This window comes from Pseudorasbora parva, chromosome 8 (genome assembly GCF_024679245.1).
Source record: "Pseudorasbora parva isolate DD20220531a chromosome 8, ASM2467924v1, whole genome shotgun sequence".
NCBI lineage: Eukaryota > Metazoa > Chordata > Actinopteri > Cypriniformes > Gobionidae > Pseudorasbora > Pseudorasbora parva.
In genome coordinates, this window is record NC_090179.1 from 35,894,830 (window position 1) to 36,039,008 (window position 144,179).

At 37.5% G+C, this 144,179-nt stretch overlaps 8 protein-coding genes and 4 non-coding genes across 13 annotated transcripts in view; 6 read left to right on the top strand and 6 right to left on the bottom strand.

Annotated features, from left to right (window-relative positions):
- The window catches only part of trnat-cgu (transfer RNA threonine (anticodon CGU)), a 74-nt gene extending 5 nt beyond the window's left edge, over positions 1-69 (bottom strand). Inside the window, exon 1 of the tRNA in view lies at positions 1-69. This exon is cut by the window's left edge and continues 5 nt beyond it. This is a non-coding gene — a tRNA (tRNA-Thr).
- A 121-nt stretch (positions 70-190) lies between these two features.
- Positions 191-264, bottom strand: trnat-agu (transfer RNA threonine (anticodon AGU)). The gene has a single exon. It is a non-coding gene; the product is annotated as a tRNA-Thr (tRNA).
- A 2,442-nt stretch (positions 265-2,706) lies between these two features.
- On the bottom strand, positions 2,707-2,780 carry trnat-ugu (transfer RNA threonine (anticodon UGU)). Its single transcript has one exon. It is a non-coding gene; the product is annotated as a tRNA-Thr (tRNA).
- A 171-nt stretch (positions 2,781-2,951) lies between these two features.
- On the bottom strand, positions 2,952-3,025 carry trnat-agu (transfer RNA threonine (anticodon AGU)). Its single transcript has one exon. It is a non-coding gene; the product is annotated as a tRNA-Thr (tRNA).
- Positions 3,026-5,072: 2,047 nt separating this feature from the next.
- Positions 5,073-18,369, bottom strand: p4ha3 (prolyl 4-hydroxylase, alpha polypeptide III). Its single transcript, XM_067451819.1, has 13 exons — positions 18,075-18,369; positions 17,591-17,745; positions 17,280-17,503; positions 16,513-16,656; positions 14,231-14,282; positions 13,895-14,058; positions 11,785-11,961; positions 10,746-10,810; positions 10,371-10,530; positions 10,078-10,140; positions 9,830-9,898; positions 9,256-9,352; positions 5,073-5,546 (listed from the first exon to the last, which is right to left on the bottom strand). The coding sequence occupies exons 1-13, from the start codon at positions 18,254-18,256 to the stop codon at positions 5,476-5,478; spliced, it is 1,623 nt and encodes a 540-aa protein (XP_067307920.1). The 5' UTR covers positions 18,257-18,369; the 3' UTR covers positions 5,073-5,475.
- A 7,652-nt stretch (positions 18,370-26,021) lies between these two features.
- Positions 26,022-26,783, bottom strand: or95a1 (odorant receptor, family 95, subfamily A, member 1). The gene has a single exon (XM_067450814.1). The coding sequence runs from the start codon at positions 26,781-26,783 to the stop codon at positions 26,022-26,024; it is 762 nt and encodes a 253-aa protein (XP_067306915.1).
- LOC137085265 (odorant receptor 131-2-like) lies at positions 26,726-35,188 on the top strand. Its single transcript, XM_067451820.1, has 2 exons — positions 26,726-26,918; positions 34,225-35,188. Exons 1-2 carry the CDS (start codon positions 26,857-26,859, stop codon positions 35,186-35,188), a joined length of 1,026 nt encoding a protein of 341 aa, XP_067307921.1. The 5' UTR covers positions 26,726-26,856.
- Positions 35,189-45,162: 9,974 nt separating this feature from the next.
- Positions 45,163-46,119, top strand: LOC137085266 (odorant receptor 131-2). Its single transcript, XM_067451821.1, has one exon. The coding sequence runs from the start codon at positions 45,163-45,165 to the stop codon at positions 46,117-46,119; it is 957 nt and encodes a 318-aa protein (XP_067307922.1).
- Positions 46,120-53,015: 6,896 nt separating this feature from the next.
- LOC137085267 (odorant receptor 131-2-like) lies at positions 53,016-53,972 on the top strand. Its single transcript, XM_067451822.1, has one exon. It carries the CDS (start codon positions 53,016-53,018, stop codon positions 53,970-53,972), a length of 957 nt encoding a protein of 318 aa, XP_067307923.1.
- A 7,473-nt stretch (positions 53,973-61,445) lies between these two features.
- On the top strand, positions 61,446-64,695 carry diabloa (diablo, IAP-binding mitochondrial protein a). Of its 2 annotated transcripts, none has more exons than XM_067451048.1 (6): positions 61,446-61,683; positions 61,793-61,919; positions 62,584-62,709; positions 62,811-62,921; positions 63,127-63,223; positions 64,053-64,695. In XM_067451048.1, exons 1-6 carry the CDS (start codon positions 61,556-61,558, stop codon positions 64,256-64,258), a joined length of 795 nt encoding a protein of 264 aa, XP_067307149.1. In that variant the 5' UTR covers positions 61,446-61,555; the 3' UTR covers positions 64,259-64,695. The 2 variants fall into 2 exon arrangements, with proteins under 2 accessions (XP_067307149.1, XP_067307150.1); XM_067451049.1 differs by having other exon boundaries at positions 62,587-62,709.
- Positions 64,696-67,091: 2,396 nt separating this feature from the next.
- On the top strand, positions 67,092-113,203 carry nectin3a (nectin cell adhesion molecule 3a). The gene is made up of 6 exons (XM_067451050.1): positions 67,092-67,571; positions 97,470-97,817; positions 102,715-103,014; positions 104,210-104,327; positions 105,035-105,186; positions 109,423-113,203. Exons 1-6 carry the CDS (start codon positions 67,481-67,483, stop codon positions 110,058-110,060), a joined length of 1,647 nt encoding a protein of 548 aa, XP_067307151.1. The 5' UTR covers positions 67,092-67,480; the 3' UTR covers positions 110,061-113,203.
- Positions 113,204-134,240: 21,037 nt separating this feature from the next.
- The window catches only part of si:ch211-149e23.4 (uncharacterized), a 12,580-nt gene continuing 2,641 nt past the window's right edge, over positions 134,241-144,179 (top strand). The window contains exons 1-10 of the mRNA XM_067451051.1: positions 134,241-134,409; positions 136,985-137,305; positions 138,650-138,958; positions 140,417-140,701; positions 140,783-140,930; positions 141,131-141,300; positions 141,388-141,675; positions 141,776-142,087; positions 142,949-143,236; positions 143,320-143,464. Of these exons, the coding sequence (XP_067307152.1) occupies positions 134,343-134,409; positions 136,985-137,305; positions 138,650-138,958; positions 140,417-140,701; positions 140,783-140,930; positions 141,131-141,300; positions 141,388-141,675; positions 141,776-142,087; positions 142,949-143,236; positions 143,320-143,464 (2,333 nt within the window). The 5' untranslated portion in view covers positions 134,241-134,342. The remainder of the gene's footprint in view (positions 134,410-136,984; positions 137,306-138,649; positions 138,959-140,416; positions 140,702-140,782; positions 140,931-141,130; positions 141,301-141,387; positions 141,676-141,775; positions 142,088-142,948; positions 143,237-143,319; positions 143,465-144,179) is intronic.

Sequence of the window (144,179 nt, forward strand, 5' to 3'; positions counted from 1 at the left end):
CCGCTGGGATTCGAACCCAGCATCTCCTGTTTACGAGACAGGCGCTTTGACCAGCTAAGCCACGGCACCTGGCTGCCACTGTGCATTAGCTTTGGACACTGTCCTCCGACAACAGCTGAGGGATGGTATGAAAATGGAAAAATCTGCAAAGTAAACCTTGGTTTCACCGTTTGTGGTCAATTCTGGGAAAAGGCACCGCAGGGATTCGAACCCAGGATCTCCTGTTTACTAGACAGGCGCTTTAACCAACTAAGCCACGGCGCCAAGCCATGTGTGCAGAACCTGGAAGGGCGACCCAGGAAACCTTTAGCAAAGAATATTTATAATACCTCTGCTGCGTTGTTACCTTTTGTTGGCTATTTCAGTGTTGATGAGGTGCGGGTGGAGATGAGAAGAGTGCGCCCTTATAAATCTGCGGGCCCGGATGGAATTTTACCTCGGGTCATAAAGGATTGTGCGTCAGAGTTGGCTGTGCCTTTACACGCCATTTTTAACACAAGTCTACAAACTGGGCAGGTTCCTGTTAGGTGGAAGGCATCATGCATTGTCCCGGTGCCCAAAGTAGGGAGACCGGCGGGGGTCAAGGACTATAGACCAGTGGCTCTGACATCTGTGATTATGAAGACCTTTGAGAGGCTTCTGCTACGGCTATTGAAACCCCAAGTGCAGCAAGCACTTGATCCACTACAGTTCGCATATCAAGAAAATGTGGGAGTGGAGGACGCGGTCTTGTATTTGCTCCATCGGACTCTGTCCTTCTTAGAAGGATCTGGGGGATATGTCAGAATAATGTTCTTTGACTTCTCAAGTGCATTTAACACTATTCAGCCCTTGATCCTTAGAGAGAAACTCGAGAGATTAGGTATGGATTCTACATTCATTGAGTGGATATCGAATTACTTAGAAAACCGGCCACAGTATGTCAGACTGGGAAATGCTGTCTCTGGAACTGTTATGACAAACATCAGAGTTCCACAGGGAACAGTACTTTCCCCTTTCCTCTTCACCCTATATACAACTGACTTCGCATATAAGTCTAGTTCTTGCCACATCCAAAAATATTCAGATGATACAACAGTGGTGGCATGTGTGAAGGGAGGGGACGAGGTGGAGTACAGGAGGGTACTTGAGGATTTCACACACTGGAGTAGGTGCAATGGCCTCAACCTTAATATAACTAAAACAAAGGAGATGATTGTGGACTTTAGAAGGCAGAAGACTCATCATCCGTCTGTGTTGATCGGTGGAGAAAGCATCGAGGTGGTCCCCACCTATAAATATCTGGGTGTCCGTCTCGATAACAAACTTGACTGGTCCGTACATGCTAATGTAGCACATAAGAAAGGTCAGAGCAGACTCTTCTTTCTCAGAAGACTCAAATCATTTGATGTCTGCAATGATATGTTGTACCTTTTTTATCATTCTGTTTTTGCCAGTGCTATATTTTTCAGTGTTGTGTGCTGGGGGAACTGCCTGACTGTCAGAGACACTAAACGACTAGATAAACTGGTCAAAAAATGTGGGTCGGTCCTGGGGAGAGGCGTGGACTCTGTGGGAGTTTTGGCAGAGAGAAGAATGATGAGCATGACACAGGCCATCCTCAACAACAGCAGTCATCCTTTACATGACTTTTTGGTAGCTCAGAAGAGCACACATAGCAATCGGCTTCTCTTAGCAATCGAACGACTGAACGATTCCGGAGATCTTTTGTACCGGCTGCTATAAGACTTTACAATGAATGCCGCTGACTTGCACTTTATTACTATTGATAGTAACTCTTAACTAAACTTATGTATTTATTTATTATTTGTCGTTATTTATTGCTTGGGCGGAGTGTGTTTTTGTTTTTATTTTTTATCTGTTCTTAATTCTTGTACTTACTGTGTATATTTCTTATGGAATGCTACTCGACACCTGAATTTCCCCTGTTGGGGATGAATAAAGTATTTATCTGTCTGTCTATCTATCTATCTATCTATCTATTTAGGCTACGGAAAGAAAAACAAAGTATGGCAGTTCTCTGTTGTGGTGGCCGGTCCTTGTGTGCAAGTGCCAAGAAGTTTCCGTAAGCAAATGTGGTAATAAACCACAGAGAACAATTTGAATGGCCTCATACCCGTTAGCATCGACGTCTCTACCCCAGCACGTGGAGAAAATGGAAAACTAGCCAAATGTATTACCCTTTTGACCCAACCCTCCATAGATAGAGGGATATCATGGAAGCTAGCAGGTCAGACCCTTCCATGTTATGGTCGTTTTCTTGCACTGCATTTTATATAGAAATGTCAATTCAATTTGATGCATATATGAACATATGTGAAGTTCTGCATCTACATCATACAAGCCAGTGACTCAAATACCTCTATGACGGTTCTCGGGTATGATTCCAAGCCTTTTGACTTGATTGACATTATTTATTTGAATACGTTGAAAACAAGAGTCCTCAAAAACTTTCTGTTGCCTGCGGGAAACACTGTGCAGTATATAGAAAACAAAACACCAACATTCACGATCTCTGGTGGGACTCGAACCCACAACCTTTGAATGGCCTCATTCTGGGCATTTGAACGTCCAGCAGTGTGAAGCTTTTTAAACTCTGTGGGCAGAAAAGACAGGTCCTCGAGCCTCTGCACAATTGAAACATGATTCAAAATGCTGAGGCCCTCTGTCCAAGAAAGATCCCAGTGAGCAAATGTATCAGAGGACAGGCACCGCTGGGATTCGAACCCAGGATCTCCTGTTTACAAGACAGGCACTTTGACCAGCTAAGCCACGGCGCCTGGCTGCCACTGTGCATTACCTTTGGACACTGTCCTCCGACAACAGCTGAGGGATGGTATGAAAATGGAAAAATCTGCAAAGAAAACCTTGGTTTCACCGTTTGTGGTCAATTCTGGGAAAATCACATGCTCGCTAAGGTGCACAGACTTGAGCCACACGAATACGGCCAAAGGCACCCCTGGGATTCGAACCCAGTATCTCCTGTTTACTAGACAGGTGCTTTAACCTACTAAGCCACGGCACCAAGTCCACCCTCATGCAGTATAATTGCTTGACACCGTGTGATTGACAGAAACAGAGGCATATCAGACAGTCGAAACAAATGTGGTCTTAAAAATGCTCAGATGGCCAATCAAATCAAAGTAGGCGGGGTTTACATTCTCTTTCTGTACATGCACTTCACACACAAACACACACACACACAAGCATCAACCTAACATTTATTATTTCAGTTTTACATAATGATTTAATTTCTATAGGCTATATTAAAAAATAAATTAAAAAAACGAGTAGGCAAGAGAAGCCCATATATGAACCACTCATGTTCTCAGAAAGGAATGTTCAAATTTTCAGTAACAGTTCATGTTCAGAAGAAACAATCATGTTGAAGAACTGTTAATAATAAAGATTGAGAATATTGAATCAGTTGTGTTCTTGTTTTTTTTGTTTGGAATAGTTGCTGCGGCCTAGCTTGACGCAGAGTCTACCTCCAGCACCATGTACATTAAGTTTGAGACCCCTGCTCTATGCACTGGCTTTAGAAAGTCGTCCCAGGAAACGTTTGGCAAAGACCATCTAAGCTACAGAAAGAGAAATGGAGTCTGGCACTTCTCTGTAGTGTCGGACTGATCCTGGTGTGCAAGTTTCCACAAGCAAATGTGGTAGTAAACCACAGAACTATTTAAGCAGCAAATGTAGAGATACAAGTAAAAAGTCATGAAATGTTTCAAAATATTTATGAACATTTCAATAACACATCAGTATGAACACTTTAAGCTTGCTGTTCAGTATAGGTAACAAAATACCAAAAAGTTTACTGAGCATTTGCACATCCAACAGTGTAATGCTCTACACTCTGTGGTCATTATCCGACTGCAAACAATCCAAATGTCAGAATCCGGTCCCCTAGCCCCCTGATGAGAGATGTTGATGCAATGGCTTAAATCATTTTTTATCATGATAGGAGAGTATGTACAACTTTCTGTGCGATGCATATAGAAACATTTCTGACATCCTGCATCCAAATGATGCAAGTCAGTTACTCCAATACCTAACTAGATAGTTCTTTGGCATGTTGATTTGATTGACACTGTGAGGTCAAACGTTAGGGGGGCTGGAAAGAGTTGTACTTGAGTTTGCCAGGTTTAAAATGCAGGGGCACTTCTTAGGTCCGATTGATTAACATGTCAGCATGGAATAGTATCTAATGAGAGCATATGAGGGGTAGTTGTAACTGAAACTGGCCTCTTAAATTAAAGCTGCTTTGGAAATCCTTAGTTTCTGATTTGTTGTTTGTTCTCACAAAAGCATAATTCACAAGTTTCCCCACACTCTCGTTTTCTTTATGTTAAATACACAAGATTCAGTGACAGCTGGTTAGGACGGTGTGCTACACTATCAACTTCTTTTGGTGAGCAAAAATATAATACTGTTCTGATTAGCACTGTTTTAATGTTTTAGAACTGGTTATCAAACACAGATACTTCCAAATACGGAAATTAATTGCAATATTTTATTATAATTGAATTAAGGTGAGCAATTACCGGAGTCTCACATTAATAATTATAATAATAACTAGACAGTTTCAGAAAGCAAGGCAAGTACCTCAGCAATGGTGCAATTGTTCCCTGGTAGAACAGTCCTCTGGATAAAACATGTGCTTCTAATTAAGCAACCCTTACATTAGTCCAGCAGCAGAGGACAGCAGTGGTCTGTATTACACTAAATGATTGTAAAGTGCTTTAATAAGATCATAAATACTGTCCGGAATCTGAAGATAAGGCAATACATTCCTAAAGGATATTTTGAAAACTAATTGACAGCAATGAATACATTTACATTACATTTAAAGCAGTTAGCTATTACTATTTTTATATTTTATTTTATGGCAATATAATACATGATATGTTGTTTTTGAAATTCAACCCAAAATGACAATACATGAAATACCTTTTACAAATAAAAGTTCACAAAGAAAATGTTAATCTCATTTCATTATTTATTTGTGTTTAAAACATTCATGGAGCTTTTATGGAAGTTGCTTTGTAACCATAAACAACATACCGTTGCACCAGATTTACACACATACATATACTTTTTCAATGTCTACTGTAATTATTTATTTAAAAAAAATATTTATATATTGCTTGCTGTCAGAACAAAACAGGTGTTACCGCAAAATATTCATCAAAACAAATGATTTCACATTTTCATTAAACATTCTGGTGTGTATCTAGGGAAGCCAGAACAAGAGGTCAGCTTGCCCTTTGGGCTGCATGCCAAACCATTCCCTAACCCACACACTGTTGAAATTTCCTGTGCCCTTCAGACATCCATGAATATTATCCATGTTTTTATCCTTTATTCCCAATGCTCAAATCAGTTATGAAGTGCAGGTGGTTTTAGCTTTCAAATGCTTTACCCTTGGCCTTGACTCTTGTTGACTCTTGGACTTTAAATGGTCTCATGCTTCCTTCACTCCTCAGGATTAAGGCTACAACGATGTCGGAACTCTTGTCCATACTCATGAACCCACTTATTGGCAACTGGAAAATAAAATATAGTGAATGTATTTATATTGGTTTGTTTCTCACAGAAAGCATATTGCTTTAAAGGCCTTGAAATACATTTAAGGATATCTTGTTTTTTTTGTTTGGTTTTTTATGTTACAGATGAGTAAATAAGTAAATCATATCCCATTAAAGCAGACACGTGCATGGGGTTGGTGGAGCACCTGCCTCTTAGCCCCTTGATGGCCAAAGTGCCCTTTTTGTCAAGAAAAAAAAAAAAAAAAATTATATATATATATATATATATATATATATATATATATATATATATATATATATATATATATATATATATATATATATATATATATATATATAATTAAAGGCCCTTTTGTGAAGGCCTGACCAATCTAACTATTAGTAAAATTAAATAAATTAAACAATAAAATGATTCACATGATGATGACCTTTCACCCGACGACCTCATCTCTCTTTGCCCCTTGATGGCCAAAGTGCCCTTTTTGTCAAGAAAAAAATAAAAAATAAAATATGTGTATATATATATATATATATATATATATATATATATATATATATATATATATATATATATATATATATATAATTAAAGGCCCTTTTGTGAAGGCCTGCCCAATCTAACTATTAGTAAAATTAAATAAATTAAACAATAAAATGATTCACATGATGATGACCTTTCACCCGACGACCTCATCTCTCACGCCGCTCGCGGCCTCGTGCCCGCCAGTGGAGAGTGGACTGAAAAGCGGATTCTTCAATACAGCGGTAACGTTAAGTGTTGTTCTCAGCAAAGTGTTTGTTTAGTTAGTTATTATTTGTTATCATTTTACAAGAACGACGTGGAGAGAGCATGGAGCTGTTGTTTATATTGCTGTTTCCAGTAACGTTAACGTTAGTTTGCTGTTTGAGGGAGAAAAGTTTCACGGGCGTAGAGTTACACAGTCTTGTCTTTATTTTACTAAAAACTATTTATACTTTAACCTACTATTTTTATTCCAGTATTTATTTAAAAAACACTGGTAAAGGCTTATACTGATTTTTTATAATCTGAATTAGCCTATATCTGTTTTTTAGTATCATTAAAAATATAACGTTAGGCCTATATAAATTCAGAACAGGTTTCAATCATGTTCATGTCAATAATGTTCATCACAGAGAAAAGTGCAGCTTTAATGATAATTCATCTGTATTTAATTTATTTGTGCAGTTCAGAAAGGTGTTACTATTACGCTTTATGTTTAAAAGGCCACCGGTAAATATAAAATTTATTATAATGGGTTTATATAAAGATTGTTTTAAGTTCACTTAAATTAATTGGTTTTTAAATATTGAAATTGGTAGCTTTCATTTATACTGTAATGCAATGTCATAAAGTTTCATAGAGACATTAGTATCAGTGAAACTGGCCTTCTTTCATAAAAAGATGCCAATACAACACATATTTACAATATGTTGTCTTTAAATTGTTTCTACATTAATTTGGAGAGTAACTGAAATTATTACAATATCAAAATATTTAAAATGCCCATGTTTTTAAATCGTGATTTATCTTGATTAATTACAGAAAAAAATGTAATCATTTAGTTAATTTGTCTAAATCGATTCCCAGCACTAATTTTAATATGAAAAAAAAAAAAAATCAGTAACAGTGTTTACAACAGCAAAATCACTATAGCCTGTAAATTCAATAATATATCTCTGGAAATATTACTTTAAAATGTATACGGGCTGCACGTTTTGGGGAAAATATATAATTGCGATTATTCTGGATAAAATTGCGATTGCGATTTAAAATGCGATTATTGTTATATATAATTGCGATTATTCTGGATAAAATTGCGATTGCGATTTAAAATGCGATTATTGTTATATATATATTTTTTACAAATGTAAAGTGTGTGTATATAACATTTTGTGTTTTTATATTAATGTGACTAATAATAATTATTATGATTATTATTACTGCTAAAATATTTTTAAAAATAAGACGTATTACCATTACAATAACATTTTCATAATTACAAATAAAAAGAGTATGTCAGAATAAATATAAAAATATAATACTAATACTAATTATTATTATTTTTGTAAAATTGTACAGAAAACTTATTTTACAAAAAAAAAAAAAAAAAAAAAAAAACTGCTGGGTTACCTATTAATATGCAGACAGCCTATAACTAAAAACATTATAAAGGTCTAAGCCTAAGGAGTTATTGTAAAAAAAATAAAATAAAAGTAGTGGCCAAACTTCATATTAAACCTTAAGGATAAAGAATGGGATGACATTAAAGCTCATGTGCATGTAAAGGCAGGCGTCCCAAAACTGTTGGCAATATTGTGTGTGTGTGTGTGTGTGTGTGTGTGTGTGTGTGTGTGTGTGTGTGTGTGTGTGTGTGTGTGTGTGTGTGTGTGTGTGTGTGTGTGTGTGTGTTTGTTTGTTTGTTGTTGTTGTTGTTTATCTGTGATTTCAATTTCTTAAAGTCTGTCTTTAATATGAAATATGAACCTCTTGTGCATCCACTGTGGGGGAAAACTCCTGTACATTGAAGAAAAACATGGATTGTCCAATAAATTTATAATTTTTTAAGTTTATTAAGTTTTAAAATGTATTAATTTTTTCTTATTATTGATTATCCAAAGTTTTTAATTCATACTGAAAGCTAGAGGGCGCCCTTGAGCGGAAAACGCCACATTTGCCTCAGAGAAGTAATGACGTTCTGTAAACAGAAGATAGAGACGCTTTGATTAAAGATGACGACAATAAACACAACTGCAGCAAATGGTGTATTTGAGTTCTTCAAGCCGTCAAAGGTATTTTCATAGTAATAAAGTGTATTATAATGCAGTGCTGATTGACATAGAATACTATAAAATAACGCATCGTCTGCCTCACTCTGATGAGAAGCCACATCAGCTCACAAACACTCGACTTTCATATGAAGTGAGGTAAAACATGTTGTTAAACGTTGTCTTTTGCTTAACAGGTTTATGAGTGCTTCACTAGTTTGTGAAGATGTTTGACTCGTGTTGCTTTTTCAAACGCATGTTATAAACGACTCAAACTCGCAGTCTTTCAGACGGAGCAGCGTTGATCACAGAGCCGCTCTTCGCTAACACACTGGGCATTTATTTTTTAATTTAAATCGCAGCCTTTGAGCTTTCATAATCGCACACAAGCCAAATCGCGATTGCGGTTCGATTTCGATTAATCGTGCAGCCCTAAAAGGTATTATTAAAAATATCGATGTAAATATAAAATTAACCTGACCTAACATCAAAGTGCAGAGTACATGAGATATCGCCCTATAGATTTCAGGAAAAGGTATGAAAATGCCAGGTTATGAATATGAAGGAGTTTTTATGCATGTTTATGACAACTTTCATTAAGTGTCATTCGCTCAATTATGTCATTTTTAATGCAAAGATGACATTATGTGAGATGTGTTTGTTATGAAAACTTTAAATTTTAAAGTTTGTCACCATCACTCCATAATGTCATCTTTGCATTAAAAATGACACAATTGAGCGAATGACACTTAATGACAGTTGTTATAAACATACATAAAAACTTTTTTTTAAACTTTTGACCTTTTAAAGGTTTCTTTTCAAAACTGCATCACAGCATTTGCTGCCATATCAATACAGAAACATCTGTGATATGTCCTTATGATGGCAAACAAGACACCATGTGATACAACAATCATACCCCATTTATCACCAACAATGACAGGGCAGCCAGCATGAAGAGTGTCACCATTTCCTTGACCATTTCTATGAAGATTCCACCAGAAGAGAGCACCATTCTAGAAAGCAAACACAAAAAAATGAAAACGTATTGATACTTACAGAGAATAAAGAAAATGCCCAATTTATTTATCAGTATATTATGTTTAAGTAGTCTTACAGCTTCTTTGATAGTGTACACAATAGCCAAAATCCTGGATTATGAACCTTGATTAACATATTTCTTTTGCGAGAGGTCGCGCAGTGATGACCTCCCCTTATTGGCTGGTGAAAGCCTGAGTGCCTTGAGGTGAAAGTGCAAAGTTCTAGATAGCTATCGCTCAGGTTTCACCAATAGTTAATTTATTGAAATAACACTGACTCCCAAACCCAAAGCTTTTGTTGTAACAGGATATCCAACGAAATGTCTGACCTCAATAGAAAACAATCTGTTATTGATCAGCATTGTAGGGCACAGCATTCTGAAAGCTCTACAGTGTGAAGTCTTGTTATGTTCTGTCTTAAGTGAATCTGTGAGAATGTATGGAATTCTATACCTCTACTACAGGCACACTGAAGTTAGCATAAATAAAGGCTGTGAATCCTCCTGCTTCCACAGAGCTCAGCTAAAAAGGAAAAAAGCATTAAGTTGCCAAGTGGTTTACACAAGTTATATTAAAATAATTTTGGTTACTGCTAAATGCTTCCAAAATGCATATACTGACGTTCTCACTCAAAACTGCATTGGCGAGATATTGAATTTTAATTTAGAATCAAGTTGGAGCTGAACTATTTATTGACTTACATATATCATAAATGTGGCCATTCGATTTCCAGTTTTCAGCCTATATAATGGACTCGAGTCAGACTGTAAAAAAAAAAAAATACGATTTCATAAAAATGTAAACATACACATTAGTAGTCGCATTATACAAAATGGGCATGCATCATGTGTATATACAAGATTATGAATTAATTATGAATAGGATGAATAGGAAATGTATGCATTGGAAGTATTTCTTTATTATTTGTATATTTCTGTAAATGTTTTTCCTTAAATATGTCTTTTTAGAATGAAAGACAATTCTTGTTACTCACTGTGGCATGATCAAAATGTGGTTCATAATGTCCTCCAATGCCATAATTTACAACTTGGAGATATTCAGCATAAGGAGGCTGCACATTCAACCCAGTGACCATAGTGATGCGTCGATCCACTTTGCCCACAACCTCGTGGACTGACTCTTTAAGCCATGCACTGAAAGATCATTAACAAAAATTCTAATGTGAGAGCCACTACACACAGAAAGAAAGAAAAAATATATTATTGGAAACTTACTTATTATTATAACTTATTATTATTAGTATCATTTACCATTGAGATAAGTTTGATTTGAATATTGTAGGAGTACACTAGAATAAAGATGAGCTAACTTTGATTTCATTGGGCCTTTAGAAAAAAGTGACTTGTACCTCTTGCTGATGCGATATTCTGCTGTGGCCTGATTTAATCCTGATGCCACCACTGATCTTCTAAGCTGAAGGGAAACATTTAAAAGTGCATTTAAAAAAAATATTTATACATTTTAGTCACTGTGTATCTTTCTTTAAATTTGTACTTTTTCTCCAGAGAAAACTAGAAAGAAAAAAAAAATATATATATATATAGTTTTTGTTCTGTGGGAATTCCAGAAAGAAGAAACAAAATCTGAACTACTGGCAGACTTTATAAAAAATAAAAAAAAGTGACGGAAACAAGTGATTTAATGCTCAGTCTTCCCCTACAAAAACACTCTGGGTGGAATAACTGACGAGCTGTAAGCACAGTTGATTCCAACCGCATGACTTGTTCACGTAATGTGCTCTTCATCTTCTTTCCAGCTCAGTTTGAAGCTGACTTAAGTTGTATGGTTAAATATGTCTGGAAAAGGAGGGAAAACTATGTCATAACATTTTGTGTCTCTCTTGAGAAAATGGTTTTATACAAACACTTTCTCCATGTTAACTCAGATGAAAAGTTTCTTAAAAATGTCTTATTCAGCAGAGGGTAAATTTTATTTATATATATATATATATATATATATATATATATATATATATATATATATATATATATATATATATATATATATATATATATATATATATATATATATATATTATTTATTTATTATTATTATTATTATTATTATTATTATTATTACAAACAAAAAAAGCAGAACAGCCTCAGCTGAGAACTGGCAACAAGTGAGAGCGGAAGTCTTTGCCAACCTTTTTTCCCTCAAACCACAAATTATACAAGTAACATTACATCCAGTTCTCAATAAAAAAAATAAAAATTGAGTTTTGAGTTCTGATCCATATTCACTCACTCTTGATTGTGCATAATATATAAGGCAGCATGGTTCATGGTTTATCAATTAATTTAATTAATTAAGTCCTAAGAATTACTTATTTTATACCAAATTCTGTATGTTTCCACATTAAAGCTTAATGCAAACAGTACACTCACCCCTGGCATAGCATATTCTCTGATGCATTTAGCTTCAGGTCGGGTGACAAAACCATGGAAGAGTACAACATAAGGGTGCAGGCTGATTAGCTCTCGTTTAATTGGTTGCAGAAGTAAACCAGGGTCGCCATTGGTGAAATAGTCACAGAACAATCTAGGGTTCTCGAAATGTTTCGGCTGAAAAAAAGAAAGTGTTATTATTTCTAAGGCTTTAAAACTTAAATATTCCAAAGAGGTTTCAAATAATCATTAATAAGTTGTAAATAGCAACAAGAATGAGTTTAACTGATAAGCATAAACAAATATATTATATTACACTTAAGTTAACATAACTAATTAACTATAACCCTCAATCAAATGCTGTCATTGTGAATGCAATAAAAAACATTACTGTGTTAAAAGCACATTTATCTTGGTCAGTGGTTCCCAAACTAGGGTATGCGTACCCCTGGAGGTACGTGAGGTGGCAAATGCTGAGTTTTGCCATTCATTTAATTCTGCCTCACCTTAAAATAACATTAAAACCCTAATGTTCAACAAGCAACAAATATTACGTGATGCATAACAGCATAACAATTTGTAAGTATAAATACATTTTAATTGTTTATAAAGGCAAAATGTTTAATTTCTATGCCATTAACATCACCAACCCGAATCATCAAAATAAAGAGTATCTACCTTATTCATGACACTTTGTGTGAATTATGGGTGAAACTTCCTTTCAGCTGTAAACAATGAGAGAAAGGCTCGCTCTATGAACGTTATTTTTTTTATTTTATTTTTAAACTGGGTACAATGAGATTACGTCGTTCTACTTCAACCAATGAACATTAAACACATTAAAAACATTTAAAAGTTTAAAAGCATCAACAAGCTACTTATTAAACAGGTAAAAACCAACCATGAATAACCCTTAAAACACGTTTTTTTTTCTCCCACAGTAATAACGGATGGCTTATATATGACTGTAGTAATATATATCTGTAACATACGTTGCCTTACAAAAACATTTTCATTAACTTCAGCATTGCTTGATACTATTTCAAAGTAATTTCCAACAATTTTACAGATAATAAATTGTATGTGCCTGTGAAAACAAACCTGAAAATAGACGTAAGGATATGAGCAGAAAAAGAAAGATTCTTAATTATTAAAGGGGCACATCATAAATTAAATTGGGAGAACCAACCACAAATGTGCATTATATGTTCTCCTTCTATTACAGCAAAGTGCAAAGGGAAAAATTAAATAATCATGAGGCGAAAAAAGCAGCGACCAAAAAGAGCTCTTGCCACAGGTGTTCTTGTTATAACATGTCACGTTAAAATACAAAGCATTATGTTATTCTCATGATTTCTGAAAATAAAACATCAATGAAAACTGACAACCAATCAGATAATATAAGCTTTGTTTGTAGGGCAACCTCATGATTTGAAATTATTAGTTTCAGTCTTTTTGAAGGGAAGTTCCCCAAACCGAAGTGCCACGCATAATTCAAAATCAGGAATAAGGTGGATATTCAATCAAAATTCAGACACTGCCCTGCCTTCCATTGGTATGACATACAAGTACCAAATTGACACCATTGGTTGAGCCAATGTGTTATTGTCCAGTTGGGTATCCTAAACAAAGAGAATGAAATTCCATTTGGTGTCACTAGTTGCACAGAAATTTAAAGCAGGTCATTATTTCATGTGACCTTCATCATGATCCAAAACTGAAGTAATTCACTTCGGTACGTTGCTGTATAATTTTTTTCAGGCAGCCCCATGAGGAATTCTACCAAGGTCCACAACGGATTTGCCATAGCTCGTCCTTTGACTGTGGCTGCTTTTTTTGTTTTCTTTTTTTTATGATATAAAGCATTTAATAGTCATATGAATGTCAGTATTATAATTAAGGAAGTTTACTCCATTTAGAAACTGTAATCATCCTTGAAATGAATTCTGAGTTTCAATGTGTGAATACTTTCCCTTTTCTAATATTTTATATTTGAGTTTCTTATAACACCTCCAACAACCGTTTTGAATCGAAAAGATAGAGCCCCTGGTGAATAGTTAACACTACATTGTGTCGATCACAAGTTGTGTGGCATAGTATTAAATGATACCTGAGATCCTTTTGTTTGGCAGAGCTTCTCATAGACATTCCTGGTTTTCTGATAGGTGGTGTCAGGTCTTTTCAAAGCCAGGCTTTGGTTAGTAACAGGCGGACTTTCATCAAGGAGCTTCTCATACTTCTCCACATTGAAATGTACCCTTCTGTTCATAGGATCTTGAAGAAAAGATTAAAATTGCATTGTGATGAAATATGAATTTTTTTCTACATAGATTCAATTTAAATCAGTCCTTATTTATGAATTAAAAACAGATGGATTTGTTTTGCCAAGTTTTTTTTTTCTCTCACTGTCTCACTTATCGCCTGGTAGTAGACTGCAGAGGTTTACCATGAAGCAATAGTTCCCGAGAGAGACTGAGGGCGTAGGATATGTTTCCAGTCTAAAAAAAGAGTATTTCATATAGTTATGTTCTTATTTATATATATATATATATATATATATATATATATATATATATATATATATATATATATATATATATATATATAAATATATATATTGATATATATATATATATATATATTGATTATCCATATATATATAAATATATATATGGATAAGAGAAACTAGATAGAAATAGTAAATCCCCCACATGCTCAGTTAATTCTTAAGTCTTAATAGATCACTTGTTGATGCTTTCACCCCGGAATTAGGCATGTAGTGACCTTCCATGTCTGGAGAATTCAAGTATATATATATATATATATATATATATATATATATATATATATATATATATATATATATATATATATATATATATATATATATACTTGAATAAAACAGAAACAGACACTTGATAATGTGTGAAGTTGAGAAACTGTGTATCTGTGTATGTGCGCAGTAATCTGTGTTACAGATCTGAATTGAAGGTGTACAACAGGCATCCTAGGAAAAGTGACACTATGTTGTTCTGGGCAAGCTGGCGCCTGCTCCAGACATGGAAGGTCACTACATGCCTAATTCCGGGGTGAAAGCATCAACAAGTGATCTATTAAGACTTAAGAATTAACTGAGCATGTGGGGGATTTACTATTTCTATCTAGTTTCTCTTATCCAATCAAAAAACAATGTAACCTAAAGCCAGGCCTTGGAAAAGGGTATACCTGTTCATAATATATATATGTATGCAGAGAGCGCAGCCTGCAAAATCCTTGTGAGACTTGAAGTTGGCTTCAGCTGATGAAACTGCAAACTATTTTTCAGTAATATTTTTCTTCAATTAATTGCACTCCTGACTCTACACAACTGGTATTGGTTTCTAAACTATGGTCCCTATTCCTAACAATATATACACACTATATTGCCAAACGTATTGGGAAACCCCTCCAAATAATTCACTTCCATGGACAAATGTGTATAAGATCAAGCACCTGGGCATGCAGACTGCTTCTACAAACATTTGTGTAAGAATAGGTCACTCTCAGCTCAGTGAATTCAAGCGTGGTGCCATGATAGGTTGCAACCTGTGCAATAAGTCTATTTGTGAAATGTCCTCACTACTAAATATTCTATGATCAACTGTTAGTGGTGTTATAACAAAGCTGAAACAACAGCAACTCAGCCACAAAGTGGTAGGCCACGTAAAATCACAGAGCAGGGTCAGCGCATGCTGAGGCACACAGTGTGCAGAAGTCGCCAACTTTCTGTAGAGTCAATAGCTAAAGACTTCCAAACTTCCAAACTCGTCCAACATAATCAGTGTCTGACCTCACAAACGCAATTCTAGAAGAATGGTAAAAAAATATATAATAAACACACTGCTAAACTTTGTGGAAAGCCTTCTCAGAAGAGTTAAAGCTGTTATAGCTAAAAGTAGTGGCCAAACTCCATATTAAACCTTAAGGATAAAGAATGGGATGACATTAAAGCTCATGTGCATGTAAAGGCAGGCGTCCCAAAACTGTTGGCAATATTGTGTGTGTGTGTGTGTGTGTGTGTGTGTGTGTGTGTGTGTGTGTGTGTGTGTGTGTGTGTGTGTGTGTGTGTGTGTGTGTGTGTGTGTGTGTGTGTGTGTGTGTGTGTGTGTGTGTGTGTGTGTGTGTGTGTGTGTGTGTGTTTGTGTGTGTGTGTGTGTGTGTGTGTGTGTGTGTGTAGAACATTATCAAATATTAGTAAACCTATAACATACAGTAATATTACAACTATGTCTAATTTTATTCCGTTTAGTAGATATGTTTAAACCACATTTCAAAAATACTATTCGCTTAAAGCAATGGATAATACGGAACCACCAATGATAAGACAAAGAAAGGCAAGTTTTTTTTGTTTTTTGTATTTTATTTCAAGTAACAATTGTATTTTATTTCAAGTGTGATTTTAGTGTTGATAACTATAATAACCCTGTCACATTTTCCCAGTTCAACATTTATTTTTATTTATTTTATTTTAACATTTTAATCCACCCACACAAGCAAGTTTTTTGTTTGTTTATTTAGTGCCTGAAATATTTTACTTTTATCTTTGGTATGGCACACTATGAAATGTGGTCACATGCATTTCTGAATACCTCCAAATGTGATCTGACAAAATTTGTTGGACCCTGTATACACATAGATCGGATCATCTAAATACCAGGTGTAAACAAAGACTTGTAAGAGGAACCATACCTTGAAGTGAGAGAAAGCTAAATGGTCTAGTGCATCTTCAAGTGTGCCTTCATTTTCTATACTCCATTCTGTTCCTCGAAAGAGACGAACTGCCTCCTCAAACCACTGCACAGAATGGTAGTAATCTTCCAAATCATAGGCCACCTACGAACATAAAGCTCTCACAGATGTAACAACATAAATACAACATGATGAAAAAAAGCTGATGACATTCCACATGTCTGACACTTGGGCTCAGAACACTTCTTACAAAACAGTAAAAAAGGTTTTCAGTCAAAAACCATTTAGTCACTGGTTATTTGATTCTTTCCTTTAAGAATGTTAAAAGAAGTTGCCAATCTTTGGCAACATAGCATTTCACCCTGTAGTTGTATGAATGTTGGTGAAGAGACAGATGGTGCTTATTACAAGACAAAAAAAAACAGTGCTACTCTTTATGCACAAAGAAAGAAAAGTATAAACCCTTTGGTAGTTGTTATTCACCACAAAAGAGGCAACAGTTAGTAAAGAAATTTAGCAATATGGAATCTACATCAGGAATTGTGCTCAAGCGGGAACACATTCTGAACACATTTTTCCAGAGGCTTTCCCAGAGATCCACAATACATTCCAAACTTTGAGAGTGTGGGCAGTAACGCTAAGAGTTAAGCTTGAGACAAATAAGAAATTATTAGCTTTAAAGCCACACTATGTTTTGCAGACATATTTAAAAGCAGACTGAAAATAAGTATATATATATAATAGATGATAAAAACTTTTTTTCTTACCTTTCCAACAAGGAAGCAGTCGTCTCCAGAGAGTGTATCAGACACTGGAGGTTTGTAAATGTCAACATTATTTCCATTTGTGATTTGCTGGAAGTGACCTTGCACAAGCCCCTCCACACGTAGTTCATACACATCCTGAAGTCTCATCAGCCCTTGCGCTGCCCCCTGGAGATCCTCCAGTTTGGGTAAGTTGCCTTCTATTCTCCTGTAGCCCTCTCTAAGCGCTTAAAGAAAGTAAATGGGGGTTCTGCAGGGTTAGATTTAAGTAGGACACAAGCAAACCAAAAGTAATTTTAAAAAATGCATATTACCTTTGATGTTTTCTTCGGCTTCATTGCTGTGGACAACATTCAACCATTCAGACTTAAGTCTCTTGACCAGTTTGAATGCAACAATTGGATTACCTATGGTAGCTGATGGCTCATTGTATACCCCACTGTGTAATGATGTGACTCTTGATAAAAACCTACAAAAGGTTAAACGCAATAACAACACATTTTGTTCAAATCCATTCAATTGATTTAAAAACATTTTAGAGTTGGTGTAGTTGCCATAATGAATATGATACAGGAATGCTGTAGTTTTGTTAGCTTTTTTTATTCAATTATCTGAAAAGAATATTACATATGCCACAGAAATATCACAATTTCCCACGGTAACCACAGTTTTAGACTAATGCCACTTTAAAAGTGTCGTAATGTATCTAAACGTGACTATCTTGTTTTGGCTATTTAATCGCTTAATAAACTGATCACTATTTAATACATAAATGATGGAATTGTTTTGTTTTCTTACCTTTTTATATCGTCGATTCTTTGTATTTCCAGTTCTATGTATGTTCTTAAATGTTCGATTAGTTGTCTCTCTGCGAAAACAGCTTGATTCACGCTCATCATCGAAGTAAATATTTCACCGAATGATTTGTCAGATATATTAAGTACGTATACAAATATAAAGAGGCTAAAGTAAGAGGACATCTTATAAGGGAGATTATAAGACGTTTAAGCAGTCTTACATAGTAATGCGTTTACTGTTATCCCGCATCCTTTGATTCCTCCTCATAGCTCAACGAGTTCTCATGCAAAAAAACGCGCACAGCTCATGATGAGCCATCAGCCTGTGTGCGCGCGTGTGTGCGCGCGAGGGGGGGGGGGGGGGGTAATACCACGTTGCATATAATACATAATAAGATATATATATATATATATATATATATATATATATATATATATATATATATATATATATATATATATATATATATATATATAGTGGTGATAAAAAAGGAATGCATTATGCTAGAATAAAACTATTTAAGAAGCAGAGTTTGGTCTTTCTTTTATAATATATCGCATGCTCAGATTTTCATACAACACAATATTCTGTGGGCCAATATATTTTTGTGAAAATGATCAAAAACCCTGGCGGTGGGCCGGTGGCTGACAACTGACCAAAAAGAAAAAAATGCTGGCGGGAAAGAGTTAATTACAATGCCACATGTCTAACTGTTTTCAGTCACAAGATGGTGCCATTAGCTGTGCTATCTTGCGTTATAAGAAAAGAAAGACTGTCCATTGATTTCAATAGGTCTGTTTATCATTTAAAATAAATGCACATGTTGAGTTGTCAGACTGTGGTAACTCAGCTTTACAAATCCAGTTTAATGTTCCAGTTCACCTTAACATATGTCTGCATCAGCAAATCTATTGTTGAAATAATCTTATCTGAACAGAATGCAATGACATCCCGCAATCCGAACACAAGTATACAGAAGCACCATGGGACCATCATAAAAACAACATAATTCAAATATCTGACCCCCATTTGTGAATATCAACATTTAAGAGGGCCTGCTCTACAAATGGACATCAAAGCTGAATAAGTGAAGGCAACAACTGGAGTGGAATATCAGTTTTAAAGCCTCTTACATCTGATTTACTCTTACCAGAGCTTGCCATTTTTGTAACACACCTGATTTTGACATAATAAAAACACAATGTTACAAAACTTCCCCATAAATAACATCTGAGTAAAAACTGACCTCAGCTGAACTTGCCACGTGTGAACAGTAAGCTCTTCCACTTGGCATGGCGCCTTTTTCATGTAGATGATGTGGGATTATAAACTTGAGAATCTGTGCTGATCCTACATCCTCTCATCCCTTACAAAAATGTTTATTCAACGGTGCTATTAGTATACTTATTTTAAACTACAAATAAATATACTTTCAGTTTACTTTATATCTACCTCTCAGAAATATACTTAAAATTGCACTACAGTATACTTGACTTATATTGACAGAAATGTCTAAGTATATTTGGACTATACATGTACTCAATCTTTTGATTGAGAAGTATAATCAAATATTCTAAATATACTTGGCTTGTAGATGTGTTAACTCTTTTGATTAAGTAACCTAATAAAAACTTCTTCTTTTTTTCGCATAGTTTTACATATAGTCTTATAAAGTTACATTTTACATTTTATTTAAAAAAAATATTGATTTATAAATAAATAAATAAATAAAAAGATATTTTCCAAATTCCAAGTTTCTGGATTGTATTGTGTAGGCTAGTCCACTGGTAGTATGGAATTTACTAAATCTATTTTACTCTTTCCCCACCGTAGACTGAGTCCCCAATTTTAACAATCTAAGCACATGGTCTAAAGCACATGACACAAGTGCACTTAGGGTGTGTCCGAATCTACTTTTCCTAGTTTAACAGCGAGGAAATGATTGGGGTGCCCGATGCATAAAGTCTAATAGGGTTGTCCCTATTCTCTTAGTGTCATGGCTGTGTTTTGGGCATAACGTGCAATAAACAAATCTCCCACAAAAGGTATTATCTCCCATTCCTTTTAAAAGCCAGTTGCACTTGCACCATGGCAGATTCACTGTACTATTTACATATATGTATTATTTACAGGGTGGAATTTGGAAGTGGAAAGACTGACCACTTCTTCAGAGAGGAATCCTTATATTTTTAATATTTAAAAAGGTTTATGTGCTGCTGCGCATCCCTGTGTGTAATAAGCAGTGTACTCGTGTTGTGAATAAGTATAGGGTATTTAACAAACACCCTCTTTAAGTAACTTATAAAAATATTGTGCAGTCGTTTACATTTTCCTTTCAAAACGCGGCAACAATGCGCCTGAAAACTTGTTTTCAGACCAGGGTGCACAAATGGGTGCAAATACATTCGCTATTTAAACAATGTGGCGCAGGACATAAAATTGATAACTGCGTCGGGCTGAAACTTGCAAAAAACTTCAAGCCTGGTGCTGCATTGCACCGGATGTGTGACAGAGCCCTGAATTTTCCGGCTATCCTTCACTGTTATAAGTTAAAGGGCATTATTACGCATTTTTTAGTACAGACTCTCCAGTGAGGGGGTTTGTCAGTCTTTGATCTTCCTAGTGACAGTCAAACTGTGTGAATGTTTACGTCTATAGTGCTATTGACCAGATGGTGCTTAAAACATTTGGTGATGGTGTATATATAGTTTGTTCTCATAGTTGGGGGTCAATTTCCTCACCTCTGTTTCACCTCTGCATCGGGGTAAGGACAACAGGGATAGGGACTGCCCACTGAATGCCTATATACAAATTACTTAGTCAGACTTGATGACTGCTACAGCGACCAAACTGCACATTCTCGATGAAGAATCCTGCTGAAGGGACAACCAAGTGTCCTGGTTTTGGCCTCTTACATGAAGTGGAACCAAGGCAATGAAGATAAAAAAGATTATATTGTGCTCTATGGAACAGAGAACATGGATGATAATAATGCAGTGGATTGTTTTGGGCAGAGTACACATTAAAGAGTGTCACAGAGGCATACAGATGGCCACATATTGCGCTTTAGACTCGGTGATAGCTGTGAGAGGGGAGTAGCAAAGCTCAGTACATTCCAAATGTGACAAATAGTAACAAGACATATTCCTATAAGCATTGATAAAGATTAGAATAAAGCAAATGTTGGTTATAAACAGAAACAGCCAATCACAAAGCAAGGTGTGAATACAAATCATATAACACATTTTGTTGCCAAAATAGTAATATTAGTAATTGAGAAGCTTTTGCTAGATTTGATGAGAAGTTTTGTACCATAATTTTGAAGAATCAATAGGCTATAGCTTACAGTTATTGTATCCTGTTCCCATGTGTACTTATTATAGTAATTACAATAACTGGGTAATAATAACTAGGTACTAACCCTGAACCTAACTTTAACCCATGTAGTTTCCTTATGCCCAGTACTCATACTGTAAGTACACCTAAGTGCACATACTGTAAAATAAAGTGCAGCCGAAATCAATACTATAATGACGTCTAAGAAATCTTCTAAAATAAAAGATGTGTGCCATGTTTTATAGTCTGTGTTGTTTTCACTCAGGAACTGACATCATCCAGTTTGCTATATGTATTTTTAGGACAGTTGTGTAAACACCAAATAACAAATATATTTTGTTAAACATTTCCTCACTCAGATCCGATACCTGACCTCAGCAAATATGTGACAACACTTTACAATAAGGTCCCATTAGTTAACCTTAAAGGTGTACGATGTAATTTTTCCATCCACTAGAGGTCGCCTATTCAAAACAAAGGTGTAGTTTGATGATGCTTTGAGAACAAAATCTTGGGATGTGGTCTTCACCTCACGCCTGGTGGAAAAGAATCGGGATGGGCAAAAATCATGTTCATGGATGTGGTTATTAATGTTAATGGATTATGACGCAGAGCAGGGGCGAGTGTTGAGCTGAGCAAGGCCACTGCAGTGATGTAAGGTGAACGCAACACACGGCTCATGAGCAGCAGAACTTCGCTGGCACCATTTTCACTTTTCCAGTCATGAGTATGAAGATACATAAGTAGATACATTTAAGTGTGTTTAAAATTATGACGTTACTTTGTGCATTCCCTTGGTGGCTGCAATGACACTTGTGGTTTTCGGATATTGTACTGAAAATTTTTAAAACTTTAATTCATCATCAAACATGAACAATAATGAACAATTCATTTGTTACATGTATTGTAATCCTAGTTAGTTTATAAAAATGTCAGCTCTGGTCCATTAGTTAAATGTTAACAGATCAAGATTAATGAATGCTTTAGAATTATTAAGTTCAAATTATAATTGGCTTGTTCAAATTAATGAATGATCTAGATCTTCATGAAGGTGTTACAAAAAAGGAGAATGCTAAGATAATCACAACATTTCTCTGGTCTTAACTCATTCATCATGTTACAAATATGCCAAGATGAACCTATACACCCTTAAAAATAAAGGTGCCAGGAAGAATAAAAAATGGGGGTTCACAGTGATGCCATTGAAGAACCATTTTGTGAAAGGTTCTTTAAGGAACCATTTTTTTCCTAACCATTTTATAGTCTAAAGGACCTTTTTGCACTACAAAGAACCTTTTGTGCAATGGAAAGGTTCTTTGGATGTTAAAGGTTCGTCATGGAACCATACTCCCTGCCAAAGAACCATTTAAGAACCTTTATTTTTAAGAGTGTACATCAAGGCCCACCAAATGTTGGTTGGAACAATGGCATTAAATGAGATAGCATGTTTAGAAAAGGGATGAGCAGAAGTAAAACGCTTATCCGCCTTTATAAAGGTCAAAGGGTCATGGCTGGTTATTAAATATGGTATTAGCAGGACATTAAATCTAATTATGTTAATAAACAAAGTTAATGAAGTCTTCATAGAGGGGCATGACATCTTCTGAAGTAATTAAGCTCAGCAGAGGCAATTTTTTTTGGAAGAGCATCTGGTACAGAAATTGCCACCAAGGACTGATGTAACATGAGACTACTCATTGTTGCTTGTTACCTTTGTCAGTTAACACAGAGCAGGAGGAAAACACATGTTTATTTCATCACTCGGTGCTCTAATTAGACCCAAGGGAGACAATCTAACTGTCATAACACTTCTAATAAGCACAAACTATTATTGTTTTGTGTATGTGGTCAATAAACATTCGCTCTCTGAATTTTTTTTAATTTAAAAAAAAATAAATCACATCATTATTTAATTAGCTTAGTAGTTGGTGACCCAGGAAGAGGCCGAAGATTTAGAAGATAACAATCAAACATAAACTTCAATCTTAACTTCACAGGAACGTTAAAAAGGGAACTTAAAAATTGAACACAAATGAGATAATTAAACAGACACAGCTAAACTAAATTAACTCACAATGACAGTGACCATGGAAACAAGAAGTGGCGGGACACTGAACAAAGGAACAAATCAAACACAAGCAAAACTGACTAAACATGTGACAGTATTATTATTTAGCATGTATATTTTGTTTATGCCTTTATCGCAGCATGACTTTCTTCCCCAAGAAAGTTGTGCTGGTAATTACAATATTTCCCAAATATGTCATAAAGGCTCACGCATTTTATTTATTTATTCATTTTTCCCAATGGATAAATTGAAGCTTTGTGCTTTTTTTAAAGCTTATATTTAATTTTAATTAAAATTTGACTCTATAAAGCACGTAAAACATGTACAGATAAATTTGCATACTAGCAAACTAATAAAATGTATTTAGTAGTCTGGCAGTATATTTACACTACACACTAAAAGTATGTACTTTACTGGTGATAGCACATACATTTCAGAATAAGCAGAAATTGCTTGTTAATACCACAGACATCCTTGCTGCATATTTGTATGCAAGCATTTGAGTCTATCCCAGTTTATTTGAATTAAACCATTATCACTTAACTTTTAGTTTTTCAGACATTTTAAAAACATGCTATGGGTGGTTTATTCTCCTTCAAACTATTAAGGTCAAAAGATACCCATCACAAACAAGGAGTCATGGGCAATATTTGGGCTGAAAAACATGCATGGATGTGAGCTGCAGAAATGTTGTGCATTATGCATATTGTCATTGGTATGGCACAGACACAATGATAACGACAGATGTAAAATCAACTTCAACTTGAAATTTTATTGTGGAAATGGCAGGAACAAAATATAGATGAGTAAAGACTTTGGCAGATGATTTCAGAATAATGTGATGGCTAGGCGACAACACCACACTGGGAAGCAGACGAGGCGATGATGTAACTGACTTGCTAGGAGGATGATTTGGAAAACTTTGATCAGATAATGAAAAGAATCCTCAGGTGAGTACGGCAAGTAAGTGCCTCAAGTAATTCTGTAGAGTTAGGAAGATCCTGACATGAACATGACAACTATTTGCTGTGGACTATGATGTGACGTGCTAATCCTAATCTCACATATAATATGTTGTGTATGTAAAGGATACATTTTTACAGCAAATCTAGATATTATTCCCAAAAGCAATTTCAAATGTCCTTTAAAAATAGACAGACATGCAACAATAATTTAGTATTATAATTTAATAGTTGTGTGTTGTGTAATATATTACTTTAAAAAAAATAGTATGGAGTAGACATATATAAGCTGTGTAACAGACAACAATGAGCATCATAAATGGTCAGAATTATTCTTACTTTAAGTATATATGAGTATAACAGCCTACATATATGAATAGAAAATGAGATCTAAAATATTGTTCAAACATTAAAAGGGGCATACTGGACACCGTACACATTTTACCACACACATATTTGTAGATCTTATACATACACTACAGTTCAAAAGGTTTGGGTCAGTGAATTATTTTAAAGAAAGTAATACTTTTATTCAGCAAGGAGGCATAAAAAGTATGACAGGAGAGACATTTTTATAATTTTACAAATGATTTCTATTCCAAACGAATGCTGTTTTTTTAACTTTATGTTTACACAAAAATATTATTCAGCAAACACATTATTAAACATCACAACATTGAAAACATTTAAAATAATAAGAAATATTTATTAAGCACCAAATCAGCACATTAGAATGATTTCTGAAGGATCGTGTGACACTGAAAACTGCTGCTGAAAATTCACAAAAATGCATTTAATTTTAAAATATATTAAAATAGAAAAAAGTTCATTTTAAATAGTAGCAATATTTAAATTTTAACTGTATTTATGATCAAATAAACAGCATTGGTGAGCAGAACAGTCTTATTCAAAAAACATTAAAACCTCGTAACTGACCCAAAAAACAATTGAACACATGCTTCTGAATTACATACTTTTTTATAGAATTCAATGTCTTTTCATTCAAAGATTTTTGCCCAGCATTTATTAAAAATAATGTACATCAGTTAAAGGGGGGGTCTTCAATAAATATGACCTTGAGATCCCTAATATAATTATTCAACCAACAAAAAAAAGTTAGTTAGTGAACACAGTTGACAGTGGAGAGTGTGCACAATTGAACACCTCTGTTGTGTAAATGAACGGCCAGAACACATAAAAGTTTTCTGTTGTCAGTTGAAACCGGTGTTGTGCAACTGGCCCCTAAGTTAATAACTAATGATTTTTACAATGGAAATGACTCAATCAAAATCTTACTTAAGCTGACCAATGACTTTCTTCTAGAGCTGCTGTACAGCCAAAACAATAGTTGTTGCATTCATTTTCAATTATCACTGTACAGCTTTAAATCTGTAAATCTTTATTATAACAATCTGTGCTAAAATGAAGGTGACTAGAATGACATTTTAAAAATGTGTTTATCCACCAAATCATATAAATATGAAACTTTGTTTTTTGATGGTGTACAAATATATATCAGAATGTATATTGACTTCAAATGCTCAATCTGTCGCTCTTACAAAAGCGATAACAAACAAACTCTCATTTTGAGAGTTCTTTATGTGGGTCAATACGTGCACCACAACAAGGCATGGCTTTCTTCATATAGCTTCTGAGGCTCTCATCTCTAAGGCCGTAAATGAGCGGGCTCAGAAAGCGAGGAAGCAGGATGAAGCAGAAGTAGTAGATAAAAGACACATCTGCTTGAGACAAGTTTACACGCTGGATAAATAAGAGTTCTGCGAAAGGTTGTGAGAAAGCCATCACGCAGAGGAGCAGCTGGAACCCATGAAGCAGAACGGTGTGCAGAGCCTTCCTCACGGACGCTCGGTCCTGCCGCATCCGGCGGGTCTCCAGCAGGATCCGAATGTACGTGAAGAGGATGACCACAGCGACCACTGCAAAGAAGATCCCATTGAGGCTCACTTTGAACAGAGCTTGAATAGGAGAAGCATTGAGCACTGTGTTCTTGCAGATCACAGGGGTCGAATGGACATCTACACCCGGCTTGAGCCGCATCAAGACAAAGTCGACAGTGGGCAGGATGCAGCTGATGATCCACAGACTTAAAATGAGGATCCAAATCCATTCCGGTCTCCAGATGGCAGGGCGTTGAAGCGGGTAGAAAATGGCCACGTAGCGCTCCAGTGACATGGTGGAAAGGATGAGAGGGGTGTTTAAGAAGGTAGCAGTGGACACAAACAGCAGTGGGGCACAGTAGATGATCGCAAACTGCACACCGCCCATCACCAGCAAGAAAAGAGATACGGAGGAGAGCAGCTGCAGGGAGTCGTTCATCAGCATGTAGGTGAAGAGGATATAACGGGAGCTGTCAAAGAACTGCCTGTGAGATGCAAAGGTGTACAATGTCAGGAGGATGAAGAACAGGAAGGCAATGAAGAATGGGATCACCACACACACCTTCACAATGACAGAGAGGTTATTGCTGGATGTTGTGTTGCCTGGGAGTTCTGTCTGATTCTGCATGTTTTTCGAGCGTTTTGCAACACTGTTGAAGTTTTGAAAAGAAATATTTGTTTAGTTTAGAATGTGGAAAATGAAAACAGTATAAAACAACGGTAGGTACTTTAAACATAATACAATGTAATCTAATCGAATGCGATGTTCACTTGAATAATCTGATCTGACACTTGCTCACTCACCACACTGCCTCTGTTGGAAGAGAAATTAAAAGATGATCAGAGAAGGGTAGCCCATTTTATATAGCTGAAGATTTGCTTCATGACAAAGTAATGGGATTTGTTTTCCCATAGGATGTCTTAATTTCACGCTATGAACACAAAACATCATTATAGCGATTAACAACCGAACAATTCAAACAGAACAAGTCAAGTTATCTGTAACTTGAAGTTTTAAAAAGCCACTATTTGTGATTGCACAGCCACTGCTATTGCAAAATTATTGATAATAATCAAAAGATATATGTGTGTGTGAGTGTATGTTGAAATTTTTTAACCTCTTAAACTCTGCAGACCCTGTACAGGGTCCAGAATGAAATCATCAAGTATATTCTTTAAATTTAAATAAAAATAAAAACAGAAAAAAAATAAATGACTTAAAACACTTCTGAAAGTACTGAATATTATAGTATATGTTATGTGTGATATAATAAACATATTAAAAAAACTATAAAAATAAAAAACATACAAAAACAAAAAACAAAATAGGCGTTATTTTATTTTATTTTATTTTAACTTTTTTGGTTATAAATACATTTTTGTGTAGCCTATATCTCAGGCCCTGTGTGTTCTGGCCCTGTGTGTGCAGACCATTTTGGTTGTTTCCAGCATCAACAAACACTGGAACAACATAATTTAATGAAACTGGGATTTTGCATTAATACCACTGTATATTGGTATTATCACTTTTAGAAGTGTTCTATAGCCCCTTTCATACTGCACGTCGGACCCGCAATATTCCCGGAACATTGCCGGGTCACCTTCCGTGTGAAAGCAACCACGTCCCGGAATTGATTACCGAATTGAACCCGGGTCGGGGACCTAGTAACATTGCGGGGCTCGATCTGGGACGAGCGCTTTGTGAACAAAAGCCAAAACTAATGCCGCAGCGTGTACGTAGTTATCGTGCGACTCCTAGAGCTTGTTTTTTCAATAATACAACCCTGCAGTGCCATAAGAGCTAGTCAGTGTTTTAAACGCAGAGAGTGTTCGTATACAAAAGAAACTAAAATTAAACAAGCAGAAATGTGCGCAAACTGGACACAAGTCGAGACCACGGAGCTCCTTACTATCCGCGCTGAAGCTGAGATCACTCGCCATTATACGTCACATCAAGATGTCACGTGTCAACTCGACCCGGGACCGTTACGGGTTGTGTGTGAAAGTGCACATTTTACGGTATTTTTGCTGGCAGTGTGAATGGACCAAATCTAGCGGCCCGGGAACAAATGCCGGGTCGCATTTTCCGTGTATTTGCCGGAATCGCAGTGTGAAAGGGGCTTATGTAACTTCAATGGGTTTCCTGTAAAATGACACCAACAATTGTGCACTGTAAAAAAAATAAAAAATACAAAGTTGGCAAATTTATTTTCTGTGCATTGATGCCATTTAATTCACAAAAATTCAATTTGGCCAACTAAAAACTTTAGATGTGATCAGTCACTAGAAAATTTTCATTTGGAGACCTGATTGTTTTTTTTTTTTCACAGTGTGTATTGAGACCACTGTATGTGGGTATGGGAAGCTTTTCAATTTGGGTAGGCCAAATCCAGACGGAAATCCCCAAAAATGGCCCCAGAGCTTGAATCCAAGGTTGTATATGTAGACCTAATTTCTTCATCTGGCTAACAAGACACAAAACTAAAAAAGTATATATTTTTCTTCTATTTAGTGAAAATGTACTAATAAATAATATTAAAGTTTATAATGTTATTTTGTGGTTGATAAGTATTTTTCTGTCTTTCTTCCCTTTTTGTATTAATCTGTTATATAAGTTGTCAAATATTCACCACTAGAAGAGTGTACTCAGAATGTTTGGATGTTTCATATGGCTAGTCATTAACAGAGCTATCAATTATTGACTGTGAACTCTTGTGCTCAACCTTATTTTACCATATTGTTTGTTCTGCTATGCAGCAAAGTACTCAAAGCTGAAAGTACATTGACAGCTTGATCTGCAGTGTCATATGCGTCACTCATTAGACCAGTAGACACGTATCTCACAACAAACATCAAACAACTAAAAGAAAACAGCAAGCTTTATCATAAAGAAGATCTGGAGCAGTTAGGCAGTTTGAAAAACGAGCTGTCTGCATATTTTAGGTCAACAGAAGTGCTGCTACTCTCTTAGATAGGCTGTGATGTAAGTATTAAACTAATATTAGCTAAAATAATAAACCTTTGTTCCTTTTAGTATGAACATATTTTACTTTAAATTAACCACACATCAATATAGAGCTATACTATTTTGTTTTGCAGTATGGATATTTTTTCCCCATGTACTCTTTTTTAAACAGAAAAAGAATTTCAACATCGCCTGTACATCTCATCTTCTCGTATACCACAATTGGTCTAAAAATGTAAAGGGCCTTCATGCTCTTGGTCTAAATCAGTGATGGGCCACCAGTTGTCCATCCCTGTTCTATATATTTGATGCACAAAAATATAATTGAATAAACACATTAGTTGTGGTATATCAGCCGAAGTTACACTAAAACACTCAAAAGTCTTCAATTTGTTATTTTATTTACGAGTTGATGGTTCTGAAAGCCTACCATTCTTGCACTAGAAAAGATCCCAGAGGATGAGACATGCATCACAGAAAACAAATGACCAAATCTTCACAAAGTTAAATCCTATGTGACTAATTATGTGCTTTATCAGTGCATATTTATTGCATATCAGTGCATAATTTGTGCTTCCTAATTGTTTGGCAATGATGCATCTCGCCTGGCAACACGAGGCCAAGTTGCTTGATCCCTTTGCGAGTTGCACAGAGCCAATCTGCAAAGCAAATGTTTATTTAATGACTTCTCATGAAACACTGATTAGCCTCCTGAGCAATTCCTTTACCACAAAGAACCAGTTATAATGATGTAAATATGTTTCATAAACATACGGCCTACAGAGAGTACAGCACCCAAGACATTTCCATAGTTTTTGTGAAAAATTATTTAAAGAAAGAAAAAGTTATGTGAATATAGTTTATGGACTTTGTGATACTTTGTGTATTGTAGACAGATAAACATGAGTAGAAGTTATGCAATGATAGCCTATTGCATAACTGCATACTGCATAGCCTCTAGTGACAACAAAAATTCACAAGAAGGAAGGTGCACCATTTCTATATATATATATATATATTCTATATATATATATATATATATATCAAATGTTTAAACTAAGAAAATGGATCATTATAAGGTAAAAAAAAAAGGTTGATTTTAAATTTCATGGCATCAACTCCGGAGAAGCATTGAGCCATGTTGAGATGGCCATGTTAACGTCTGGGGACTGAGGAGACAAGTTGCTCGAGTTTGGGAATGTTGTCCCATTCTTCTCTAATACAGGCTTTTAGTTGCTCAACTATCTTAAGTCTTCATTGTTGCATCTTCCTCTTTATGATGTGCCAAATGTTTTCTATGGGTTAAAGATCTGGACTGCAGTCTGGTCATTTTGGTACCCGGATCCTTCTTCTACGCAGCCATGATGTTGTAATTGATGCAGTATGTGGTCTGGCAATGCCATGTTGAAAAAAGCAAGGTGTTCCCTGAAGAGACGATGTCTGGATGGGAGCATACGGTTTTCTAGAACTTGGATATAACAGTCACGATCCCAGCTCTGGGTCTTTTGTTTAGTATGGACTTTTATGTTGAAGTGCATTCTGTTTTCATTGTTTCTATGTTCTCTTCCTGTTTGGTTTCTGTCTCTCCACATTGTCTTAACAGTTGTTATGGTTACCTTCATTGCACACAATTGCAGTCTATCTCTTCATTGTTTTGTTTATTGAAAGGTCCCGTTCTTCGCGTGTTTTTGAAGCTTTGATTATGTTTATAGTGTGCAATATAACATGAGTTCATGTTTCGCGTGTAAAAAAACACAGTATTTTTCACACAATTTACTTATCTGTAAAGCGCTGTTTTCTCTGTCCTAAAAACGGCCTGATGATTTCCTTGTTCTATGAAGTCCCTCCTTCAGAAACACGTAACGAGTTCTGATTGGGCCAGCGCTTCCCGTGTTGTGATTGGACAGCAGCTTAGCGCACTTTGCCTGGAAAGGTCCCGCCTCTTACCATAACGGAGAGATGCAAGCGCTGAATGCGCGCTTTTCTCCATGTGGGAGAGCAACAAGACCACACCCCCTATTTTGCATGTTCTTGTGGGTGGAGGGTTAGTCAACAAACGGTTCTAGTTACGTCATTCCTGCCCGGAAGTAGTCCAAACCGGCCGCTCGCTGTAGGCTTTGAAAGGGAACTTCTGTTAAATAAAATATCTCGCTTGGCATTGAACTTTGAGCTTTATAATTTTACAGGTATTATTTATGCTCCAACAGCAACATTTCACACTAAATAAAGTTTGAAAGACAAGAAGGATGGGACCTTTAAGGTCTTGGATTTCATGTAGGGTTTGCTAGTCGTTTATTGTATGTCTGGATGTTCTGACCTGCATTTACTGTTCTCTGGTATGGATCGTGTTTGTGTTTGTCTTCTGGTTCTAATGTCCCTGTACTTTTCTGAGGAGTCTTGGAATTAAATGTGTGCATGCAAATAGATTCTCTCTCAGCTTCTTTTCTCAATCTGTTACAGTACCTTTCAGCATTGATGGTGCCTTTCCAGATGTGTAAGCTGCCCATGCCACACACACTCATGCAACCCCATACCTTTAGAGATGCAGGCTTCTGAACTGACCGCTGATAACAACTTGGGTTGTCCTTGTCCACTTTAGTCCGGATGACATGGCATCCCAGTTTTCCAAAAAGAACTTCAAATTTTGATTTGTTCGAGCACAGAACAGTTTGACACTTTGCCACAGTCCATTTTGAATAAGCCTTGGCCCAGAGAAAACATCTGCGCTTCTGGATCATGTTTAGATATGGTTTCTTTTTTGACCTATAGAGTTTTAGCCGGCAACTGCGAATGGCACGGTGGATTGTGTTTTCTGGAAGTATTCCTGAGCCCATGTTGTGATTTCCATGACAGTAGCATTCCTGTATGTGATGCAGTGCCATCTAAGGGCCCAAAGATCACGAGCATCCAGTATGGTTTTCCAGCCTTGACTCTTATGCACAAAGATTGTTCCAGATTCTCTGAATCTTTGGATGATATTATGCACCATCGATGATGATGATAACTTCAAAATCTTTAAAAAATTTCTCCAAGAAACTCCTTTCTGATATTGCTCCTCTATTTTTCGCTGCAGCATTGGGGGAATTGGTGATCCACTGCCCATCTTGACTTCTGAGAGACACTGCCGCTCTGAGAGGCTCTTTTTATTCCCAATCATGTTGCCAATTGACCTAAAAAATTGCAAATTGGTCCTCCAGCTGTTCCTTATATGTACATTTATCTTTTACGGCCTCTTATTTGCTACCAGTCCCAACTTTTTTGGAATGTGTAGCTCCTTAATGATATCCAAAATGAGCCAATATATGGCATGACATTTAAAAATGTCTCATATACAACATGTAATATGTTATCTATATTCTATTGTGAATAAAATATAAGTTTATGACATTTGTAAATTATTGCATTCCTTTTTTTATTCAAAATTTGTACCGTGTCCCAACTTTTTTGGAATCTGGTTTGTAATAAATATAATATAATATAATATAATATAATATAATATAATATAATATAATATAATATAATATAATATAATATAATATAATATAATATAATATAATTGGTAATGTTATCTTTCAGGTACAACAGCTGATTCAATCAGGTTGTCTGTGGGCTTTGACTGAAATGTATATGTACATATGGTCACATGCATTATTGAAAGAAAATAAGAATTTTTTAAAGTTTTAAAGCTTTTAATCCAAAATTGCAAATTGTGTGTTTTGTATTCTGCTTGTGCACAGATTAGGCCCTCATATCATTATGGTGCAAATATTTTGAGTAAACAGTGGCTTTCTGTCACATCCTTTCTGTGGCATCCTTTCACAGTTTGCATTCTAACTTTCACAACCTCAAGATACCATGGGGTCTTGTTATGTCTCATAAATGAAACCATCATATATGCATTAGTTTCCACTGGATTGTTAGATCACATTATATATGAAAGAAGACAAAAAGCGAAAACATTAATAAAACATTAAATAAAAAACAGCTAAAATTGGGCAGGAGAGCCCTAGGCTGCACATTTGGTCCTCGACCTTTGGGTATACCCTAAGGTTCACTTCCGTAATGAATCACTTAATCCAGGAGCCTGGCTTAATCCAGGAATTTAACTAATGCTTTCCATACTATAGTCCTCACAGAGTTGAGCCACTTCCCCTCAAATTTAATTTACATTTTTGTATTGTCTTTGTTGAGAGAGATAATACATTAAGATACATTGCCATCAGTCAGACAGTGGCACAGTGCTCATTCAGTAAATGCACAGCTAAACAGATGTGTGTTGAGTCTGGATTTGAAAGTGGCACATCTGATGGCACATCCTGGCAGCAGCGTTCTGTGGATATTTGATGGTCGGAGTAACCATCTGGATGTTTCATGAACATTATGTTTTGAAGGCAAAAAGGTTAGGGTTAGGGTTAGTCTATTTGTATTTTGTTACATCCAGCACGCTATAACAGTGTGAAACTGTTGTGTTGCATATATTACTTGTAAAGGTTTGTGTTTTTCATCTCACTGTACAGTTTGAATATTGTATGCATAATTGTGTCTCAGCACTTTATGTCTGTCCCCCAACACTCAAGCAAATCTAAATTTAGCTCTAGATGTCATCAACTGAACAGGTGCTGTCTTTTAGAGTTTCACTCTGCTAAACCCTATATAAATGTTTGTTCACAGCACACTTAATCATTGGGCTCAAGCAGGTAAAGTTACACCTGATATATGACCAGGACTCAAGAATAGAGTCAAGAATACTTTCAGTAAATTGTACAGCAAAGTTATGTAACATTGATTGTTGTAAACTGAATTCTTGTTCAAGTCAACATGGAGCTTATTTAGAATGTACATTGTTTAGTCTAAAGTATTATTGATTATTTATATCTCACATATTTTGTGTATTTTTGTGGTCTGTCTAATTTTCCCCCAGATGCACAATGACCAGTCAGAATACCAGTGGCGATGAGCAGATGCAACTGATCCAAGTCGACCCCGTCCGGAGGAACATTTCACTGGCACTGACTCAGATCTTTGTGTGGCCCTTCATCTACCTCATCTTCCTCATGCTCTTAATATTCTCCAAGAAAGAGACTTTCAGAACAGAGACACGCTATATATTGTTTGGTCACTCTCTCCTGGTAGACCTAATATTTCTTTGTATGACAGATTTTGTGGTGCTCTTATCATACAACTTTGTTTTAATACCACTGCATTTCTGTATCCCCATCTGCATGTTGATGGAAGCAATTGCAGTAAGTGCACCATTAACCATCGGTGCCATGTGCATGGAGCGCTATGTGGCCATTTGCATGCCTCTCCGACATCATGCCATCTCCACCTCTAGAAGAGCTTTAATGGTGATTTTAATGATTTGGATCCTGAGCTCCATAAATCCCTTTGTTGATATGTTCATTCTTGTCAGCACTGCCTCACATGAATACTTGTCTCAACTCACACACTGCCACTATGAGATTATGATTCCTGAAAAGATTCATCATTTCGCTAGGGGTCTGTTGTATATTGCGGGGCTTGTGGTTATTTTGATCATTGAAGTCTTTTGTTATGTAATGATATACCTTGCTGCACGCGCAGCTTCTGGTGACAATATGAAGTCAGCATCAAAAGGGCAGCGCACCATTTCTCTGCACATACTTCAGCTGTTTTTATGTACTGCAGAGGTGATGTGTCCTTACATTGAGGCTGTAGTTATGCAGTATGATATTCAAACATATCTGACTGTCCGATTTATAAATTTCCTGGCATTTAGTATCACTTCTAGAGCAGTGAGTCCTCTCGTCTATGGGTTTAGAGATGAGAAATTCTATACAGCTATGGCTTACTATATCAGATGCAAAAACAACACCATCTCCTCTGACACTGATAAACAAACATGATTATCTTTTTTTAAAAGGTTAAAGAGTGTTTCTTGCCTAGATTGCTTTCAAAAGTAAAATTTGTAGTGTATCAACAAGTTTTGGATGACCCACTAAAACATCCAATTCTATTTGATATATTCTAATAATGAAGATAGACATGTAGAGTATTGTTTAAAGAGTGAAATCTGTTGACTTAAGGAAATGTGACTGCTTGAATAATCTATTGAAAATCAACTTGATTTGAGTATTTAGATAGTATTTTATTTAGTGTATCACATTATTGATTACAATGGCATTACACTTTTAAATATTATGTATTAACAAAAAAAGTTTTAATATTTTATTTAAAATTTGCATTAGATTAAAATTTGCTGAATAAATAGACTAATTTATTTGAGATCAGTATACACACTAATGAGATTATTCACAAATGATAATTTTGGATTCCAATACATATCAGTGATTTCTGTTAAAATATTTCACATGTTAAAAAATTATAGGTGAGCATCAAAGACGTGTGAATATATCATACAGTAATACTAGTAAAAGTGGTGTAATCTAGCATTTGTATTTGATATATACTTCCTTTTTCTCTTTCTGAAGACTCATAATGTATTTTATATATGTAATACATCTGCGTGGAAAGGCATCATAATCTTTTTGCAGAGTATGGGTAACTTCTGGTAATCAACATAGAAGTGACATAAGTCAGGACATGAGATATTAATGAGAAAACCACAACACCCTTCAGTCTCACTATTTTTTTCTGCATCATGGAATAAATCAAGAATCTGGTTTTGAGCTAAGTAAGTGTGAATAAATACATTTATTTATGTGAGTCAAAGATGGTTCACTATTTTGGCAGGGATAGTGTTAAAGACTTTTTATTATTCATGCATTTTAACTGCTTATCATCTATTTATAATGCATTTGTAAACAACTTATTAGTCATTAACAAACAGCTTTTTTAACCCTTTACAAAGGGAATCTTAATGTAAAGTGTTACTGATACGTCTAAAATGTCACAATTTGTTCATTTGTTTGAAAAAATAAATTGGATCAAATCCCATAATTTAAAATACAAACCTGATTGTGAATAAAAAAGGAGTGCAATAATTTACAAATCTCATTAACTTATATTTTTATTCACAATAGAATATAGATAACATATCAAATGTTTAAAAAGTGAGACATTGTGAAATCTCATGCCAAATGTTGACTCATTTTGGATTTCATAAGAGCTACACATTTCAAAAAAAGTTGGGAAGGTAGCAATACGAGGCAGAAAGTTAAATGTACATATAAGGAACAGCTGGAAGACCGATTTGCAACTTATTAGGTCAACTGGCAACATGATTAGATATGAAAAGACCCTCTCAGAGTGGCAGTGTCTTTCAGACGTCAAGATGGGCAGGGGATCACCAATGCTGCAGTAAAAAATAGTGGAGCAATATCAGAAAGCAGTTTCTCAGAGAAAAATTGAAAATAGTTTATCATAATCTACATTGCCATCAGTGTTACTCAGTGAGTTTGCATTGGATTAAATGATAACGTCTCGGTTACATCTGTAATCTTAGTTCCCTAAATAGGGAACGAGACGCTGCATCACCGTGCTGGGAACGCCTCTGTGTGATTGCGTCGTGAGGCATGTATGTAATCAGTCCAATAGAGAGAAGGAACGTCATAGGCGGGTGACGTCACAGACCCAGAAACTATAAAGCACACCGGCAAACACACTCTGTTAGCTTCTGCAAAAGGATGAAACAAGTCGCTTGCGGGCATGCGGGGAGTATGTCAGGGTGACTCAGCTTCTTGTTCCCTATTCAGGGAACTACGGTTACAGACGTAACCGAGACATTCCCTATCATGGGTGCTGCATCACTGCTCTGGAAACGAGAATACCCACGTCCCCATAGGAGCCGGATACCCACCTGTGCATATTAAGAGACGAGCACCCGAGCCCCTGGAGTAGCGTTAACGTCTAGCTCGTAGAACCGGACGAAAGTGTGCGGTGAGTACCAGCCTGCTGCATCACAGACATCCTGCAGGGGGGGCCCTGCCAACAGCGCCTGAGAGGCAGCCATACTCCTCGTGGAGTAGGACCGGACAGCCAAAGGCTAAGGCCGCATAAGCAAGTGAGATACCACCCACTTGCTTATCCTCTGCTTTGACACCGGGCCCCCTCTCGAGGGTGGCCCGTAAAAAACAAACAGCCGTTCAGATCTCCTCCACAGGGCAGCTCTGTGGACATAAGCATCAAGTGCACAAACGGGACAAAGCAGATTACATTTTTCCTAGTCTGACGTCGCAAAGGGAGGAGGACAGAAGGCCTTGAGCATCACAGGTCTCACCGGATTGGTGGGGACCTTAAGAATATACCTGGGCCTCAGGTACAGAAAGGCCTTGGCCATACCCTGAGCAAATTCCAAGCATGAGGGTGCAACAGAGAGGCCTTGCAGATCTCCTTTTCTTTTTAAGGAAGAAATAGCAAGCAGGAAAACAGTGAGACTTTTTGACGTGAGAAACTTCTCCGAAACTTCCACGAGCGGCTCAAAGGGAGCCTCAGAAAGGCCTCGGCGGACAATTGATAAGTCCCAGGCCGGCACCCTGGTGCGTGTCACAGGCCTCCACCTCAGGGTTCCACGAAGGAAACGAGTTACTAGTGGGTGTCGCCCCCAATGAAACACCACCCAAAGGAGTGTGGTAGCAGCTATTGCTGGCACGTACACCTTTAATGTGGAGGGGGCTAACCCAGTGGAGAGTCTGTCCTGCAGGAACTCCAGCACTGCGCTCACAGGGCAGTTAACTGGGTCCCACAGGCGACCTCTACACCATAAGGTGAAGAGTCTCCACTTCAAAGCATAAAATTTCCACGTGTAGGGAGCTCTAGAGTGTAGGATGGTCTCAAAAACCTTGGTTAAGAGACCAGAACTTATGAGGTGGGCCCCCTCAGAGGCCAAGCCCACAGTCGACCAGTCTGTGCGAACAAGCACATGACGGCCCCTGAGATACAGCAGGAAGTGCTTCAGAGCCTGAAACACTGGCATCATTTCCAGACAATTTATATGCCATGAATGCTGGTGTTCCTGCCATAGGCCCTGGGCCGAACGATCACCCATGGTCGCCCCCCAGACTGTCAGGGAGGCATCCGTGGTCAGAGACGCAAGCTGAAACGGTGCACCCAGGGATGGACCTTGGGCCAGAAACCAAGGATCCTTCCACATGACCAAGGTGCGAAGACACCGTTGCATTGCCTTGATCACGCGAAAAGGGTTCCCCCTCTGGGAAAAGCCCTTGGTTTTGAGCCACCACTGCAAAGGTCTCATGTACAGCAGACCCGAAGGAATCACGTTGGACTCTGCTGCCATCAGACCTAACAGCCTCTGAAATTGTTTTACAGTGAGTGACTGGGCTAGTTTCACCCCTTTCATGGCTGAGAGGATCGACCCTATGCGAGGCTGTGACACACGAGCCTGCATAGAGACCGAGTCCCAACTTACTCCTAGATAAGTTATTTTCTGCACCGGAGAAAGAATGCTCTTCTTGGAATTGAGATTCAGCTCCAACTTCCTCATGTGCGCGAGAACAACATCTGACTGAACAGCCAGTCGTTGATGTAGTTGAGCACCCGGATCCCCTGCATACACAAGGGGACCAGCACAGCATCCACACACTTCGTGAATGTGCAGGGTGAAAGAGCTAGACCAAGAAGACCCCCACACCAGAAGACCCCCGAAGATGTTCGGTCAGTGACGTGCTTTCCTTCCTAAAATGAGCTGGAGAGAAGGCTGTCTCCCTCCACCCTCAAAGTTTGTCATCGGTATCGCAGCAAATCATGAATTAATAGATGGAAAGTCCTTAGGGAAGCACGACCTGATCGTCAGGTTCCTGAGAGGGGGCGAGGAGACTAAATCCACCTTTTCCTCCCTCTATACCCTCTTGGGACCTGTCTCTGGTGCTAACGGCACTGCAGAGATCTCCCTTTGAGCCTTTGCAGTCAGCAGAGTTAAAAATTCTGTCTCTAAAGACAGTACTCCTGATTGCATTTGCCTCTATCAAGAGGGTAGGGGACCTGCAGCCATTTTTGGTCAACAAATTGTGCCTGGAATTCAGGCCGGACAATTCTCATGTGATCCTGAGACCCCGGCCTGGATATGTGCCCAAGGTTCCCACCACTCCCTTCCGGGACAAGGTGGGGAGCCTGCAAGCGCTACCTTCGGAGGAGGGAGACCCAGCCCTGGCTTTTTCTGTCCCATCCGCGTCCTACATACTTACGTGGACAGAACGCAAAGCTTTAGGACTTCAGAGCAGCTCTTCGTCTGTTATGGAGGCCAGCAGAAGGGAAAGGATGTCTCTCAGCAGAGGATTGCCCACTGGAAAGTGGATGCTCTAATTTATATATTTTTTTCAAAGTCAACTTACATTAAAAAAGCACATTCCACTAATGATATTTAAATCTTCATAAAAACTACTTAAATAGTATATGTAATATACTTTTTTTACAGTGTAGATACATACATGTAATGAAATTGTGTTATTAAATTACAAAATTAATGTAATTGTTGTATTACTGAGGTTAAATGTGTAATTCAATTAGCTACTAATCATATTAAAAGGAAATTGCTTTGCATTTATAAAGTAATCCAAACCACATTTATAACTGTGGCAAGGGGGGCGTGGTTCAGCGAGGTCTGCAGCGGGAGAGAGAGCCGCGGGACGAGCGGTGAGTGGGTTGGACGCAGATTAATAACACCTGTATCTTGTTCCAGTAATGAGCGCGGAGAGGGGATAAAACGCCAGTGGAACCGGAGACCAGAGAGAGAGAGAAGGACTGTTGACGCGAGACACCCAGAGACTGAGATATCCCGGAAGCCGGAAGTGCCGACCCGGAAGTGATCCTTGAGTTTATGAAAAGTCACACCATTGAGTGTGTTGCTGTGTTTGAGAGTTGAAAATAAAGTTAAAGCGTCAACAGTCCAGCCGACCCCCGTGTCCTCTTCCTTCCTCACAAACGAACTTTGCTACACTGGTGCCGAAACCCGGAAAGGAAGTAGGACCGCGCCGCCGCCATGCAGACGCCCTCCGCCACGCCATTTGCGGACATTATCACCTCCCTCGTGGCCCTCCACCAAGATCAACACCAGGCGATGCTGGACCTTCGGGCAGATCAAGAGCGCCGCTTTGCGGCGATCGTCCAAGGCCAGCAAGAGGACCGCGAGAGGTTCCGGAGCTGGATTGATCGGGAGGTTCGCACCGAGGCCGCCGGGCTGGCCAGCGCACCGGTGCACGTGCCCCTCCACAAGATGGGGCCACAAGACGACCCGGAGGCCTTTATTGACTTATTTCAAAAGGCCGCGGAGGCCTGCGGGTGGCCCCGGGCACAGTGGCCGGTGCGCCTAATTCCACTGCTGTCAGGAGAAGCCCAGGCGGCCGCACAACAGCTACCGGTGGCGAACCTCCTAAAATACGACGACCTGAAGAGGGCCATCATTCAGCGGGTCGGCCGGACCCCGGAGCAGCACCGACAGAGGTTCCGCTCCTTGGAATGGGGCGAGGCCGGCCGACCCTTCGCGATGGCCCAACAGCTCCGGGACTCGTGCCGCAGATGGCTCCTGACCGGCGGAAGCAGCGTGGACCACATCGTCGATCTGGTGGTACGGGAGCAGTTTGTCGCTCGGCTTCCAAAGAAGACCGCCGAGTGGGTCCAGTGCCACCGGCCCACGTCGCTGGAGACGGCCATCAACCTGGCGGAGGACCACCTGGTGGCGTGCCCGGGGGTCGGCGAGCCCCTTCTAACTTCTCACTCTCTCTCTCCCCCCTCTATCTCTCCCTCTCGCCCTGTCCCTCTCCCTAGGTCCCGCCCTCTGGGCCCTCCTCGCGTCCCCCCCAGAGGCTGGGGTGGGATGGGCCTTGGACCGTACAGGAGTTCGCGGGCTCCGCCCAGGGGGGCGGGGCTGCTGGGGGCGGGTGGTGACAATGGCTCCGGTTCCACCCCCTCCCCGCGCTCATTCTCCAACCCACTCCCCGCCACAGGGGCGGCGGGTAGGCCTGGGCTGGCCTGCTGGCGGTGCGGCGATCTGGATCATTTTGTGGACCGATGTCCTATGATGAACCTCAGGACAATGATCCGGGTCCCGGACGTCCAGCGGACCACCCCCCATCAAGCGGGAGAGTACCAAATTCCTGTGAGTATCAAGGGGGGTACATTGCTATTTATTGACTATAGTTCAGCCTTTAACACCATAGTTCCCATTAACCTAACTAACAAACTCCTGGATCTCGGACTGAACTCTTCTCTCTGTCACTGGATTGAAGATTTCCTCACTGGCAGACCTCAGGTGGTGAGAGTAGGACAGTTCACCTCCACCTCCATCACCGTGAGTGTGGGAGCTCCACAGGGCTGTGTCCTCAGTCCCCTGCTCTACTCTCTCTACACGCATGACTGTTTGTCCACACACAGCTCCACCACTGTCATCAAGTTTGCGGATGATACTGTTGTCCTGGGCCTCATTTCCAACAACAATGAGACCGCATACTTGGATGAGGTGGAGCAACTGACATCATGGTGCCAAGACAACTGTCTCCTTCTGAATGTGAACAAGACCAAAGAACTGATTGTGGACTTCAGGAAGAGACAGCAGCGGTCATATTCCCCTCTCATGATCAGCGGGACACCAGTAGAGAGAGTGAGCAGCTTCAAATACCTGGGTGTCAACATCTCCGAGGACCTGACCTGGACTGCACATATCCAGTCTCAGGTGAAAAAGGCCAGGCAAAGACTGTACCACCTGCGCCAGCTGAGGAAATTCCGGGTCTCACCAGCTATCCTGAAAACTTTCTATTCAGGGGCGATAGAAAGTTTACTGACTCAGTGCATCACAGCGTGGTATGGTAACAGCACCAGTCACGACTGCAAAGCCCTGCAAAGAGTGGTGCGCTTGTCCGAGCGCATCTCAGGGTCAGCTCTCCCGTCTCTGCAGGACATCTACATCAAACGATGCAGAGGCAGAGCTACAAAAATCATCATGGACATTAATCACCCGGCCAACCCCCACTTCACCCGGCTGCCTTCTGGTAAGCGCTTCCGTAGCCTGATGGCCAAAACTGAGAGACTCAGGAGGAGTTTCTTCCCACAGGCCATCAGACTCCTGAACGCTGTCACTTAACAACATGTGACTTCACCTCACTTCAGTATTAACAAACTCACATACTGATATTGCACTGCACTTTATTCTTGTGTTTCATGTAACTACTCATTATAATGCTGTTTGCACATTACACTCCTGCACTTCTGTTATCCACAGATTTATTTTTATAGTCTCCAGTTTACTTTATCTCACTAATTTTATTCCACATCTCTTATTTCTTTTACTTGATTTATTCATAATTCTACATATGTATATATATATATATAGCACCTTATCCTATTCCTATTTATCCTATCCCTATTTTATAATTTATTGTGCTTTTTTTGTTAATTGTTATTTGCTGTCCACGGAGCGGACCTGTTTACATTTCACTGCCGGTTGTATTCCGTATAACTGTGTATGTGACAAATAAAACTCTTGAACTTGAACTTGAACTTGACTTAACAAAGGGCTATTGGCAGATCCCCTTGTCTCCATTGTCCAAAGAAAAGACAGCTTTCACCACGCCGTTTGGATTGCACCAATTTGTCACGCTTCCTTTCGGTTTGTTCGGGGCACCCGCTACCTTCCAGCGCCTCATGGATAGGATTTTGCGTCCCCATGCCGCATATGCTGCTGCGTATCTGGATGATATCGTGATTTACAGTCACGATTGGCAGCGGCATATGCAGCATGTTAGGGCGGTCCTGAGGTCGCTGAGAGGAGCGGGGCTCACGGCCAATCCGAAGAAGTGTGCGATTGGGCGGGTGGAAGTAAGGTATCTGGGCTTCCACTTGGGTCATGGACAGGTGCGTCCCCAAATTGATAAGACTGCCGCGATTGCAACCTGTCCGAGACCCAAGACCAAAAAGGAGGTAAGGCAGTTCTTGGGGCTGGCGGGATATTATAGACGGTTTATACCAAATTATTCGGACCTCACCAGCCCTTTGACTGATCTTACTAGAAAGGGGCTACCAGATACGGTCCAGTGGACGGAGCCGTGTCAGCAGGCTTTTACAAGAGTTAAGGCTGCTCTATGTGGCGGGCCGCTCTTACACTCCCCTGACTTTTCTCTCCCCTTTTTGTTGCAGACTGACGCATCGGACAGAGGGCTGGGCGCGGTCCTGGCCCAGGAGGTGGAGGGGGGAGAGCGGCCGGTGCTGTACATTAGCCGTAAGCTCTCCAAGAGAGAAGCTAAGTACAGCACCATCGAAAAAGAGTGCCTTGCCATCAGGTGGGCCGTTCTCACCCTCCGCTACTACCTTCTGGGGCGGGAGTTCACCCTCTGTTCGGACCACGCGCCTCTCCAATGGCTCCACCGCATGAAGGATACCAACGCGCGGATCACCCGTTGGTAAGTTCAAGGTGGTCCACAGGCCGGGTGCTCAGATGGCTGTGGCCGATTTCCTCTCCAGAAATGGGGGGGGGGCTGCAGGGGGGGGGGGGGGGGGGGGGGGGGGCTCCCCGGCCTGAGTCGGGCAGTGGGGGTATGTGGCAAGGGGGGCGTGGTTCAGCGAGGTCTGCAGCGGGAGAGAGAGCCGTGGGACGAGCGGTAAGTGAGTGGGTTGGAGATTAATAACACCTGTATCTTGTTCCAGTAATGAGCGCGGAGAGGGGATAAAACGCCAGTGGAACCGGAGACCAGAGAGAGAGAGACGGACTGTTGACGCGAGACACCCAGAGACTGAGATATCCCGGAAGCCGGAAGTGCCGACCCGGAAGTGATCCTTGAGTTTATGAAAAGTCACACCATTGCGTGTGTTGCTGTGTTTGAGAGTTGAAAATAAAGTTAAAGCGTCAACAGTCCAGCCGACCCCCGTGTCCTCTTCCTTCCTCACAAACAAACTTTGCTACAATAACTTATAACAGTAAGCAATTACATTTCCAAAGTAACCTTCCTACACTGAATTTATGTGAGACTCAGCACAGTCTTTCTGTGTGACTGTGGAATTCAATTCAAATTCCAATTCATGAATTGAATGGAGGCCAATTATGAAATTCTGAATTTTGCACAAACCTGTGTGGAGTATTACCTGAGTGGTAGAGAATGAAAGACAGAAAAGAAGGTGTAACTTTAGAAAGGCAATATGTAAAAGAAACAGATGTTATTGAGGAATAGAATCTAGTCTCATGGTATTCCAGTTGTCTGCTCTATTTTAGTTTGACTCTAGTTTGTGCATTATAGCTTTTGACTCTTATGACATTGACTGGGGCGTCAATGGCTCAGTGGTTCATGTAGGTTGTCTACAAACTGGAAGGTGATAGACCTGTAGACCTTCAAGCCCTGGTTCCACTGGACCAAGTGTTGAGGTGTCCATGAGCAAGACCTAACCCCAGTTGCTCCAGATGAGCTGGATGCTGTTGGTGTGTGAATGTGAGGCAATATTGTTATATTTATAATATTATGTTCATAATATTGTTTATTTACCATTGTAAATAAAGTAAATATAAATGCATGATTGTGCCTCAGTATTCCATGCCTATCCCCTAAACACAAGCAAATCTAAATTTAGCTCTAGATGTCATCAACAGATCCACAAGAGTTTTACTCGATTAAACTCTATATAAATGTTTGTTCACAGCACATTTATCACACTTGATGGCAAGGGCTCAAGAATAGAGTCTTACTGTGAGTAAGTAATAAAGCAAAGTTATATTTTTAACTGATTTCATGACCTGCATTTACTGTATGCAAACTGAAATGATATAGTTTCTATGGCTACAGAAATATTTGAAACTTATTGAAAATGTATATTATAAATGTTGATTATATCTCAAGGATTAGTCATGGTATTTATGTCTCATGTAGGCTGTGTGTTTTTCTTTGTCTAACTTCTGTCTAATTTTCCCCCAGATGTGTGCACAATGACCGGTCAGAATGCCAGTGGCAATGAGCAGATGCAACTGATCCAAGTCGACCCCGTCCGGAGGAACATTTCACTGGCACTGACTCAGATCTTTGTGTGGCCCTTCATCTACCTCATCTTCCTCATGCTCTTAATATTCTCCAAAAAAGAGACTTTCAGAACAGAGACACGCTATATATTGTTTGGTCACTCTCTCCTGGTAGACCTAATATTCCTTTGTCTGACAGATTTTGTGGTGCTCTTATCATACAACTTTGTTTTATTACCACTGCATTTCTGTATCCCCATCTGCATGTTGATGGAAGCAATCACAGCATGTGCACCACTAACTATTACAGCCATGTGCATGGAGCGCTATGTGGCCATTTGCATGCCTCTCCGACATCATGCCATCTCCACCTCTAGAAGAGCTTTAATGGTGATTTTAATGATTTGGATCCTGAGCTCCATAAATCCCTTTGTTGATATGTTCATTCTTGTCAGCACTGCCTCACATGAATACTTGTCTCAACTCACACACTGCCACTATGAGATTATGATTCCTGAAAAGATTCATCATTTCGCTAGGGGTCTGTTGTATATTGCGGGGCTTGTGGTTATTTTGATCATTGAAGTCTTTTGTTATGTAATGATATACCTTGCTGCACGCGCAGCTTCTGGTGACAATATGAAGTCAGCATCAAAAGGGCAGCGCACCATTTCTCTGCACATACTTCAGCTGTTTTTATGTACTGCAGAGGTGATGTGTCCTTACATTGAGGCTGTAGTTATGCAGTATGATATTCAAACATATCTGACGGTCCGATTTATAAATTTCCTGGCATTTAGTATCACTTCTAGAGCAGTGAGTCCTCTCGTCTATGGGTTTAGAGATGAGAAATTCTATACAGCTATGGCTTACTATATCAGATGCAAAAACAACACCATCTCCTCTGACACTGATAAACAAACATGATTATCTTTTTTAAAAGGTTAAAGAGTGTTTCTTGCCTAGATTGATTTTAAAAGTAAAATTTGTAGTGTATCAACAAGTTTTGGATGACCAACTAAAACATCCAATTCTAGTTGATATATTCTAATAATGAAGATAGACATGTAGAGTATTGTTTAAAGAGTGAAATCTGTTGACTTAAGGAAATATGACTGCTTGAATAATCTATTGAAAATCAACTTGATTTGAGTATTTAGATAGTATTTTATTTAGTGTATCACATTATTGATTACAATGGTGTTACACTTTTAAATATTATGTATATTAACAATTACATTTTGTAATACTTTGTTTTAAAGTTTTCTGAATAAATAGTTTTTGTTATTGAACAGTTTATATGGAATTGCAGTCTATTTGAGATCAGTTTACACACTAATGAGATTATTCACAAATGATAATTTTGGATTCTAATACATATCAGTGATTTCTGTTAAAATATTTCACATGTTAGAAAATTATAGGTGAGCATCAAACACTTGTGAATATATCATACAGTAATACTAGTAAAAGTGTTGTAATCTAGCATTTGTATTTGATATATACTTATTTTTCTCTTTAGACTCTAATAATGTATTTTATATATGTAATACATCTGCGTGGAAAGGCATCATAATCTTTTTGCAGAGTATGGGTAACTTCTGGTAATCAACATAGTAAGAAAAGTGACATAAGTCATGACATGATATATTAATGAGAAAACCACAACACCCTTCAGTCTCACTATTTTTGCTGCCTCATGAAATAAATCAAGAATCTGTTTCTTTTTTTGCTAAGTGTGAATAAATACATTTATTTATGTGAGTCAAAGATGGCTCACTATTTTGGCAGGAATAGTGTTAAAGACTATTTATTATTCATGCAGTTTTAACTGCAAATCATCGATTTATAATCCCCTTACAAAGGGAACCTTAATGTAAAGTGTTACCGATGCATCTAAAATTTTACAATTTGTTCAAAAAAATAAATTGGATCAAATCCCATAATTTAAATACAGCCCTGATTACAAAAGATGGGACACTGTACAAATGTGAATAAAAAAGAATGCAATAATATACAAATCTCATAAACTTATATTGTATTTACAATAGAATATAGATAATGTCAATTGTTGAAAATGAGACAATTTGAAATGTCATGCCAAATTTTGGCTAATTTTGGATTTCATGACAGCAACACATTTCAAAAAAGTTGGGACAGGTAGCAATAAGAGGTCGGAAAAGTTAAATGTACATATAAGGAACAGCTGGAGGACTGATTTGCAACTTATTAGGTCAATTGGCAACATGATTTAGTATAAAAAAGAGCCTTTCAGAGTGGCAGTGTCTCTTAGAAGACAAGATAGGCAGAGGATCACTAATTCCCCCAATGAAAAAAAGTGGAGCAATATCAGAAAGGAGTTTCTCAGAGAAAACTTGAAAAGAGTTTAAGTTATCATCATCTAGAGTGCATAATATTATCCAAAAATGTAGAGAATCTGGAACAATCTCTGTGCGTAAGGGTCTTGGCTGGAAAACCATACTGGATGCCCATGATCTTTGGGCCCTTAGACAGCACTGCATCACATACAGGAATGCTACTGTCATGGAAATCACAACATGGGCTCAGGAATACTTTCAGAAAACATTGTCGGTGTACACAATCAACTGTGCCATTCACCGTTGCCGGCTAAATCTCTATAGGTCAAAAAATAAGACATAACTAAACATGATCCAGAAGTGCAGGAGTTTTTTCTGTGCCAAGGCTCATTTAAAATGGACTGTGGAAAAGTGGAAAACTGTTCTGTGGTCAGACGAATTAAAATTTGAAGTTCTCTTTGGGGAACTGGGATGCCATGTCATCCGGACTAAAGTGGACAAGGACAACCCAAGTTGTTATCAGCATTAAGTTCAGAATCCTGCATCTCTGATGGTATGGGGTTGCATAAGTGCATGTGGCTTAGGCAGCAATAAAAAATAAACAAGACTCAAGCGGCTTAATGCAAGCATTTTTTAATTTGGAGATATGGAACACAGGGTGAATTCTCCCATACACGGGAGGTAGTTTGAGGCAGACTGTCAGTGGGCTAAGAATTTTGGTGACAGTAAACAGGCCAATTATTTTAGGGGCTAGTTTGTTACTCACGGAGTGGAGAGGAATGTTCTTAGAAGAAAGCCACACGTTTTGACCAACAACGTAAATGGGAGGCTTAGACCGGTGGCGATCGGCTTGGGCCTTGGTGCATCTACCCACTTGGAGTAGAGTCTCGTGGGCTCCACTCCATGAGTTACGACACCTCTGGACAAATGCGTGAGCAGAGGGGACCGCAACCTCGGATTCCAGACTGAGAAAGATAGGTGGTCCACTCAGTCTGGCCTTTGCTCTGAGGATGAAACCCCGAAGACAAACTAACCGTCGCCACTAATAATTTGCAAAACTCCCGCCAAAATCCCAGTCAACCCTGGGATTGTGTTTCTGTAGCCAGGGTGACCGAGGACAACAGGTGCGTGTGGGAGAGTCAGTAAGGAGGAATATGATGGTCTCAGTGTGGTTGCCAGAGATGGTAAGTGTTATGCTGTCAGTCATGTGGGTGATGGTGGGTAGTGTCTGGCCATTGAGGGCGTGAACAGCAATAGTACTGGAAAGGGGGGTGACGGGAATCCTGAGTTGCTGTGCGAGTGTCTGATCAATAAAATTACCCTCTGCTCCGGAATCCACAAGCGCTTGGCAGATGTAAAAACTGGCTTCCCACTGCAATCTTCCCGGAAGGAGAGTCACGGACAAGGACATCAGTCCATTGAGATCAGATGGTAAGGCCAACGCGTATACTTCTCACTGGACACGGTCAGCCAGCCCATGCAGGAAACGGTCCCACTGCACTTCCTCGTTCCAACCACACTCAGCGGCCAGGGTGCAAAGTCGATGATGTAATCAGAAACGGGTCTACTGCCTTGCTCCAGTTCAGCGAGCCTGCGGGCCGCCTCGCGTCCCACGCCGGATCGTCGAAGACCCGTTTCATCTCCTCCGTGAGTGCGAGGCGTGCTGCACGCCCCGTCAGGAGATTGATCACTAACACCACCTTAGATGTCTCCGTAGCGAAAGCGGTGGGTTGCAATGAGAAAAACAATGAACATCATATCTTGAAATGATCTACAAAGATCAGGCTCACCAGCATAGCATTCGGGCATGGGAATCCTGGGCTCATGCGGAATAATGTTAGCAGGCGGCTGGGAAAGCGGTGGCAGTGGTTGGGGCACAACGGGAACTCGTAGCTGTTGCAACTGGGTGGAGAGCTTGGACACCTGCTCCACCATCGCCTGTAATGCCTGAGTTGTGGTAGTCGCCTGTTGACCCTGATGATCCATCCTTAGGCTGTTCATGTTGAGGTATTTCTGTAGCTCATTCATCCTCGCTGGATCAGTTCTTTCAGGGCTGTAAAAAGAGAAAGGAGGATCCAACAGCGAAGAGATAACAAGTTTATTGTAACAGGGGACGACAGCGCATCAACAATAAACAAGACTCAATGTTCCGACAGAAAATATTTCTGTAAAGCAGGGCTCCAAAGGCATAGGCGGGCGAACCACAGCAAACGGCAGGTGCAGGCAGAGAAGGCAGGCAAAACAGCGAAGCAGGGATGCAGCGGACAAACCAGACCGAAATATCCTGGACCCGGAACAGAGAACACCAGGGGAATGGAGCTGAAGACAAGCCACACCAGGAGCGCCTGAAACAATCTGACAATGGGTGCCAGTGAGAGACCAGGTTATACAGTCTGAATAATGAGTGCAGCGGGTGAAGGTGATGAGCCCCATAATCAGTGACCATGCCTCCAACACAACCTCACATGACTCAGAAAAGGAGACGATGAATTCATGAACCGTGACAGGTATATCCAAGTTCTAGAACAACATATGCTCCCATCCAGACGTCGTCTCTTTCAGGGAAGACCTTGCATTTTCCAACATGACAATGCCAGACCATACTGCATCAATTACAATATCATGGCTGCGTAGAAGAAGGATCTGGATACTGAAATGACCAGCATGCAGTCAAGATCTTTAACCCATAGAAAACTTTTGCCGCATCATAAAGAGAAAGATGTGACAAAGAAGACCTAAGACAGCTGAGCAACTAGAAGCCTGTATTAGAGAAGAATGGGACAACATTCCTATTCCTAAACTTGAGCAACTTGTATCCTCAGTCCCCAGACATTTGCAGACTGTTATAAAAAGAAGAGGGGATGCTACACAGTGGTAAACATGGCCTTGTCTTAACTTTATTGAGATGTGTTGATGCCATGAAATTTAAAATCAACTTATTTTTCCCTTAAAAAGATAAATTTTCTCAGTTTAAACATTTGAAATGTCATCGCTGTTGTGTTCTGAATAAAATATAGACATTTGAAACTTCTATATCATTGCAATCTTTTTTATTCACAATTTGTACAGTGTCCCAACTTTTTTGGAATCGGGTTTGTACATAATGTAGCATTATGGTTCTCCAACATTCCATGAAATACAGTCTATGACAAAATAATATTCATTGTACTGCACCTCCTTCAGTAAAGGCAAATATTACTCTTTTACAAAATGTGCTTTCAGTATCTCAAAAATGTATTATGGATGAGAAATATTTTAAATAATACAAGTTGTTAAAATAATAATAATAAATTGGCAACATGATTGCAGATTAATGTTGCTATACAAGCAAAAAACTAAAACAAACAAAAAAAATATGTTGCCTTATGTAAGTGTTTCTCCACCCGTCCTTGTCCCCCCATAAACTGTACTCATTTTGGATGTCTCCCTAATCAAACACACCTAATTTAGGTCATCAGCTCAATAGAGACTGCAAGACCTGGAGTAGGTGGGTCAGAGATAGGAGATACTTAAAATGTGCACTTTCTAGAAATGTTTTATCACTTGTGTACATAATGATTAAAAACCTTATGTCAAATGGAATGTGGGGTGGTTTTCTCACATGTATAGAAAGAGGAATGGAGGATGACACAAGCATTTAAATGCAACTTTTAATAAACAAAACAAGATCAAGGAACAAGGACACAAGGTAACAAGCGACCAAGAACAAGGGAAATGCAAGGGCTATGTATACAGACAGCCCAGAGGCAGAGTCCTGCACAGGGGCAGGTACCCGATGAGTGAACCGCTAATATTTGATGTAACGAGTGAATAATATTTATACTGTTATTTGCGGTGCAGGTACAGGTGCAGGTCGGGAATCAAAAGCCAAGGTTATTTTGACTCAGTTTGGTACCCACTGACAGGCAGCTGCTTTCAAGCAGTCCCATTCTTATTTGTGTTTATAGCCTGAAGACTGTCAAAGATTTCTAATTACTTCACGATTTGCAGCATTAAGCATTGTGGCCAATCTTGCTGCAATGGAAGTGATTGACAGCTTCAGTCATTATTAAGGGAGCGCTCTTTGCTCGCATTCTGTATATAATCTATTTACTATTTTCTTTAATGTTGCTAACAGGACCAACAGTCACATATACACTACAGAGTTTGAGGAGAGAAAACTGCATTTAAATGCAGAGTGAATATGCTACAGTATTCCCAATATTTTATGATAGTAAAGCCTCATATTTGGCTAAAGGTTGTAATTGACATGCATGCGGGTTTAACAAATACGACCAGCGCAACAACAAAAAAACAAAAAAAATTAATAAATATAAAAAAAACAGGAAACCAAGGGACAAACTTGGTTCCAAACACAACATGGGATACATAACGGTTCATGTTGAAGGATTGTTGAAATTACCAAAAACTCAGTATCTTTATAATGTTAGCAAGAAAAGTAATATACTAACAGTTCTGTTTTTAAGGTTGCAAATCATGTGCATTTAACACATTTGCGATAGATGTATACGGTAATTAGCTTAGTAAGAATGGCTGTGGTATACATTACCTTGGTAGAGAATGAAAGGTAGAAAAGAAAAGAAGGTTCTGATGCATATTACAACTTTAGAAATACCATATTGAAAAGAAACAAATGTTATTGAGGAATAGAATCTAGTCTAATGGCAATCCAGTTGTCTGCTCTATTTTAGTTTGACTCTAGTTTGTGTACTAATGACTGAGGTGGCAGTGGCTCACTGGTTCATGTACAAGGTTGTCTACAAACTGGAAGGTTGGTGGTTTAATCCCTGGTTCCGACCAAGTGTTGAGGTGTCCATGAGCAAGACACCTAACCCAAGTTACTCCAGATGAGCTGGATGCCGCCTTGGCTGACACCACTGTTAGTGTATGAATGGGTGAATGTGAGGCAATATGTAAAGCACTTTGGATGGCAATAGGTCTGTGGAAAGCACTTTATAAATGCAGTCCATTGTAAATAAAGTAAATATAAATGCATGATTGTGTCTCTGCTGGAGCTGGATGCTGTCGGTGTGTGAATGTGAGGTTATATTATTATATTTATAATATTGTTTATTTACCATTGTAAATAAAGTAAATATAAATGCATGATTGTGCCTCAGTACTCCATGCCTATCCCCTAAACACAAGCAAATCTAAATTTAGCTCTAGATGTCATCAACAGATCCACAAGAGTTTTACTCGATTAAACTCTATATAAATGTTTGTTCACAGCACATTTATCACACTTGATGACCAGGGCTCAAGAATAGAGTCTTACTGTCAGTAAGTAATAAGAAAGGTTATATTTTTAACTGATCCCGTGACCTTCATTTACTGTATGCAAATTGAAATGATATACTTTCTATGACTACATAAACATTTGAAGTTTATTGATAATTATAAATGTTGATTATTTCTCAAGGATTAGTCATGGTAATGGATGTCTTATATAGGCTGTGTTTTTCTTTGTCTAATCTGTTTAATTTTCCCTCAGATGTTTGCACAATGACCGGTCAGAATGCCAGTGGCAATGAGCAGATGCAACTGATCCAAGTCGACCCCGTCCGGAGGAACATTTCAATGGCGCTGACACAGATCTTTGTGTGGCCCTTCATCTACCTCATCTTCCTCATGCTCTTAATATTCTCCAAGAAAGAGACTTTCAGAACAGAGACACGCTATATATTGTTTGGTCACTCTCTCCTGGTAGACCTAATATTCCTTTGTCTGACAGATTTTGTGGTGCTCTTATCATACAACCTTGTTTTATTACCACTGCATTTCTGTATCCCAATCTGCATGCTGATGAAGGGAATCACAGCATGTGCACCACTAACTATTACAGCCATGTGTGTGGAGCGTTATGTGGCCATTTGCATGCCTCTCCGACATCATGCCATCTCCACCTCTAGAAGAGCTTTAATGGTGATTTTAATGATTTGGATCCTGAGCTTCATAAACCCTTTTGTTGATATGTTCATTCTTGTCAGCACTGCCTCACATGAATACTTGTCTCAACGCACACACTGCCACTATGAGATTATGGTTATTGAAAAGATTGGTCACTTTTCTAGGGGTCTGTTGTATATTGCGGGGCTTGTGGTTATTTTGATCATTGAAGTCTTTTGTTATGTAATGATATACCTTGCTGCACGCGCAGCTTCTGGTGACAATATGAAGTCAGCATCAAAAGGGCAGCGCACCATTTCTCTGCACATACTTCAGCTGTTTTTATGTACTGCAGAGGTGATGTGTCCTTACATTGAGGCTGTAGTTATGCAGTATGATATTCAAACATATCTGACGGTCCGATTTATAAATTTCCTGGCATTTAGTATCACTTCTAGAGCAGTGAGTCCTCTCGTCTATGGGTTTAGAGATGAGAAATTCTATACAGCTATGGCTTACTATATCAGATGCAAAAACAACACCATCTCCTCTGACACTGATAAACAAACATGATTATCTTTTTTAAAAGGTTAAAGAGTGTTTCTTGAATTTTATCTTGCCTAGATTGCTTTCAAAATGTCATGAAGTAAAAATTGTAGTGTTTGATACACTACAAATTTTACTTCATGACATTTTGAAAGCAATCTAGGCAAGATAAAGTTTGGATGAACTAGAATTGGATGTTTTAGTTGGTCATCCAAATGACCAACTAAAACATCCAATTCTAGTTGATATATTCTAATAATGAAGATAGACATGTAGAGTATTGTTTAAAGAGTGAAATCTGTTGTGACTGCTATAAAAAATCTACTTGATTTGAGTATTGAGATACTCAAATAAAGTATCTAAGTTTTATTTATTTAGTGTATCTCATTTTTGATTACAATGGCATTACACTTTTAAATATTAACAATTAAATGTTTTTATATTTTATTTAAAAGTTGCATTAGATACAAATTTTCTAAATAAATAGATCAATGTTTTGTTGTTATTGAACAGTTTATATGGAATTGCAAACTATTTGAGATCAGTATACACACTAATGAGATTATTCACAAAAGATCATTTTGGATTCTAATACAAATCAGTGATTTCTGTTTTTCACAAATATTTCACATGTTATAAACTTATAGGTGAGCATCAATGACTTATCATACAGTAATACTAGAAAAGTGGTTTAATAGCATTTGCATTTAATATATAATTCCTTTTTCTCTTTCTGAGGACTGCTAATGTCTTTTATATGTAATACATCTGTGATAACATTTACAAAACAAACATGGAATGGCTAAAGTAGTGTTATACTCAAGACACTCGTATTTTTGTAAAACTTTCTATTCGATACTTCTAAGGGAAACATTCAGAATATGTTAATTTGTTTGACAAATAAATTAAATGAAATTCCATAATTTAAATATATTCAGCATTATGGTTCTCAAAAGTTCAAAGAAATACAGTGTACACTGTAAAAAAAGGAAATTTTGCAATTTTGCAGCGCAATCGACTTGGATGTTTAAGTTTTTTCAACTTAAATTATGTTAAACTGACTTTAAAAAAATGAGTTGCATCTTGTTTAACTAAAAAAAGTTTAACATTTCTTAACTTATTTTGATGAGTTAAAAACTATTTAAAAACACACATTGTCATAACTTACTGAACATATAATTTTTTACAGTGTATGACAAAATAATATTCACTCCACTGCACCTCCTTCTGTAAAGGCAAACAATACTCTTTTACAAAATGGATAACAAAGTGCTTTCAGTATTTAAAAAATGAATCATGGATGAGAAATAAAAATTAAAGCTGCGAGCAGCGATGGCGGGCCCAAGCCGGTGGCACCGCCACCCCGGTGGCATCAGCTTAACTGTGCACAGCAGGCCAATAGGCATTTAATATGGGAAAAAAATAAAAGGACTATGTCAAAGTCATTTGAATTCACCTCATTAACTGCAGCAACTGGTGCTGCTATGACCAGGAACCACAACACTCACATCTATGAGATCAATTACATTTTATTCATTAATTTTATGTTAGATGATGTCAAATGTCAATTTCAAAATGAGTGCAGAATACCGTCCAAAGGCTGAAGTTGTATTATCCTTACACTTCTCTTAAAAATAAATTAAGCCAAATCACAGAGGCCGCAACAATGATTATAATATCAGTGTCAGGTAAGAGTAATATGCGTGCATATCATTTATAGAAGTTTATTATAAACAGCCACTTTTATAAGATCATGTGAAATTATTTTTTTAATCCATTTGAATTCTTTCAATAAATTATTAGTTTAAAGAGGTGTCATACGTGATCTTTGCAAACACAGCACATGACCTTCTTTAAAGCCCATGTTATAGAAAACAATTAAAAGTATTAGGATATAGTAGGTCACTTTCAATTATGTGCAAATGCATTTTTTGCAGCTCAAAATATTGTAAGTTCAGAAGACCAGTGTTATATATATATATATATATATATAATACATTTTTTAAACTTATTTTTCACAATAAAGTGATAGAAATCGCTGATATAGCCTATGATATGAAAGGGTTAAATTATGAAAAAAAAACAAAAAACAAGGCGACACACACAGAGTGAGAGAGACCCCCTCCACACACACACACACACACATAGAGTGATCCTGAGAGAGGGAGAGAGACCCCCTCCACACACACACATAGAGTGATCCTGAGAGAGGGAGAGAGACCCCCTCCACACACACACATAGAGTGATCCTGAGAGAGGGAGAGTGAGGGGGGAGGGGAATGACAGACACAAAATCTAAACAGTGAGCGAACATTGTTTTTATTTCACTGTCTGAAAACACTGTTTTTCAATAACAACAATAGTTTAATCTTCAAAACAGTGTTCCCTTGGACATATCCAACCTGGTTACTAAATAAGGCTACACTTCCACCTTCTGGTTATTCTATATGCCGGTAGCTCATTGGTTCTCATTTTTGTCCTTAAACAAAAGGCATTAATCTTCTCATTTTTTTAAGTTACACACACTACTTTTTTTTTTTTTAAGACAATTAAATGGGTTTTTTCTTTTGTTAGTAATGTTTTTTTATATTTATATTTTTTATTAATAATTATTTGTATTAACACAATTATTTAACTAATTATATAAAACAATATTGTCAATCCCCTACAAATAAACTGGTTTTATACATTCATTTTTTTTTTATTCAAACCCAGAATAAATTTTTTTATCCTTGAATGCAGGCCAGAGCACAGCATTGAGAGGTAATCTTTTTAGACAGAAGAGTGGCTCACACACACACACACACACACACACACACACACACACACACACACACACACACACACACACACACACACTGTAGAAATCAGTGACACGTGTCCCGATGAGTCTGTGTGCATTCAGGTTGAAGTCCCCACCAGGCTAGAAAAAAGAACACACACAAACGCGCACACACACACACACACACACACACACACACACACACACACACACAGTAGTAATGCTGAAGTATGCTGCAGGCAACTCTTATCAGTTAAGCCCATCCACCATCCACCATCCCCCATCCACAACACACACACACACACCCACCCACAAACACACACACATTCACACATACTCATGTCTGGTTCACTATCTTTCTGGGGACTCATAGATGTAATGGTTTTTATGCTGTACAAACCATATATTCTGTCATCCTACACTGCTCCTGCCCCTAAACCTACCCATCACACAAAACTTTCTTCAAAAGAACTCATTCTGTCTGATTTATAAGCTTTTGTACCCATTGGGAAGTCCCCATGAGTCTGTGTGCATTCAGGTTTAAGTCCCCACCAGGTTAGAAAACCATTCACACACCCAGAGAGGCAAGGTTTTTTGCTTGAAAACTTATACAATATTGCCCTCTACTGGTCATTTAAGGGAGAGCATAAGTGTTGAAAAAACTGAAAAAAAAAAAAAACAGAAAAACAGCCAGTGTGATATATAGAATAGCCAGCAGGTGGGAGTATAGCCTTATTTATGAACCAGGCACGTGTGTCCCTATTTTGTGTTTTTTAGGCTTTTGCTACGGGAAAACCGTTTGAGATATCCAATAACCGTTCGCATTTTAGCATCTTCTGTATATTTACTTCATGTTGTCCGAGTTTGTAGGAGATTGAATGAATCGCTTTTGAGGAGAAGGTAAAAACTCAGAGCTCGCTTTCCACTTTGTGTTATCTTCCAACCAAATTATCTGACTTCATGTTGGTCAGAGCTAATGACAGTAAATTAGAAAGTTGTCCGGCTCGAAAAGTACTATATATATACCGAGTTTGGTGAATGTAGATAAAACTAACCCTCCTCTTTGGACAAAAGTGACACTTCCTGCTGCCAGTTGGTGGCGCTATAACTTTGACTCACAAAAGTCATATCCATGTGATCGGCCTCTTACAACGAACACACACCTGAAGTTTCTTCAAAATGAATTAATGTATGCAGAAGTTATTACACACTTCCTGTTTCCCTTTTCTCGCCATAAATTCGTCTCTTCGCCACGGCCAAACCGTTTGAGATATCAAAAAGTTGCTCGCAATTTAGCATCCTCAGTGTCTTGACTTCCTGCTGACCGAGTTTGGTGCTGATCGGGTGAATCGTCTAGGAGGAGTATCGCAAATTCCACAGCATGCGTTTTCCGAACAACCCATAATAGCTCACTTCCTGTTGGGCTGACACATAACTTAGAGCACGAAAGTTGTTCGGCCCGATGAGCTCTATATGTGTACCGAGTTTCATATATATACGTGCAAGTGTGTTTGATTTATAGACCACGTTTTCAGAGCCCACTTTAGGGGGCGCTGTCGAGCCCCCCTGCCACGCCCGGGTCCCAGCCTCAGCCCGGCCCTGATGGCCGCGCATTCTGATGCGTGTGCAAAGTTTCAAGAGTTTTCGAGCATGGGAAGGGCCCCAAAAATGCCCAAATAGTCGCGTAAAAAAATAATAAATAATAATAATAACAAAAAATAATCCTTAGAAGAACAATAGGGCTCTGCGCCCTTTCAGGGCTTGGGCCCTAATAAAATTTTAAATAATAACAGTTGTTAAAATAACAATAATAATACATTGGCAACATGATTGTAGACTAGTGTTGCTGTGCAAGCAAAACGCACAGACATCTCTCTCTCACACACGCACACACACACACACACACACACACACACACACACACACACACACACACACACACACACACACACACACACACACACACACACACACACACACACACAAACACACACACACACACACACACACACACACACACACACACACGTCTGGTTCACTATCTTTGTGGGGACTCTCCATAGACGTAATGTTTTTTATACTGTACAAACCGTATTTTCTATCCCTTAACACTGCCCCTGCCCCTAAACCTACCCATCAAAGGAAACATTCTGCATTTTTACTTTCTCAAAAAAACTCATCCTGTATGATTTATAAGCCTTTTGAAATGTAGGTGATCTCAGGTTTTACTATCCTTGGGACATTTGGTCCACAATGTAATAAAAAACACGGACACACACACACACACACACACACACACACACACACACACACACACACACACACAAAACATCCCCCCCCCCCCCCCAACTGTATTCATTTTGGATGTCTCCCTAATCAAACACACCTAATTTAGGTCATCAGCTCAATAGAGACTGCAAGACCTGAAATAGGTGGGTCAGAGATAGGAGATACTTAAAATGTGCAGAATTCCAAAAATGTTCATGTTTATTTTCCCCATCATTACTACTTTTTCACAGGAACAATGTTTTATCACTTTATCACACATAGGTAAAGGCCTTATTATGTCAAATGGAAAGTGGGGTTTGTAAACAATGGTTTGTAAAGTGTAAGCAGAGGAATGGAGGATGACACCGGGCTAAAAAGGGAAGAAGACACAGCTATTCAGCTACATAGTTATTTATATTATATAGCATATTCTTTAGAACATTATTTTCTCCAATTTTGATTTTAAGGAATGCATTAAGAGTATATTCCATGTAAAATCATCCAGAGTTTGTATTTGTTTGGCCAATAAGGTCTTTGGAAGGTGCCTCAGAAGCAGTATGTTGTTTAATAGCAACCTCTATTGGCCCAATTGAGCATACATTTCTTTATATTACATACATGTCGATGTATTATAAGTAAGTTATTTCTGTATAAATGCAATCCTAAGGAAAGCACACAGTACACGTAGCAAGTGTTTAAGTGTGTTTTGCAGCATATTGTGTAAATCTAACATACAGTAATGTAAATATGCACAAACAAATATTAATTCAAGCTCAACTAGTTTACATTTTGAATTTAGAATGTCTTTTTGTTTTCTAAATGTTTTCCATGTGTAACATCTGTAATGTTATAACCCTGGATACAGCACACTTTTTTTCTGAGGCCTATTACTGCAAGTGTCACTTGTCACACCTTATTGAATTAAATCGAATTGAAAATTAAATCAGTCATAAGCCAAAATGTAAATTCATTACACAAGCATCTTTGTGGTTAAGCAACACTACAGTATCAAATGTTGTAACGCTTGAATATACAGTTTAAACTATTAGCACACTTATTTGAAAATAAACCAACAGGAACATAATGTAAATAAAAGTTTATAAAGTGATAATGCCAAAATGTTTGCTATGTGTCTATAATGTTATGTGGCCTTTGCATGCCACTGTGACATGATGCAATCCTGACTTCCAAACAGCCTTTGTGATTCCTGTAGTCCTGGTTTGGACCCTGATCTCTATAAACCCTTTGTTTATGTGTACATTCGTATACGACTGCATAAGAGAAGTGCTTTGTGAACTCGCTTAGATTTCATCACTTTTTAAGGGTCTTCTTTTTGTTGAGTATGTTTTACAAATACTATTTAAAAAGTTTTTAAACATACTTTGGAGCCAAATTGTTTTGTAGGATAGATCACCATTCTACATCTACCATACAGACAAACTGATCTTCTATATGCTGAAAAAACTTGTAATAGTGCAGCAAAGATACATGGCAAAAGGAAAATTTGGGACATAAGAGTGCCCAATTCCCAAATTAGGGAATTGTGTGTGTGTGCGTAAATTATCATGATAAAATAACACACACAATATATGATGGTGAATCTGGGTTGGGCAGATGCCAGGAGAACATTACAGGTAAAGTTCATACAGGTCATACAGGAGGAGAGGAACGAGGATATGAGACTAGCTTTTTTAGGGGTTGTGCTAGGCTCCTTACTTCCAGTGAAGGGAAAACTTAATTCTTCAGTACACCAAGACATTTTGGACAATACTGTGCTTCCAACGTTGTGGGAAGAGTTTGGAGAATGCTCTTTTAGAATCCTGCATGACTGTACCCCAGTGCACAGAGCAAAGCCCATGGATGAGTTTGTTGTGGAAGAATGATGTCATCATGCGATATCACTACAGTCCTTGTTGATGTCAGGTAGCTACCCCACGCTATAGTCATGACAACAAGACAATAATTTGATTGGGAACATCTGATAAACTTTTCTGACCAATTTACTGAAAGATAAGATATTGGTTGAGGTCAATTGAACTGGTCTATCAAGAGCTTTCTTCAGTAGGCTACACAATAGCTATGGATCCTGCCTTGATAGAGGCCTACTGTATTTTTGCCCACTAAGTTTTTTTTTTCTTATCATGAGGACTTGTTTGTCTGACACACCCCTTTGAGACGTGCAGGCCAGGCTCATCAACCAAGTCTGTTATGTTCTGTTTTGTGATCGCTAGCCGGTGGGTCACCATATACTGCAGCCCAACCACTAAGAGCTCGTGTTTACCACAGACTACAACCTTTGTGCTGACGTAGTGTGTAAATGTGCGTCAAACCCTATCTTTCCTTGAACTTAAACCACTAAAATCAAGATTAAAGGTCCGAATAAACGGATCAATATACTGCACGGAGGGCAGAGTCCTATAGCAGTATATAAATAGGCCTGGTGGGCTGTCAACTTTAAACATTGAAGAGGTTTAAAGACAAATACAGGCTTAAAGGAAAAATCTTTAGGATTTTAAAGGATTGTAATTTGTTTATTATTAGTAAAAGGCTGAAAGGCAATATGCAGGCTTTTAGAAACTCTGGTTTGTGTGCTAGTGGGAATCTTCTTAAAGGCCGGACCGACTTCCTGGTTGCCCGGAGAAACATGTCAGCGCTGCGGCTGAGCGCTGCGTGCGTTCAAATCCTCAAGTAAGATTGAGTGCATTTGTTGCGATTTTAAGGTCGTGGTGGATATGCGTGTGAGGTCATTTTAAACTAAGTTGCATGCTCAGTCTAATTTATTTTCTTTTATCAAAAGGGACAAGGCTAATGTGTTCTGCAGCAGCCCCGTTCATCAAAGTCTCCTGCGCCTGCCGAAGGTTGCCCGATCCAAAGCAGTCGCGTTCAGTGTCGGCAGCAGCCTCTGGGCGGTTCCATTTACACAGGTAACTTAAGTTAACCTTAACGTAAACACGTTTAAATTGAGCTTTTACGTTATAGATATTGAACAATTGACAAACTTTTAAAACGCATGTATGCAGAGCTGAGATGGTGACTACATGCGGTCGCATTAAAGGGATATCACTCCAAAATCAAAATTTTGTAATTTAATTAAGTTACTCTCAAGTTGTTCAAAACCTGTATGAGTTTCTTTGTTCTGATGAACACAAAATAAGTAATTTTAAAGATTGCTGGTGACAGACAGTTAATGGTAGCCATTGATTTCCATAGTATTTTCCCTACTATGGAAGTCAATGGCTACCTTCAACTGTCCAGTTAGCCTTCAACGAAATGTCTTTAGCAGAAGAAATAAACTCATACATGTTTGTAACAACTAGAGTGTTTGTAAATAATGACATTATTTTAATATATCATTGTAATAATTCTCTACTTTTAATTATTTTTTTTGCTAAATGTTTTATTTTTATTGAAAGTTGCCTCTTGTGAATCAGGTTAAATCAGTAACCTCTTATTTTTTGTGTTGCTGATTCACTAAAAAGAACTGGCTCAAGTCATTTATAAAAATCGAAGAAGAAAAAATAGTTCCTGATCATATTCTTGACTATTATAATGGCAAGTTTAATAAAACGCATCCTTTTTTCTCTCCAGCAGGTTGAAAACCTCTCGCATGAATCCCTGGTTCGTCGGGCCTCTTGTCTGGTCACAGACAGTGCCAACACATACCTCTCTCAGACCACACTGGCCCTTGTGGATGCCCTCACGCAGTATGCTAAGGTACTTATAAATGCTGCCTTTTAAAATCATAATCCCTTCAATAAAACATCACAATGTGAAGACTTGATTAATGTCTAAACTATTATGTTAACTTTTTTCAGGCACTACATACACTCATTGCTATTCAGAAGCGATATATTACCTCAATAGGAAAACTATCCTCTGCTGAAGAGGACCGCATTTGGCAGGTGATCATTGGCCAGCGAGTAGAGGTAAATTCTGTTCCTTTAAATGTTTACTTTTTGTAGAACAAGGTCTGCTTTTGTTTATCTATGTGTTTAACTTTTGCAACAATGTGGATCATGATTAGTAAGACTGATAAGCAGACCTTGTTGATAGGTATTGATTGATATTGAAGTTATCTAATTAAAGAGGACCCAATTTCAGAGCTTTCACAGTATTTCTCCCTTTTGTCAGGTTAGTGATCGATTGGAAGAATGTAAACGCTTTGAGTCAAACTGGATGAATGCCATCCACATCTGTGAGTTGTCAGCAGAGGCAGCCTACAATTCAGGTATGTTTACCAGTTGGCCTTATTTATTAAACCTATAACTTTTATCCATGGGCGTCGGAACCATTGTGTGTGGGTGGGACAAGACACACCTACTTTTTAAGACCAATGAATTGGACCCACTCACTTTTATCATCTTTAATTCAGCATGTCTGTTTACCTTGACTACCAATTAACAGAGAAACTTATTAAGAAACGTATTATTAAACACATGTTAATGCTTTTCTAATATTTTCTTTTTTTTTATTGAAAATAAATGCCTTTCCGATCTGATTTGTGATGGGGAAAGGGAGTAGAGCGAGTGTGGCTAAAGCCAGATTTGAACCTATGCTTGATTTGCGTCAACTTGATGCCATGCGTTTTACACCTACTCTATAGCCACGGTAAATAATTCAGTGATTTCTGTAATTTAGTCTGGCCCAATCAATCGTTTAGTAAACGGCACTTTTTCTGTCTGGACACGGAGCATTAAAAAACATGCAACTTGTTCATTATCTGTGAAACTGTTGATTTCTATGGCAGTTAAATGAATATAGCCTTTTTATTAGACTATTGGTATTGACTGGTTTGAGATCTTTTTTTTGGTATAGGAAAGGGATATGGTCTCAAACGCACCATAATGCAGGAAATCACATCTATGAAATATTTTTTTTTCCCCGCAAAACAATTTCCTCACCTGTCATATTTTGCCTTAGATGCTACTGACCCACCCACTTTTTATTTGCTTCCGACGCCCATGCTTTTATCCACTATGCAATCTGTTAAAAAGAGTGTTTCTTGTATATAAGATTGATCTGGGCTGTAAATTGATTAAATCCTAATATTTTTACAGGGGCGGAGCATGCATGCACGGCAACAAAGACTAACCTGCAGGTGGCACAGTCCAAAGTGGAGGAGATTAGAAAGATCTCAATAGAAGCAGAGAGAAAACTGGCTGAGACTAAAGCAGAAGAAATCCAGAGAATGGCTGAATATGCTTCCAGCATTGACATTAATGACCTGGAAGATATTCCAGAGGCCTACCTTCGTGAAGACTAGAAAAAATGCAAATGTTCTTTAGTTTGCAGTTCAGTAGCAAGCAGTGATTCACTCAATGAGAGTGACTGAATCCATAATGCACCTTGACATAAATTTGCAATGAGTATTAGTTATGGAATTAAAAGAAGTCCTGCTTTTAAAGGCCTTGTTTAATCCAGATATGTGTTCATAACAATAGAACAGGTATAAGTCCAACAAATGTAACTTGTATTACCTGTTGAAGTTGCTAACGTAGCTTGTAAGAAATGCCATTTGATTTGGTATTTGTATATATGTATATATTTCCATATTGTTTATTTTTTGATGTGAGTTAATGCAACATTGAAATTGTCACAGGATGTGATATTACAACATAAAGTTGCAATCAGTCTGTTTTATATTTTTAAGAGATCACCTGTTATTTATTATCTAAATAAATGGAACATTTATTAAGAACAGTCTTTGCTAAATAACTTATTGAACTGAATTGTCGCCTTACGGTTTGACAGTTGATTTATGCATGTATAATATTTTGTGGCACCCACACCTAAACCTAAATGACTATCACTTATTATAATTATCATGTGTTTTACTTTTATCATTCAGTTACAGAAGCTTATATAAAAGGAGTTTCACATTGAAGTTCACAGTTTTAACCAACAGAGGGCGATGGCATGCTTCATTAAGAAACATTTTTTGGGAGAATGATGTCAGAAATAAATATTGTTTAAACTAAAATATTTTAGTCTAATTAAAAAAAAGCCTGTTCCTTCAGTTATTAACTGTATATTTAATACACTAAAAATGGATTTTTGTATTCACTTCACTATAAAAATGTTCTTGTTTTGAGCACAAATATTGTGTTCCAAATTATTATGCAAGTTCAGTACAGTAAACATTCAGATTTAAAAATTTTATTTAAATCGTTTGCCAGGTCTATTTAGGTAAATGAAACCCTACTTAAAGAGGTTCTTCCACATTATTAAGCAAGTTACAGTTCTCATGCAATATGGGGAGGAAGAATGCATGAAATGGTGCAGTCTATGCAAAAGGCCTTTAATGAAGATTATTGAACTATCATAAGATTTGTGAGTAACTTACAGCACGAGAACTCTGTCAGGTAAAGGCTTATTGAGGAAAATGCATTGTATTGCTATCAAAACACCACTGTTGAGCAGCAAACAGGTATTTGGAGCTGAGTATCAAGAGCTTCTCCATGCAGGCTGACAGTTGTGCGGAAAGTTGAATTTCAGCCACCTCTGACCAAAGCTCACAAAAAGAAAAATTTATAGTGGGGTAAGAAAAACATCTCATTTTTAAATTATTTTATTCACTGGCGAGTGTCATACTACAATGGATGGTCTATGGATGGATTACTGGATGTTTGGTGAGAGATTACAAGAAGCAGGCAGGTGATGATATGGGTTTAAATATTGGGAAGTGAGATGGAAGGTCCCTTTAGGGTCTCAAAATGACTTATCCAAGATATGTGGAGTTTATAACTGACCTTTTTATGATATGGTATTAAAAACAAAGATAGTGATTTTCCTTCAGGACAATGCATGCAGCAAAAAACACAACATCAATAAAACTGTTTGAAAATGTATTTCTTACCCCACTGGAAATGTTTCTCTTTGTGAGCTTTGGTCAGAAGTGGCTGAAATGCAACTTTCCGCACAGCTGTAAGCCTGCATAGAGAGGCTCTTGAGACTCCAGCAGCTTCAAATACCTGTTTGCTGCAGTGGCTTGCTGTCCTTTTAATACAATTCAGAAACTTTCCGTAATAAGCCTTTATCTGATTGAGTTCTCTCGTGCTGTAAGTTACTCACAAATCATGATAATTTGATAAGCTCTGTTCAGATTTTACACATTATTTGTTGTTTCCGTGCCTTTTGCATAATATTGCACCAATGCTTTTCATCTTCAGAAAGATCTTTCTTCCTCCTCATATTGCATGAGAACTGTGACATTAATAATGTGGGACAACCTTTTAAAGTAGACCTGGCAAACTATTTAACAAACCTGTCTGAGATTGATACCAGATAGCCCATCTAAAAAGAGATGGCGGAATAAAACAAACTCTCTCTTGAAAAACTAAAATCTGATTGTTTATTGAACTGAAATCCTGTCACTTGCATAATAATTTGGACACAGATGTTACGCAGAATGGAAACCTCATTTATTCACTTTTATTGCATCATATTTTCCCCATATAATAAAATAAATGGTGACTGAGACTGCTATCTTTTTATTTGACAATCTGATACAAAATTGATTTAATACAGGCCATTCAAACTGAGGTTTCATTCAGTATCAGCGTATATTCCAGCCCATTGATGCATTTCTTTCCCATAGGCAAATGAATTCATTCTGATGGCTGAGAATAGAACAGAAGAGTTTTTAACCTTTCTCTCTAACACTAATAACTACCATTAAAACATAACCTATGTTACATTATATAATGTTCTGCAGATTTGTTAGAAATTAATTTTAAAAAATGGCTTAAAATGTAAGAATTCGATATGCTCTCTTCTCCACGATTCTAAGAAAATATTTGTCTGTATACGTGCATCAAGTTCCAGAAGTCTTTGCATTATAGAGGAGTTACACATTCAGAAGAGGGCCAATAAAAATGATTGATCGGTGTAAATGGCACCACTCAGCTGGGGATTTATCACTCTTGAAAGACATAAATAAAACACAAGGATCACGGAAAGCGTGCCCAGCATGGCTCACTCTTTAATCTGAGTGAACTGGGCGACATCTCCCAGCACCCCATTGAGCCAAGCCATTCCAATATGTCTAGTTTTGTAATGTTACCAGCAGCATTTTAACAAATGCATTCCAGCACGGCCAAATGAAGTCGACGAATCATCAACTTACCTCTGATAACTCTAATGCACAGCATATATGAGACTAATATCTATATAGGCTAAAGGAGCTTAACTTTATACCCGAACGAAATACCGGGACAGACACTCTTTTGCTTTTTGACTTTGCGCAGCCTTATTTTTCGAATTAATTCAAAGCTGTTATTATAATGTCATCAATCAGTCGTCCGTCTCCGAACGGGTGTAAATACTAACGGCATTGCAATGGTCTGCATTTTTGACGAGTTTATTTTTAGTCGGAAACCACCACTGCTGGACTGAAGGTACCGCCCACGCGCGGTTCGGCTGCTGTGGATCAGACAGACACCGAGTTGATTCAACAAGGAGGAACTCACTACTGCAGTCAGAAACCATGGCAGAGGAAGTAAGACACATCTTTGGGAATAGCACGTTTTTCAATGGGCTTCTACCTCTGCTCGGACTTCTGCTGAGCGTCTGCACCGGTGGGTACTTTATCTTTTCAGGGATGATAACAAGTCATCTTGAATTGGATTTACCTTAAACTTAACATGCAAGTTTGCGGTAAAGTTTACCTAGCGAGCTGGGATCGGATGTCTTCGATAGTAGCCTTTGCCCATGTGTAAAAATGCCCCGTTTGCTGTTAAAGTTAAAATGAACTTAAAATGAACATGGTTTATTTTCTTATAATAGCTATATACTTGGTAGAATACTTTTATAAAGCAGTTTTTGTGTGTTTGGTGTAGTAGCCTATGATGTAAAATCAATGTATAGTTTGTAGCATATATATTTATATTGTAAATATTACATAAACTTCTTAACATATTTAGACTTTTAATTAATAGCAACATGGCTTTACATGGCATGGCATTTTTGGCTAATGCATTTTTAATATTTTGGTATTTTTAATAGCATTTTTATTTTTTCCTTTTATTTTTTTTCACTATCATTTAATATCAAAATAAAATGTCCAAACACAATAAACAGCATTGTAAAGAGATGTAAACTTTGTAAACATAATGCATCCAGGCTGGTAGGTGTCAGTATAAACTTTAAAATGACTAGACTATTATGTAGACTAAACAAAAACTTACTAGGTTATTATTCCCAGATCGCTTACTTGCACCATTATATGTTGTGTTGTAATAAAAATAGTTGAAGTAGTTTGTTCACTCACAAAGAAAAAGCACACTTCAAATACCTGGATGATGCCGAATAACCAGAATTAATTGAACCGAATAATAAATTGTGGCATGTTGAACACTTCTTGCTCTCTCAACTGTTGCAGCTTTCCTAATGTAGCAGATGGGTGAGGGCTATCAGACTCCTGGATGACAAAATAACCGTCTCAAATTTATACACACTTGATGGAAGAGTAAAGAGCAGTAGGTTGTTTGGGACACTACTTTTAAAGAAGTTTCAGATTCTGCTGTTTCATGTAAGTTATGCTGAAACACCCAGAATGATGAACCAGAATGGAATGGTTGTAAAGTGTTTGAATAAATAGTGAAGAACAAGTGAAAGGTTTGGTGTATTTAGGCAAGGGGGTGGAGGGCATACTTTAGTGCCTGAGAGGAAAAGGACTGAAGCCGCAGAGTCTGGAAGTATTGACCTGTTATTTGGCACTCTGCCAATGGCACCTTCCACGTTTGTTGCCTTAAATATTAGGTTAAAATTGGAGAAACTCTGCCTGCCCCTTAGAAAAACACTGCAAGAGGAAGTGGTACTGTATGTTACACAGAATGACTATAATCATGTCGTTTGTAGCCCAATGGGAAGGGTGGAAAAATGGATGCAGCAAGCAACTTTTAAGCATAAATAAAGCATTTGCTAAATGGTTGGGTTAGGTCATGGGTCATGGTAGTTCGCTTTGTCAAACTAGATGATAATGTTGGCTTTCTGCAGGTCAGACACGCTGACTTAAATATGCTCTAATGGCTTGTTTCCACCTAGCAGTACGGTTCAGTGCAGTATAGTACAGTTTAGGACGATTCGGGATGCTAAACCCTGATCCAGCTTACTAGGCGTGGTATAGCCATCGACGCCATTCCCGTGCGAATTAGAAAGTGTCACCGTAAACAACAGTAGAGGACATATAGCAGATCTTGTTCTTGCTTCTCAGCATATGGCTGTTTGTCACAAGACGACAACACACTTTGTTTAAGGCAAGGCTACTGGTTACAAGGAAAAACACAGCCGATAAAGTTCACGAGTGAAGATTCTCAACCAAACAATGTTCTGCAATGAGTCTAGCTCTACCCCAACGGAAGGGTGCCAAAAACAGTACGGCTCGGAACCATACACAATTCTATTCTGACAATGGAAATTGCGTACCGTTCTGAACTGTACTGAACCGTACCGCTCGGTGGAAATGAGCCATAAATGATTTCTGAGAAACACAGTTGAAATTGAAAGAGCAACACAACACATGTCTAGCCAATTTGCAGTAGGGGGCGTATACACACATGAAGGGGAGGAGAGAGAGTGAGCAAGAGGGAGATTTGAAGACTGTTGAACGAGACATGGCTGAGAGACATTACAAAAGAGAAAAGGTCATATTAGGAATATTACTGGAAAAAAAAGATTTGATCAGGCAAGAGCTTTAGGACCCGCCTTAATAGTAAAAAAAGCTTTTCAGCGATGGATAAACAGAAAATTGAAATGCTGTGATTGATTAAACATGACTAATAAACACACGACTATGACAATATATGGTCTATCAGAGTTTTTCGAGCCTTCTCTGGTATTTTCATGATTATAAAGTATATTTATACCTTAATGCTAATCAACATACACTACCACTCAAAAGTTTGGACATGCTTTCCCATTCCCTTTTATGGGAAAGTGTGTCCAAACTTTTGTCTGGTAGTGTATGTTTATACTACAAAATATGTTGTGTACCTTGTTCTATGTAAGAACCCACATCATCTCACAGAAGATATCATTATAACTAATGTTATGAAGTGAGTGTGGAAATGTTGTGTTTTGGTGGACAAGAGTTTCACAAATGCTTCTCATGTTTAGAAGGATGTTTGACGCATATTGCTTTTTCAAATGCACATCTGCGACTCAAACTCGCAGTACTTTCAAATGGAGCAACATTTACTACTGATCTCCAGAGCCGTCTTACACTGACAAACTGCATAAAAAATAATCACAGCCATTTCGTAATCGCACAAAGCCATATCGGGTTTAAGCACGATTTCAGGTTAGTTGCGATTAATTGCGCAGCCCTATTATGCTTCACATGAGTAACATTGGTTTTGCTATGTCTCATGGCACCAAGAAATGCTGTTGTTGTAATGTATAGCTATAGGAACAGGACAGTTTTGACTGTCATTGTTAGTCTGGAGCTGGTGTGCTTCTGGCGACTAACAACCAACTCTTGCTTGTATATAGCCTACTCTTGTGTACTGCTATGTTCATTTTTTGTTGTTGTTGTTGTTTGTTTATAATTATCTTTGCTTTATTTTTCACGAAGCAGTATTTTGGTTTGCTTTAACTATGATAAAGATGCATCCACTCTTGCATTGTGTTTTTGTGCATTTTAGGGGTGGCGCTATGAGGGGAGGGGTGTGTTTGTTTGGGTTGTTTTTTTTTTTTTAATATCAACTGGGTTTCTCAGAAAATGATTACCTTTAGTAATAATGAATATTATTACTATTATTACTGGATTGAATTGAGTTAGTTTACGTTTATTCTTGTTTCACATTTCAAGGGCTTCTGAAACTTTTTCTGTGGTTTACAATATATAAGCCTGGTCAATTAATGGTATATACTACTGTACATATATATTTATTGAATGTATAAAAATACCAGGATTAGAGTAGAATAAGTAACAAATAAGTGCAATTTCAAAAAAATTCCCTGAGTAGATGAATCCTTTTCTAGCCGATGCATTTCATGCATGAATCATAGATCCAATGTGTATGTAATTTGAAGAGAAAATGACACTTGAGGTTTTGTCATATCAGCAGTTTACCTCACGTGCTATTCTGTATTGTGCAAAGTGATTTCATAGGGTCATTTCAAGCATACATTTAGTAGACAGGCCATTCACTGCAGTCACTATCGGCAAATGACATGCAGGCTAATCCAGGGTTATGTAAGGACATAGCACACACACACAGGGTGTCTATGATAGCCTCACTGCTGTAGATTGAGAGAGATCTATATTATGGAAATGCAGTCAGCAAGTGTCACCCTGACGGGCAAATTAGTCCAAGGTGAAAGCAATGCAAGCTCAGCTCCTTCATCGTGCAGGTGATGCATCACAAAAAATATAGGTTAGCCTTATTTCATTGCTGCATGCTAAATGGATAAGCCGGAGTGTGATTTAAGCTAATTGTTTTGTTTGTTTTTTTGGCTTCCCTCTCAAAAATATACTTAAGTTTGGCTGCTTTGTATAGCGCATAGAAATTACCAATGCATGTCAATAGTGATCCAGAATGCATGCATACTTTCATAGGCCAATTTAGATGGGCTGACTCTTTTATTATGTGCCCCGCATCATCCATCCCATCTTTGTACTTCAATTTAATCTCACTTAGCCTACATAACTGCAGGCTGAAATCTGACAATCACATTAAAAGATTCTTTTGAAGGTGGTCCATCAGGAAATGACTGTTAGACTTTATTGTGAGCTGAGGCAGCACGGAGGGGCGCAAGCCATGACCGCAGAGAAGCATTTTGCTGTGAATGTCTTCCATCCTGGAAATATGTGATAATCAGAGTCTCTGTAACTGGGCTGCTCTCCATTAAACAATGTAATGCAGTAACCTTCAGCCCTGGGAAAGTGCTGTTCCTTGTTATGTGCATACTTTGTTGAAAAGAGAAGAATGGTTGATTACCAGCATATGTTGTGTTTTAGATGCTGGTCTCCCTATCAGGCTTCTTAACTAGCTGGTCAGCCAGCTTCATCAGAACATCACACTGTTAACATTTGTTGCTTGTGAATATGATAATGTAGCACAGAAGCAGGTATGATGAATCGCTTTTATAGTTCTCTGTCCAGCAAGACTTGGGTCAATGACCTAATGCTAACTTACAGATATAGTTTAGCATCTTTAATTGGTATTATATTGTAAGAAAAATATATATTATCATCCGCTAAAAGTCATGTGACACAACTAACAGATATGTGGGGTCAGTATGTCTTTTAAAAAGCAGATCATTTGAAGAGTTAATTGACCAAAAATTAAAATTATGTCATTAATTAGTTACTCGTGTCATTCCAAACCATAGACAGTAAAAGAAATGGAAAGAGCTATCCCATTGACTTCTATGGCGTTAAGTGATGTCAGTAAAGGAGCACTCACTTCCTGATGGCTGAGCGAACTGCGCAGGCTCAGACTGAGCTTGACGACGTAGATGTGACGTAAGCCTCCTGTCTGACAGCTGTAGGTCTTCTAGTAGTTGAGGAAAGTGAAATCTGAATCCCGTTGTTTAAATATTTTCTTCCGTTGCTTTTGGCTCACTATGGGCTTCTCTCCATTCTTCTCCCTTGACTTTATCAGACTTTATGTCTCCACGTCCCCCCGACTGTCTCATAGACAGTAAAAGATTGCCTGCGAGCGTCTCCTCAGGTCTATATGGTAATTTCTCAACTGTGCGACAGAGTCGCGTTGGTTATGACGCAATAGTTAGCCTATTTTTACAAAAACAGCTTCTGCGGGGCGATAGTGTAAGATACAAGGTAACAGAGCCTTTTATGCATTGTCGTGTTTCTTTAGAAATAAACAATGGACAAATGGAGTCTTTAAACGCCTCTGATGTAAAGTTATTCACTGTCAAAGTGACTCAAAAATGAATGGGAGTCAATGGGATGCTAACAGCAGATGATGGCTTGGTTAGCAATGGCAGCCCCATGGGTGGAACGCTTTCCGGGTGCTAGATTACCCCCTTGTTCCAAACCTGTAAGACAATTTTGTTCATCTTCGGAGTCATTTCCGGCCCTTCATTGACAACTACGCAACTACCACTTTGACACAAAGATCATAAAGAGATCGTAAACCTAATTCATATGAATTGAGTGGTTTAGTCCATATTTTATAAAGAGACTTTATATGATGAACAGATTTAATTTAGGCTTTTATTTACATTTAAACTTTAAACCTCACACTGATGTGTGTTGATATGTAGTTTATATGTGAATAAAATTATATCCTATTTTGTCATATTGTCATTGACCCATTTGTTTTGAATAAATACATAGTAATTCATAGCATTATTTGAATTATTTGATGTTAATGTCCCTTTATTGCTATACACAATGCTTACGGAATACATATTGCTGCTTATATTGCTTACTCATTGATATCAGATCAGTGCGGTTTCCATTTTCACTTATGGGATTGGTGCTAAAAGTCCTCTAGTTTCCTTACCGAACCAAATCCATCTGTTCTCCCAGCACTGAGAGCTCCCTCTGTCTGGGCATTGGAACAAAGGGAGCATTTTATGTGCAATGATCTTCCATGCCGTCTTTGTAATTGTTAGTCGCTGTGGAAGTTTTTAACGAGGGCTACCGGGCAGGAACGCAGTCCTTGTGCTGTGATGTCGATGAGGCCTCATCTGTGTTCTCTTTAGCTGTTGATGTATGAGGTAATCACAGGGACATGGAGGGTGTGGGGTCCTTATGGTACTGCAGAGATATGTAGGTGGTTCTGCTACGTTATATTTCTATCGTGACCGCATGCTACCTCATGAGAGCACTAGTCCATGGTTTTGTATGACAGGGCAGTTATATTGTAGAACTTGCAATGATTATTCAGCAGCCTTATAAGGATTTCCTGTTGAATTTCTGACAGGAACAAGCTTTGGTGTATGGGTGAACCTTCAGAGACTGTGTCCTGTAATACCACCGTTTGAGATAATGGGATATGGTTAAATGACACAATGTGTCAGCCATAATGAAAAAGGTTTTTTATCTTCTTTAAAAACATTTAAAAAAAAAAAATTGCAAAAAAGATCCATTTTACTTTTATGCCAAAAATTCATTAAGGTATTAAGATCATGTTCCATTAAGACATTTAGTAAATTTCCTACCGTAAATATATATATATATATATATATATATATATATATAATATATATATAAAAATATTAGTAGTAGTAATATGCATTGCTAAGGACTTAATTTGGTCAACTTTTTAAAAGCGATTTTCTCAATATTTAGCTTTTTTTGTATAGCAGTAAATAGTTTCAAATTTCAGTGGAAAGCTTTTTTATTTATCTTTCAGATGATGTATAACACTTCTTTATGTATAAAAATGGACCCTTATGACTGGTTTTGTTGTCCAGGGTCACATATATCATATATAGTTCAGACAATAAAAGTATGGGCTACTTGCTACATCATCAGCGTGATTTGTTGGGCAAACAGACACTATAATGCAGAAGAATCTTTCCCACCTGTGCTAATATTGCTTGTTGACTTAATAGCCAATGGTCATACAGGTGGAGAAGGTATTAAATCAATGGAATTTAAAATGCAAACAAACTTAAGGACAAAGCTTCAAGGTGGGTGGTATTGGTGATCAATACAGATTTGTGTTCTAGTCTACCATTTTGTGGACTGGGCAAAGAAGAAAAGGGGAGTGTGCAGAGAAAGTAAACTAGGCCTATTGTGTTTCATGTTGACAAAACTGCTCCAATGCTTTCCTATTTAATTCTATCTTATTTGTGTGTCCTTCCCTTTGTGACATCGTGAGTGTTCTGTGTCTTTGTTGGCAACATTTCAACACCCTGAAAGCCTTGAGGAACAACATCTCGTGCTTTGATTTTTGGCACCTCCTAGAAGACTTTTTCACTGCATTTTTGGAGGTCATATCGAGGGTTTTGACATTTCTGGAAATGTTGAAACTGAATCATTGTGCATGCAGATCCAAATAATGAACAGATTTGAACACTTATTTAGTTTGAATAGCCCTATCAATTGAGCTCTGCTTCCTGTTAGTGTATGCACGAACACTGATACTCTGAAGGGAAGGAAAACAATTCTCAGGGAGTTTGGGAAGGAAGTCAAAAACCCAGCCCTTGTGTTCGGATGGCGTGCTGTTCTGTGAAGCCTCATTAACAGCTCACATTTCTTACCTTAGTCACCTTGTTTTGAAATTCATTTTAATCAGTCATCCAGAGGAACTGCCTAATGCTTAAAGTAGTAGTACGTTTAAAAAGATTTTTCCAGCTTTGATTTCAAATTAGGATCCATTTTCAGAACAATGTGGTGGTATTCTAAGGAAATTGTTGACTCATGCAAAAGAATAGTGCCTATTTAGGAACTGCAAAATAATGTATTTTGAGTCAGAAAGTGCTAAATTAGACGTCTCCATCATTGGGAATGAGAGCAATTGTGCTTAAGCTCAAATATTGTTGGTGTCAACATTTTATTGAATTCCTAGTCACCAAACACATACATAAGTAAAAGTAAGTTTCTGCATTTAGCTTCTCAAAAGTTTGGGGTCTGTCAAGTTTTTAAAAAAAAGGAAAAAAAAGAATTTTTTACTTTTATTCCAGTATTAAAAAATTGATCAAATGTTACAGTAAAGACATTTATTGTTAGAAAAGTTTGAACTTTCTATTCATCAAACAATCCAGAAAAAAAATTCTGATTAATTTCTTCTGTTCACTCTGTCGAGGTCAGATGTGCGTAAAAACTTGGAACGCAGTGAAGAGCTGCTTTGCTTTATAGTAGAAATTGAAGTTGTAATTCTAATTGAAAGACACAGTGACACTGTTTTTGTGTTTAATACTTAAAAGTCATCAAGTGCTACATAAAGTGTTATATAAAGAAATGTGACTAAACCAATTGCAGCGTTTGTGCAAACAAATCCAATAAAATGCTACAATCAGATGCTTTCTTAACTGCTGTTTTCTTACCTCATTTTTGTTGTGCATTCATTTTGTTATATAGAGGAAAGCATGCAGCACATATTTACATATATTCATCTGAAAACTGCTCTCAGCAGTGTGGGTGGCAGTTGGTGGCATTGGGATGTTCGCTTACCTCTGCAAAAGTTATTTCAAACTTATTTTCACCCGAGTGAAGAACAAAAAAAAACAACTTCTTAAGTATATCAGGGTCTTAAAGGGATATTTTAAATCCCATTAAGCCCCAAAAATAAAAATAACTCCATTATTTATTCACTCATTAAATATGTCCCGGGTCTTCCAAGTTTTATTATGGCAGTGAATAGCAGCCCAAAATTCAAAGCCCAAAAAAAGTGCATTCATCCTTCATAAACGTACTTCACAACGCTCTGAGTTAATACAGGCCTTCTGAAGCGATCCGATGGGTTTTGTAAGAAAAATATCCATATTTAACTGGTTTTAAAATATCTAGACTCTTAGAAAAAAAAGAAACTGTGGTTAAACATTTTTTTTCCCTTGGGGAACAAAACATATAAAGGTACCTATAAAGGTACACAAGAGGTCCTTTGGGTACACTCATACCATTGTTTTCATTAGCGGTACAAAAATTTACCCTTAAGGGTACCACCAGGTAAAAAAAATTACCCTACAAACAAATATAGCTTCCACCAGACCTCCTTCCGTATACAACTTACCAAGAAAGTGTAACGACTCTCTTGCAGTTCAAAATACTTCATTTATATCCCCAGAGCCTTGTGGATTACTTTTATAATAGGTGAATGCACTTTTTTGGCTTTTGTTTTATTTTTTTATGAATTAAAATAGTAAATTGTAAGGAGTTTGTCAGTTGACCATTCTGAAGGATTTGTATGATATTGTAGATCTTGTAGAGATTTCTTAACACAAGGAAGTCACAAGTGTAATAAAATAAACGGATAAAGTTACGTTATCTTACTGAAAGATAAACTGTTGTGGACCATTGAAAAGTCCTGTCCTTTCCGAGCTTGGTACTAGGGATTTTCTTGCCCTATCATGGGTGTCTGGCAGTTGTCCTAGCATCCTTATCAGATGGTGTTGGACATTTGTTTGTGTTAATCCACAATGGTCCAATCAAAACCTTTCCCCACTGTTGCCGTCCCTGTTGGGGTACCGGAACCCCCCCTTTAAAATATGCTGTTGACTACACACCTTTAACTCAAACATTATTGATTCCTTCTTTCCTTTAAGTGCTGGTCTTTAATCAGATGTGATGGAAAAAAGACTTGCAATAGAGAGTGAGAGGAAGCGTTCCTCAGGAAGAAGGAAATGTTTAGGGAGTCTGAGGAAGGAGGCCTGTCAGAATGTTTGTGTTTTATTTGAATTAAGTTGGAGGCTTTCTTGGCACTATGAGAATTGTTTCATTGTTTTGAAGGAAGTAAAGATATCTGCTTTCAGATATTTTATGACTAATGAGTATATGATTAACATATGTTACCAAATATCAATAAGCACAGGTCAAGTGGCCTTGAAACATTGTTCAGTCAAAAGTGTAGGTATATATATTAAACAGAAGGTGTACAAAACTTCGAGAAATATTATAGAAAAAGATTGTCAAAAAGTATTTTTACAGGTTCAAAATAATAATTGTGTTTTTGTTTGTAAAATAAATGAATATGGTAAACAGTTTTATATATAGTTCTTTTTTTAACTTTCCAACCAAAATTTGAAGCGTTTAACACTAATGCAAAAAAATGAAGCCCAAAAAATGTGAATAGAGCTCTGTAATTTTTTGCTTTATCTTCATATTTTATCGCAGACATACAGTATTTACTTTATAGGATTCTGGGTGATGCAGTCATAAACTGCCTAAGACTGCCTAAATAAGACACTTTTTGTATCTTCTGTATCTAAAATTAGAAGACTGCCCAAATTAGATACTTTCTGGTAAACTTGATTGCTATTCTTCACAAAAAAATGCATGTATAAATGGGATAAATACTAGTTTGCTTCCACTATGATCATTTAATTAGCAAACCCCAACCTCTATGTTCACCATCATTGTAGATGCATGTCATAAATATTATAAATCATATCATAAATTTGTTTCGTAAATATTTGAAGACTAGCCTAAGTTTCAATAGACTAAAGTTAATCTTATTTCACAGCGTGTCAACATTTAGTTTTTGGGCAAAACCAGTTTCAGCCTTTTTTTTTTAGTCTGTCAGTGTTTTACTCCCTCGTAGATTGATTCTTGGGACAGAGGGTTGTCTTTGGGGCATCCAACCACAAAGCTATTTAAATATTTATGATTTCCTTTTGGAAGCCATCATAATCACCCTTAATGCATTCAGCATTTGTACAAACCTTGAGTGTACTGTCTCTAATCTGCACAGTAGTGTCTATAGGTCCAGCAATCAGGTCCTATTAGGGTTCATGAACTTTTTCCCTTCCTTTTTTTGGCAGTAAATAAGTCATGTGGTTGTGCTAGTATAGACCCTAGCAGAATGGTTGCTCTCTCTAAACTCAATGACCATAGCACATGGCCACAAAAAAGCACAACTAATTAGCATTGGTACGTCAAGTACAGCTGTTGCATGTCACATCTCTTTAGTCTCTGACATTCATTATTATAGTATTGGCAATGTGACCAAAGGTGAGGCAATTCAATTGAAGTCGCAATGTCCTCTCACTCAAGCTCCAATCTAATGAAGACTGAAGGCAAATTGAAACAATAGTGTATCTGTCTCTTGTTCAATCTGTATTTAGCAGTTTTAGCAAGAGTCTCGGAATCAGAGTCGGTTAACCACTACTATTTCTTTGTTTTTGTTTTTGTTTTTTTGTGGTCAAACTTCATTTTTTTTTTGTTGGTTTTTCTTGTGTCACTGTCACCCTTTTCTCTGCTAGGAAATTGGTCACAGATCTGTCACATTTTTTCACCGTCATATTGTTCCATATTGTATTTTTTCAGTCATATATTGTTCACTGTTTTCACTGTCATATATGTGACCCTGGACCACAAAACCAGTCATAAGTCCCACGGGAATATTTGTTGCAATAGCCAACAATACACTGAATGGGTCAAAATTATAGATTTTTCTTTTATGCCAAAAATCATTAAAATATTAAGATCATGTTCCATAAAGATATATTTATAGATATATCTAAAATATTAATATTAGTAATATGCATTGCTAAGAACTTCATTTGGACAACTTTAAAGGTGTTTTTTTCTCAATATTTCAGTATTTCTTATTTATTCAGCTCTCAGATGATGTATAAATCTTATTTAAAAAAAAAAAAAAAATTACTCTTATGACTGGTTTTGTGGTCCAGGGTCACATATGTGTTATTTAATCAGTGTCATTTTAGTATTCACATGCAATGATATTATTTAGATTTTTAAGTTTTAGTCATTTTGTTATTTGCGTTTGTCATTTTTATTACTTTTCATATATCAGTTCATATATCAACTTATTTTGTCAAGTTAGTTGCCAATGCAGCCTTTCTAATTTATGTTTTTCATCTAATAGTTATATTTTATTTTTATTTAAAGCTGCAGTCCATAACTTTTTGCACTCTAGTGGTTAATAAACAGAACTGCATGCATCTTGTGGAAGAACATTGCAGCTGGAGCTACTTCTCTCTGTTTATGTCTATGGCGGATCACGCAGGGAATGTGCTCCTCCGCAGCGGTACCTACCAGTCTGGCCTGAAATAATCCCAATATAAATACTTATTATAAGTGTACCATAATGATTCAGGGTAAGATAAAAACACGTTTTGGAAAATGGATTCATGTTGTACATTCTCATTATATAATTTTTGTAAATCTTGAACACAAAAAAATTACGGACAGCAGCTTTAAGCTTTATTTCAATTAAACAAAACAAAAAATGAGACCCGTATTTTTTTTTATTTTTTTTATGTTTAATGTTACAATACATTTTTTTGTTTGTTTCTTAGTTCACAAGAATATTCATATTGCACTTTTCAATACAATGAAAGGGCAAAAGCATTATAAAAGCAGTCCATACAAAAATTTTTTTATTCAATACTATATTTTGAAGACTTTCCAAGTCATTTGATAGCTTTGTTTGAGGAACAGTCTGAATGTTGAGCTGTTATTTACTTAAGTCTTGCTTTAGCCTGGTTCCATTCTTCAAGTGTTCTTATTTTATGAAATAAAAAGTAAAACAATTATTTGGGTAAACTACTTGATGAATTGTCAAATCTCACCCTACCTCTGTTTGATTTCTCATAAAGTTCCTTATATATTTTATAGTGCACTTCTGGTGGCGTTCATCACCTCTCCACTGCTATTATGACGTTAACAAAGCCTTCATTTAAAATCCTCTCATTGGTCTCATCCTGCCACATCACCGTGGTCCTTAAAAACAACTCTAATCTGAGTGAGCCGTTGCGTGCGAGAGAGGAGTTTGGCCTGCTTTTGTCTCCTGCTTTTTTGGGAATCTGAATATAGGGGATGCATCAGCCGGTTCTTTCCTCCCAGTGACCTGACAGAAAGACCAGGGGCTCTGGGACAAGTCTCCCCACACCGAAATCAAGTTAAGATGTTTCACAAGAGGGTGAGGTCAGGTTGAGATCTCGGTTCACGCTGGGGCGTTTGGCGAGCGAGACGAGCAGTGGAATGCATAGTGGAGGGCTCGAATATACAGTTGGACCTCGTGAACAGCTTGTAGCAGTTAGTGATGTCAAGAGAGAGAAAAACAAACACAGGGAAAGCTTCAAAGACCAAGCATATCTCTTTCATTAATTCGTTTCTGATTTGTTTCCCCTCATTTCCTTCTTGTTCTCACTCATCTTTGCCGTTCCGTGTAGCGACCTTTCAATTTGTCCTCGTTACCTTTGCCAATTTTTTTTTATTTAATGCAGTCATACTATACCTCTCATTTCCTATTGAGATTTTAAAATCTGATCGGCAGAGCTGGGCTGGCCCTCAGATGACTTTCGCCAGGCCTAGATGCTTTTTGAAGTTTTTTATGTATTGTTAAGCCAGGCCTGGATTGAGGTAATGATGGAATCCTCCGGATTATGGTATCCTCAAGCAAATTGTGCATGCTTGCGAGGGAACGTTGTAATTGTATCCATTAAATGATTACACTGCCTTTCAATAACTTAAATTACAGATCAAAGACTTTGTTAATAGTCTTTGTTTTGTTATTTCTGTCGTTTTACAGCAAATGCAATGAACACAAATTTGCCTCGCTGGCCTTGATTCAGGTATCTGAGGCTGAGGCCATCTGTTCATCTGCTAAAAGAGCACGACATCTATAGCTATAGTGTTTCTGAACATAAGACTGCATTACTGGCGCAGTGGCGCACATTAAAGGAACATTCAGGGTTAAAAGCAGCTTAAATGGATAGTTCACCCAAAAATGTATTAATTACTCACCCTCATGTCAAGACTTCCATTCATCTTCGGAACACAAAAAAAAGATATTTTGATGAATAGCTGAGACTTTTCTATCCCTCTGTTGACAGCTATGCAACTACCATTTTGACACTTTATAAAGAGATCATAAAACAAATCCATATTAAAGGGGTGCCAAAGATAGCAAGATAATCGTTTGTTAACAAGGCTGCATTTACACTGCAGGTCTTGATTCACAATTCCGATTTGGTGACTATATCAAGTAAAAATATATATTGCATATCGCGCGGAAGTAAAACAGCGCGATATGCAATGGACACAGACAAAATGATTGCACAATGTTTTGCTGTCTGCACTGTTCCACACATTTTTAAAGGTCGGCAAAACATTTCTCTCTTAAGGCGGAGAAAAAGAGGAGAGCCCTTGACAGGGTTGCCAGGTTTTCACAACAAAACCCGCCCAATTGCAACTCAAAACTGTGTTAAAGTAGCCTAATTCTGCATGAAAACCGCGGACTTGGCAACACTGGCCCTTGATCGCAGTTTGACGCACCTGAGTTGACGTCATTCGCCTCTGTTCCTTTTTCAATGACGTACGACTCGCATTTACTGGAGAATATCTGATCTGACCGCTTACATGGCAGACGCAAATGAACAAATCATATCGGATGTATTACCACATATGAGTGAGGCCTGAATCCGATCTGAGGATATCGGAATTCATGCGTTTTTTTTTACTGCTTACACGTTCACATGTCATAGCCGATCTGTGCCACATGAGAGGAAAAAATCGGAATTGGGTCACTTGAACTATGCAGTGTAAATGGGGCCCAAGACACAGGTCAACACTAGCCTAGAAATCTAGACGCACCCTAGCGGCAGCAAATTTAATCTGCCCGCAAGTGTCGTCTAGCAACTCTCAATACCTTTCTGAGCTGTATTCCCCTAACTCTTGCCGGACCGATCACATCGTGTATAGAGTCGGTGGGCGGGGCCATAATGACGACGGCCGAGTTGCGTTTGCGTGCTTCTAGTAAACACAGAAACTGGCGAACGGCGGCAGTCATTCGAATCAGCTCTGACGACTCTGGAAGACTTGGAGTTAAGCTTTTCTCTGAGAAAAGAACGGCACTGAAGTCATTCTTAAAAAGGGAAGATGTGTTCGGAGTTTTGCTGACCGGATACGGCGAATGTTTAATCTATCAACAAGCTCTGTTTCACCTTCGTTGCTCTGGTTGGTTGTAGCGCTATCCTATCGCGTGCAGAGGGAGTTTGAAAGACAACCGTTTATCCCGCCCCTCGGATTGAGCCCTGTCAATGGTGAGTTTCCAAACCAAACATCTTGATGTGGGTCTGGCTTGTCAGGCTAGGTCAACACTGAATTTGCAGACATATTAAGATTAAAGGCACAATATGTAATGTTTCAGCATTAAAAATATAAAAGATCACTATATCTATGTTATATATTTTTTAAAGTTGTGTGTTTACATTATCCCGACAGTTCCAATTAACTTCTAAATCCAGAGAAATTAATACTTTAATTCGAAGACACGGACCGTGTCTTTATTTCCGTTATGTCGCCCGTCTTTCACGTCATATCCACGTTTCCGTCTTGCTTCCTGCGGAACTCGGCGGAACCGCCAAACTCAAAGAGGAACACTGACAGTATAAGGGGAACACCCGTATAAAAAAGTCTGTATGATAATGGATCATGACTACTCTTTGCCTGTACGTTTTGCCAGCTCAACAAAGCGCAAACGTACGGGTGAAAAAAAAGACCCGAGAAGACTTTGGGACAGTAGTAGAAGCAAGAGACGTGTAAACCTTGGAGAAGCCTTTGAAAGATGGCGAAATCTTCGTGACAAGCTCGGACTGCAGAGAGATATGCTGATCTCGCTTGCGTTTTAATAAACAGGTAATTTAAGTAACCATTCAGCTAACATAATAATCATATAATCATAACATGCTGTATGTTTGCATATTGCATAGCGATCTTGACCACATTGAGACGCGTTTAGCTGAATACGAATACATTTTGTATTGCATCGGCTTTTCAAACAGGCGGATTCTGTGTTTTTGGAGACTGAAACTGAGACTTTTTAAAACTGATTCAAAAGTATATTTCTATCCGTATATTTGGTGACACGATGATGTCATGTGTAAAACGCAGATGGACTAGCTATTATTGGTTTTATATGTAGCTGGAGAAGGTAACGTTAGCTTCATAAGGTAACAATATGCCACTATCTTGGTCAATTAAAGGGGTACTTCAGCGCTGGGAAGATGAATCTGTATTTAAACTGGGTCATCAATGCAGTAGAAATGTGAAATTATTTTTGAATTTGCTGTCTTCTAGACTGAGAAAAGACAGAAAATGTATTTTTGTCTCATGGGGATGAAAGACTACAATTCCCAGAATGCTTCGCTGCCCTGTGAGGCCATTCCCAACGCCAACAACTTCATTACTGTGACTGAGTTAGAGACACTACAATTAAAAACTGAACGTGTGTGTTCAATATAATGAGTGAGTCACCGCGCGAGTCTCACAGCACTGAGCACTAACTGCAGGAGTGATGAGAGCTGAGGTAATCGCGACTACACTCGCGGCATACATTCACAACGCGAGTTCAGTCTGGCGCGTTTCAGTTCATGCCTTTGCAAGCTTAACTTTCATAGAAATGAATTTGAGAAGTTAAAAGACTTACATTGCTCACCATAGCTCCGTTTAAATGATCCTGTCTGCAAGCTGAGCTCTCCCTGCAAGCTGAGTGTAATCTCCCATCCCCCAATGCCGGATTCAAAACATGCGGAAATGGCTCCCTCTGCTGGCTGTAGTCTTTAGCCTCTGGGCAAACATTCCTCCTATGATGCAAAAATCGTCATTTTGCATCATAGGAGGAATTTTTCCAGAAATAAAATGCATAAATCTCTCGTCTCAGGGAGATATGAGGGGGGGGAGCACAATAATTTGAATATACTCCAGGGTTTCTACTGATACAAAGCCATATGCTAATCGCTGAAGTAACCCTTTAATATAAGGTGACCGTCACTTTTATCATATGTTAATACTAGCTACATATAATATCGATTTAATAATGATCTACTTATTCATATATCTCTGAGTTCCAAAATAAATGTTTATTAGAATGATTGATGAACGTGGGGAGCGACACAGCGCGTGTTCCAATGAACCACGTAACGTTATTGCTGGTGCTGGTTCTCTCATTTACTATGTTTTATGTTGGTAATGATAAACTAAATTGAAATGTATTTCCTTATTGAACAGTTGATATACAGAATGTTCGACAATCGCGGATGCCATGTCAACATATCTATAATTTGAGTAACTCAAATTATGATGCACGGTTAATATGTCAACATAGCCTAACAAATTATAGGTATGTTGACATAGCGACCGCCCGCACAACATTCTGACTCACACATTAGCTAACGTTACTCATAAGTTTGTTAAGTAACGGTAGCTCGCTGCTATTTCATTAGATTGACATTCATATAAAGTGAAAAGCCGTAACTAAACTTAACAATAATAGAGATGTAATATAACAATTACCTTGTCAGTGAACATGTTTTCTGCTGGAGATGCCAGATTCGCTGGTTGACAGTGACAATGACAACAACTCCCATGTGCCCACGCACTTTCCCGACGTCATCAAAGTACGTCTGTTGTTATTATTTTGAATGAGTGACCCCTAGTGGCCAAAAGTTGCATACTGCACGTTTAAAACACAAGGCTGTGCCTTCTATATTGGATCAGACAGGAATGGTGCAACACACTTATGTGAGTAAAACATGTTTTTATATGTGATAGTATTGCATTGTTACAGATCGTTTTGATTGTGTAGGTGTCTAATAGAACATACCTTAGCATTCTGTCACATGCTGAAGAATCCTTAATTTGTTGGGTCATTGCGTTTTGGGTTCAGATTCACTGCTCAACCCTTTAATTGAGCAGTTTAGATATAGATCATTTGAACGTGGTCCTCTCAAACTTTGTTAATGAAACATAATTTACCGTTTCTGATGTGTGTGTTGATGAAAGTTTATATGTGACTAAAAGACTAAATTTAATCTGTTCATCATAAAGTAATCAAGCCTCTTGAGAGAATTTGGACTTAACCGTTCAATTCATATGGATTAGTTTTAGGATCTCTTTATGAACCTTTTAGTCAAAGTGTCAGTTCTGTAGTTGTCAACAGAGGGACAGAAAGCTTTCAGATAATCTTTAAAATATCTTCATTTGTGTTTTGAAGATGAATAAAAGTCTTACGGGTTTGGATCGACATAACGGTGAGAAATTAATGACAGAATTCTTTTTTTGGGGTGAACTATTGACAGCATCTTTGGCCAGAAAAATAATAGAAAGGCAAATATAGTCTACAGTTAGAGTTATTATATACTATAGTTTTTATAATTAATTCCCATTGTTAATGTTGATCCTAACCTGGAATATTCATTTAATTCTGGTTTAATCAGTGAGGTCTGGGGCAGAATTCAAATACACTCTTTTATGAGAATTTGGACAGGCCAAAATGGAACATGTGCCATTTGTGGATGTCCAAACTGTGCAGCATACCACGCATTTCATCACGGTGGTGTGTATAGGATTTTGGAGTTGTTTTCGCAGCCGACTGCGGGCCGATATTTTTGTCAGTGTGTGTTCGTTATCCTCCCTGATGAGCACCATTGGATGTGTTTGTAGAATGTATGTGTGTACGTGACATGGCAGGGTTGCGAGGTCAGTGGTGGGTTGGCTGGTAGACAGGTGACAGCTGCTCCCACAGCTCAGACTGCAGTGAAGTGGAGACAGCACAGACTGTGTGTTGTTCTGCCCTAAACACAACAAACGTGCACAGGGCAACCATTAACATAAAGCATAAATAACTGGCCAAACCTTTACATATGAAATGCCAATTGACTCTGATTTTCTAATGATAAAGTAATACAAATGTATCCAGTTAATAGTTGAAAGCATGATTATCAGGTTGTGCACATTCATGCAGCTGGAGTGCTGTTGTCATTGACGCAAAAAGGGACCAAGAGTAAGAATTATGCTGCTATGCTTCCTTAGAACTTTAAATCCTCTTCCTCTTACCTGTGTTTTGATGTGGAAGCCTGACATCAAAAGTTAGACCACATCTGAAGTTTTCCTGATCTTAAGTTTTGTTGATAGTCGAGCAAAATGTTAAGCTCCATTTATTATAACTGCTCATTAGAACTCTTGGTAAAACTGCTTTACTGAACAGCCTCCGTTTTACGTGAAGTGAATCCCACTTCACTTAAAAAACATTTTTTTCTTTTCATTTTGTAGAAAGGGTTTGACATTTAAATGGCTGGAAACCTTGTAGCCTTGAACAATATATATATATATATATATATATTACAATAACCCAAACAATAACCCAATATATATATCCACTGCATTACCATTTGTCTACTTTTTTTCCTGATTTGTAGAAACACTGCTACGCACTTGAAGGTCCCCCTTTAATGTCCAACACAATATTCAGGATATTCACAATATAATATTCACAATCTATCCCCTCTATGGGTATAGATAAAGATAATGTATTTTATGTCTGCTGGAATATGATAAATCTGCTTGTGTTTTTAAAGCATTTTAACAGAAACTGGCAGTATTAAAGGATTAGTTCACCCAAAAATGAATATTGGATGCTTATCTGCTTACCCCCCGGGCATCCAAGATGTAGGTGTGTTTGTTTCTTCAGTAGAACACAATTTCTTTTTTAAACTCCAACCGTAGCTCTTATAATGCATGAGCGGGGTGTATTTCTATGAGAGTAAAAAACACATCGATATATGAATCCATGTTAAACCCTGCGGCTCGTGGCGACACATGGACGTCTTAAGACTCAAAACGATCTGTTTCTGTGAGAAACCGAACAGTATTTGTGTTGTGTTTTAGGGGTTGAACGACTTCCAATTTTTTTAATTCGACATTTATGTGATGAAAGTCGAGTCGACGTCGACTAGTCGCTGATGATGTCATTAATAAACAAATAAGCCTGAACCTCGAGCTGAGACGCGAGCACAGGTTTTTTTTTTTTTTTGCAGAGGTGGCATATGACACAGCACTGGCCATAAGGTTATTTGTCCTACATAACAGCTTTTGTATCAGTTCTTTAGTTTTATGTTTGTTATGTTTCTTACAGATTTCTGCTCGTTCTGAATAAGATACAGATAAAGTAGCACAATAAAGATTACATGTATATGAATGCATTAGTGAGTGATTGTGTGTGAATTCATTCTACCTGACAGCATCTCTACTAATAGTGAAGCTGTGAGTTTTAGTTATCAAGAAATAATATATGCTAGAACTTTTCAGTTTCTACGCTATTTTATTGATAAATCACAGAACAGTGTTGACAATACATTTTTGCGCTACTGAATGGTTTTGTGTGAGGCGCGTGCGATCTCCGCGTGATGTGCGATTGGCTATGTGTGTGCCTTGGAATGCAGCACGCATTAATTTAGTGCGATGATTAACTCACGTATACAATACGTGTGCATTCTCCCGATCAGTTTTGAACATCCAGATGGTATAATCAAACATGTCTTGTGGAGAGCTCTCAGGGTATGCATTTATTTGTCATTTTTAACTGTTCAAAACAGAGCCTGCGGAAATTGTTTATCCTGTTGTGCCCTCTATAGACCAACGACTAGTCGACGTCAAGCTTAAAATGTCATGGCAGAGCATTAAAGTCGACTAGTCGATTAGTCGACAAGTCAGTGCAACCCCTAATGTGTTTACCTTAATCAGACGAATCTTATCTAGCATTCCCCAGCGCCATTACTTCCGTCGAAGAAGGTCAAAAACACGTGATCATAGATATATTTACATAGATGCCTCATTCGACCAATCCGTGCAGGCACTAATATGGAAATAATACAATTTTGGGTGAACTATCCCTTTAATATATTAAAATAATTCACTCAAGCTATTCATTTTAGATTCTATTTTTAAATATATTTTTCTACATTTAATTAGCAATCTATTTTATAGTATATTATTTTAATATATTAATTAGGGGTTTAATGGTTCAAAGTACTCACAGGTACTCAAGGGTTTTAGGGTCACTGTTTCGGTAAGGTTCGGATTTTCAGGGGGAAAATTTCAAATAGGCCTGTTGCGATAGCCGATAAATCAATTAATCGCACGATAAAAAAAATGAGCTCGATAATTTTTCCGGCCGCGATAATTGTCATCTGCATGGTTTTTAGTTTTCCTCGTCTCTCTCGTTGACTGCGTGCGCCTCGTCCGTTTGGGGAGGTGTTTATACTCGGCGCGCAGACCGGGTGCGGCGTGATGTGCGGCGTGTCATTCTTGGCCAGCAGATTCGTCTGGAACTCATGGCTCTTCAGTTGCGGAGCCACATGCAAAGTTATGAAATTTGACGTGCACAATGCCAAGTGAAATGGGGTCCACGTCATTTTTGCCGCACGCACCCTCACGCTCGAGCGGACGTGTCATGTATAAACGAGGCTTAAAGCTACACTGAAGTTTGATAAACGCAAGTTAATTCTTCAGTTCAATCTTTGTGTGCTAAAAAGGCACATAAATTCCTGTAGAGATTGCAATACACATTCTCCTTTTTTGCCAAATAAATGAAAAGCATGTCATCAAGAGACTAGCTTGTGCATGATTAGGCTATGATATAAAAAAAAATGTAATACTGTATCCTAAATGTTGGATAATTAATTTATCATATGCTGAAGAAGTACATTTCTGGATAAAAAAAAACAAGAACCGTACAGAACGGAAAACCGTGACCCTAAAACCGTGATACGAACCGAACCGAGGGTTTTGTGAACCGCCCCTAATATGCACCTAAAACACAATCATCCGTTGCGGTTTTCATCCATTTTATTTATTGTTTTTGGTACTTAAATGCATTTTTTAAACAGACTGAGAGTCCATGCTTTTATTGTTTTTGGTTGTTTTGTTCATTTATTGTGGTTATTTAAAATGTTTTCCATTTTTAGTGTTAAATAGTCTTTAGAAATTAAAGTTTATTGATCTTTGAAAAGGTGTACCTGCATTTTTATGCCATTATCATTATTTTAAATGAAAATGGTCTCAGAACGACAATATTATTGTTTATCGCAACAATTTCCAGGTCAATTTATCGTCCAGCTAAATTTGTTATCGTGACAGGCCTACTTTCAAATAAAAAATAAAGTAAAATAAGAACAAAATCAAACTACAAGCAAGAGCACAAAAAATACAATAGATCAAATATATAAATATAATCAAAACAGTAGTTTTCAGGCACAGGAATTGAATAAGGTAATCAAAGTAAAATGACACTGCATATAATCTTCACTGTATAAATTAAAGATGACTCCTTATTAAACTTACAAAATGTATTCAGTCAAGAGCAGTGAGTGATTTCTTTGTCAGCAGAAGAAATATTAGATTGATGTCACTTCAAAACAATGCACGGATCCAGTATACTGATACTGTTCACATGTTGTCTTACTTGACTGTTTATGCTCACTTAGACTATATAGCCAACTCTCTCTGCTAGAATATTGGCAAGGCTTAAAGCTACACTGTGTGATATTTTCCCCCATCTAGCAGTATAAAGGTATATGACCATCCAGTGAATAATAGTTTCTGTTCCTCTCAATTCTGATTTTGTTTGAACTCCTACGGTGGCCGATTTAGTCCAAGATTAACATGGCAATCCCCCTCTTCACATTCGACACGGTGCCATTGAGTGTTAAAACACGAAAGGCAAACCTTGAATTTATGGGTATGTCCCTCTTTGGCTAATGTACTTTCAAGATGGAGGGGCAACATGGCGACCGGTATTCGGCATTTGGCATTCACTTATACAGTGAAGATTATATGCAGTGTAATTTTACTTTGATTACCTTATTCACTTTCTGTGTCTGAAAACTACTGTATGTATGTCACCCGTATGTATCTTCAATGGCATATTATAAACTTAAGAGAATACTTTATTACTTGAAAGAAGTAAATATACATTAATGAGCACATATATTTTTGAAAGAACTAAGTGTTTTTAGCTAAGAATAAATTAAAAAAGTTACACAGTGTAGCTTTAAAAACACAAGCAAATGATAAACTTGTGAACTTTGTGAAGATGCAGAAAGGCTCTGAAACTTTCACTGTCCCGAGCAACATTCATGTTGGTCCCGGGCCATTGGTCAGTCCTTATTGTTGAGCCCTACAGCACTGAATTAGCACTGAATGCCTGTTTAAACACAGAAGGCAATGTGTGCTGTTTTTGTCACACCTGCACTTGATACGACACTTGCATTGAACAAAATTTACAAAGAGTGACTGTTTTGTCCACTCTTTGTGACCATCGCTGTTGTAATATTGGGAAGCCAGAATAGACAGGAGGTTTGTACGATGCAGACAGCGGCTCTATCAGTGGCGTGTCTCCTTTGCTGAACTGCAACACACCAAACAGTGAAACTGTAATGTCAGCAACAGATTTACATATACTAACAATTCATTGGACAGCTTTTTTCCACACACCATAGTATAGATACATCATCAGATTTGAGATTAACCATGGTACGAATGCATGCCAAACTGTGGGTGGAGAACGGTATGGTTCGGGGTTTTTTTCTTTCTTCCTGAGAACCGTTACACCCCAATGTACTCTTAAGTCATCCTGTGGCCTCCTTGGCAGTTTGCTGTAGCTTCCTGGTTAAGAATCACTGCCTGCCGGCTTGCTAGTTTATTTAGTGTTTTATTAGTAGATGGTGCTACTACTACTACTAATGCACACAGTCAATTGTAAGAAAATTAGTAACTACAGTTTTGTAATAGTCTATTGCTTGATTACATGTCAATGGGCCGTGCTTGCATTTAGTCTAAATGTTGTTCTTTATAGACATACAAACCTCTGTGGCACTTTTGTCTCTCCTTGCTGTTCCTTGCTGCTGTCTCTCTCATTGCTCCATTAGCATTGCATTAGAGTTTTTGAACAAAAGACATGTTGTGTGAAATTTCCTAACCCTATTTATATATGGCTTCCTGAGTAACGTTTTAATACATGTAGCTGTGTAGTTTTCCACATCCCTAGTACTTTATACAATAATCAAGTGTTCATTGGAGCAAAGCTATGTAAAATTTGGCACTTTAGCGGTTAATGAAAAAAAAAAAAAACGCTTGTAGCCAGAACTACTTTTTTTTTTTTTTAAATGTATGATGAGTCTTCAAGTTAAGGTACAAGTAGTGTACCTTTAAAGGTGTTGCTCACAACAAGTATAATTTAATCTCTCATTTCGTTCCAAACCTGAATAATTGTTTCATCTGCTGAAGACAAAATATGTTGTTTTACATGATGTTTTTGTCCATACAATGAAAGTCAATATTAAACCTCACCGACATTCTTTGTATGTATAAACAGTCCACAGAAGAAAGTCAAACAGGTTAGGACTGAAATGAGGGTGAATTTTTCAGTTGTAGGTGAACAGTCCCTTTAACAGAACAGTCCCCCTGGGTCATGGTGGCGCACCCTGCTCTCCGTTTGCTGATTGACGTAAATGACTCTTTAACGATCTCAGTGTGAATTGAAATGGGTGATCCTCTGGTCTCAGCAAAATTGATGTTCAAGCAGTCAGCCAGATTGCAGTATTCTCTCTCTCTCTCTCTCTCTCTCTCTCTCTCTCTCTCTCTCTCTCTCTCTCTCTCTCTCACACTCACACTCACACTCACACACACACACACACCCTCCTCTCTGTCTTTGTGTGAGTGTGTGTGTGTGTGTGTGTGTGTGTGTATGTGTGGTGGTATTCTTGCAATTACAGGGTGGGTAGGGGAACAGGGAGAGAGAAAGCCTGCACCCATACAGGCAAGATATAATAGCAGAGGTTTACCACTAGTATGCAGTTGCCAAGTTTTCAAAATATCAGCCGCTAGTTGGTGCCTCCATAGACCCACTTTTTATGACATGGTCTCGTATACCCATTCTATGTATTTTAAATAGTATGGGTTTTACCTTGTGTTTTGATGGTATGCATAGTTCTTAGCGGAGTCATTTGTACAAGCAACATTAACTGCCGTAAGAGGAAAGCTTAGTGTCTCAATTAACAATTTTTCCATCTGAAATGCAGCAGTTTGTGGGCTTTAATGACTGAGGAGATTTTTATTTTCACTGCTCTGTGTTTCTCTCAGAATATGTTTTGCACAGCTCCCATTCTGTAGCCTATAATTTTTTCTGTCTTCCAGTGATCTTCATGGAAACGTGTTCATTTGTTTTGTTTTCAGAACACCATGATTTCTCGCATGAGGCTAAGCTGTAGTGTGCTGTTGTTTACTAACCAAAATGGACCGTTAAAGGGATAGTACACACAAAATTTAAACTTCATTTTTTAATCACCCTTATATTGTTTCAACCCTGCATGACTTTCTCTCTTTTATATGGAACATAAAAGATCCAATATTGTTTTGTGATTACTTCTAATTTTTCAACTTTTGCTTCTTACAAGTACAAGGATATAGGGAAGCCCATGGAATAGAAGTGTAACTAAAGCACTGTTTACATAAAGCAAACAAGAAGTACTTCATTAATGCATCACCATAAGTGAATCCACTAGAGACAGCTGTGCAGCTCAAATATATACATTTTTAATGGAAGTAAATTCATGTAAAATCTTCACATTTCTGTTTTTAAACCCTCCTGTACACTTTTCTTTTTGACTTTCATTGTTGTGCATGCAGTTTCTTTTTGCAAACTTTTTGAGTGAAAATTATTCTCCATGATAATCAACAGCATGATACAAATGCTTTCAACCGAGTTAAAGTTTTGTTTAACTAAAATATTCCTCAATTTAAGGACTGCGCTGTCATGAAAATTGTGAAATGGTGCAGAAGTCATATGATTTCCAAATCACACTCTTCTAGTGTATCTTTGTATCCCTGTAATGCCTGACATGAAAAAGCTATGGCCTATTGAACCTTTAAATATTATATTATATTATATTATATTATATTATATTATATTATATTATATTATATTATATTATATTATATTATATTATATTATATTATATTATATTATATTATATTCATTGTTTTATATGTATATTGTATTAATTATATTAATTATTTCATATGTATTGTATTTTTATTATATAAGCAAGCATTAAATTGGTGACATTAAATCATTTTACATTGTTATAAACAAATTCAAATAAATACTGTTCTTTTGTTAAAATAGAAAGCTTTTATTTTAAATTGTAATGATATTTTAAAATCTTAGTTTTTACATTTTTTTTGTAGAGGCATATAATTGGACAAAAACAACTGTGGAGTGAAGTATATGAGTCATCAATATTTTTGCTCTTTTTAAAGGAATACTTCAGCGCTTTTTCATATTAAATATTTTTCATGTTATTCCCTTTACAAAAACGAGTTGATCCATACCTCTCTCGTCTGAGCGCGTGCATTTAATCGCTCTGACACGCGGTGACGATCTGATAGCATTTAGCTTAGCCCACTAAGCCCAGTTCATTCACTATGAAGCGAATTAAAAAGGAGAACTATAATGTATGACGGAATAGCACTTCTGAGAGTACTTCGACTCGGCACAGTAAAAAGTCCCGGTTGAAACATATTCCCTCTCATCTCCCCCTCCCCCCTATTGACAGAAATGAGAGAGGGAGGGGGGAGATGTGAGGGAGGATTTTTCAGCCGGAACGTTTTACTGCGCCGAGTCGAAGTACTCTTTTAGGAGTGCTATTCAGTCATGCATTATAGTTCTCCTTTTTAATCCACTTAGAAAAGCACCACGTTTTATTTTATGTCACCATACTTGATTGTTCAACTATTCGTGTAACTGTATTTAAATAGGGAAAACGTGGAGGTGTTTGGTCACTTCTAACTTGATCTCTGTTTGGTACCATAGTGGATGAACTGGGCTTAGTGGGCTAAGCTAAATGCTATCAGATCGTCACCGCATGTCAGAGCGATTAAGTGCACGCAATGAGCCGAGAGAGGGATGTTTTAGGGATCAACTCCTTTTAGTTGAGGGAATAACAGTTTAATATGAAAAAGCGTGAAGTATCCCTTTAATTTTTTACCATAAGAAAAAAGTAAAATGTGAATTTTGTCAATATTTAAGGGTGATTTTACACTTGGTTCGGTTGCCTGGTCTGAACCCGAGTTCGAGTTCTCCCCCTGACCCCACTGGATTATATTATTTGGGTCCAAACCGTGGTACACTTGTTTAATCAAAGCAGTAGCTGTTATTACTGTTTTAGTGTAAGTACTACTATATGTAATGTTGAATATACTGTAATGTATAATAATGCAATGGGGATATTTGTGGAATCTTATTTACCAGTAAAAAGTGGCCTACATTATTTTATATCTAGTCAGTGACAGCATATTCGTCTAAAATAATTCTGTATTATTTCAGCTTCAGAATCATGGATATCTTTATTCTGGTGTCACCATTGTCCAGTGCATTGTGTTAAAATTACCAGCACCATGTCCTAGCATATTCTTTCCACCCCCCAATAGTAATACCAAATTAAGCATTTTAATCAACAGTAAAAAAAAAAAAAAAATGTTAACCTTTTATCTTATGTCTTGATCTATCGCAATAATAGTGTATTGTGTGTTCAGTATTGTGATATGTATCGAATTGTGATGTGAGGGTATCATTACACCCTAGTGAGCACATAAAAGCACATCTACAAGCAACAAATATACTGCAAATGTTCTACAGAATATGGGAATCCAGCAGAATCGAGATAAAGTATACATTTTCTCTGCTTACAGTGTATCAGTCAAGCTTTGTCGGGAAAGTAAGTGAGGACACATAAACATAGTTTTGTCTAATCATACGTTATCAATAGCGGTTCACTTGCACGATTTAGTACGATTGCATCTATCCCTGATCTGATGGACTCCTCTTCCCAACACCTTTTTTAAATCAATCACTACCATTGTAATGTTAACTGCCAGCTCACCAGAATATCATGTTTACATGTCTCAGCAAATAACTCCAGTGTGTTCAAATAAACATGCAAAGGGCACAGATGCAGATTAAAGAGACCCATTAAAGAGTAAAAGAACTCCCAAATTGGCTGCTGGTGTTTTTCATCTTGTTCCAGCGGCTTTTATTGGGCAAGGTGCTCAGACGGTTAACGGAGAGGACAGTCAGAGCGTCCCGCAGCGTGACGCGGGGGTCTGTATGGTGCTCATTATGAATGTGAAGCACGGGCTGTGTGGCACAGCGCTCCCAGTCTGCTGCAGTTGAGAAGGAAGGCCTCCCGCATGGGGCGTAATTAAGGCTGGGGAAAACACGAGCCCTCATTATCTGCCTTACTGGATCTCCTACTACTGTACTTCAGTTATGACCTTTCAAAGGTTCTCCTGATAGAAGTGATGTCAGCAAGATTAGACAGATGGAACCGTTTAAGTGCATATAACATTTTAAAGTGATTCACAGTATAATATAAAGAGGTTTCTGTGAGATGCTTCTAAACTGCTTTTGCATTATGTATACAACAGTTCTGTCAACTCTGTGCCATGGGCATGGTAATAGATATGGAAATTAGGGCTGCAACAAATGATTATTTTGATAATCGAATCATCTATTTATTGTGGGAATGATGATTAATTGCTAATCGTTGATTATTTCACTGGTTAATCAGTAGGCTTTAATCGATTATTACAGTTTTGCAATGATTTAAAATATTGAGTCATTCATATTTTAACTAATAAATAAAACAAGGAAATACCTTCAGCTTTTGAAGATATATTTTTAAACTCCTTCAGGTTTTCTTTCCTCATCAGAAGTCATCAATAGTCCAACTGTTACAATGAGAGGTACTTTGTTTTATTAAGTCTGGGAATTGTAATACGTTTTTAATAAGAGTAAAAATATGTACTATAGTGTATATTTTGTGAAATTTTTTCCATCTAAAGTTTTTTTTTTTTTTTTTACTGACAATCGAGTTCATGGTCATTGAATGGCATTCCTGAGGTAAATGTAACATTTTGTGACATATTGTTTGCAAGCTGTTTTATTGATGTCTTTCTGCGGTTGAAACTCTGATTAAGTGATTACATTAGAGATGGATTAATTTTAGTATGTTGTACGGTATCTTTCAACTTATTTTTATGTTCATTCATATTTACTTTCTGCTGTAATAGAAGAAAATAGGAAAAGAAAATAGATTCACATGCCGCTAGACCTGAGGTGTTATAGCGATCTGTCACGCAACATTTAAGAGTGCCAAAACCACATGTATTGTTTCAATACCACAATAAAATTGACAGAATTTAAAAATGAGACTTTGTTTTCTATCCGTTTTTATAGGTTTATATGTTTTCTATTCTATTTCTTGCAATGTATCTTTCACTGCATGAGAAAATGGATGTGTGGTGTGAGAAGAGTGTCAATTGAATTTACATAAGCGAGAGTTGGTGGCCATACATGACAGCATTTTTTTTGTTGCAGTCATGTTAACCATTCCCACATTTTAGTTTTGTCTCGTGTATTGTGCTACAACACCCCACTGGTCAAACCGTGTTATTGCAGGCCCCTCAAATAGCTCATATGAGAGCAAAAGTATTTGTCACCATTTTTTATTGTCGAAGTTGTTGATAATGTCGATTCAGAGGCTTACTACTGCTAATACATTCACATACATTGCTGTGAGCATGTAAGACATGCTGCTGCTGCAGCACATGTAACATAGATGAAATAACCTACCGTCGCAGATCTATACAGGTTGAGCTGGGGAAGGTGGAGGATTTCTGAAAGCGCACTACAGACTGCTAACAGCAAACGCTACCAGTATTTGAATGTTAAGCCGCAGCTCATTGGTCACTGATGCAACGGCAACCAATTAGCTGAGCTATGTAGAAAAACAATTTGATTGCTTCAGCCGGCGCCATCTTGAGTTTCATGCCAGAACTTGCCAGAACTCCACTTGTCTGTGTTTGTTCCAAACAGATTGTCCGTCTGTGGTGGGGATTTTTCAGTGACTCTTTTCCTCCATCAGCTAGACAGTAAATATTGTGATGAGCTAAATCAAAAGTCGTTTAAAAATGATTATTGTTGATCTATTTCCTGTATCATTATTCCTAATGATCTGTATCTCTCCAGGTGTGTGGGCCAACAAGGTGGTGGTTCCTGAGCAGGTAACGGCAGTGCTCGGGAAAAACGTTACTTTGACCTGTAGGGTAGAGGTCAGCACAGACCTTAGCCTGACTCAGAGTTCCTGGGAACGCCGGCTGCCCTCTGGCACCATCACTTTAGCCGTCTTCAACCCCCAGTACGGGACCTCCATAGCTGAGGAGTACAGCAAAAGAGTGCACTTCCTCAAACCTTCGATGCAAGATGTATCCATTGTCCTGGAGGGCATGAGTTTTGCAGACATTGGCACCTACACTTGTAAAGTGGTCACCTTCCAACTTGGAAACATGCAGGCATCTACAACTGTGGACATTATGGGTAAGTACATCTTTGTGATCTAAGTGTTTATACATTGTATAATTGCATAATACTTGTGAATTATTTCAGGTGAATCATCCATCCATCCATCCCAGTTTTGTTTATTGGTTTTAAGACACAAAAAGTTTAAGCAATAGCAAAGCATAAATAAATGCATTTATTTATGCAAGGCACGTCAAAGATTAACATTACAAAAATTCTGTGTTGAAAACAAGACTTTAATTATAGGGAAGTTTAATCTAGAAACTTGTGTTGGAATGGCTTATTTTTGTGTGTTGTAATTATAGAAAGGGGTGGAAAACACCCTTCAAAATAGACCCTTTTCTGTTTGAGTGAAATGAAGTGTTGTCAAATGCTTAAAAGATGACAAAAATATCTGTCATACACTGGCATGATAATACATTCCTTGTTCTATATTATATTGTGGGGCGCTGTTTATGTCCTGTGTTCCTGCAAAACATAAAGCACAGAAGCGAGTCTTTTCCTTATTGTAAGTGGTAAACAAAAGTTTAAATTTTTTCAATCCAGGCTGTAATGGCATTACAGATTCAGACGTTAAAGCAAAGCCGTATTTTTCCATGGCACTTTCAAAGGAAAAGGGGAAATTTACTCAAAACCCTAAAACTATAAATGTCACTGGCCAATCAACTGCTTCGAGCTTGTGTGTTTTTGCACACAATCTTGAAGGCGCCATTCCTATTCCTGTAAATTTAACAGTGGTGAATCATCGCTGGACTGTGTGAATTTTTACAGTAAACCGCATCAAATATGGCACACAAGCTAGTGGTGTAATTTGTACCCACAATTCATTCTCTTCCTTTTTTTAACACAATTACTTCGCATTCACTTGCACTCCATTATAATGACAGAAATTATTTGAGGAACAGTTTTGGCGGCAGTCGTAGTCTGCAACCCAGAACAGGAATGTTTCGGGTCTGGATTTATGTAGGAGATGGTGACCCAACCCTAAATTCTGCCTGGTCTGATGATAAATCAATACCCTGGCCCTCTCCAGGGCCTTCACCCACCCACAACCTGTGCCATCAGATCAGCTGGCTCTTTATTTCTTCTATCAGGAGGGTTGGGTGTGAATGAGTTGCCAAGATGCCCCTGCAAGCTCTGAGTCAGCAGAGCTCCAGCGTGATGCAGATGGCATAGGGTTCAGGTTGGATGAATGCAGGGTGGGTCTGATCTTGGCACTCAGATGTCAGTGCTCAGGGATGCACTATGGTTCCCCCCGCTCAGGTGCCGCAGGGCTAAATTTAGCATTAGGGGTCTGTGGGGTTATTTCAATTTCTTGTATACAGGACCGGCCTGTAAACAGAGTAGAACAGGTGTGTGGAGCAGACGGCTGTGCATGTTGAATTAAGTTGACGTTCCTTGCCCACATGGTAAAACTGTTTCTTAAGAGCCAAGCTGTTGCAATTCTCTAGAGAGTGATGAAGAAAGGAAATAGGGAAAAGGACAAATTAAAATAGGATTCACAAGTTTTTATTAATAAAGGGTATTAAGGCTGCGTTCACAAAACTGTCGGCCAAAGCACAAACAGCATTTAATGCCGATTTTCATTCAGTACAATACAACATTTTCACACTTTAATACTTTTATTCAGCAAGGACATCTTTTTTCATTAGAAACAACTATTTCAAAAATAAATAAATCATTTGAACTTTCTATTCATCAAAGAATCCTAAAAGATTGTGTCAAGGTTTCCACAAAATATTAAGCAGCAGCAACTGTTTTCAACATTGATAATAATAATACATGTTTCTTTGAGCAGTAAATCAGCATATTAGAATGATTTTCTTCAAATTGACGATATTTGCATCATCGGAGGAAGTTTTTCTGAAATAAAATGCATAAATCTCTTCTCTCAGGGGGATATGAGGAGGGGAAGCACAATCATTTGAATATACTCCAGGGTTTCTACTGATACAAAGCCATATGCTAATCGCTGAAGTAACCCTTTAATTAATATATACAGTAGTTATTCTAATCTGTTATATATTATCATTTTAATAATTTGTCGATTAAAAAACAATTTTTATTCAAAATAAAATTATTTAATATATATAATAAAACAAAAATATATAAATTCATACAGTCAAATCAAAAACGAGTCAGGCACCAGATATAATAATGGATGCAGGACACTATATTTAATTTATGTAAGTTGGGATAGCAAAATAAAGTAAACTGTGACATGTTATACCCAAACATTCTTTATACTGTGTATACAACCAGTAAAATTGTTAAACTTTGGCCTGACCATGTTTCGCTTAAGTGTTTTTTCTTTAAAGCTATACACTGTGTAACTTTTTTAGTTTATTCTTAGCTAAAAACACTTAGTTCTTTCAAAAATATATGTGCTCATTAATGTATATTTACTTCTTTCAAGTAATAAAGTATTCTCGTAAGTTTATAATATGCCATTGAAAATACGGGTGAGGGGGTTCGAATGCCGGTCGCCATGTTGCCCCTCCATCTTGAAAGTACATTAGCCAAAGAAGGACATAACCATAAATTCAAGCTTTGCCTTTCGCGGTTTAACACTCAATGACACCGTGTCGAATGTGAAGAGGGGGATTGCCATGTTAATCTTGGACTAAATCGGCCACCGTAGGAGTTAAAACGAAATCAGAATTGAGAGGAACAGAAACTAATATTCACTGGATGGTCATATACCTTTTCACCGCTAGATGGGGGAAAATATCACACAGTGTAGCTTTAATTGCTGATGTGACCTTTTACACCACAGATTGAACAAAATTAATCATTGCTTGGTTACTGGTTGACCTAAATTGGTATTATCTAATGGTGTACTTAAATGTAAGAGCTGATTGGTTGATTGTAATCCATTACGTACCTCTCCATCAAAATTATCTGACATTATCAAGATGAATTTGCTCTGTCAGTTTAACTTGTTTAGTTCTTGTCATATTTTATCACTATTTTCTAAACTATAGCGAATAAACTGTGGTAATGGGAGAAAATGTTGAAGATGTCTGAATACATTTTGGTCTGACTGTTTGTTTAAAAAAAAAGACACATTTGCAGTATATAGCTATTATGACTATTTTAAAGGGCATGTCACTGTTATGTTGTCATTGTAATGTTAATCCTGATGCATTTAAATAAGATAAGTTTAAATAAACCGAGTTTAAATAAAATAATAATACATTTAAAAAAATAATTTAAATAAAATAGTTTAATGTAATAATAAAATATGAAATCACATTGAGTATCTTATAAACATAGCAGGGTAAGTGTTATATGTGTGTGTGTTGCTAGACAAGTTATATGGGTCACATTTATGTGGTCCTGGGAACATCCTCAAAATAAAAAAGCTGAATTTGAGCAGACAATCGAAATTGGATACTGGCTTGTAGTGTGAATGCAACCTTTGAGGTGAGTGGTCTAATGTTATTTCAGAAATAAAAAGTCAGTCATTTTAAATCAACAAGTGTGGGGTTTTATTAGTCAGGGCAGCTGAACAAATCATGGCTACAAAACATTTCACAATGATTGATTCAGCTGTAATACACTATGTCTTTCTTTTTGTTCTCTGTAAATCCATGTAGACTCTCAGTGATATTAAAACACTAATATGCCACTTTTCCGTAGAGACAGAAGCCACTCAGATGCACTCAGGGATGTTGTGCTACTCCTACCTCAGCACTCAGTAATTTCAGATCATCCATTTTTAATGCGAATTTGTGGGTTTGGGGTTATCAATCAATTCTGAGAGTACAAAGGGCCTCCATCCTATACATGACTTTTCCCCCCCTTCTTTATTTATTCATCTTGTTGTATATCATTGTAGGTTTAGTATCAGTAACACATTTCCTACAGTTCTTCCTGACCCTTCCATATTCTCATTATTTATTTTATGTTTTCTTGAGGGGTGTACATTTAGAGTAATCTTGTAGTCAAGTACTGTAATACATAATAAAAATTGATTTTTATTTATTTTCTTTCACATGTACTTTTTATGCGGTTTCGTTCGAAAGTTTAGGGTTGGTAAGGCTTTTTTATAATGTATTTTATGTTCACTAAGGCTGCATTTATTTGACCAAAAGTACAATAAAAACAGTAATATTGTGAAATTATTACAATTTAAAATATTTAATCTGTAGGGTTTAATATGGTATTGGCCCACCCTTAGAAGCTATAACTGCTTTAACTCTTCTGAGAAGGCTTTCCACAAGGTTTAGGAGTGTGTGTATGGGAATTTTCTGATAGAAGCGCATTTGTGAGGTCAGGCACTGATGTTGGACGAGAAGGCCTGGCTCGCAGTCTCTGCTCTGATTCATTCCAAAGGTGTTCTATCGGGTTGAAGTAAAGTTCCTCCACACCAAACTTGCTCATTCGTGTCTTTATGGACCTTGCTTTGTGCACTGGTGAGCACTCCACAGTCATGATGGAGCAGGAAGGGGCCATCCCCAAACGGTTCCCACAAAGTTGGGAGCATGAAATTGTCCAAAATGTCTTGGTATCCCTTGGTATTTTATGCACCTTTAGTTGACCTAAATTCAATGATTTTGAGTGGTGTCTCAATGCTTTTGGCAGTATAGTGTATTTTATAATGTAATTCATTCCTGTGATGACAAATCTGAATTTGCAGCATCATTACTCAAGTTTTCAGTGTCACACTGAAAATCATGATCCTTCAGAAATCATTCTAATCAAGAAACATTTATTATTATAAATGTGGAAATTAGTTGTGATGATTACAATTTTCATGGAAACATTTAAAAGACATTTGTGTAACATTATAAAGGTTATCACTGTCACTTTTAATTAATTTAATTAGTCTTTGCTAAACAAAAGTAAAAAAAAAAAATGGATGTGTTTATCGTTAAGTTTTGTTTAACCTCTTTCTTATTTTTCCCTTTAGTGGAACCAAAGGTCTATGTGTCTCCCGGCTCCTCGTCTCTGCGGGCTGGAGATGGTGAAACACGGGTGGCGACATGTACAGCTGAAAGGGGTCGCCCAGCGGCAGAGGTGTTCTGGGAATCAGACCTGCCGGGCCAGACATCAGTCGTCTCGCAGACGGAGCCTGAAGGCACTACCACCACTTTTGTAGACTACATATTGGCCCCCACCCAGGATGCATTTGGCCGGTCCCTCAGCTGCGTTGTTCGTCACCCAGCCCTGTCCAAAGATTTCCGCATTCCCTACCGGCTCAATGTGTTTTGTGAGTTATTCTCTCACTGTAGAATAACTTTACTCTTGTTGTGTATTTTTAAGAGTTCCACAGGTTTTCTGTATGTTAGAAAGAGCACTGATAGCACATTTTTGCCATTTTCAATAGGAGTTATCTTAAAGCCTTAATCCTCAATGTGCTTTCTTTTGGCTGCTGTCTGTTTGTACGGCGTGCAGCTTAATGGAGGCGCTTTATGAAATATTGATCTGAGCGCAGCAAGGGCAGCAACAGGAGCGGAAATACAAGTGGGAGAGTTCATACTGACAGAGGGAGGCTTTAGTACTCAATAAATCACAAATTGCCTTCCAAAGTGTTTAAAAGTGAGAACTACTTTTGAGCTTTACAACCTCATACATGTATTAATACTAATGGTTTAATCATAGACAGAGCTGACCATGCAAAATTTCGACTTCCAGTAACAATATCTAATATATACTTAAGACACAATATATTTACTTAAAGCTGCTCTTGTTTGAAACATAAATCTTACACAAATGTAGTGATATCTATGCTTAAAATAAGAGCAACACTATTTGATATTACAGCAAGGAAACTACATTTAAAGCAAGATCTACAGTATTTACTTATATATAAGTCTTAACATCTTATGCAATTCTTCTTCTCAAGTAAATTTGTTTTACATTTTATAAATGTTTATATATTTTACTGAAAAAGATGAAAATGTCTGATTTAGATACATTTTCCCCAATGTAGTTTTTAAACAGGCAACTTTGGTTTACATTGTTCAATAAGAAAGTAGAACACTGCCCGTGTTGATAAGAATTTGATCATGTTGTTGTTATATAGACTGCTGGGGTTGAATCTCAAGGCTATGTCACTCCTGAATCATCTCTCAATATTACATGTCAGTTTATTTTCTCAGCCACAGCTAAGCCAGTATCCTGAGGTTTTGTGTAATTGAGTTAGCCAATCATGTGTCCGCTTGCTGTTTCTGGGACTCAGGTCTAAAGCGTGAGAATGGTATTATGCTCAATTGTAATTTTTGTGTCGTTAAACAGAAATATCTTAGATTTCATTTAAAATATCTTTATTTGTGTATATATAGTATATATAGAAACCCAGCCCTAAAAACAAATTTTGCTAAGCACTATATATTATTATTGCAAGGTGATGTTCATGTTCTGCCTTTTAATTTCATGCAACAATGATTTAAATTATGTTACAGTTGCTCCAGATGTTATGGTGATGGGTCAAAAGGACGCATGGTACGTGGGACAAAAAAATGTACAGCTGGATTGTGGAGCCAGTGCCAACCCACCTCCTCTTCTGTACCTCTGGACCAGGTCTGTGCTCTCATCTACACTACAGCATGCTACCTCTTATCTTATAAGACATGTCAATTCAATGGTAAAATCTACCAATGGTTGTTAATTAGTATTAAGACCCTGATAAGCTCACAGCACAGTTATTTTTTGCATTTTGCTTAGGGGTAAAGAGAAATTCAAAATACCTTTAAGTATACTGTTAGTGAACAGTCCACACTGCTAAGAGTGGTGTTTAAATGAATATGTAAAATATGTGCTACGCACTTTCCTCAATAACCAAATAAATACACAACAAAAATTAAAGCAGCAAGAAAACAGCAGTTAAGAAAGCATCCAATGTCCGCACAAGTGCTGCAATTCAGCGCTCCAGTCAAGGCACATTTATTTATTTATATACAGTAGACTACTTTAAAGCAAGCTGCTTTAAAAAAAGCTCTATTTCATGTTTATACTCACGTCTGACCTCGACAGACTCAACAGAAGAAATGAGCCAGAGAAGATTTCCACGTCAAAAGACCACAGACCAATGGTTGTTCGATGTCGATGGTGATACTTTTCTAGAAAGTATGCTTTGGCAAACTGTTGGCGAACTTCATTTTGGCCTGATTTTGTTTGTTGCTGAAAGTATATTGGGGCCTGCAAAGGTTGCTTCAGGGTGTCTTCCTGCTGCAAAACGTGTTGTCAACAAGCTCTAAACTGATAATCTGTCTTTTGTCACTCCCCAGGCTGGACGCACCAATGCCTGCAGGTGTGGACACATCTAATGGCAGCCTTCTGTTTACTCGTCCTTTAAAGTTGAGCGACTCTGGACAATACAGGTGTGAAGTTCAGAACGATTTTGGGCTGAACTTTCAGGATGTACGCATCTTGGTACTAGGTGAGTTTCTTGTAACCTTTCAGGTCCACACATACACAAGTGATGATGTTTAGTCCATGAGGGGCTGAAGTTTGAATAAGGATCCCTCGGTGATAAATTGTCCTGACATTTGCTCTTCCCTCTTGAAATACACACCATTTATATGTAACCACACAGTTATTTACTCAAGTGAGGCATTGAGGGATAAACAAGATACCAAGTTGCTGACTCGGTGAAGCTGGATAAAAATGGCATGGTTGACAAACACTGTTTTTCGTGCACCACACATAGATCTCCATAGTGCGTGAAATAATTGACTGGCAGAGTTTACTATTAAAATGTTAAGTTAACACACAAATATAATTGGTAAAATAAATATTTGATTACATTTAATAATATAGTGCTGCAGGAATGAGTTCTAAAACCCAGATATAAGCATTTCCACTTCCATTGTTAAAAACTAGGGGTGTCCTCGACTAAGGATTTACACATTTGAATCAGAATTGTAGAATCTTTCTATGGTCGACCGATAGTCGAATCATCTATGTGTGTGTGAATGGGTTGGGAGGGGCACGATACTAGTCTACTATTAAAACTAAACCTAAAAAAAATTACCTACCTAGAGAGGAAAAGAGAACTTTGAGTGCGTTTACATGCATGTTCCTAAGCCGATTGTGCCTAAAGGCACACCGCACACGAAGATCAGCGCCGTGTCTCAGGATCTCACACCAGATGCGCACATTATATACGTGCAAGCTCAATTTTGAATCGACTTCCGACAGAAGAGCTGCACGAACTTGTAGCACAGGGTGAATTTTAAAGGCGCGGCCCAGCGCCCTTAAAGGGGTCGCACACTGGACATGAAGCACCGCTCCGCGCCTGCTTAACACCTGCGAAGATTCGACCGTGAGATCGGTGGTCGAAATCAGCACCGCATATCGATGCATCGAATCTTCGACTATTCAGGGTCACCCCTATTAAAAACTCAATGTTTTTTTTGTTTTTGAATGAGCTTTTAATGCCTGAAATAAGGTATGTGGTTAACACAAGAACATATTTTCATTTTTTATTCTATGACACAAAATACATCAGTAATACCACACTTTCTTTTAAGGTGCTATGTATTGAAAAGTCGATCGTGGCATGAAAGGTTGCAGTGTGAGATCTGTGGCCGATCACATGTTGAGTACATGAATGCAGTAATCTCTTCATTGCATTGATTTCTGGACACTAACGAATGTTTCAATAACAGTGCAAATATGATGTAAATAAGAGATTGGACCCCTTTTATTTACTCCAGAACTCAGTCACTGATAAACTTGACAGCTCTAGCGATTGCAAAGGGAGCGTTCTTTGATCACTTTCTATATATACCGTAATTTAATCACAGTTTCATCCTACTAAGAGAAACAATGTGAAGTTGACCCTTTAGCCACTGGTTTGATTTACTGGCACATAGACAAAGTATATCTGACTATACATGAATCATTACATATCAGAAATCACTGGTCACAGATCAGGCATTAAAATTAAAACAGTTACTTACATGTTATGTCATTACTGTGCAAGTCCATACTGTAAAAGTGTATTGCGCTGAAATCGCGACTGATTTACCAAAGAACCTACAGTAAAATGTACCACATACAAATAAATAATGCTGAACTGAGACATTTACATTGTTGAAGAAAAAAAAACAGCATTCCTAGCATTAGGATCCTTTGGAAGGTAATGTTATTTTTAGTCCAGTGATCCTGCATTGTTGCTCTTGTGTCTTCGTCATCTCACTAACACGCTAGTGGGCAGGGCCAAAGTTTTAGCGATGAGGTATGCTCTCCACAATGGGCACATTCCACAATGAGTCATTCTCTGGGCTTGGTTACAATAAAAGTTGTTTTCAAGGAAGTTTTCAGTTCTGAAACTTACAGGATATCTCTTATGTTAGAAGCTCAAGGAAAATGTGATTTCTCAGTTCATGACCCCTTTAAAATTATAAACATTCTGATAATTTGTGTAAATTATCTTGATGAACAAAACGTGTAAGAATCATAAACTTATGCTGGTCACAACTTACTTTCTGCAATCGTCCAAAAGCTATTGGAAAGATCCTGTTGGGTTTTTGTTGAGGGAACCAGGGGGATGACTTCAAATCTTCCAGGCTGGCCTGTAAAATGATGTTGTTCCCACAGCACTCTATTTATTGGTAGTGATTTATTTATTTATTTGACTTTATCTACCTTCTTGGATGTTTTTTTATTTGTATTTTATTTTTACTAAACTTGTTACAGTGCATCCTGGTAAATTCTGGAACAGCTTTTCTTTGTTTGTGACTGTGTTGATTCATTGTGTGTATTCACTGAGTCTGTATTTCCTGTTACTGAATAGGTGAATTCCTGAATCATTTTTAACAAAAAAAGAAAAGAAAACAGCTGTCAGATTGTGCCAGAAGGGTCTACATTTGGCCTGTGAGGGTTTGGCTATGACGTAAATAAAGTTGGATCAAACTCGCAGCAGTTTTGATTCAATGAGAAGTATGCAATTGTGCTTTTTACCACATAAATGTCTCTTCCTCAGGCAGCAAAACATGAGGAAACTTTATCATGTAGCTCAGGTCCTGGAGGGCCACTGTCCTGCAGAGTTTATCTCCAACCCTGATAAAATCTCATCTGCCTGTGGCTTTCTAGTAATCCTGAAGCCCTTGATTAGTTGGTTCAGGTGTATTTGTATATAGAATTGGAGCTAAACTCTCCAGGACCAAAGCTGCCCATCTAGGATGGAGCTCTTGTGGTCAAATCATAATCCAAATATTGTGGATGCAGGTTTTTTGACTTCAGTGGTGCACAAACATGGATGTAGGGAAGACTGAGAAAAACTAAATGATATAGTGAAAATCAGGAACTTGGCTTAGAGTGAGACTCTTAAAATGAATGTTGTCCCTAGCTGACGTACAGGAAATGAATACACCAAATAGTTCCACATTCATACCAGCCAAAAGAGCAACATTTTTAACATCCTCTCCCTTTTTATTGTACCCAAAACATCTCGATGTACTAGTCTTTAAATCTTGTCCATTCTTACAGTACTTCCACAGGCCTCCAAATTGAAATGATTGTGCCTTTTGGTGCCTGAACCTCCCGTTACATCACAAGGATTTTGTTTCTCCTCTTTGTGATTGCAATTTATGTCCTTTTATCTTGAAAGACAACCTTTAAATCACCACCTGCCTCTAAAGCACTTTTTCCTTGGACTTAACTGAGAATTTATCATATTTGTTTATCTATTCAGAGAAAATCGTATACGTTTTAATATCGGCTTGTCAATACCAAACATAATTTTAAAACTAGTGTTCTGGTAAGCATAAATAAAAAAAATTGAGGTTTATGGGTTTATACATACATACATACATACATTATGCCAAAAAAGTTGGGACTATATATATATATATATATATAGGACAGTACAAAATTATGAAGAAACTAGATACAGTCAATCCAGCTGACTTACTATAAATGTAACCATCAATATGTAACACCAACAGAACCAAAACAAGATATATATAAAACGATATATATATAAAACGATTTTTTTGGGGGGAAGAACTTAATAAATGAATACATTTGTTCATCAAGGATGCATTAAATTGATCAGGTGACAGTATTGGCATTTATAATGTTGCAAAAGCTTTATATATCAGATAAATACTGTTCTTTTGTCCTTTCTATTCAAAATTGTTGAAAACTGTTTTCAAAATTGATAATAAAAAAGGTTTCTTGAGCAGCAAATCAGCATATTAGAATGATTTCTGAAGGATCATGTGACACTGAAGACTGGAGTAATGATGCTGAAAATTCAGCTTTGAATCCCTGAACTAAATAGCATTTTCAAATATATTCAAATAGAAAAGTTATTTTAAATTGAAAAAATATTTCACAATAATACTGTTTTGCTGTATTTTGGATCAAATAAATGCAACCTAGGTGAGCAGAAGATACTTTTTTTAAAACATTTTTAAAAAGTCTTACTACCTAACCTGTTTAAGAACAGTGTGTGTGTGTATAATTTAATATGATTCATAATTCTCTAGCTCCACAAATTTCCTCCATTTTTCTTCACAAAGAAAATTAATTCTAGCTGTTTTATAGTCATTTTATTTCACAGCTAAATTGACTTATTTGTATACATTTAATAGCAGCCTGTCAGTCAAAAACTTGCCTCTAACAATCTATTTATTTGTCTGTGATTTAATGTTCGCCCTCTCAGAGCCGCCACCGACCACTGCAGCCCCCACCACCACCACCACCAAGTCCATCCTGCCTGACACCAGCTTAACCATCACAGCTCCTATCAATCAGCGTGCCCACTTCACCTCTCCGACGCAGGCCTCTCCTCCGGGCAGCAGTCTGGGCACTATTGTGGGCGGTGCTGTCGGTGGGATCCTGATCCTGGTGTTGCTGATGGCACTAGCGGGAGCTTTCTACATGCGTCAACGGCGAACATTCAGAGGAGACTATTACACCAAGCAGTACATCGGCCCATCAGACATGCAGAAAGAGTCTCAACTGGATGTACTTCAGCCCCATGAGCTTCATGATGTGTACGGAGACGACTCAGGCAATGGCAGCCAGGACTTGAAGCCTAAACCGGAAGGAGACATTATCTATCCCGATTATCCCAATGACCACAAAGACATGGAGGCCTGGAGTGACAATCTCAGCCTTAAGAGAGAGGGCACGTATTACTCCGACCACCACAACCATCATAACGTGAACCCCAGCGGGCCGCCTCTACACAACGGCTCCCCTTACCTGCAGGACGAGTGCTACGACAACGGCACAGACAGCGACTACGTATCTCACGTGGACGGATCTGTGATTTCACGCAGGGAATGGTATGTTTGAAAAGGCAGGGGAACATTTACTGGACAACAATAATTTAAAAGTCAGTGGAGAGAGTGCTATTTAACTCAGCAGAGTGCGATAAATTGTATGTTTAAAATGTATTTTATGTATTCTCCAAGTTCGGTTTACGAATTCATCCTCACGTTTTACGCGTAGCAAACGGCTGTAATATACTGCAGATATGTTCTGGATGGTTTTCGTTTGGTGGACTGCTGTGACTTCAGGATGTAAAGGGAGAGGTTTACATGGTTTATGATCACAGGGTGGATTTACACAAAGAAAACAAGTCTGCTAAAATTAAGCTACACTGTGTGCGTAACCATTCCAGTTACCACATTGCACATGACTGTTAGCTTTAAAACCAGGTGCAGAGTATTCTTGGTTCTTTCCTTTGACTTTTTTTCATTATTATTAATTATGTATGTACATGACTTCTCCAGTGTAGGAGCAAAACATCACATGAAGAGTCACATGAAAGTTTTGAGTCTTATGTTTGACTGCAGGGAATTTTCTTTTATTTTTTAATCAGTATTTTGGTCTAGCTTTTTAGGGAAAATGTCTACAATAAGATACATTTTCTTGAGAAGCAAAAATATTCCAATACATTTGGTGTTCATATTAGATATTGTTAATATTGTTTTAGGCATAAATCTATTTTATTTTTTATTTGGTTTAAAACCATGAAAAGCCAGTGGCATAATATGTACTGTAATAATTAATGTCATATATTTAATATTATATTGTAATAAATATAAATATCTTTATTATGTTTATGCTACTTTTGCTTCTCAAGAAAATGCATCGTATTGAAAAGAATATTCAAAAATGTACTTTTGGTGTTCAGTGGAAGCAATTTCAAACAAGAAAAAATGCCAATGAATAAATTCAATATGTACTGTTCTAATTTAGCTTCTTATCTATTTGTATTATGTTATGATAAATATAACTATATTTAAAATAAGGCATTTTTTGATAATCAAAATTGCGCGATATGACGAAGTATCTTCAAAATTTTACGTTTTGGAAGAAAGTTTAAATTGTAGTTATTATTACATTGTAAAAAAAAATATTTGAAAAAGTAAGTTACCTGGTTGCCTTAATTTTTAGTTTATTAAAATTAAACATTTGAGTTAATACAATGAACATTTTTGAGAATCGACAACCTTTATTCAAATATTATTAAAAGATTTTGTAAGCATATTGGGTAATTGTGTGTTTTATTTGTGAAGACAGTGAAACATGCCAAATTGAGCTATTATCATGATTTATCACATTTTTATGTGGTTCAGATATAATAATATTTTGAGTTTCTATTTATTAAACCAATTTCCTCTATTCAATAAACTCACATGTTTAATGCAACCAGGTTACTTACTTTTTAAGTTAAACCAACAATATTTTTTACAGTGTATGATTTATAATTTTTGTTTTAAGCATAATTTCATTTTTTAGGTTCATGTTTAAAAAATAATTTTATTTAAAAATTGTCTTAGTTAAATTTAATTCTTTAAAGATGTGTAAATATTTTTACTGAAAAAAATGACAAAAATACTGATCAGCTAACTTCTTTTTGCAGTGTATGCATATAAATTCAGTGTGTTTCACTCAACACATGCAGTTTAATTTTAACCCAGCTTGTCTATATTTTGCCGTTTCATCACACACCCCTCTTACGACAAATGTCTTTTTCATTAATGGATAAGTTAGAGAGCAATGGAAGGAGTCTGCTTTATGTGGTTGCTCTGAGGACCTGTCATAGGCTGATGGGGGGTTGACGTTCGCCACGACAGATCAAAAGGACCACGGTCTGCCCCTGAGGTTTTTACCGAAGCCTTGTGGCCTTTGCCAATTTACTTTACTCCTTTTAATTTGATGCTGATTTCTTTTTTTTCTCTCCATCTCTCCACCCTTGCTACTCATACCCTCCCATGTCTGTGTCGAGAGCTTCGTATTTCCCAGAATAAACCGTCTGGTGCGCAGCAGACATGTGCCGCACGGGCTTCCTCTAGCATGCTTCACCTCAAAGATCGAACTTTGTAATTAATATTTTCTGCTCTCTTGCAAACAGACCTCACTTAGAGTTGTGCTGAGCATCTGTTCACAAGCACGCAAGGTTGTTTTTCTCCATGAGTCTCAATGGTCACACGTTGCATGCCTGTTGGAAAAGATACGGCAGTTGCTAACGCCTGGATTCATTGTTCATAAATCAGCGGTAGTGTTGCTACAGCTGTGGTACAGTCTGTTTTCAGTTTAAGACAAAAATCCTTTTTTTTTGTGTCTTTTTTTTACAAATTGGGCTGCTTCTCATTTTTATAATAATGGGGTAGTTATTTGTATCACTAATGATCAAAAAGATAGTCTTGACTCTTCTTAAAAAGACTCTTGAGTCTAGTGTTTTCATTATTTTAATAGCCCTTTTCTCATTTCATTCAGAAAAGTAATTTTAAACACAAAATAACTTTGACTCTTGCATGCGTGTTTGATGTAACACCATGAAGTTATAGAAATAGAAAAACTGAGTGAATGTTGGCAGTATGGTTATAAGGTAACATTTCTAGCTTTCTCCCAATGTTTAAACAAAAAAAATACAGTATATTTACAAGCATAGTGCCTTTGGACGTACATAAAAGCATCAGATATTTATTCTTTCATCATTCAGCGACGCTTTTGCCTTGCGTATTCCTGAAGTGTTATTTGTTTCCCAATATTACTGTATTTTCTGGATTTGTTGCAAGTTCGAAAGCACTTGTAATGGTGCAAACTCACTGGAAATTTACAACAGTAGCACTTGCAAGTGTTACGGTGGCCAGTTGTGGTATATATTATTTTTTGTACATATTCTGGCAGGAGATATTTGTCTATGGAATAAACATATTTTTGTATGAGGCCAGAACATTAAGCAGAGGATGTTCACGCTTAGTTAACGTGCTTTTTATCTTATCATGTTCATTTTTTATTATTTAGTTCTCAGGAGTTTGAAAAATTGTTTTGTACATATTAGAGATATACAAATGATTGATGATTTGTAAATCATTTTGAAAATGAGGGACAGCCGTCGCTTTGTTTTTGATGCCTTCTGTTTATAATAAACAAGTTCTCTTTGAACATGCCAAAGCGTTTGCGTGTCGTTTAACACTGATACTGTGATGAATTGTACACGATGTGTTTATACTTTGATCCATCTTGGCCAATGTCATTATTATTAACTTACTTTCATTAAATTCCAATTCATTTTTTTCTTATTCTATGCAACACAAAAGGAGATGTTCAGCACAATGTGCAAGCTGCTCTCTTCCATACAATAACAGGAAATGGGGATGTTAAAAATGCACAGCAGTCTTCAGTAAGAACCAATGAGGTTCATTCTTGTGTTACGCAGCACGTTTGAGCTTCCTCAAGAACCAATGAGGTTCATTCTTGTGTTACGCAGCACGTTTGAGCTTCCGCAAGAACCAATGAGGTTCATTTGTGTGTTACGCAGACTTTCACTAGAAACAATGAGGTTAATTCTTATGTTACGCAGCACATTTGAGCTTCCTCAAGAACCAATGAGGTTCATTTGTGTGTGTTACGCAGACTTTCACTAGAAACAATGAGGTTAATTCTTATGTTACGCAGCACATTTGAGCTTCCTCAAGAACTAATGAGGTTCATTTGTGTTATCCAGCAACTTTGAGCTTCCTAAAGAGGTTTGTTCTTGAGTGTCAAGCAAATATGGTTGAGCTTCAGTTTATGATTCTCTGATCAATGTAAATAAAATCCTAAATTAATTCTGTTCATCATATAAAGTGATCATCTTTTCAGAAAATGTTGACTAAACTTGGGTGAACTAAAAACAAGTTAAAAACAAATGAAAAACAATGCCAGTGGAGTAATACGCAAATTCAAGGTACAATGGAAATAATATTTGATGCAGTGTTGCAGGGTAAATTGTTTTTTAAGCAATTGGTATAATGAACAAAGAAGAATATTCAGTAATCACACCTGTTTCTCAAAAAGCAGTTGGATTCTTAAGACTTGGAGTATGTGATTAAATTACCGTTGTTATTTTAATAGTGCTTTTTGGGAGCCTGTTACCTCCTTATAAGTTTTTTAAGAATGGAAAAGAGCAGTTTGGACTTTCTTTTTTTGTGTTCAGTGGAAGAATTAAAATCATGCAGGTTGGTAAGGATATGAGAGTGATGACAGAATTTTCATATTGGATGAACTATCCCTTTAAATCTTCAAATTTTGTCAATAGCCAGATAAAGCTGTTAGAGGTCCAATCAGTCACGGACACCAACTATGCACTTTTTTTGTCATCGATTTGTGTCAGCAGAATGTTATGTACCTCTGAAAAGATTAAGGACATTTACGTTTTGGAATACCAACCTTTTTTTTTAATTAATTGCAAAGTTGGACCTGATTTGATTTAAAAACTGAATTTGACCATAAAATGGGAACCAAAAGGACATCCCCAAAGCCCCATGTAAAGGAACGCTTCGCACCTGTGATTATTGGCTACTGACCCAGCGCATCACCCTCCATTAGGTCCAACTCAGCACCCTCTCCATCACTGGGAGGGAAAATAGATTTTTGGCAATGAGTGGTAATCGATCACATCAGCACAGCCCTGATACATCATGCTGTCTATTCTTCTCTGTATTGACCAACCACACAAAAACATAGACACAACCCACACACAATGTCAGCTCTGGATCTGCCCCACTGCTACAGTCCTGAGTATTTCTCCCTGTTGTTGATTGATCCTGCAATGTGATCCTAGTAAAATGAGACCCCCAGAAGCTTCAGCCTTATTCCAGTAGCCTTTACCAAATGTTTTTGTTGTAATTTACTTTTCGTTGACATTTTAATCCGAAGTGACCTCTTTGAAATAAAGTAATTTAAAGTTGACATCAAATTCATCCTTGTGTTTAATCAGCAGCTTCAGGGAAAGCTACTGGAGGCAAGCAGACTCTCAGTCACCCTCATGTCCTACCCGCTGTCTTGCTTTCAACACTCAAGTGGCTTTAGTGTCTTCTCTACAGCAGGACAGCTTTTGTGCTGTCGTGTTGTTTCACCGCAGTGGCCCCAATCTCATCCATCACTGCTTTCAGCAGCACGTTTGTGCAGTTTGAGTATAAATATCTCTCTGCTGGTGCCTCAAGTTACCTTCTCACTACTTCTCTAATTTCAGCTATCTTTCATAAGCATCACCTCTTCTATGTTTTACACTTAACACATCTTTAAAAAATAAAGTGTAAGTGACTAAATCTGTGTCAGTCTTGGACAAAGGTTATCTAATCTACACTGTAAAAAAAAAAAATACCGGCTTAACTTAAAAAAGTAAGTAACCTGGTTGCCTTAAAATGTTTAGTTCATTGAAATAAAAAAATTGAGTTTATACAATGAAGGAAATTGGTTTCATAAATATGAACTCAAAATATTATTGTATCTGAACAGATAAACAGATGAAAAAGATAAATCATGAAAATCCGGCATGTTTCACTGCATTATTACAAATAAAAAACAATTATGCAATATGCTTACAAAATCTTTTAATACTATTTGAATAAAGCGTGATGTAAATTCTCAGAAATGTTCATTGTATTAACATAATTTTTAATTTTTTAATTTCATTTAATTTTAATTTCAATTCAACATTTTAAGGCAACCAGGTAACTTACTTTTTAAATATTTTTTTACAGTGTATGTACAGTGGGTGGCAACATTCTTATACTATGAGTAAAAAAAAAAAAACTTAAATGTCTTTTTAATTTTTTATTGAATACACAGTTATATTATTATAATGCCATAGTATTTGTTGCCTCCTCCATTTTGTGTTACCGAGAGCAGCACTTGAGCAAAGGATTTAATGATTTTTAATTTAATGTCATTTTTATTTATTTTTTACTTGTTTTCCAGTAAAAATTTATTATATTTACAAATCTGTAAAACAATATAAATTTACTTCAGGTGAAACACTGCAATACTACAAGATATTGCTTTATAGACTGTATCTTGAATACAAAAGTAAACACATTGTGTGTGTGTGTGTGCATGTGTGCGTGTGTGTGTGTGTGTGTATATATATATATATATATATATATATATATATATATATATATATATATATATATATATATATATATATATATATATATATATATATATATATATGTACGGTATGTACTTGTTTAATTTATTTTATTTTATTTTTCAGTTTTATTTATTTATTGTTGTTGATTGTTTTGTTTTTTTAATTCTGTAGCACTTTGAGATTTTGTTTAATATAAAGTGCATTATAAATAAAATGTATTATTATTATTATTATTATTATTATGTATATATATAGATATAATTTAAGTAATTTTAATAATTGACCTTGATAGATCACTACTCAAAACAACAGTAAAAAGAAAATTTGTTATAATTTGTTATTAATTCTGTAATACAATTTTTAATAGGCTTATTTAATAAATGTATATCATTTATTGTAATACTTTTCTAATAAAGTAAATAATTTAACTTGAACTACTTATGTAACCTACTTATATATATCAAGTTCAAGTTAAATTATTATTAAATCATAGTATCACTTTAGTTCAGGGTCAGATTCTCACTCATTAGCATGCATATTACTATGATATTGGCTGTTTATTAGTTATAAAGCACATATTAAGACCATATTCTGCATGACCATATTCTACATCCCTCACTATACCTAAACTTAACCACTACAACAACTACCTTACTAACTATTAATAAGTAATTATAAATGAGTTTACTGAGGCAAAAGTCATAGGTAACAGTTAGTCAGTATTGAGATATAATTATATTAGAAGATATAATTTTTGTTTTTTGAAAGCAAAAAATCTGACAGACAGACAGACACACACACACACACACACACACACACACTTGTATTGTTACACACAAATTAACATAACACATTTTAATTTTATGTTTAGAGTGCAAAAAAATATAACCTTTTTCAAAATCTCAAAACTAATCTCAGGTTAAAAGTCAGATTCTGAATTATATATTTTTTCAGTGTGCTCTTTTGGGCCCCGCTGTATCTCCACTCAAAGGATCAGGGTATCAGGGTATTTTTCACCATGTGTTCCTGTAAGTACTTAAGTGTTGTTCAAATTTTCTCAGGTCAGAAATCGGGACTCCCACTGGGTTCCAGTAGCTTGGATTTAAAGGTTATAGAGCAGGCTACACTCATTCTTGTTATTCATAGAAAAAAAATGAGCACAAGATCACACCATTGTTGGCTAATGAACACAACCCAGCATTGGGGAGTTCACATCAAAGGCCACAACTGACACAGCAGAACACAAATTGTCTGAGCTCATGGATTTGGAAATAATGAAATGCTTCAGAGGGTGAGAGAGTGGGTGATAGTTAAAACACAAAGTGGGGTCCTGTGGAAAGAATGCCTTATGTGATTTTGGTTGGAAAATTCATCCAGAAAACGTAATAGAGTTTCACTCTACCTCTGTCTTGAACAAGTGTTTCCCTATGGGTCAATGCTTCACGTCTTATTATGTGAGTGACTCTGGAGGTAAATGCGGGAATGCGGGGGGTTTGAAGAGGTTCTTCTTGTATCAGCAGAAAAATGCTGTCTCCATAGGAACTTGGCTTGCTGCACTCTGTGAATGAGGACAAGTCATTGAGCAGGACAGGCCTCTCCAATATTTACCAGTTGACTCCCACGATTGTTTGTTGTTTAGAGTTTATTCACTGAGAGAGAAAAAGTAGCCTGTTGCCTGCTCAAACTGTAAAAAATTTAAATTAAAAACAAAATACTAAATTAACAGTAAAGAATTAGCAGCCATTTACAGTAACCATCCATCCATCCATCCATCCATCCATCAAAACAAAACAAAAAAAAACAAAAAAAACAAAAAAACATACAACCTAAAACATAACCGAGTCCAAAATTACATTTCCACTTTACATTGTTGAAAATCTTGAATACTTTGGAGCACAGACTCAGTTAAAGGAGATACTTGGCAGATTATTGTAGTGAAAAAAAAATATGAAAATTGAATATATATATATTTTATATAAAACATATTTTACAAAAAAAGACATAAATCTGCAAGTTGATATCTCAAAAATGTGCTTTCAATAAGATTTTTTTTTTTTTTCAAAGTACCAAACTTTTCCGCAAACCAGACTCCTTTGGTGAATATATAAAGACTCTTCAATTTCCATATATAGTTTGAGTAATTTGAAACATTTATTTCCATTAATTTTCCACAAGATTTATAAAGTAGACATCCTTTTCAGAAGTAATATGGGCAGTTTGACATCCTGACAAGCCAGACCCACATCAAGATATTTGGTCTGGAAACTCACCATAGACAGGGCTCAATCCGAGGGGCGGGATAAACGGTTGTCTTTCAAACTCCCTCTGCACGTGATAGGATAGCGCTACAACCAACCAGAGCAACGAAGGTGAAACAGAGCTTGTTGATAGATTAAACTTTCGCCGTATCCGGTCGGCAAAACTCCGAACACATCTTCCCTTCTTATGAATGACTTCAGTGCCGTTCTTTCTTTTCTCAGAGAAAAGCTTAACTTCAAGTCCTCCAGAGTCGCGGTCAAAGCTGATTCGAAAGACCGCCGTTCATCAGCTTTTTTGTTTACAAGTAGCACGCAACTCTGCCTTCATTATGTTAAGCCCCGCCCACCGACTCATGCTGTGATTGGCCTGACCAGAGTTTGGTTTTTACAGCTCAGAAGTGTATTGACAGTTGCTAGACGACACTCGCGGCAGATTAGATTTACTGCCGCTAAGGGACGTCTAGATTTCCAGGCTAGCAGTTTGGCAGTGTTTGATCTGAATTTAACCACTAAGCAGCTTAAAATATGCGGAAAGAAGAATTTAAAGCTAGTTTATAGTGTTATAGCTTGCAGCACAAATGAAGAATAAATTGGGGTTTTTTTTCTTATTTTAATTCAAAATAGAATGGATGTTGTCTTTTGAACTCTTGGCTTCTGCTAATATTTATGACAGATATTTAACATTAATGATATTTTTTTTCATATTCATCATCGCTATTTCAAAATAAAGGTCTGAACAAGCATTATACGAGCCTGAAAATATATTTGCTGCAAGTTAATACATTACTTTTCCTGTGTAATTTGAAAATCATTGAAAATCAGACAAATATGAAAATATGATTGTATATATTGTAAAATATGATATAGATTACAAGCTTTCAAATGATTTATTTTGTATTAGTTTGTTAATATTACTTTAGGTTTAGACTAAGATATTATTGGTTTAAATGTATAATGGCAAACGCCCCACCGTTGGGACTCCCTGTGTAACTGTGACTGCCCCGATTTTGTAACTTTGATATCCAGATCCTTAACATTTGCACGGACAATCAAATGAGACTTGCCATGTTTGAATGGCTTAAAATTGCTTTCTAAATTAGCTGTTTTATATACAAAAACTTAATGAATGCAAAAATCATGTTTGCCTTTTTTTAACACCAGTGAGATTGAGAACAAAGATGGGTTACGTCTCATCACTGCTTTGATTTCTGGGGTATTTTAGGGTGAAGACAAAATGTGAGAAGTGTTTTTTTTAGTTACTGTATCCATGAGAAACCTCAGATGTCTTGCACATAGTGGCTCCAACCATTTGACTAGTCTTGGGATCTGTTGAGAACCAACACCTAAAAATACAGTTGAGTAGTTTGTGGTTGTGCTAATGAGAACATGTGTGATTTAAAGCTTCTCTCATGACCTGGGCTCTAATTGGGATCATGGCATGTAAGCCCTGTGAACAATTTGGGTGGGCAACAATTTCACTGAAAACTGACAGTGAATCTACCTCACAGTGTTTCCAGTGCTGAGGCAGATATAATCCTACATGAATGTAAATCCTTTAAAACAATATATACCCCCCGATTCCTCAAGTTCTGGATTTTTGGCTTCTTTAATGTTTACTTTTTCAAGCCAAAGTCTATTGATTATAATACCATGTATACAGCCATCTGTCAATCTTGTAATGTTTCTTTTGCCAGTGAGGCATTGGCTGAAACAGTTTCCTTTGTGCAACAGTGTTGAGGGATTTTAAAGTGTTTGTCCCACCTGTTGCACTGCTAACAGGTGGACGGTAACCAGACGAGAACCACAAGAAAAAAAGAGAGGATATTACACAGCACCATCTCAGAATAAGTATTATGTGGGTTCAATGACTGTATAATTATAATATGTGTGAGTTTATTAATAGGGCGTGTGCACATGGTCATCCATCAGCACTGCTGCTATCATTAAAATATCTATCAACATCTGCAACTAATTATTTTAAGTCTTTTTTTTTTTTTTTTGCCATTGCCATTGCCATTGGAGAAATTGTAAGATTTTACATTTTCTTCCATATGACACAGATTGCTACAAATCTAACTGTCATCTGTGATATTAGAAATATATACAATACCGTTCAAATCTTATAATACTTTTATTCAAGGATGCATTAAATTGATGTAAATTTACAGTAAATACATTTAGGCCTATAATGTTTATTTATATTTTTATATTATTTATATTTCAAATAAATGCTGTTTTGAACTTTCCATGAAAAGAATGCTAAAAAGTAATGTATAACAATTTACACACACACACACACACACACACACACACACACACACACACACACACACACACACACACACACACACACACACACAATATATATATATATATATATATATATATATATATATATATATATATATATATATATATATATATATATATATATATATATATATATATATATATATATATATATATATATTAAGCAGTATCAACTTACCAAATCAGCATATTAGAATGATTTTTGACGTATCATGTGACACTGAAGACTGGCGTAATATTGCTGAAAATTCAGCTTTGTCATCACAGAAATATTAATGCAAGATTATATAATATGTCACACTATTGCTGTTTTTACTGTATTTTTTATTAATTAAAAGCAGCACAAGAGCATGTTGAGTATGGTGATTATTTTAAAAACATTAAAATATATGACACAATGTCCCAACAGTAAAACTACCACTAAAATATTTAGGTTACATTAAGATAGATTAATAGAATAGAATAGAATAGAATAGAATAGAATAGAATAGAATAGAATAGAATAGAATAGAATAGAATAGAATAGAATAGAATAGAATAGAATAGAATAGAATAGAATAGAATAGAAATATGATATTAACTCGGTACAATAAAAATTGAAACAAAAAGACAAAAATTGAAACGAAAGAAAGAAAGAAAGAAAGAAAGAAAGAAAGAAAGAAAGAAAGAAAGAAAGAAAGAAAGAAAGAAAGAAAGAAAGAAAGAAAGAAAGAAAGAAAGAAAGAAATGAACTTTTCACAAAGAAGAACAATTCCAAAACTGTGCATGTACATTTTCTCATCTCTCCATCTCTCCATCTCTCCATCTCTCCATCTCCCCGAGCAACATCACAGCTGTTCAGCAAAAATGTTCTTCTACAGTAAAAATGTAGTCATTTGCTTTGATTAATTGGTGTTCCCTCTTGATTCTTTTAATGAAAGCTTAAGACACCAGTGATTAAGGAACCCATTTTTAAAACGGTTTCTCTATATTTTAAAAGTGGTTCACCACAAAATACATTTCTACAATGGCAGGGAGGAGGATGAGGTTAAGGAGTCTAATAAATTGCTTATGATAGAACGTGAGGGGAACAGCCACCCTTTAAAAGCCATTAAAGGCAAGCAGCTTGAAGCCCTAATTACAGGGATTTAATGTTGGGCTGTGCTGCGTTCATGCTGTGACGGTCAGAAGTTAGCCTCTGTTTTGGCCTGCTGCGCTAGAGGAAGCAAAATAGACTCTCCCCGTCAGAGCAATGAAGAATTGCGCAGCGCATTGCTAAGATTTTCAATCCCATTGCCAAGAAACCTAATGAGAGGAAAAATGGTAAGAATGCAAATTCGGACTTTAACGTTTAATAGCACTTGACTTTATCCATGGTTACACCCCAAAAGCCATTAAAACATATAATAAATAAGTCTAAATTGCCCCCGAATGCTCTATTATGTGTCTGTGCCAACTAAAATTCCACAGGAAGAAAGATGAACTGTGCAGGAGACGGAGAAGAAAAGAGTTGAGCATTACTCTACGAGTCGAAAAAGCAACTAAGGAAGCATTCACGTGCACCTCTTAACCTTGGCCTATACCAATAATTGCGTTTTCTTCAATGTAATTTTTCCTCTGGGTCCCTGTTGCAATTTTTTTAATCAATACCACATTGAGGGAAAACTAACGTCATGCTCTTTCTGTAATGTCATCAGTTGCCAAAATTCTTTAGATGGTGCATTGACTAAAAGTTACTGAAATTCTATATACAACAAACCACCAAAAATCACTCAAAGACAAAGTATAAAAGCATTTTGTGTCTTGTTCACCCTATAGAATTGTTTGATAAAGAATACAGGGGCTATACTATTAGCAAAAGGCTGATGCAGTTTAATTTGCGTGGCTCAGGTTTAAATTTATGTTTTTAAAAAAAGGTCAGTTTATGTGTAAATACTTTTTTTTAAACATAAATTCTAAATAAATATAGTTTTTTCGTATTTCTGGTCTTTGTTTTTATATCATTTGCAACAATATTCGGATTAATAATGTTTTAAAGTATGTTAGAATTTTCTTTAAAAGTTGTATTTTAGGCTAAACGTTTTGTATCACATTATCCATTTGCTGTCATCTCAACACAAAAGTAGTATATAGGTTATTCAAGAAACATCAATAAAGGTAGACATTTCATAATAACGGCAAGAATGAATCGGGCCAGCTTTGGCGAGCATTACGCATTAGTGACGGCCCGATTCCGGCTTGATTGCGGCAGCCCGATTGATTCGGGCCGGAATCGGGCAGTGAGTAAACAGGCATACGGCCCGATTGCGGCACACGGAAGCGGGCCGACAGGTAAGTATTCGGCAGGCGAGAATCAAACCGGAACTGGCCCGAGTGTATTTTGCTATCTGGGTGTACATTTTTGCCCAACGTTTTCCGCTTTAGGTGTTTCGTTCTCACCGAAGCTCGCTCTATTTTGCTGTATACCATTAAACCATTACGTTGCCTCAGAAGTCTGCCCGAAATCAGTTTTGTGAGGTACCTTCATGCACAGCAGCTGTCTGCAACGTCATTGCCTGATAGGGCAGCGAGGTAACGAAATCAGCTACTTAAGTTTCGGATGCAGCCAGTATGTGTAGAGCAACTTACCTGAAGAATAACATCAGGTTTAATGGCAGACCGACATTTGCATGTAACTTTGTCCGTGTCCCAAATGGCACCCTAATAATAATACAATTTATTTATAAAGCACTTAAACACTTGCTGTCTTCACCTGAGTCCGCACTTTTGTGAGGTTACGGTGTTTTGACTGTCAGGTAGAAGTCTACACATCAAGGGCGCATATTGACCAAAAGGGGGCGCTCGCGAGCATCCTTCTGAGACCTAAAATGACTAAGGCACTGTGCCAAATGGCACCCTAAACCCTCACGGTCTTTCTTTGAATCCGCACTTTCACAACGTAATGCTGCTTTGACTGCAGGGAAGAAGTCCACTGCATAAAGCCTGATTTATACTTCTACGTCGAGTGTACAGCATAGCTACACTGTGGACATAGTGTGCTGGGCGTACCCTACGATGTACCACTCCAACAATGTAACAATGCATCAATTCTATGCGGACCTTAAGCGGCGTGATTGGTCTGCCAGAACCCCTCCTAAATAAATAAATCTGTGATAGGAGTGCGTGTGTTCAGAAATGATAGTTTCATCCTATATCTGCTGTATAACACAATATTCGTACTGTGATCACTTTCAAATGAGTGAAGAGCGGTGTATCCCCTCTCCCCCTCCCCCATGACTCGAGGTTGCCAGATAGGCTGCCGGATCCAGCAGGAACGTTTGGAGCTGCAGCTGTGGTAACTAGAGCAGAGCTGGCAACCCGGATGCAGAAACACTACTGACTTTGTGATTGGTAGAGAGGTGGAGGGCGGAGCTTCAGGCCAAAACACAACATGTCAACATCAACATCAGTTGAGGGCTGCAACAACGACTTTTAAATGCAATATCCTATATATTTAAATGACAACTACTGTTGTCAGTGATATAAGCTTTAAAATGAACATGATTTATTGATGTCTAGTGACATATCAGGGCCATTTTATGATTAATTGAAATACATTTATCACATACAATTACTTTAACAGACACACGTACATGGAAGCCATTGTAAGTTCACAACACCAAAACTGTATAAGTGTGCCATTTGGGACAGGGCCTTTATCGCCCCATTGAATTTGAGCTTGCGTAGGTCTGCGTAAAGTATGTTTCCGCCTTCAAACAACCAAGTAATTAAATAACCTGAGAGATGGCAAAAACTTAAAGTTATATTTGTAACCCCACTGACTGTAAATCACTGAGTAATATAGTGTTTTCAATTAGTTCCGTCTCGCTATAGTGGCACCTCTGGTGTCTGAGTAACAAAAGGCCTTGACAGCTTTGTGCGTCCCCTCAGTTCCTGTGTTGCCTGGGCGCCCAGTCATGTTATTAAATTCACCACTGGCAGCGATACCTGGAGGGCTTGTGCGTTTATGTCACTCCGTCATTGGGGATAAGGGCTCTGGAAGCCGTGACAATGCAATTTCATTTCTCCCTGCTTTTGTAATGCCAGAATGCAATAAAACTGTCTGGCTCCAGACAGTCTGTTTTACTGACCTAAAATTCAAGTCCTGAAAACTATTAGTAGCAAAATGTCAGACTCTAAAATGTAGAATAATGGCGCCTTGTTCCTTTAGGTTTAGCTGTTGGACACCAGCTGCTGGACAAGTGAGTCACTAACTAGCTAAGAGGTGAACCTCACAAGTTTTAATGACTACTGATGGTTGGGCTACAGGTCAGAGATCTGTTTAATTGATTTGGCAATCGTAACTTTGCTGTTAGCGGTCTATTAAATGTATCTTATCTGTTAAAAGTTTATAGAGTAATTTTGGTTTCTTGCTTTTGGTAGAAGAAGCTGATATTTAAGTAAATAGAGGTGGCAACATTTTCCACTGTGGCCGGGTTTCATTTTTTGTGGTTTCGTATGATTTGTTGGAAGCTGCAGTTACAAAATGTCTGTATTTAAGTGTTTTCCATCGCAATTAAGAAGCACTGCTGCAAAGTACCCAAAAAAAGACCCTTCTCGTCTTAAACTACATGGATCTTTGTACATGGAGAATTGTTTGTATCTTTATTCTGGGATGACTAAACAAACAACCAATGTATTTGTTTCACCAGAGTGCCCTTGTGGAGAGAAATATATTTACTGGGCATATCAGCCCCACTGATGCATAGCATTTGCTTTAAATAATTAAATTTCTGGGAGTGTTCTGTACAGAGGTGTTTTGACTGAATTATGGCTGGCTTTTGCCTGAATTGCAAACCAGGAAGGTCGTTCAGAAGTTTTGTAATACAAAGCTAAATGAATATAAATTATATGATTTACTGCCCATTGATCAGAACTTCGCCTACTGCTGTGACAAAAAATAGCTACATTATTTAGAATTTTAATTTCTTTCTTTCTTTCTTTCTTTCTTTCTTTCTTTCTTTCTTTCTTTCTTTCTTTCTTTCTTTCTTTCTTTCTTTCTACTTATATATATATATATATATATATATATATATATATATATATATATATATATATATATATATATTCTTTCTTTCTACTTATATATATATATATATTCTTTCTTTCTTTCACAGACACACACACACACACACACACACACACACTGACACACACAAACACGTTTTTTATTTAGCTCTTGATTAGCTTAACTGTTAATACATTAGAAGTAGACATTGGGCTACATATTAAGCCTTTCTGTAACCTACAGTAAAGTAAAAAGTACTTTGGTGTGTATCTGGATCAGGGTGAGACGATCCAGTTTTGCTTTGAAAAACTGCCAGAAAAGTAATGGATTAAATGGATTAACTGATCCTGGATAGCAAAACATGGGATTTTGAAATCCAGATCATTCTGATCCAGATTAAACTTTTTGAACAACTAGCCCATAATTACAGGCCTGGCTAGCTTCTTAAGTAATTTTCACAGGGTGAACGGGGATCATTTTGACAATGTTGTCATCTGTTTCAGTACATCGTTGTTGTGTAAACATACCCTAAATATTGTGCGTGTGTGTCGCTTAACTGTGGAACACATGGCACCAGGATGCACTATGGGAAGTGGCAAATCAGCAAAGGCAGTGTGGTGCTTTGGGCAATGTTCTGCTGGGAAACCTTGGGTCCTGCCATCCATGTGGATGTTACTTTGACATGTACCACCTACCTAAGCATTGTTGCAGACCATTTACACCCTTTCATGGAAACGGTATTCCCTGGTGGCTGTGTCCTCTTTCAGCAGAATAATGTGCCATACCAAAAAGCAAAAATGGTTCAGGAATGGTTTGAGGAGCACAACAAGTTTGACGTGTTGACTTGGCTTTCAAATTCCCCAGATCTCAATCCAATCGAGCATCTGTGGGATGTGTTCAACAAACAAGTCCGATTCATGGAGATGCCACCACACAACTTACAGGACTTAAAGGATCTGCTGCTAACATCTTGGTGCCAGATACGACAGTACATCTTCTGGAGCCTAGTGGAATTCATGCTTCAACAGGTCATGGTTGTATGTATGTATTACAGGAGAGGTGTTGAGAACATTTCCCCATGTTATATATATATATATATATATATATATATATATATATATATATATATATATATATATATATATATATATATATATATATATATATATATATATATATATATATATATAGTATTCGTATCATTGTGCTGTTCAAAACACTATGTTGTGTGGACAATTATTCGTTAATATTTTACTTTTTTCAGAACTATTTCTTCGATTTTCTTATTCGTGTTTCAGGTTGATTTTCTGCAAAGGGGTGCATGTTGTTTATATCTTGAGCTGAAACTACCTCACATTGAGCGTTAATAGCACGACTAATTACTTCCAATTAACATCGGCCTATTAGGGAAATCGATCTTGCCATCGGCAACGATCTTCTACAGCTGTGGTTTATAAACATCAACGGCAAAGTGCTTCTGACTGATACTCCTGGCCACGTGTATTTCTACAGTCAGCACAAGCAAACAGAGGGTAAATAGAATCTTTTGTCTCTGTTCTATCACATTAAAGATTGAGCAGTGCGTGTGGGCTGGAATTGCTACAGAAGCGGACATCACTTCCATTTCGCGTCCACGTTTGATTTGTGATAACATCAGTGCAAGGTCATCGTTTAGTTGTTTGACGCTATCAGAAGCCTGATGGTGGAACTAGTTGAGGATCCAATATAAATGCATTTAAAACAGTCAAGCATACACAAGGACGCTGACAGTAGGCTAAAGGCTGACTGTAAGGTCATTAGAGCCAGATCAATAATGCTAATGAACAGACAGTTGCAACAGCAAGTGTGACAGACTATTTAGATGAGCACCACTTTGAAACTATTAGATCAGCACAGGGACGCTCCCATGGGAAGAACTGTTTAGAGGGAGATTTTATGTTGGTTCATCCACGCATTTATTTATTTCTAAAATTTGAGGAATGAGTTGGAAAGCATTTATGTGCTTTTTTTATTCTAGCCACACTGCTGATTACACCTAATGCATGCGGTTAATACTGTTACAACTGCTAAATGAATAAGTGTAAATGTACCTTCCTCCAAAAGTTAGTCTAATGTTGTTTAAGTGGCCCTAATGGACATCTGTGTCAGTTAGAGTTTTTACCCTTAGATGGCAGTCATGGGTTGAGCTTGACACTGCATGACTGATGAGATGACTTGCTTTATATTACTTAAAATTTCCTTCTGAAAGTGACACTAGTTTGATTAAGTGGCTATCATAAAAGACACGTTTTGGAAATGGTAGCGCTATTGCTGAAAACAATTTTTTTTTTTTTTTTTTTTTTTTTTGCGTTTTAATGGCCTCATAAAAATGCATGATCTCTGGTTGGGCGGTCAGGTGAAGTGCTGACTATGTTTAAAGTACATTCCCCAGGGCACAAAATATAGCACACTTAAGTGAGCATTTATGTATGATTCGGCTTCAAGAAATTTATTGATTATTCTTTCCAATGTCCTGCCTCTACACACAGCACTTTATGCCCTCATTCACAGGTTGCGTGTGGATTTTCTGTTGTGTCAGCTTGAAGAAATAATAAGGGATGCTTGCATGAAAGGAGATGTAATTGTTATTACTTGCCACTTAATTAATAGCATTCTGTTCACAATCTGCATAAGCTCACCTATTCATGCAATACTTTCATTAGAAACTACTTCTTTTTACAGTGTAGCTGTAGCCTATGATTATTTTTTATTTAAACAGGTGCTGGGCATATAATTAAAATATCATCAAAAAATTGATTTATTCCACTAATTCCATTTAAAAAGTATTATATTCATTCATTACACACAGACTGATATATTTCAGAAAACAGTGGACCAACACCATCAGATGACATGGCACCTCAAACCACTGTGGAAACTTTACACTGGACCTCAAGCAACGTAGATTGTATGCCTCTCCTCTCTTCCTCCAGACTCTGGGACCCTAATTTCCAAAGGAAATGCAAAATTTACTTTCATCAGAGAACGTAACTTTGGACCACTTAGCAGCAGTCTATTCCTTTTTGTCTTTAGCCCAGACGAGACGCTTCTGACGCTGTCTGTTGTTCAAGAGTGACTTGACATAAGGAATGGGACAGCTGGAACCCATGTCTTGCATATGTCAGTGTGTAGTGGTTCTTGAAGCACTGACTCCAGCTGCAGTCCACTCTTTGTGAATCTCCCCCTCATTTTTGAATGGCCTTTGTTTCACATTCCTCTCCAGGGTGCGGTTATGCCTATTGCTTGTACACTTTTTTTCTACCACATCTTTTCCTTCCCTTCGCCTCTCTATTAATGTGCTTGGACATAGAGCTCTGTGAACAGCCAGCCTCTTTTGCAATGACCTTATGTGACCTTATGTGTTATATGACCAGCACCTGTATAATTAAACTCAGGATGAAATTGCAACACATTTTACTTCTAATCTAATCTAAGATTGACTTGATTAGATGTTATCCATCAGGCACAGAGTGGACACCGAAAAATGGGCTTAGATGTCCTTTAAGCTTAACTATGAGGAGGGTGTTCTGCTGACATCCTCACTTGGCTGGAGAAAATGTGGACTCCCCAATGTTGGGACATCACAGCTTGTTGGCATGATAAAAGCTTCCTAGTTTGCTAGTTCTACACAGTGACAGTCAGTGGTGAACAACTTGCCAGGCGTGGGGAGCGAAAGCTTGGCTTCCTCTCAGAAATGTGCTGTGGACACCAAATCTTCTGCCATCTGTTACTGTTGTCACCAGTACTAGATGTTTTTATGTAAACATCATTATTTCTTTCAAATTCTAAGTACATGTTTTAATGTTTCAGACTAATAGCCACTATAAAAATAGAGGTGGTAAACTAGAAGGCTGCATTGTGTCTTAAAGGCACAATATGTGAAATATTTGGATTAAAATATCCAAAAATCACTAGAACATTGTTATATATTTTGATACTGCTTACATTGTCCAAAAATGTTTCCAAGAATGTTTAAATCCAGAGAAATCAGTGATTTTTAACCAGGACACAGATCATGTCTGTGCGTCACAAATCAATGACATCATATCAAACACAATAGACGCTTTAATATATTATGTTTTATTAAACAGACGAGCAACTGTTTGGGTACAAATATCGACAGAAAACTAATGATTGTTATACAGCTCAACACAGTTAGTTGTAATGTTTAAATCTCTTTTTCCTGTTTTACTGTGAGAACCATGTTTTACCATGCCTAATATTGATCTATCATACTGCAGTGTGTCTCATATTAGCCACCTAGTGAACGCATAGCATTAAAACATAACTTTCAAAACACTCAAATGTATTTAATATGATAAAACAGCACTGCATTACCCCACTTCGGAAGCGGTTGTCTAAGGCATAATGAAAGCTGCCCATGAGCTGGGTGTCGTGCTTGTCTCTCTTTAGCAATCACTCCAGCATTCTCATTCAGCCCCACCCTGCTTCATACTACAGTATGGTTAATAAATCTTTAATGCATTAGATCATCCATGAACATCATTTCTGCCGTCCCATTGGATTCTTTTCCACCGGCTGTAGAGGTGAAGACTACAACTCCCATGATTCTGCCAAATCAAGGTGTCATCAAGCTACGCCAGAATAAGCGACCTCTAGCGACGGAAATTACATTGTGTCTTTAATGTTCATGGCCTTTACATTAACTATGGTTAATAAACATCTAATACATCTAATAGTCGGGGCATGATTTTACCCAACTAATTTACATCCAAATCTTTTGTTAATTTTTTATGTGTCCAGTTCATGTGTTTTTATTTTAAATTTATCATAGTCTTGTTTTCTGTTTTTGTCATATGATTTCCTTTACCACTCATGTGATCCTGTCATGTGATCTTTAATGTGGTTCCTGAATCCACTATATAGCCGAAAAACAGTATGTTCGAATTCACAGTACTAAAAAAGTTTTGGATGACCTATATCCAGCAAGATACTAGGTGTGCATACAATGGACACTTTTCTATCCCATGAGGCCCTGGGAGAGGATGTATGAATGGTGATGAGGCAAAGCAAACGATGCTGGTAGGTCGTATGATAATGACAACAGTGTGAATGTAGTATGTCCAGTTACATTTGTACCACACACATTCATACTATATAGAACTTAAGTACTTAACTCAGTGCTAAAAATTATTCAAAGTAAGTACCTATTCAAGTGAGGAGGCAATTTTGGATGCAGCTGCCTTCTATTTCTTCTTCTGAGTTTTAATGGCAGCTTGCATCAAATGTGTTTTTTTTTTTTTTTTTGTCATGTTCTGATCGGATCATTGGGTGTTTCTCAAACGGAAGGCTGCATCCAACCAAGACTGCGCCCTTCCTAGTCCAGTCCTTCTGAGGCTTGTCCTCCTCAGCAATTAAATGCTTAAATGAGACTAGTAAGTGTGCATGAATACCTCACACATATTAAAGGAACTCTATGTAATAAATGTATTTCAGTTAATCATAAAATGGCCCTTATATGTCACCAGACATTAAAGGGTTACTTCAGTGATTACATATGGCTTTCTATCAGTAGAAACCCTGGAGTATATTCAAATGATCCCCCCCCCCCCCCATATCCCCCTGAGACGAGAGATTTATGCATTTAATTTCTGCTATATGGGCGTATCGTGTGGGCGGAACTAAAGAATGACGAATGCGCGCAAAGCGGTGACATCCTCAAGCGTGGAGAAACCCATAGCTATCGATCTCAGCTAATAGATATATGATCCAGAATCATTCGGAGGCTGAAATAAATTGAACAGGAGAAACAGCAACAGCAGGATGTCCGTCTCTGTGGTGTGTACTGTATTTAGTGGCCTGTCAACATTTGTGTCTTTACTCGCAGTTTATGAGGACATGATTCGGTTTATGGACTATTGTATGCGACTAAACCTTAGCAGTAGCAAGCAAAACGGTTTTGCACGTCAGACTAGTTTTACGTTACACATAGAACAACAATGGAGTCCGTTAGTGCATTTGAATGACGAAGCACGCGATCGTGTCGTTTACTGATGTTTACTCACGCGACGATAGCCGACAGCATAGACATTTGAAGCAGTTTTACTCACCGGCTCCTTCCAAAGCAGGACCGAACCTTTATCTCTGGGAACGCTCCGTTAAAAAACACACTTCTTTGGTATGATTTGGTGTGGAGATCCCCTTTGCGACGCGACTGAAGCGATGTTGTGAAGCTTCCGGTCATTTCTGCGTTCAAATCGGTTCAAATGCAGCGCTGCCTTCCCGGAATGCTGTGCTGAAGCGTTGAAGTCGCTTGATGTCACCCATAGGAATAAAGTGGAGCCCGGCGCGGAGTGTTTATGGGCGTACATTTCCTCTCTCGCTCTAGTCGCGCGCGCACCCTACCGGGAGAAGAGCTGGTACGACCCATACAAGGACCTTCCGCTCTATGGACGTCAAGCCGACCCATACTCGAAAAAAACTCTCCGAAACTTGTGAGAAACCGGAAGGAGTATTTTTGACACAGAAATACTCCATCAAACGTCCAACATTAGTTTTTGAAACTTTGCCTATGTTTAGGATGGGAATTCAAGTCTTTAACAGTGTAAAAAGCTCAGTATGCATGAAACAGCATTTCACCCCCCCCCCCCCCCTTTCCACAAAGTCCACAAAGGATACATACAATGCGTCCTTCAAAACAGTTAGAATGAAGGATGCAAAACAAAGGCTGCCTTCCAAGGATCCTTCAAACTGAGATGGCCTTCAGCGACTTTTGATGTTGGCCGAGATATGCAGCCTTCTGTTTGAGAAACACCCCTCGTATTGTTACATTGTAATAAATTCTGCCTTTTCAATGGTTTTTGTTGGATTAGTTCTACTTTGTCATTGTTTGTTGTTGTCAAGAGATTCCCTGTTTTCATGCTTTTAGGCACACATGGTTGCCGCCTTGCCTTGTCCTGTAGTGGTTGTCAACCTGCTGCTATAGCCTCATGCTTCTCAAGTCGAGTCATAGTCAAGTCATCGTCTTGTTTTGCACTTAAACTTCACTTGGGTTTTGGTTTTTTTATAACTCTCCTACAGTGGATTTTGAGACACAATGTATATTACTGATAAAATTAAACTATTTAGCTATTTAAATAATATATAATAAAAATGTGCCATACCAGGACTATTGCGCGTCATTTTACTGTTTTCTCTAAAAGCTAAAAATTTACTCTTTTTTTTTGCTTATAACATCATGTCTCCCACCCCCCACCATAAATGTATTTTTTTTCATTAGATAAGGTAACATTCAGCTAATCTTTTTACTGTGTAGTTTTTGAACATTTGCATTTCATCAAAGTACATCACAGGCAGTACCAGCAGACACAGTGATTTTTTTTAAATGCAATTTTCTGTGGTTTTGAAAATTAGCTATTGCAATTATTACAGTCCCTCAAAACTGGTATGACAATGATAGAGTATCATTATAGACCAATAAGGACATTTCAAACATGAAGTTATCATGAACTAAAACACTAGAAAGGGAATATTTGACATACACATTGTGGACAATTTTCCATAAGCTCCGCTGATTGCCTTTAAAGGAGATTTTTAACAGTCTGACAGGAACCTGATAGGTTGCCATTTGCCTCAGTCTTCCTGTTTACCTTGATAACCGTCGTTCTGTGGTGTAACGTGTGAGAAAATATGTCTGAGTGAATGTGTAAGACTTTCTGTGCGCGTCTAAGACCGTTTTTGTGCAAAGTAATAGTCAGCAAGTGACAATACATCTCAAAAACAGCCGGCAAACGCTCCTGCCACCCACTATTTGAAGTATGAAACTGAGAAACCTCAAGCGAAGTGTATGCCGTGGACTGAAACGTCTTTCTCATTGTTCAGTGAATGAGTAAAAATGCCGTTGAAACCTCAGTATGAGTCAACAGATTTAGTGTAGTTTCCTAAAAGGTGACCTTTATTCTCTACAACTCACTTTGCAAATGGGATACATGACTAAGAATGATAACTAACAAATTGACAGTTGTAAGCAAATGCAGTAGTGTGACTTTTAGTGACGGGTTGAAAAGCTTGACTTGTCTTGACAGCTTCTCCACAATGAGAGAATGACATTTTCTATAAAGTCAAACTTAATATATTAATGTAATAAGGCATTTTGAATGTTTGTTATTTAACACACAATTATTTTAATGGGACCAATGTCTCCAAAATGACTTTGGACTGTATCGTTGGCAGTAAAATGTAAATGGAAACTTGTGGTATTTGTTTTTAAATTTGGGGTTTTATCTTTTTAAACGCATACAACTTATTAACATCTCATTACCATAAGACCATAACCTGTTGCCACACCATAATAAATGGGCATGCGATTCATTTTGAAGTAAGGATTTAAAAAATATAGTGGAGACGAGCATTTTGTGGGTTATTCAAAGTGTGAGTATTTTGGGGGTTGAGGTGAAGAATGAACAAACACACACACACTCACTCATTTGGCAGCTGACTATGACCTCTTCTGCCCCACAGCCTAACAGATTCAACCACACACACACACACACCCTGGCACATACAATCAAGTGTTTTTTGCTCCAGTTGCCTTCTTTAATGACTTCAGCATGGGCCTGCCAATATTTTTTATTTTAGGAATGGTTCTGAATCTTGCTCACAGCAGTGAATTGCAAGGTAGGTTCATATCCTCTCAGGTTTAATGCTTATTTTGACATAATTTGAGCATCTTGATTCAGATTATGCTTTTTGATTTTCTGGCCCTTTTGAAAAGCATATTTTTTTTGCATATTTTACTGTAGGCTTATATAAAATATAGAATCATGTAAATTAGAAGGATTTGGTAAAATGTGAACAACCTGAATCAGAATCACTTTGTTCACACTGAGAAGACATTTTCTGAGAAAAAGGGAGGGAATGACCATGTTCTGCAATTGTGCACAAAAATATTGTTGCTATTCATTTAAATTAACATGTTTTTTGACTTGTTGCTGTTGTTGCTTTGAGCTTTAGCTGTTATTGCAGCAGAATTTTGAGAATGTGATGCTTATCATAATGATATTATCTGTTGCTCTTTTTGAGAAGACCTGCATGCAATGAATGAAGATTCTTTCTCAAATTCTGCTTTAGGCATTTCCACTGTCCTTCGGCAGACAGCCTTATTTGGGAAGAAACATTTAACCACATGTCCCTTTCATTCTGAAACCAATAAATGCTGGGGCATGGAAACAATAAATTCTGGCTTGTATTTGTTTGGAAGTACTGATGAAATTAGATCCCTAGAAAAGATTAAGTTCTTTAAAAGAGAGAAATGTGGTTTAAATTGTTCAAGAGATGTACAGTAGCAAGGCAAGATGCATCTTTTTTTTCTGAAAATAAAGTGAAAAAAACCTTAAAGTGCCTATTGCAACTGTTTTTTCTCTCTCTTTGTCTTGCTGGTGTCAAGATTTGTAACTGCATCAAATCAGTGTAGTGATGACGCACTCAGAAGCTGAGATTTTAAAAACAGAATTGTTTGCACGTAATCAGTTAAATGACAATCAATCAGGTACAGTGGTGCATGTGCGGTTTACAGCAGCACGCAACATGTGTGTTAAAGAGCTGTGTTGGAAAATCGTGTCACATGACTTGAAAAACCAAAAACATCTGCTTCCTCTCGTGCAGGCAACTCAATTTCCATCCCAGACTCTGTGCATGCTGCATGTGACGTCACTTTTTTTTTTTATCAGGGCCTGATTCTTTGAATATTGTAAGCATATACATTACATTTTTAAGATCATTTTAGCTTTTTTGAACAGTGCATGTCAATGGTCCTTATAGTTCACCCAGAAGGAGATCCACAAAAGGAGGTATTTAAATGATGTGCTGGCAGCTCTTTTCCATCACAATGACTGGAGACCCGGGTGCAAAGAGGATACATAAGCGCTACAAAAAGTAGTCAAAATTACCTAAAGTTCCATATAACTTAAAGGGTTAGTTCATCCAAAAATAAAAAATTGTCATTCATTACTAACCCTAATGTCGTTTGATACCCGTAAGACCTCTGTTTATCTTCGAATCTTACAAATTAAGATATTTTTGTTGAAATCCGATGGCTCAGACAGGCCTTAATTGACACCAATGTCCTTTCCTCTCTCAAGACCCATAAAAGGCACTAAAGCCGTCGTTACAAAGTCCATCTCACTACAGTGGCTCTACAATCATTTTATGAAGCGACGAGACTAGTTTTTGTGCGCACAAAAAATAAAAAACTCTTATATAGTGATGGGCCGATTTCAAAACAAAGCTTCGAACCGTTATGAATCAGCGCATCGATTCATGTTTCGGAACGCGTGTCGAAATTCTGAAATCACATAACTTTAGCCATCCAAATCATGAATCGATACACTGATTCATAACGGTTCAAAGCTTTGTTTTGAAATCGGCCCATTACTATATGTTGTTTGTTTTTTGCTCACAAAAACTATTCTCGCCGCTTCATAAAATGATTGTAGAGCCACTGTAGTGAGATGGGCTTTGTGATGACGTCTGTAGTGCCGTTTATGGGTCTTGAGAGAGGAAATGACATTGGTGTCAATGAAGGCCTTTCTGAGCCATCGGATTTCAACAAATATATTTTCATTTGTGTTCTGAAGATGAATAGAGGTCTTACGGGTGTCGAACGACATGAGGGTAAGTAATTAATGACAGAATTAAAAATGTTTGTTGAACTAACCCTTTAAGAAGACTTGCATATCACACAAAAAAAGTCGCATGGACTATTCTCTATAATTTGTATGGTGCTTTTTGTTATTTTGGAGCTTGACAGTCCCATTAACTTTCAATATATGGCAAAACGCAGCCAGTGCATTTTTTTAAAATGACTTTTGCCTTCTAAAAAGGGGGTGAGTAAATAATGACAGAATTTTCTGTGTGAACTATACTTTTAAGAATGTTGTTTCTTAATTTACTCTGGGTTACATAATATATGCCCTTCAGGATTCATTTCGTAAAATGTTAGGGAGTGTTAAATGGACATGTCAAGAAATCCCTTTGTTGGCCGCCCTCTTACGAATTAAGAAATCTGTCAAAGTTTATTAAGAGTGCCAAGTACTGACACTTCCCCCGACTGTGCTTTATATATGTGGGGTTAGCAGGGGACATGGTGGACATAAACAACAACATAAAATTAGTTGTTGCCATAATGATTACAGTTATGGACTATGTAATTAAATCTTTGAGTAATATTCCTTCCCCTCTTTTTTTTATATAGATTCAGAGCCCAGAGACGTGGTTCTCAACCAAACAGTGACAGGGATTTTGGGGGAGGAGGTCTACCTGCATTGTCTGTACACTGGACCAAATAATGTCCTGTACTCCTCCTGGAACCGGCTGGATTCTAAGAAGTCAAAGAAAATGGCAGGCTACAATCATCAAGATCCTTTCAGCAGAGAAAACTTTGACATTCCGGCATCACTTACAAACCTTACTGTTAAGATGAACGTGACAAGTCTCTATCAGGAGGGAACATTTTCATGTGTCTTTAACACTGATGAGGATGAAGCAAAGGACACCATGTTTCTCAGAGTGATTGGTGAGTATAAATATTGAAGGGTGCTACATAATCAGTGCATTTCGCCAACACAGATTTTAAGTAGAGTTCAGGAATAGTTCACCAAAAATGAAATTCAAATAATTTAGTCACTCTCATGTCATACTGAACCTATTTTTTTCCCTCTCTGGAACACACACAAGAAAAGGTATTCCACAAAATGGTGTGTTCTTTTCCAAAAAATGAAAGTTAGCTGTTCATTTCCAAATAGTAAAATACACAGATCAGGCATACCATTATGGCCTCCTTCTTAATATTGTGTTGTTCCCCCTTTTGCTGCCAAAACACCACTGACCCGTCAAGGCATGGACTCCACAAGACCCCTGAAGGTGTGCTGTGGTATCTGGCACCGAGGTGTTAGCAATAGATCCTTTAAGTTCTGTAAGTTGTGAGGTGGGGCCTCCATGGATCAGATTTGCTCAGCACATACCACAGATTCTCGATTGGATTGAGGTCTGGGGGAATTTGGAAGCCAAGTTAACATCACAAACTATTTGTTGTTTCACTCAAACCATTTCTGAACCATTTTTGACCAGTTCTGATGCTCACATGTGGGCACCCTGACTGGTCTGCGGCTTTGCAGCTTCATACACAAAAAAACTGTGGTGCACTGTGAATTCTGACACCTTTCTTTCAGAAGCAGCATTAACTTCTTGAGCAATTTGAGCTACAGTAGCCTGTCTGTTTCATGCTGACCCCTGTCTTCGCTCCCCACGTGAATCAATGAGCCTTGGCCGCCCATGACCCTGTCGCCAGTTCACTTTTGACCACTGCAGACCGGGAGCACCCCACAAGAGCTGCAGTTTTAGAGGTGCTCTGACCTAATCGTCTAGCCATGACAATTTGGCCTATGTCAAACTCAATAAAATCCTTACACTTGTCCATTTTTCCTGCTTGTAACACAACAACTTTGAGGACAAAATGTTCACTTGCTACCTAATATATCCCACCCACTAACAAGTGCCGTGATTAAGAAATAATCAGTGTTGTTCACCTTACCAGTCATAATGTTATGTCTGATCAGTGTATGTCACCCTAAGACACGTCATGTCAGCTTTGACATCAAACATCATTGGTCCCTGCAAGGCACAAGTCAAATGGTTTACTTTTATGGTCAGTTTTGGAGATTGACAGCCCAAGTCCCCAATGTTTTTTTCCCCCAGCAGAAATGTATATATACCACAGGAAAATAGGTCCCACAGGTTTGAACTGACATGATGGGTGAATAAATGAAGACATTTTCAATGTTTATGGGTGATCTATTCATTTAATTTTGAGATCACATAATACCTCAAAACTCATCAGTGTCTATGTTTTGTCTCTAAGCTCGGCCTGATATTGACATAAATGTGACGAAGGAAGTTGTGAACAGGACCCTCTACCATGCTGTCACTTGCTCTGCCTCCGGTGCCAAGCCTGTTGCTGAGATTGGATGGGAGATCTCTGGTGCCCTTCCAAGAGATGACATCTTCTCTGTGAACATGACTAATACAGATCATCCCAATGGCACAACCAGTTCAGTCAGTGTACTGCGATTCCCCCTAATTATGAATAACGAGAGCACTGTGACCTGTGTGGTCAAGCATCCAGCTTTTACTGAACCTGAAAGAGCCAACATTGAGGTGGACACATTTGGTAAGTTAAGCTTTGGTCCAGGTAATTAAAATAAATATTGCTAATAGAAGTCAGACAACATGAAATACTTTTCTGTTCTTGTGTATCGTATGATCAATACGTTATGACAACATCTGCTTTTCCATTAACTCATCAAAATAAGTTAATGAATGAATGAGGAATTTATATAGCGATATAATAAGTGCTACTTTTTTTTTTTAAGTCAGTTTAATGTAATTTATGTTAAAAAGACTTAAACATCCAAGCTGATTGGCAGCAACTTTTTTTACAGTGTTTGTTCAGTATGAAACCTAAAAGGTAGAACTGAGAAATCAAGTTGTTATTCTACTATTGTCTGCTGCTTGCACCAGAGATGCATATGTTTCCTGCGGTAGCCTACCTTCATATTTGCAGCAGCTGTCTGACCACAGACGTCTCATACTCTGAAGCTACAGCAGAGAGGTGCTACTAATAGAAAAACTTAGGGAAACTGTGAGGAATGAATGTCAGACTGTAAAAAAATTACACACTATTTACTTAAAAAAAAAAAAAATTTGACACCTAACCCTACCTTTAAACATACCCATACCACCACACCTGTCCCTAACTTAGCCGTATCCCACCTCAATATCAGCAAAAGTGTTTTGAAATACAATATGAACACAATAAATACATTTCACTGATGTAAGTACACAGTTAAGGCCACCTATTTTTTGCAGGTTATTACAGGACATAATATATTAAAAAATGTCTGCTAACTAAACTTATGAATACTAGTGAACTCAGCAAGAACTGTTCTATTTAGGGTTTTTAGCGTGTTTTAGCATGCACTTCACTGGGATCCGGAAATGTTTTTTAAATGCTGAAAGTATTATGCATCTTGATACATGTCAGTTATAATGCTGTTCTCCATAATTTGTCCAATTACTGCAGCCATGATTGATTGGAAATGTACATAAATGTCTCTGTATAAAATTATGTTTAACTCCTGCCTTATGTTAGCAGTCATAATGCAATTAATTGCAATAGATTTTGATTTGTAAATTAAATACTTGTAAACTTGTAATAAGGCAATCTATAAAGGCCTATTTTACATAGAAAGTAGCATTTACATAAAGCAGTAGTGTTTGGTGCCTGTAATTTAGTAATTAAGTGCCTTGCAAAATGAGATTTCATGTGGTTAGTGAATGGGGCTTTGCAATGAAACACTGCATGCAAAAGTGCCGCAACTTTTTAGTGATTTCACCTTTTGTTATTTGTTAAAACATGACATCTAAACCGTGTCCTTGTTAGAGCTATAGTTAGCATCTTCAACAGCTTGGTAAACAGACGGAACAGCTGATAAAACTCAGTTCAACTCAAATGTCAGCTTGTTTAACCTTAAGATTATGCTAACAGATACGCTTCTGTTTTTTTTTTAAGAATGGCCTCTTAGAGGGTTCTTCATGAACTTCCCCTGTTCTTTCTTCTTTTTAACAGTTTCTCCTATAATGAGCATGGAGACCGTCCTGATCCAAAAAGGAGAAGACTTTCAAGAGGTCATCTGCACGGCAACAGGGGGGAAGCCACATCCAAATATCACATGGAGACTGCCTGAATTCAAAAACACACCACCTTTACTGAGAAATGACTCCAAAGCAAATTCAGTAATCAGTTCATACCGCTTCCCATCAGATCCTTATGAAGGAGAAAATATCTCGTGTGTTTTTGAGTACATGATTCTTCCTTTCATATACACAAAGACTGTCACTTTGCCAATTTACTGTGAGTACCAGCACTAAATAGATACACATATGTAGAAAGTTTGAAGCGCTCTTTAAATTGTTAAACTTCTGTATCCTCTAGATCTTTCCTCCCTTCAGCTGAAGGATGTTGATTATGCCATTAACAGTGAGAATCAGACTTCATTGGCGTTTGAGGAGGGGGACATGGACATTACAATCAGGATGGATGTTTTGGGCAATGTACCAAGTTTTAAAATGAACTGTTCTAGGTAAGATGCATTAATAGCATTGCCTTATTAATTATAAATGTATAATGATAATAAAAAAAAGAGCAATGATGCAACACAATGATAGTTCATTTCATCCACATTGTAAGATTTTTTTAGGTTCTAGTATGTTTGCTACACCATTAAGACACTGAGACCAGTTGTGAAATGCTTGCTCTGCACTTTTGTTTCATTTAATCAAGGGTAGGCCAACCACTGCCTGAGGATGTGGATGTGGTTAACAGTGATATCTTTATCAGAGGACCTGTAGATCTGCACCTTGCTGGACAGTATCTCTGTCAGGCCTCTTACCGTAGACACCAGGTTTCCTTGCAATTCACAATTGAAGTAAATCCCAAAGTTATTTTACCAGGTACTTTTTTGCATTATTTTCATGTATCATCATCAAACTGTATTCACATTCAGTCTGTTGACATTTCAAACTTGTTTTTGTTTTTAGTGACATTTCCCCCGAACATCAGTGTGAATTTAGTGCAGAATTCAGATTACATTCACATTGAGTGTTTGGCCTTCAATGCTGTTCCCAGTGCAAATGTGTCCTGGATCATTTCACAAGAGATGATTGCAACAATTCAGTCTAATGTCACATCCTATAATGGATCTTATTCTGTCAAAAGTGTGTTGACTGTGCCCAAATGCATGGCACGTGAATATGTAGCTGAGTGTGTAGTCGACCACCCTGCGTTAATGGAAAAGGAGAGGCGTCAGATTGCTCTTCCTGTGTGTGGTAAGAAACTGATGGCTCTTGACAGACAGACTAGGTTTTATAACAGCTATCTAACAAACATTCTTATATGTAGTTTATCTTTTTTTGGTCTTTTTTGCAGCACCACCAAATATAACCCTGCAATCTAGTATTAAATGGGACAGTGGCGTTGCATACACATGGCTGGTGTGTTCCGTGCAGAGCCAGACTCCAGCAGTGGCCATCACCTGGGCCGTAGACTGTAATGGCACTGACATTGATTCTAGTACGTTTGTGATGAGTCAGCCTGACTTTCAGCTGAGTCATACAGTTGCCGCTCAGAGTGTGGCACGTATTCCTATTTACTCGCATGACGGATGCAACGTGACCTGTGCGGTTGAACTTCAAGGGTTAAAGACACCAGAAAACAAGACAATTGACCTACCACGTTTAGGTACGTTTTATCATTGCATTAACTATCACTGTGACAATTTGAATGATGTGCTGCTTATTGCTTAAAGAAATATTCTGCATTCAGCAAAAGTAAAGGATAATCAACAGCAGTTGTGACATAATGTCGATTACCATTAAAATTAATTGCGACTTGTTGCTCCAAAAATATGGGTTTACAGTAAGGCACTTACTATATACAATGGAAGTAAATGGGGCAATCCATAAATGTTAAATACTCAGTGTTAACAGTATAGACACAAGACTGTGTGTTAATGTGATTTTAGAGTGAACCAAATTGCTTTCTATCCTTTTCTGTGTAAATTTATATTACATTTACATGTTCATTGCCATGACAATGTGCTTTAACAAAATTATAAACTTCCTCCAAAATGTGGCCCTAATCACTGCCATTGTATAAGGGCCTAAACAAAATATCAAAAATTTGTATTAAAAAACAAAGGATGTGTCCAAATCCTTTTTTGGGGTAAACATTATTCTACAAATGCTGTCAATTAAACTTAACCTGTCTCAAACCCGGGATATTTCTTTAGTCGCAATGTAACAGAGGTGCCAACAGCTCTTGTCTCTACTATTGTGGTGTACATCTGAATGAACCCGATAATCAAAAAATAAAAATTTAAGGGCAGAGCATGGTTGTGTGCATTGAACATTTTCATATTAAAAATAGGATGTCAAAAACTATAGATATATATATATATATAAACTATAAGAACTGTATATATATATATATATATGTTGCCGTTGGTCGGCAACTGATGGTGCAATATGAATTGGCCTTTTGATATAATAGAGAAGTAGGGGCTGATACATCATTAAGTAATGAAAACCTTTTTGCTAATAGGTCCGTCTGCAAGCCGCGTCTTTGTGGGTGAAGAGAGATACACTCATATTTTGCATGCTGTGTGTGAGTACAGTGGCAATGGTGTGACACCCAACATCTCCTGGGTCCTTCCTGATAAAGACACCCTAATTCAGGCCACCACTGAGTCCAAGTGCGATGGAATTAAAGTAGAAGTCAATTCAACTTATGAATTTCAACTCAGTCAGTATGAGGGGAAGGAGTTGATATGTCTTATCCAGAACAAGCTCGGCAAGGATGAGAGACGGACGATACATGTTCCAAAATACTGTAAGCGTTTCTCGCGTGATTTCTGGCTGTTCATTCAGTTAACGAATTTTTGCTGAATGCAATCTGCTGTTTTTTTCACTCAGCTATCTCATCTATTGAGGTTGTAAACAAAACCACATTTGATAGACGTCAAGGTCAGCGATTAGAACTGCAAGAAAACCTCTCTAATCAGAAGATACTTCTCAGAGCCCACGGCAATGCACCATCATACAAGACAACATGTTACAGGTATGAGTTCTGTATGCTTAAATAAGGCTCAATATACTTAAGAATGCATAGTAAGTGCCCATCAAAATACAGGAAAAAAACATTATGACAGTGGCGCGGCCTAAGGTGCCGTTCCATAGCTCTCACTCTTAAAAACCTAAATGTGGTGCATTGATTTTTCTTTCGTGTTAGACACCCAGAAGGATAAACACAGAGAAGAGAATGGCTTTAAAGTTTTTACTGCATCCGACTGTGAAGTTCTAGAGTGTTTGTTTTGCTTGAGAAATAGATAAAAAAATGTTGTTCCTTTACTACTCTTATCACAGAGCTGTCATTCATGACTCACCCTAATGTTGTTCCTCACCCCTAAGACCTCCGTTCATCTTCGGAAAACACAGTTTAAGATATTTTACATTTAGTTCGAGAGCGTATGATAGTGTATACACACTATACTGTCCATGTCCAGAAAGGGAATAAAAACATCATCAGAGTAGTCCATATGTGACATCAGTTGGTTAATTAGAATCTCTTGAAGCATCGAAAATACACTTTGGTCCAAAAATAACAAAAACTACGACTTTATTCAGCATTGTCTTCTCTTCCGCGTTTGTGTTCAATCCTCAAATAAAGATTCAAACGGTTCTGAATCAGTGAATCAATCAATGATTCGGATCGCCAGTGTCATGTGATTTCAGCAGTTTGACACGCGATCCAAATAATGAATCAATACGCTGAT

What these genes read in the sequence shown, in the direction of transcription:
- p4ha3 (XM_067451819.1), bottom strand. Translation starts at nt 18,256, where the DNA reads ATGTCCTCTTACTTTAGCCTCTTTATATTTGTATACGTACTTAATATA. An exon ending in TAGCTTTCTCTCACTTCAAG is followed by an intron (nt 14,283 to 16,512) that starts GTATGGTTCCTC and finishes CTCTTTTTTTAG; the next exon opens with ACTGGAAACATATCCTACGC. An exon ending in CATTGTTGGTGATAAATGGG is followed by an intron (nt 5,547 to 9,255) that starts GTATGATTGTTG and finishes TTTATTTTCCAG; the next exon opens with TTGCCAATAAGTGGGTTCAT.
- or95a1 (XM_067450814.1), bottom strand. Translation starts at nt 26,783, where the DNA reads ATGCTGATGAACGACTCCCTGCAGCTGCTCTCCTCCGTATCTCTTTTC.
- LOC137085265 (XM_067451820.1), top strand. Translation starts at nt 26,857, where the DNA reads ATGAAGAACAGGAAGGCAATGAAGAATGGGATCACCACACACACCTTC. An exon ending in ACCTTCACAATGACAGAGAG is followed by an intron (nt 26,919 to 34,224) that starts GTTATTGCTGGA and finishes ATTTTCCCCCAG; the next exon opens with ATGCACAATGACCAGTCAGA.
- LOC137085266 (XM_067451821.1), top strand. Translation starts at nt 45,163, where the DNA reads ATGACCGGTCAGAATGCCAGTGGCAATGAGCAGATGCAACTGATCCAA.
- LOC137085267 (XM_067451822.1), top strand. Translation starts at nt 53,016, where the DNA reads ATGACCGGTCAGAATGCCAGTGGCAATGAGCAGATGCAACTGATCCAA.
- diabloa (XM_067451048.1), top strand. Translation starts at nt 61,556, where the DNA reads ATGCAGGCTTTTAGAAACTCTGGTTTGTGTGCTAGTGGGAATCTTCTT. An exon ending in CCCTCACGCAGTATGCTAAG is followed by an intron (nt 62,710 to 62,810) that starts GTACTTATAAAT and finishes AACTTTTTTCAG; the next exon opens with GCACTACATACACTCATTGC. An exon ending in TCATTGGCCAGCGAGTAGAG is followed by an intron (nt 62,922 to 63,126) that starts GTAAATTCTGTT and finishes CCCTTTTGTCAG; the next exon opens with GTTAGTGATCGATTGGAAGA.
- nectin3a (XM_067451050.1), top strand. Translation starts at nt 67,481, where the DNA reads ATGGCAGAGGAAGTAAGACACATCTTTGGGAATAGCACGTTTTTCAAT. An exon ending in TACAACTGTGGACATTATGG is followed by an intron (nt 97,818 to 102,714) that starts GTAAGTACATCT and finishes TTTTCCCTTTAG; the next exon opens with TGGAACCAAAGGTCTATGTG. An exon ending in CTACCGGCTCAATGTGTTTT is followed by an intron (nt 103,015 to 104,209) that starts GTGAGTTATTCT and finishes ATTATGTTACAG; the next exon opens with TTGCTCCAGATGTTATGGTG.